A 124,067-nucleotide genomic window follows, 5' to 3' on the forward strand; every position below is an offset into this window, starting at 1 on the left:
AAGCACTTAGGTTCTCCTACTCCTAAATGGCACACACTATAATCTATATTTAAGTATCTACATCTCGATACATCTCCTTTACATTCGTATTGTGAATGCCAAATTAGGGTTTGGGAAATATGGTTACCTGTTCTCGTAGTCTTAATGCATACCTCACAGCTAGGAGTGTCGGTACCTCTACCTTCCTGAATATAAAAACACATATAAATAAACACTATCAAAAGCACATCTTTCGCCGTCATCCTCAGTCTTCGTCCGTGCGATGGCGCCTCAGCTTCCAGGATGTGAGGGGCTGCAGGGAATGGAGTTCTGCTCATCTTCACAGGTGTCCCTTCGAGACTTTCCTGGCTTATACACTATGTGATGGTAAGCGGACAGGCTTTATTATGGCCTTCTCACTCACACCTGTAACAATAAAATTTGTAATCCACAATAATTCCTCGTTACTCCGACTGAGTAGTGCGTTTTAACCGGATCTTGCAGGGATTCTCTGGATCTGCTGTAACTTGCCAAGAATCGACTGCTGCTGGTTTAACCCTGGAGTGATGTATCCACGGAGTCACTTCTGCTACTTTTATTGCTGTAGGGGTAGACAAAAGAACAACATAAGGACCTCTCCACTTGGGCCCTAACGGTACATTATTCCACTCTTTAATCCACACTTGATCTCCTGGATGATAACTATGAACAGGGGGATAAATATTCACAGGTAATCTATCTTGTACCCATTTCTGTACCTCCTCCATAGTCTTACCCAACTCTACAACCTGCTGCCGGGTAATTCCTTCTCCCAACTGACTCAAGTCCCCCCTTAAGTTACCAAGTACGGGAGGTGGTCGCCCATACATGATTTCAAAAGGAGAGAGGCCCATCCTTCTGGTAGGGGTACTGCGGATTCGCAATAAAGCTATGGGTAAGAGAACGTTCCACTTAAGTTGGGTTTCCTGACACATTTTAGCCAACTGGTTCTTTATAGTTCTATTCATTCTCTCTACCTTACCAGAACTCTGGGGTCTATATGCAGTATGAAGCCTCCACTTTATACCAAGCATATGAGTCAGTTGTTGTAGGCACTGGTGAACAAAAGCTGGACCATTGTCCGATCCTATAGAACAGGGTAGTCCATATCGGGGTATTATTTCTCGTAGCAGGAATCTCACAACTTCTCCTGCTTTCTCTGTACGAGTAGGACATGCTTCTACCCAGCCTGAATAGGTGCACACAATTACCAGCAGGTAACGATGTCCACCCGATTTAGGCATCACTGTAAAGTCTATTTGTAGATCGGACATGGGGAGTCCCCCCATAAACTGAACTCCTGGTGGCTTTACTGGTCCTTGTCTTGCATTATTCTTAGCACACGTTACACATCTGCGTACAATGGCCTGAGTCAAGTTGGACAATCTTGGTATGTAGAAATGTTTTCTAAGAGATTCTTCAGTACTGTCTCTCCCAGAATGTGTCCCGTTGTGATAATTTTGGACAATTTCTACCGCTAGCGATGCTGGTATAACTATTCTTCCATCTTCTAGCTGATACCACTTGTTCTCCAGATACTTTCCCGGTTCAGTCTTTAACCACTCCTCTTCTTGAGCTGTATAAACTGGAGTCCATTGGGACAGTGGAGTTGGTATAAGAGCAGCTATATGCCCTACATACTCCTGTCTTCCTGATTCAGCAGCACGCTTAGCTGCACTATCTGCCATCCGATTTCCCTTGGTTACATCACCATCTCCTCTCAGATGCGCTCGACAATGTATGATACCGACTTCTTTCGGCTCCCACACTGCTTCCAATAGTTGTAGGATTTCAGCTGCGTACTTGATTTCTTTGCCTTCTGAATTCAGTAGTCCTCTTTCTTTATACAAAGCTCCGTGGGCATGAGTGGTTAAAAACGCATACTTAGAGTCCGTATAGATATTTACTCTTAAACCTTCAGCCAATTGTAACGCTCGTGTTAGTGCTATTAATTCTGCCTTTTGTGCTGATGTTCCTTTCGCCAGTGGCCGAGCTTCTATCACCTTGTCTATTGTTGTCACTGCATATCCTGCATAGCGGATCCCTTCTTTCACATAACTACTGCCGTCGGTGTAATATTGAACATCGGGGTTCTGGATGGGAAAATCACGAAGATCTGGTCTACTTGAGAATACTTCATCCATTACTTCCAAACAATCATGTTGACTTTCAGTAGGTTGTGGCAAAAGGGTAGCTGGATTTAAGGTGTTTACAGTCTCTAAATGCACTCTTGGGTTTTCACACAACATTGCTTGATACTTGGTCATACGGCTATTACTAAACCAATGATTTCCTTTGTAATCCAACAACGTCTGTACTGCATGTGGGACTCGTACATAAAGTTCTTGACCCAGAGTGAGTTTATCGGCTTCAGCTACTAGCAGGGCGGCTGCAGCTACGGCTCTTAGACAAGGTGGAAGTCCGCTGGCCACTGCATCCAGTTGCTTAGACATGTAGGCAACAGGTCTTTGCCATGATCCCAAGTACTGTGTCAATACTCCCACAGCCATTCTTCTTTGCTCGTGTACATATAAGTAGAATGGTCGTGTGTGATCAGGTAGACCTAATGCTGGGGCACTCATCAAAGCCTTCTTCACATCTTCAAATGCCGTTTGCTGTTCTTGGGTCCATAAGAAGGGGTCGTGCTCTGTACCTTTGATAGCTGCGTACAGAGGTTTTGCTAGTATCGCATAGCTGGGAATCCATATCCTACAGAAGCCTGCTGCCCCCAAGAATTCTCGCACTTGTCTTCTATTCTTGGGTATTGGTATTTGGCAGACAGCTTCTTTTCTCTCTGGCCCCATAATTCTTTGACCTTCAGAGATATGGAATCCTAGATACTTGACAGTTGGCAAACACAACTGAGCCTTCTTTCTAGACACCTTGTATCCTGCCTTCCAGAGAATGTGTAGTAGATCGTGCGTTGCTTGCTGACAGATTTCTTTTGTAACTGCTGCTATCAACAAGTCATCTACATATTGTAACAATACACACTCTCCTGGGATGGACTCGAAATCCAATAGATCTTGACTTAGGGCTGAACCAAATAGGGTAGGTGAATTTTTAAACCCTTGGGGCAGTCTTGTCCAAGTCATTTGGCGTTTTGAGCCCGTTACAGCGTTCTCCCATTGGAAAGCGAAAATACATTGACTTTCTGCGGCAATTCGGAGGCAAAAGAAGGCATCTTTGAGATCTAAGACTGTGAAGTAAGTAGCCCCGCCCGGAATTAAAGCAAGCAGGTTATATGGATTGGGTACAACTGGATGTATGCTAACAACCGCATCATTGACTGCTCTTAAGTCCTGCACAGGTCGATACTCATCTGTGCCGGGCTTTTGAACAGGCAGCAATGGGGTGTTCCAGGGGGAAGTACAGAATTTTAGGATACCATACCGTATGAACTTATCCAGATAGGATTGGATGTTCTTCTTAGCCTTCTGCGGAATGTGATATTGTCTTAGGCTCACTGGATAAACCCCATGTTTCAGTTCAATTTTTATTGGTGGAATATTGCGGGCCAGTCCTGGTGGGTTGTTCTCTGCCCAAACTCCTGGTATGTTAAACAATGTCTCATCACTCCTAGGGTTTTGGCTAGTCAACACTGTATAAAGTCGCCACTCTTCTTCCTTTGGTACGGATAAAGTCATAATACCTGAAGGTCCATTAAACTTTAAAGATGTTGTTCCATCTGGTAGGAACGTAATCTGCGCTTGTAATTTGGATAGCATATCACGTCCCAGCAATTGGACTGGACATTCAGGCATATAAAGGAATTGGTGTTTTACTACGTGGCCTCCCAATGTACAGAGTCGACTTTTAAGAACCGGTCTTTCAGCACTTCTTCCAGTTGCTCCTATCACAGTAATAGTCCTTCCAGATGGAGGAGCAACTAGATTAGTCACCACTGAATGTTCAGCACCAGTGTCGATCATGAACGCACTCCTTTTCCCCCCTATTGATACATCGACCATAGGCTCCGCTCGACCAAGGGGGATGGAGCCCGGTCGGTATCAATAGTCCTCCATGACCGTGTCAGCCAATCCTACAAAGTCCCTACCTTCTCTATCGCGAGACCTTTGCGCTGCTGGAATATACCTGTCTTCCCTAACACTTCCTCTGTTCCCATTACTCCCTCTATAACCATTACTCCCTCCGGGACCTCCTCTACCTCTCGCTCTGCCTCTAAAGTTTCCGTAGCCTGCCCTGGGTTGGTCTCTCTCGTACTGCTCTCTTTGCGGACATTCGTTCCTCCAATGCCCTTCTTCCTTGCAATACGCACACTGATCCCTACTCAAAGGCTCCCTACTCCATCTATTATTGCCTCTATCTGGGCCCCGTTTATCTACGCCTGCGATCGCTACCGCTAGCATATCAGCCTTTTTACGCATCTTGCGCTCCTCCTCTTTCTTGCTTTCTGTTTCCCTATTCATATAGACCTTATTAGCTACCTCCATTAGTTGGGAGATTGACATACCTGCAAACCCTTCTAACTTTTGTAGCTTGCGCTTAATATCTCCGTAAGCTTGGCTGACAAAGGCGGAGTTAACCATTCGGGAATTGTCTGCGTCTTCCGGATTAAAGGGGGTGTACAAGCGGTACGCCTCCAATAATCGGTCATAAAAGACACTGGGCGCTTCATCGCTTTTCTGGATCACCTCAACTGTCTTCGACATGTTAATGGCTTTCTTTCCTCCGGCTTTCATGCCAGCAATTATAGCGTCTCTATAGGCTCTGAGTTGAACCATATCAGCACCATTTACGTTCCAATCGGGATCAGTGTTGGGATAATGTGTTGCGGCCCATGCTGCTGGATTAGCTTGGTTCAAAGCACGGGCTCTATCCTCTAATGCTTTAATGGCTGCTTGATTTATTCTTGTCCTTTCCTCATTGTTAAATAAAGTCATTAATAACTGCTGGCAATCAGCCCATGTCGGATTATGTGTCTGTACTATTGAGGTGAACAGATCAGTCATGGCTTGTGGTTTCTCAGTATACGAGGAATTATGGGTCTTCCAGTTTAAAAGGTCGGTAGTGGTGAAAGGGACATATACGAAGACAGGGTCAGCGTGTGCCATTTGACCTGCGGCATCGATATAAGCTGACCCGGGATTTAAGCGAAGAGGCATCTGATAGTGCTTTAATTGTTGGGCACCAGTCAACTGTCGGGTTTGGATGGGGCTACGTAGGGAAGCGTCAGTCATGGGTTCCGGTCGGGGAGATATAGGGTATGGGGATGTGGGAGGTTGGTTTTGGGAAAAGGTAGTGAATAGAACACTTCGGGCCGAGCTAGATGAAGCTTGACCGGAAGTCTGAAGTGGCGCCAAATCAGGATATTCGTTTCTAATGGGGGTGGGTTCTGGTTCCGGAAGGGGAGATTTAGTACGAGGGGGGGTGGATCCTGTACTGGAGGAGGAAGCGGAAGTGGATGAGGGTAATGAGGGAAGGGTTACAGGACTTCCTGTATTTGCGTCACTTCCTCTTACCGGAAAGTAAGGGGGCGGCAAAGGGATCTCGGACTCAGGGGGCGTGTCCAAAATGGGCCTAACACCAGCCCTAGTGGACGAACAAGTCCTAGCTACCATGAGGCGACACTGTTCCTCGTGGCATGTCCGGAGCCATTTTGGCGAGTCATTTACGGCCTGTCTCCAACAATCAATATAAGGAAACTGGCCGTAAAGTTCAGGCCTACCTGATACAGCCACGTGTAAGCGCTGTACCAGAGTTGGATCCAAACTGCCACGTGGCGGCCATGCCGCAACCAAAGTAGGCCACTCCCTAGTGCACAAAGTGACCAAACGTACAGGGGACATCTTAACCCCAAAATCACAAACTTTGAATCCCTTTTTAAAATTCTTAACCATACATCCTAAGGGATCCGGAATCGTTGACTGCGACGCACCCATATTTAACAGTGGAACGTCGTCGACAACGATTACTATACACGCGTACTATTCAACAGTCACACCCGTTTCCTCTGGCAACAGCACCACGTGGTACGGTTACCAAGTGAAACGTACACAATAACAATAAACACTCAGGGAATTCCCGTACACACACAGCTGCTACACCAGTCACTATATAATCAATATTATGCCCTTTGGCGTAACTACACAGTCACCCACGCTATAATTCTCTATATACGAATTACCCGTCTATAACACACCCCAGTAACATCGTCTTTTACAAATAGCGGTTACAGTACGGTTAGCATAGGTCAAAGCACAAGTTAAGGTCACAATACAATTATTAGTGGTTATGGTGTTAAACATGCAATGGACGACAATGATTAGTACTTATTATATAATGTCAGTAAATATACAGGGTTATGGTACCGTGCACTATAATACAGCAACACACTATTAACACTCTCGCTAGACGGCTGAGCTCGCGCTATCTAACAAGATATACACTTTACTAAAACAATCGTTAACACATTTACAATTCCCAACTAAACTATTGGCCAGTACCTTGAATGGACTACCTAAAACTATATACACCCGTTTTGGTTAGCCACACTGCCCAATCACCACGTATATAGCGAGCTAGAGAACCGAATTTACACAGACGCCTCTTAGTCGCACTATACAACGAGCTAGAGAACCGAATTTACACAGGCGCCTCTTAGTCGTACTATCAAAAGTCTAGTGGGTTCCAAATTTACACGCCTTCCCACTTAGCCCAGATAGGATGAGAACTAGCGAACCGAATTTACACAGGCGCCGCTTAGTCTCCCGGTCCCTCCGACCTAGCGAACGTAATATACACCCTAGAACGCTAGTCTAGACAAGACACCGGTGTCCGGCTAGGGCTATTTACACCAGGACCCCGCCTGACTAACCAAATCAAACGGTCTGACTAAAGAGCGTTCGATCGAGCGGTGCGCCTTCGCTCCTTCCCTCCGACAGAGGGGGCAGATACAGATTCAAAAACCCCTTTGGGCCTACCGCACAATCGGTATACCCCTAGCGGGTCCTGCCGTCTAAAACAGCAGTTATCTTACCTCCTCGTTCCTGAACCTGAGTTCACACTCATCGACGGGGACACCCCAGCACTTCTCACGTAGAGGCCGATGATCTCCTGGACAACAGACCAGTGGCGCCGAGACGAAGGGAGGTCCACGCAGAAGTTCAGGGGTGCAGCCGTAGAGAACGTGGGCAAAGATAGACCGTCTCACGCCTCTGCCTCTCAGCTACCGTTGAACGATGAGCTTCCCGGCCAATGCACCAAATGATACCGGAGAAACTGACGGAAGCCAAGCACAGAGAGATGGACACAGGTTTCTTCAGGAAGGAAGAGATTCTTTATTGGATCACCGATCGGGACTCAGAGGGACTAGCGTCACCAAAATACAGCAAAGTCTGAGTACTGAATACATAGAGTACATTCCTTATATAGCACTGTAGCTCCTCCCACAATTAACTACACCCACACATACCCTTAACCTATTTAATGAATAGAGTCTAAACTCATCCATCCGGTCTAACCACGTGGCTCATCTGATACAAAGGAGAGGGACGCGTAATTCCAGTTCTTACATTCCTGCACCTGGTCAGTACAGTGATGACAGTATCTTAGCTACGTGTAATTAACTAACTGATACTACAAACACATATACATACATATGCCTTGTGGCAATCTTAGCCTGCTAAACTTGTATTTTACTGGAATTACATCACAGTGACACTAATCTATAATTTACCTCACATTAAAGGGACACTATAGCTTAATGAATTGGTTGTGGTGTCTATAGCTGGTCCCTGCAGGCTTTTTAATGTAAACACACACTGTGTGCAGCACTGACGTTAGTTCATATGGCAGATCATATGGGTGGGGCATTGTGATGTCACATGGGGGCGGCAAATTTATATTTTGTGTAGGGCGGCAAAAATCCTTGCACCGGCTCTGATCCTGGGCAGGTGCGCCAGTCTACTGGTGACCCACAGGAGGGGAATTCACTGATTGCACTGCACTCTCCTCCTGCCCAGACCTGTCTTGACCGCAGTGCAAGTGCCCTCTGCCCTCTGCCCCTAATTTACAGTGGCTCACACTCACAACAAGCAGTGCCTGGAGCCCTTTGCAGAGACAGAAACAAAGAGGTTCTGCGGCAGCTGGCCGTCCTGCAAGCATTACATTAAACAGCTGTTCCCCATGCAGCCACAGGTGGCGTTGTGCTGGGAGACTGTGATTACTCTTCACTTCCTCCCAGCCTACAGAGCAGCGCATGGGGGAGAGAGAGGAGGAGGCCTGATTTAATCTTACAATAAATCCTCTAAGCAAACCTTTATAAATTTGGGGGGATCAGCTCTGTTTCCACAGTTTATTGGTGTTTACTCTGATGTCTGTATTAATATTGATGGGTGTCTAAGTAGTAACGTCAGTGTGTGTCAGCAGGGCCAGCCGTTGGGGTGGGCAAGCTGTGCGGTCACGCAGGGTGCCATGACCACAGAGGCACCCGGCAGCCAACACAGCTCACAAGTTGGGTACACCAGCATATTTAATTTAAACGATTCGCTGGTGGTCCACTGGTGCGCACCAGCAGTAGGTGCAGTCAGATCATATCCTCTCCCTCGTGGTTCCGGCGCTCAGTTAGTGAGTCAGGGCACAGGCTCAGAGATTCTCAGCATGCGCTCTGACAACATTGAAAGTCAGAGCCGTGAAGGAGCGGGTATGGCAAAGAGCTACGGATTAGCATAACATCAATATCCGTTATAAAACCAGGAAAAGGTGGGCATGGATGGTGAACTGATTTGGTGGCGCAATGGGCCACTTGACTGGTTTTGCCCCCCAGGCCTAAGGCTGCCAGCCCTCCCCTGGCTGTGCGTTACATGTGGGGAGGTAGGTATTAGATGGAGGGGCTGTGCGTTACATGTGGGGAGGCAGTGTATTAGATGGAGGGGCTGTGCGTTACATGTGGGGAGGCAGTGTATTAGATGGAGGGGCTGTGCGTTACATGTGGGGAGGCAGTGTATTAGATGGAGGGGCTGTGCGTTACATGTGGGGAGGCAGTGTATTAGATGGAGGGGCTGTGCGTTACATGTGGGGAGGCAGTGTATTAGATGGAGGGGCTGTGTGTTACATGTGGGGAGGCAGTGTATTAGTTGGAGGGGCTGTGTGTTACATGTGGGAGGCAGTGTATTAGATGGAGGGGCTGTGTGTTACATGTGGGGAGGCAGTGTATTAGATGGAGGGACTGTGTGTTACATGTGGGGAGGCAGTGTATTAGATGGAGGGACTGTGTGTTACATGTGGGAGGCAGTGTATTAGATGGAGGGGCTGTGCGTTACATGTGGGGAGGCAGTGTATTAGATGGAGGGACTGTGTGTTACATGTGGGAGGCAGTGTATTAGATGGAGGGGCTGTGCTTTACATGTGGGGAGGCAGTGTATTAGATGGAGGGGCTGTGCGTTACATGTGGGGAGGCAGTGTATTAGATGGAGGGGCTGTGCGTTACATGTGGGGAGGCAGTGTATTAGATGGAGGGGCTGTGCGTTACACGTGGGGAGGCAGTGTATTAGATGGAGGGGCTGTGCGTTACATGTGGAGAGGCAGTGTATTAGATGGAGGGGCTGTGCGTTACACGTGGGGAGGCAGTGTATTAGATGGAGGGGCTGTGCGTTACATGTGGAGAGGCAGTGTATTAGATGGAGGGGCTGTGCGTTACATGTGGGGAGGCAGTGTATTAGATGGAGGGGCTGTGTGTTACATGTGGGGAGGCAGTGTACTAGATGGAGGGGCTGTGCGTTACATGTGGGGAGGCAGTGTATTACATGGAGGGGCAGTGCGTTACATGTGGGGAGGCAGTGTATTAGATGGAGGGGCTGTGCGTTACATGTGGGGAGGCAGTGTATTAGATGGAGGGGCTGTGCGTTACATGTGGGGAGGCAGTGTATTAGATGGAGGGGCTGTGCGTTACATGTGGGGAGGCAGTGTATTAGATGGAGGCGCTGTGTGTTACATGTGGGGAGGCAGTGTATTAGATGGAGGGGCTGTGCGTTACATGTGGGGAGGCAGTGTATTAGATGGAGGGGCTGTGCGTTACATGTGGGGAGTGTCAGGGTACCTGTAGTCTCTACCCCTGAGACGGGTAGAGATTTAGACGTTTTTCCATCCAGACGGCATGATTCTCCCGTTCCTCGCGGTCCCCTCGCGCATGTAAACGCCGGCCGCGAGAGAACTATGCCTTTTTGTAACGTGACGCTCAATAGTCGACGTCATGACGCTATTCTAGCCCGACCTGTCAGTCAAATCCCGGACACGAATCAGGTCTCGGCGGAGGCCTCCGCCGAGACCTGATTCGTGTCCGGGATTTGACTGACAGGTCGGGCTAGAATAGCGTCATGACGTCGACTATTGAGCGTCACGTTACAAAAAGGCATAGTTCTCTCGCGGCCGGCGTTTACATGCGCGAGGGGAGAACCAGGGTATTTAAGGGAGCTCTCAGCATTTGCTCATTGCCCTGTCGTGGTTCTAGCCAGCCTAGTCACACAGTGCTCTTGTATTCTCTTGTCTTTTGGTTCTGACCCGGCTTTGTTATTACTTACCTGTCTTCTCTGTTATCCTTGACCCGGCTTGTCTCTCGCTTACCTGTCTTCTCGTTCCCTCGACCTCGGCTTGTCCCTGACCATTCTATACGTAGTATTACGTTAAGTCCGGCCATTCTAAGGTCCGGTTGTCAGGGTACCTGTGGTCTCTACCTCCGAAAGAGGTAGAGACTTAGCTGTTCCTCCATCCAGACGGCCTGATGGCTCCCTTCCCCACGGTCTATCCGGTCATGCAAGGCCGGCCGCGAGGGAGTGACTGCCTTTTACAGCATCTAGGCAGGAAGTTGACATCAGGACACTCCTCCGGAATGACCTGTCACTCAATTGCTGCAGGACCAATCAGGACGCCTCGGAGGCGTGGTTACTGCTCTGAACAGGGTATTTAACAGAGCTTCTTTCATTAGCTCATTGCCCTGTCGTGGTTCTTGCTTGTTCTAGTCACTCAGTGCTTGTGTATTCAATTATCCCTTTTGGTTTTGACCCGGCTTGTTTACCTTACTCTGCTTATCTCTGTTACCCTTGATTCGGCTTGTCTCTCGCTTACTTGTCTTCTGTTACCCTCGACCTCGGCTTGTCTTTGACCATTCTATACTGTACTACTTACGTTAGTCCGGCCATTCTAAGGTCCGGTATACGTATCTGGCTACTGTTTGTACTCTGCGTGTTGGATCCCTGTCCCGATCCTGACATTACGACAGGGCCAATGGATCCTGCAAGTACAAACAGTCAGCTGGCTTCTCCTGATCCTAGGTTTGAAGCCATGGATCACAGAATGGATCAGATGGCGCTTGCGCTACAGGCTCTATTATCTCGTGCCAATAACCCACCAGAGGAGATACGTAATACCCCTGTTTCTCCTGTCGGTTCAGGTCTAGAGGTAGCCACAGTGGGTGCTTCTTCTCGCATTACCCCCCCCAGTACGCTATGGTGGGGCTCCTGAGAAGTGTCGTGGTTTCTTAAACCAAATTAGTATCCACTTTGAATTGCAACCTCGCTCTTATCCTACAGATAGGGCAAAGGTAGGATTTATTATCACCCTACTTATTGAGAAAGCTCTGAGATGGGCCAACCCATTATGGGAGAACGATAACCCATTAGTTTATAACTATAACGCCTTTGTAACTGCTTTTAGAAGAACATTTGACCCCACAGGTAGAAAGGTTAATGCAGCCAGATTACTGTTGCGTCTGAAACAGGAGAACCAAACACTGGTGAATTATGCACTAGAGTTCAGGTCTCTGGCGTCAGAAGTCAAGTGGAATGAGCAGGCGTATATGGATGTATTTTTGAATGGCTTATCTGAAGTAATCCTTGATGAGGTTTGTGGCGAAACCAACCTCGCCACTGGGCCCTGGAGAAGCCTGTTTGCTAGCCTCCTACCTGCTGACTATGGCCCCTGGGTTATTTGGGGCATATTGTACTGTATATTGCTGCTACTGGCCCTTTTAACAGCATCTATGGACATATTGGGACTTTTGGGACTACTGTCCCTTTAAGACTGTGATACATACTCTAGTGTACTGCCTGTAATATTATATGTGTATTAAGTTTAACCTGGGATATGTATGCAGCATTCATCTGGTTGTTCGGTAGAATCACTCCATTTATTATATTGAGTGAAACTACCGAACAACCAGACCACCCAGGAATAAGTGTGCCTCCAATTACAGTTTGCAACAATGTTGCAAACGGGTAATTGGCAATCAGTGTAATGTATTCTTTGTCCTCTGGGTGGCCGCCATTCGGGAAACAAACACGTGGCGGCGGCCATCTTAAACTACCGAACAGCGGTGTTTTGCCGTCGAGTGTCTGGAACTAAAATCGGACACTTGACTAGGCAAACACCGCTGAGACCTCCATACTTCCAGAAATTCGTATGGAAACTACCGAATGACCCGCCGTTCGGTAGAAAGAACCCCATAAACAAGGGAATTCATTCAAACCCTCTCCAGGCTCTATAACACAGGCAATTCGCCTGTTTTCATTCCCTTGTTTGTGACCGACCGCAGGGCCAAAATGCATGGAACTGTTTTCGGATACTTTACCCATGCGGTCGGTCAAATCTTTGGAACCCCATATCTCACGAACCATTCATCCGAATTACTTGAATTTTGGATATGTTGTCCCCCTGAATAAGGGCTATCCAGCGATGCTGGATTTAAAGGTGTACCCCCGGGTTTTGGGGTACATCCAGAACTTGGCTGAAAAAGTGTACCGGATAATTGAGTTTAATGTTATCTGAGGGGAGGGGATGTGTGGGCTGAACCATGTATGTGATTGGTTATTTTATGCCTCCCCCTGGGTGTGGTCTGTATGTGGATTAGTGTAATAAAAGCCAGGCTGGATGAGCCAGTCCAGAGTTCCTGTTTTACCCTCAAAGTGATGTGTCGTCTCATTATTGGGGGGAAGGATTTATTGCATGCTGTTCCAGTTGACTGCTAGGAGTACAAGCCTATTCATATGATTCCTATTCAATGGTCTACAGCATTCATATGCTTGGGAGAAATTTAAAGGTTTCTCGGATTCGGTGATTGTGGTGTCTGCCAGAGTGCTTGGAGTCCTCAGGAAGCGCTAGGAGCATCCATTAACGGAGGTACCCAGTCGGGGTGCCAGGTGATCCGTTACAAGGTTGCTACCAGAGAACTCCCTGAGAATTTAGAGGATTTAATTTCGTTCATCTCTCGTATAGATGAACGTTTAAGAGAGAGACAGAACACTCGAGAGAGGAACCGGAGACCTTCTTTTAGGTTAGCCCCCGCTTTTCCAAGTCCTGACTCCACGGTATCTTTGCTTCCTGAACCTATGTAGATAGGGTATACCCGCCTCTCTGAGGAGGAAAGACAGTACAGGAGAAGAGAGGGTTTGTGTATGTATTGTGGAGCTAAGGGTCATTTACTCTCGAACTGTTCTAACCGCCCGGGAAACGCTCGCACCTAAGTCTCTCTAGAGGACAGGCCTTGGGTGTTTCTATTTTGTCCTCTACTCCTACTTATAAAGATCACAGGCTTCTGCTACCAGTTTCCTTAACTTGTGGGAGGGAAGTAGTAAGGGCTATGGCTTTGATAGATTCCGGTGCTGCTGAGAATTTTATCGACCAAGCCTTTGCTAGTAAAAACAATTTCCCATCCCAGCTAAGGGAGACACCCTTGGCCGTTGAGGCCATAGATGGTAGACCACTACTAGACCCTGTTATCTTTCGTGAGACCATACCCATTGAGTTAAATGTTGGTATCCTACACGTGGAGAATTTATCTCTTCTGCTCATTTCGTCTCCTTCCGTTCCCATAGTTCTGGGGTACCCATGGTTGAAAGAACATAACCCTATTATCGATTGGGAGTTAGGGGAGATACTCTCGTGGGGCCAGGGCTGCCAGGATCGGTGTTTGTGCAAGGTTTCTCCATTAGCTAATATTAACATACAGGAGAATCCTACTCAGTCCACAGAGAGACAAATACCAGACCTTTACCTAGACTTAAGGGCAGTGTTTGACAAGAAGAATGCCGATTCTTTGCCGCCACACAGGTCATTTGACTGTAAAATTAAGCTTCTACCCGGGACTATGCCTCCGAGGGGCCATGTATATCCTTTGTCTGTACAGGAAAACTCGGTTCTAGAGGAGTATATTCAGGAGAATTTAGAAAAGGGATTTATCAGGAGGTCTTCTTCTCCGGCCGGGGCGGGGTTCTTTTTCATTAAGAAGAAGGATGGCACGCTGAGACCTTGTATCGATTACCGAGGCTTGAATAAAATAACTGTCAGAAATGCCTATCCTATCCCACTGATTACCGAGTTATTTGATCGTCTTAAGGGCTCCAAAATCTTCACCAAGTTAGATCTCAGAGGGGCTTACAATTTGGTGAGAATCCAGCAAGGTCATGAGTGGATGACGGCATTCAATACCCGGTATGGCCATTACGAATACACTGTTATGCCATTTGGACTATGCAATGCTCCTGCAGTATTTCAAGATTTGATTAATGAGGTACTTAGGGAGTTTCAGCATGATTGTGTTATTGTTTACCTGGACGACATACTAATACACTCTAAGGAGATTGAGACTCACCATAGACAGGTCAGAAAGGTGTTACACAAACTTCTGCAACATGGTCTATACTGCAAATTGGAGAAGTGCAGTTTTGATCAGTCTCAGGTAGACTTTCTTGGGTACGTGATTTCTGGGGAAGGTTTTAAAATGGATCCTGGTAAACTCCAATCTATTTTAGACTGGCCTTTGCCCAAAGGACTCAAGGCTATCCAAAGGTTTATTGGTTTTTCCAACTACTATAGGCGCTTCATTAAGGGTTACTCCTCTATCATTGCGCCTATTACCAATATGACCAAACAAGGGGCTGATACTAAGTTCTGGTCTGAGGAAGCTCTTGGTGCTTTTAAGACTCTCAAGGAACTTTTTGCCTCAGCTCCCATTCTAGTTCATCCTGATACGACTCTGCCTTTCTTGCTCGAGGTCGATGCTTCTGAGACAGGAGTTGGGGCTGTTCTGTCTCAAAGGTTAGGGGTGGATAAACCGTTACACCCTTGTGGTTTCTTCTCTAAAAAAATTTCTGGGCCTGAGAGCAGATATGACATTGGGGAGAGGGAATTGTTAGCGGTCATTAAGGCTTTAAAGGAGTGGAGACATTTACTGGAAGGGACACTACACCCTGTTACTATTCTAACGGATCATAAGAACTTGTCTTATATTGGGGAGGCGAATCGCTTGTCCGCCAGGCAGGCTCGCTGGGCCTTGTTCCTCACTCACTTTAATTATGTACTTACGTATAGACCTGGTTCTAAGAACTCTAAAGCCGATGCATTGTCTCGTCAATATGAACCATCCACTATAACTGAACCACTTCTGTCCTCCATAGTTCCTAAGGGGAATATCATCGCGAACACGAATCTCAGGATTCACTCTCCATTGCTTTCTGAGATCATGAAGTTTCAGCATTTGGCACCCAAACAGACCCCTGGGGATCGACACTTCGTTCCTGCCGCTCTCCAACTGGAGGTGCTACGCTGTCTCCATAACAGCAAGGTGGCTGGGCATCCTGGCATCCGCAAGACTTATGCGCTGGTCTCTAAAGATTTTTGGTGGCCTGACTTACGCAAGGATATTAAAGAATTCATCGGGGCATGTGAAGTTTGTACCAAGACCAAGCTACCCCATTCGCTTCCATGCGGATTTCTGCACCCTTTAGAGGTTCCTGAAAAGCCTTGGTCCTGCCTGACAATGGACTTCATTGTTGATTTGCCTATCTCTAAAAAGCAGACTGTCATCCTCACTGTGGTAGACAGATTTACTAAAATGGCTCACTTCATTCCCTTACCTAAACTCCCATCTTCGCCCGAATTAGCGGAGATATTCGCCAGGGAGATTTTCCGTTTGCATGGGATACCTTCCCAGATTGTCTCTGACAGAGGCTCCCAATTTGTTTCCCGTTTTTGGAGATCATTCTGCTCCTAACTAGGCATCAAATTGAATTTCTCCTCGGCCTATCATCCTCAGTCCAATGGAGCTGCTGAACGCACTAACCAAAAAGTTGAACAATATTTACGTTGTTTCGTTTCAGAACACCAGGACGATTGGGTTGGTTTGATTCCTTGGGCGGAGTTTGCACATAACAATCTCATTTGTGATTCTACGCATTCTAGCCCTTTTTTCTTGAATTATGGCTTTCATCCTTCCATCCTTCCTTCGGAGTCTTCTTCTCAAGGGATACCGTCGGTGGATGTTCATGTTGCCAATTTAAGAAAGTTGTGGGATCAAACTCGACAAATCCTTCTGCACAATTCTACGCTGGTTAAAAAACACGCTGACAAACGTAGAAGGGCAGCACCGGTGTTTGTTCCAGGCGATAGAGTATGGTTAAGTACTAGAAACATTCGGTTAAAAGTGCCGTCCATGAAGTTTGCTCCTCGATATATTGGACCTTACAGGGTACTGTCTCAAATTAACCCAGTTGCGTATCGTTTAGCGTTGCCTAATGCCTTACGCATTCCTAATTCATTTCATGTTTCCTTGCTAAAACCATTAATATGTAACAGGTTCTCCTCCACGATCGCCCCTCCCCGCTCAGTTCAGGTGGAGGGTCAGGAGGAGTATGAGGTCAATTCCATCGTTGATTCTCGAATCTCCCGGGGGAAACTGCAATATCTGGTCGATTGGAAGGGTTATGGTCCTGAGGAGAGAAGTTGGGTACCTCAGGAGGAGGTGCATGCTCCCCGTCTCCGCAGGGCATTTCACTCTCGATTCCCTTCTCGCCCTGGTGTATTCCGCCCGGTGGGCGTATCTGAAAGGGGGGGTACTGTCAGGGTACCTGTGGTCTCTACCTCCGAAAGAGGTAGAGACTTAGCTGTTCCTCCATCCAGACGGCCTGATGGCTCCCTTCCCCACGGTCTATCCGGTCATGCAAGGCCGGCCGCGAGGGAGTGACTGCCTTTTACAGCATCTAGGCAGGAAGTTGTCATCAGGACACTCCTCCGGAACGACCTGTCACTCAATTGCTGCAGGACCAATCAGGACACCTCGGAGGCGTGGTTACTGCTCTGAACAGGGTATTTAACAGAGCTTCTTTCATTAGCTCATTGCCCTGTCGTGGTTCTAGCTTGTTCTAGTCACTCAGTGCTTGTGTATTCTATTATCCCTTTTGGTTTTGACCCGGCTTGTTTACCTTACTCTGCTTATCTCTGTTACCCTTGATTCGGCTTGTCTCTCGCTTACCTGTCTTCTGTTACCCTCGACCTCGGCTTGTCTTTGACCATTCTATACTGTACTACTTACGTTAGTCCGGCCATTCTAAGGTCCGGTATACGTATCTGGCTACTGTTTGTACTCTGCGTGTTGGATCCCTGTCCCGATCCTGACACCGGTATACGTATCTGCTACTCTTTGTACTCTGCGTGTTGGATCCCTGTCCCGATCCTGACATTACGACAGGGCCAATGGATCCTGCAGGTACAAACTGTCAGCTTGGTTCTCCTGATCCTAGGTTTGACGCCATGGATCATAGAATGGATCAGATGGCACTAGCACTACAGGCGTTACTATCACGTCCTAATAATCCACCTGAGGAGATGCGTAATACTTCTATTCCTCCTGTGAGTTCAGGGCTAGAGGTAGCCACTGTAGGTGCTTCTTCCCGAGTTACCCCACCTGTACGTTATGCTGGTTCTCCTGAAAAGTGTCGTGGCTTTTTGAACCAGATCAGTATCCATTTCGAGCTACAACCCCGTTCCTACCCTACTGATAGGGCAAAGGTGGGATTTATTATCACCTTACTCATTGAGAAGGCTCTGAGATGGGCTAATCCGTTGTGGGAGAATGATAATCCATTAGTCTATAACTATAATGCCTTTGTAGCTGCTTTTAGAAGAACTTTTGACCCCCCTGGCAGAAAGGTCAATGCAGCTAGATTACTGTTGCGCCTTAGACAAGAGAACCGAACACTTGTGGATTACGCACTAGAGTTCAGGTCTTTGGCGGCAGAGGTTAAGTGGAATGAGCAGGCTTATATAGACGTATTTTTAAACGGATTATCCGATGTAATACTTGACGAGGTAGCGACGAGAGAGCTTCCCGAGAATTTGGAGGACTTAATTTCCTTTATCTCTCGCATTGACGAACGTCTAAGAGAGAGGCAGAACACTCGAGATAGAACCGGTAGACCTTCCTTTAGACTAGCTCCTTCATTTCAAAGTCCTGAAACCAAAACTCCACAGTTTCCAGAACCTATGCAGATAGGCCTTACTCGCCTCTCAGAAGAGGAGAGACAGTACAGGAGAAGGGAGGGACTGTGTATGTATTGTGGAGTCAGAGGTCACTTACGTTTGAATTGTCCCAATCGCCCGGGAAACGCTTGCACCTAAGTTTCTCTAGAGGACAGGCCTTGGGTGTTTCTATTTTGTCCTCTACTCATAACTACAAAGAACACAGGCTTCTATTACCCGTCTCTTTAACTTGGGAGAAGGGAACTTTAGAGACTGTGGCGTTGATAGACTCCGGAGCTGCTGAGAGCTTTATCGACCAAGTTTTTCTCACCAAACACGCTATCCCATCCCAGTTAAGGAAGACACCTTTGGCTGTTGAGGCCATAGATGGTAGACCTTTAGTTGAGCCTGTGATTTTCCGGGAGACCACACCTCTTAACTTAACTACTGGTATTCTACACAAGGAGGAGATATCTCTACTACTCATTTCATCTCCTTCTGTTCCCATAGTCCTGGGATACTCCTGGCTGAAGAGACATAACCCCATTATAGATTGGAAATCAGGGGAAATAGTCTCGTGGGGTCAGGGTTGTCAAGAGAGATGTTTAAAGAGAGTGTCACCCCTTTGTATTGTTAACACACTTAATAACTCTACCGACTCTACTAAAGTACAGATACCGTCCTTGTATCTAGATTTAAAGGCGGTATTTGACAAAGGAAAGGCTGATACCTTACCACCACACAGGCCTTTTGATTGCAAAATTAATTTACTTCCTGGTACTATGCCTCCCAGGGGCCATGTATACCCTTTGTCTACGAATGAGAACTTAGTCTTAGAGGAGTATATTCGTGAAAACCTAGACAAAGGGTTCATTAGGAGATCCTCCTCCCTTGCTGGGGCTGGATTTTTTTTTGTTAAAAAGAAGGATGGTTCTTTAAGACCTTGCATTGACTACCGAGGTTTGAACAAGATAACCATTAGAAATGCCTATCCGATCCCCTTGATCACCGAGCTTTTTGATCGATTAAAGGGTTCCAAGATTTTCACTAAGTTAGACCTCAGAGGTGCTTATAACTTGGTGAGAATTCAGCAGGGACACGAGTGGAAGACTGTGTTCAATACTCGTTATGGGCACTATGAGTATACTGTAATGCCTTTTGGTCTCTGTAATGCCCCGGCGGTATTTCAGGATCTAATTAATGAAGTTCTTAGGGAGTTTCAACATGACTGTGTTATTGTATACCTCGACGATATACTTATACATTCCAGGGATATTGAGACTCACCACGGACAGGTCAGAAGGGTTTTGTACAAACTTCTTCAACATGGCTTGTACTGCAAATTAGAGAAATGTAGCTTTGACCAATCCCAGACTACCTTTCTTGGTTACGTGATTTCTGGAGAGGGGTTTGAAATGGATCCGGAGAAACTCCAATCCATTTTAGATTGGCCTTTACCTAAGGGTCTCAAGGCCATTCAGAGATTTATTGGTTTCTCTAATTATTACAGACGTTTCATTAAGGGTTACTCCTCTATTATTGCTCCTATCACCAATATGACCAGACAAGGGGCTGACACTAAGAATTGGTCTACTGAAGCACTTTTGGCTTTTAAGACTCTCAAGGAGCTGTTTGCTTCCGCACCAATTTTAGTTCACCCTGATACTACTCTGCCTTTCCTACTCGAAGTTGACGCTTCTGAGACGGGTATAGGTACCATCCTGTCCCAAAGGTTGGGTGTGGATAAACCATTACATCCATGTGGGTATTTTTCCAAAAAATTATCGGGTACTGAGAGCAGATATGACATTGGTGACAGGGAACTCCTAGCGGTTATCATGGCTTTAAAGGAGTGGAGACATCTATTGGAGGGGACTTTGCATCCTGTTACCATTTTGACGGATCATAAAAACTTATCCTATATTGGGGATGTGGCGAAACCAGCTTCGGCACTGTGAACTGGAGAGGCCTGGCTGCTAGCCTCCTGCCCTGCGACTACGGCCCATGGACATATTGCTCTATAAACACTATATTTGGGCATGTAATAATTTATATTGCTGCTACTGGCCCTTTAAAATCAGCGATGGACATATTGGGACTTTTGGGACTAATGTCCCTTTAAGACTTTGTAACATATCACAGTAATACTGTCTTAAATATTATGTAGGTATTTATGTGTTCAGTTAAACTGGGGATATGTAGAAATGTGTGTTTTATGTGTTAAATGTATCAGTATGTAATTTTATGTATTTTACTGTCTTTTTGCAACCATGTGGTTAATGGAGTCTGACTCTAGTCCTAGATAATTGGATTACTTCTCCAATTATCTCCAGGGCAGAAGGGAGGAAGCCGGGATGCATTGTGGGGGATGTTTTACTTCTGTTTGAGCCAGATTGTGCCATGCTGCAAGCCAGGGCCCAAAAGATACTTTTAGTAACTTTTAAACCCCTGGTCGGATTCATGCCATTTTTTAATATGTTGTTCCCCTGAATGGATTGATTGTGGATATGTATTTTTATGTGAATGTGATGTATGGTTTTAAAGTTATGAAAGTTGTGTAAAAGTATATTTTACTCTGTATGCATAATGGGATTATGTGTCACACTAAGGGGAGGGGATGTGTGGGAGGTAACATCTATGTCATTGGTTCTTTTATGCCTCCCCCTGGGTGTGGCCTGTATGTGTGAGTTGGAAATAAAAGCCAGACTGGGTGTCCCAGTCTAGAGTTCTTGCTTAACCCTCAAAGCGATGTGTCGTCTCGGTCTTTGGGGGAATGGGATTGTATGCTGACTGCCAAGAGTGTAAGCCGATGTCTGCTTTTCTTGTTCAGCTGTTCCAGTGTTCGTGGGGTTCCAGTCGGGAGAATGGTGTTTGCAGTAGCTGCCTGTGCATCTGGAAAGGGGATTATCGCCTAAACTGGGTTTTATCCTCTTGTGTGTGAAACGGTCCGTTACAATTGGTGGCAAGCGGCGGGATCGTTCCTACAACCAGAGGGACAGCTACAGACAACACTATTTCTGGATTACAAATTGAGGGCAACGCTAGTATCCGTACAGCGACCCTATCTACAAAGGAACTCAGAAAATGGAGAAGAAGCTTCAGGATGAAATGTCCAGTTACGTAGGCCTGTGGTCTGGAGTAGTCCCAGAGGAGCTCAGGTTGATGTACAGACAGAGGGCCAGAGCCGAATTGTGGGACAAAGCCATGGAAGAAGTACCGTATTCACGAGGGGAGCGGCGCCGCAGCAGAAGGCAGCAAATCCTGGCTAGAATGGCAGAGCGGATGCCCCTCCTGAGAAACCAGACCACAGGAAAGTGGGTGACTAGACTCGAGATTCTAGTATACGCAGAACTGACGCTCGACAACGCGTACCAGGCGCTACAGTGGTACGCGGCTCAGTGTGTCCCCAGGATGGCAGAGTATGAGTTCCCAGAAGGCGGAGAATACACTGGCCCCGGTCTATTTTGGGATAATAGTGGTGACGAGGACTTTGGGGAAGATACCGACTATCGTTTTTGGGACCTGTACGGCATCCGAGAGAACATGCTGGGTCTCTTTGGCGCTATGGACCTCGAGGCAGACCTACGATATTTGGTCACCAAGGAATGGAACCTGGAGGGGGATTACCTGCGACTCATCAATGAGGCCTGGGAAGAGACAACCGTTCCTCCCGCCCAACAGCAACCAGCAGTACCCGAGGTAGCAGAGTTCCTAGACTGGTCCTGTGAGCAACCCCAGGGAGATGAAGGTGTCGTCCTTCCTCCCCAGCGGCATTGTGTAACCCAGGGAGCCGAAGGTGCAGTCCTTCCTCCCCAGCGGCAGGCTGTGTTACAGGGGGCAGAGGTTGTTGTTCCTGCCCCCCAGCAGCAAAGTGATATGCCAAGAAGGCAGTGTGAAGTGAAGGGAGAGGAGAGCAGCGTCCTCCCTCCCCAGCGGCAGTGTGTACCCCAGGGAGCTGATGGTGTCGTCCATCCTCCCCAGCGGCCGTGTGTGTCCCAGGGAGCCGAAGGTGCAGTCCTTCCTCCCCAGCGGCAGGCTGAGTTACAGGGGGCAGAGGTAGTTGTTCCTGCCCCCCAGCAGCAAAGTGATATGCCAAGAAGGCAGTGTGAAGTGAAGGGAGAAGAGAGCAGCGTCCTCCCTCCCCAGCGGCAGTGTGTACCCCAGGGGGCTGATGGTGTCGTCCATCCTCCCCAGCGGCCGTGTGTGTCCCAGGGAGCCGAAGGTGCAGTCCTTCCTCCCCAGCGGCAGGCCGAGTTACAGGGGGCAGAGGTAGTTGTTCCTGCCCCCCAGCAGCAAAGTGATATGCCAAGAAGGCAGTGTGAAGTGAAGGGAGAGGAGAGCATCGTCCTCCCTCCCCAGCGGCAGTGTGTACCCCAGGGAGCTGATGGTGTCGTCCATCCTCCCCAGCGGCCGTGTGTGTCCCAGGGAGCCGAAGGTGCAGTCCTTCCTCCCCAGCGGCAGTGTGTAACCCAGGGAGCTGATGGTGTCGTCCATCCTCCCCAGCGGCAGTGTGTACCCCAGGGAGCCGAAGGTGCAGTCCTTCCTCCCCAGCGGCAGGCTGAGCTACAGGGGGCAGAGGTAGTTGTTCCTGCCCCCCAGCAGCAAAGTGATATGCCAAGAAGGCAGTGTGAAGTGAAGGGAGAGGAGAACAGCGTCCTCCCTCCCCAGCGGCAGTGTGTACCCCAGGGAGCTGATGGTGTCGTACATCCTCCCCAGCGGCAGTGTGTCCTGCAGGGAGCAGAGACAGTCAGTCTCGCACCCCAGCAGCCGGACCAGAGAATGAAAGGGGAGACAGCTGGTTCCCCTTTCCACCAGCAGAGAGAATGCCAGGGAGAGGAGCCTGCTAACCCCTCTCCCCAGCGGCAGTTTACCATCCAGAGAGAGGAGCTTGTTACACCCTCTCTCCAGCGGCAGCCTAACCCACCAAGGGGAGATGTTAAGCCCCACAGCTGTGCAGATGGGAACGTAGTCTCTGCACTTACAGCACCAGGGGTAGGGACGGTCGGTCCTGTTCCCCAGCCACAGAGCGATATATCCAAAGGGGAGACAGTCGGTCTCCAGCAACCAGGCTCCAACCAGACTACTCCCGTGGTAGTGCTGGCAACAGGACAGAGTACCGCTGGTCTCTGCCCCCTCAGCAACCCACCAAGGCAGCCTACCAGCCCCCCACACAGCCGTGGTGAGGCACCTGAACCCGGACAAGATCCTCCCTCACCCAGGTGTAGTAACTATTTATTGTGGGTGGGCTGCTCTACTATTTCTGTTTTGTGGGTGGGTTGCTGGACTAACCAGGGCACTGACCGGCAGGAGGTCAGATACCCTGTTAGTCTAATTGGCAAAGGGGAGAAATGTGGCGAAACCAGCTTCGCCACTGTGAACTGGAGAGGCCTGGCTGCTAGCCTCCTGCCCTGCGACTACGGCCCATGGACATATTGCTCTATAAACACTATATTTGGGCATGTAATAATTTATATTGCTGCTACTGGCCCTTTAAAATCAGCGATGGACATATTGGGACTTTTGGGACTAATGTCCCTTTAAGACTTTGTAACATATCACAGTAATACTGTCTTAAATATTATGTAGGTATTTATGTGTTCAGTTAAACTGGGGATATGTAGAAATGTGTGTTTTATGTGTTAAATGTATCAGTATGTAATTTTATGTCTTTTACTGTCTTTTTGCAACCATGTGGTTAATGGAGTCTGACTCTAGTCCTAGATAATTGGATTACTTCTCCAATTATCTCCAGGGCAGAAGGGAGGAAGCCGGGATGCATTGTGGGGGATGTTTTACTTCTGTTTGAGCCAGATTGTGCCATGCTGCAAGCCAGGGCCCAAAAGATACTTTTAGTAACTTTTAAACCCCTGGTCGGATTCATGCCATTTTTTAATATGTTGTTCCCCTGAATGGATTGATTGTGGATATGTATTTTTATGTGAATGTGATGTATGGTTTTAAAGTTATGAAAGTTGTGTAAAAGTATATTTTACTCTGTATGCATAATGGGATTATGTGTCACACTAAGGGTAGGGGATGTGTGGGAGGTAACATCTATGTCATTGGTTCTTTTATGCCTCCCCCTGGGTGTGGCCTGTATGTGTGAGTTGGAAATAAAAGCCAGACTGGGTGTCCCAGTCTAGAGTTCTTGCTTAACCCTCAAAGCGATGTGTCGTCTCGGTCTTTGGGGGAATGGGATTGTATGCTGACTGCCAAGAGTGTAAGCCGATGTCTGCTTTTCTTGTTCAGCTGTTCCAGTGTTCGTGGTTTTCCAGTCGGGAGAATGGTGTTTGCAGTAGCTGCCTGTGCATCTGGAAAGGGGATTATCGCCTAAACTGGGTTTTATCCTCTTGTGTGTGAAACGGTCCGTTACAGGGGAGGCTAAACGATTATCATCGAGACAGGCCCGTTGGTCTATATTCCTCACTCACTTCAATTACATACTCACATATAGGCCTGGTTCTAAGAATTCTAAAGCTGATGCCTTGTCTCGCCAACATGAACCTTCTGCCATATCTGAGCCGGTTTTATCCTCTATAGTACCTAAGTGTAATATCATCGCTAACACAACTCTCAAAATCCATTCTCCGCTTCTTGATCAGATCAGGAGCTTGCAGCATCTGGCACCTAGACTGACTCCTGCGTCTAGACACTTCGTTCCTCCTGAACTCCAACTGGAGCTCTTACAGTGTCTTCACGAGAGTAAGGTGGCTGGTCATCCGGGCGTTCGCAAAACATATTCCTTGATCTCTAAGGATTTCTGGTGGCCTTCTTTACGGAGGGATATTAAGGATTTTATCGGAGCCTGTGAGGTCTGTACTAAGACTAAACTACCTCATTCGCTTCCTTGTGGTCTCTTACACCCCCTGGAAGTTCCAGAAAAACCTTGGTCCTGTTTGGCGATGGATTTTATTGTGGATTTGCCTGTTTCGAAAAAGCACACTGTTATTCTCACAGTGGTGGATAGGTTTACCAAGATGGCTCATTTCGTGCCTTTACCTAAACTTCCGACTTCACCTGAATTAGCAGAGATTTTTGCTAAAGAGATCTTTCGCTTACATGGGATACCTTCCGAGATTACTTCTGATAGAGGTTCCCAGTTTGTTTCACGTTTCTGGAGATCATTCTGTTCTCAACTAGGCATTAAATTGAATTTTTCTTCTGCTTATCACCCTCAGTCTAACGGAGCCGCTTAACGTACCAATCAAAAGATTGAACAATATCTGCATTGTTTTGTTTCTGAACACCAGGACGATTGGGTCGGTCTGATTCCTTGGGCAGAGTTCGCACACAATAATCTTGTTTGCGATTCAACTCGCTCTAGCCCCTTTTTCATGAATTATGGTTTTCATCCTTCCATTCTTCCCTCGGTTCCTTCTTCCCAGGGGGTACCGTTGGTTGATACTCATGTTGCCAATCTGAAGAAGTTGTGGGATCAGACTCGACAAATTCTCCTACATAATTCTATACTGTATAAAAAACACGCTGACAAACGCAGAAGGCCGGCTCCTAGTTTTGTCCCTGGTGATAGGGTATGGTTGAGTACTAGAAACATTCGTTTGAAAGTACCGTCTATGAAATTCGCTCCTCGCTACATTGGACCCTATAGGATCCTGAATCGAATTAATCCTGTTGCGTATCGCCTAGCGCTCCTGTAGCGGAGTAGAGGTACGATCCAAGGTAGCTCCGCTGGTAGACAGGAACAGCAATCCAAGACAGGTATCAAACGGGTAGCGTAGTCACAATCCCTTCCCTCCAAGAACTAGACGACACATAGCTTGGAGGTCAACTGTCAGCTTTATTCACACAATTTCTTTTATGGCTTTTTCCCATGCAAGGGAGGTAACTCAAAACAACCAATCACCTCACAATCACCTCCCCTCCCTCTCCTCCCCTTAGATTAGCAGGTAAATTAATTAGAGGGAACCGAGTTTTCCCCAGTTTCTGAATGACCCCTAAATACGGGGGGTACAAGGATAAACGAGGGGTCTGCTCTGGGTGAGTAACATATTCAAATTTCACCCAGATCAGACCAGGGGTTCGTGAGTTACAGGTATTTAAAGATTTGACCGACTGCAGGGACACAGTAGCCGAAAACGGCTCCATAGATTCTGGCCCTGTAGTCGGTCTACTTCACTGCATGGAAAGTGCCGAACAGCTCAGCCATCCGACCCCAATCTTTGGTTCGGATGAATCCCCTAGACTGGGGAATGCAAACTACCGAACGGCGGGCCGTTCGGCAGTTTGGATCATACATTTTGGTGATCCTGGAGGTCTGAGCGGTGTCTGGGTAGTCGAGCGTCCGATTTTAGTTCCAGACGCTCGACGACCAAACACCGCTGTTCGGCAGTTAAGATGGCCGCCGCCACGTGGAGATTAGGCGAACGGCGGCCACCCACGGACCCAATAACGGTATGTGCACATTGATTCTTCCTTAACATGCTGGTACAATATACAGGATGCATGGACATATAGGGTAGGGACAAATAACAAGGTAAATACGAGTTTCTGGTGGCTGCTTCTGCCACAATGCTCCCCCAGAACCAAGCCAGCATACACAGTCTGATCCCAACGGATCGGCTTGGGGATGTCTGGAGGAGTACCCACAGATCACTTATCTAGTTCCGTTTGTCGGGATAACCCGTCAGCATTTCCATTGAGCTTCCCCGGGCGATATTGGATATTGAAATCAAAGGGCTGAAGCGCTAAGCTCCAGCGCAGCAGTCTGGCATTGTCTCCTGACACCCGGTTCAGCCAGACCAACGGGTTGTGATCTGTGAGCAGGGAAAATGTTTGTCCATACAAATAGGGCTGTAGTTTCTTGAGGGCCCACACCACGGCAAGGCATTCCTTTTCGATGGCGGCGTAGCTTACTTCTCTGGGTAAAAGCTTTCGGCTGAGGTAAGCTACTGGGTGTTCACCGCCATCGGCTCCGATCTGGCTCAGTACTGCTCCCAATCCGAACATTGAAGCGTCTGTATGGACGAGAAAGCGTTTAGTCGGATCGGGAGCAGCCAACACAGGGGCATTAACAAGGGCATTTTTTAGGAGTTGGAAGGCCTGTTCACACTCTGGGGCCCATACTACTAGTTTGGGAAGGTTCTTGCGGGTCAAGTCGGTAAGGGGCTTGGCTAGGGCGCTGTAGTTAGGTACAAACTTTCGGTAATATCCTGCCGTCCCCAAAAAGGCTAGTACCTGGGTTTTAGTGCGGGGGGTTGGCCATTTAGCTACGGCCTCTATTTTGGCTGGTTCGGGTTTTTGGTGGCCGCTGCCTACTCGGTGTCCGAGGTATTGGACCTCGGCCATCCCTATATGACATTTACTGGGCTTGAGGGTCAGTCCGGCTTCCCGGATGCGGTCTAGTACTGCTCCGATATGGTCTAGATGATCGGTCCAGGAGTAACTAAAGATGGCTATGTCGTCTAGATAGGCGCAAGCATACTCCTGAAACCCGTCCAATAGTCGGTCCACCATCCTCTGGAAGGTGGCCGGGGCGTTCTTCATCCCAAATGGCATGACCCGGAATTGGTACAGGCCAAATGGGGTGACGAAGGCCGACTTGGGGATGGCGTCCTCGGCTAGAGGAATTTGCCAATACCCTTTACACAGATCAATGGTGGTTAAGTATTTCCCCCTAGCCATTTTGTCTAATAGCTCGTCTATCCGGGGCATGGGATAGGCATCGGATATGGTTTTATCATTGAGCCTCCGGTAATCTACACAGAAGCGGGTAGTTCCATCCCGCTTCGGCACGAGTACTACGGGGGATGCCCAGGGGCTATCGGAATGCTCAATTACCCCTAACTGCAACATTTCCTTCAATTCCTTGTACATGTTCCCCCTCACTGCTTCGGGAATGCGGTATGGCGGTTGACGGAGTGGGATCGGGTCTAGGGTTTCTACCCGATGGGTAGCTAACGGGGTATACCCCGGGAGGTTGGAAAAAGTGGCTCCTTTTTCCCTAATTAAACTTTGGGCCTGAGCTTTTTCTTGGGGATTCAAGCGGTCTCCTAGCTGTACGGCTGCGAGATCCTCTTGTAGCGTTCCTCGGGCCAGCATGTCAGGGAGGGGTAGGTTATCTGTGTCCTCTGCAGCCGAGGCGCAGATGGCGGATACTTCCTCTGTGCGCTCGTGGTAGGGCTTCAGCATGTTCACATGGAACATGCGTCTGTCCCCGGTCCCGGCGCAGGGGCCGATTATATAGGTGGTATCGCAGACCTGCTCTACCACCTTGAATGGGCCCCGCCAGGAAGCCTGCAGCTTGTCAGTAGGGACAGGGCGTAGGACTAGTACTTTCTGGCCGACCTGAAAGCTGCGGTCCCTGGCTCCCTTATCATACCATTGGCGCTGGCGTGTCTAGGCCGCCTGGAGGTTGTTGCGCACAGCCCGGGTCAATTCCTCCAGGCGGTTCCGAAACTCCAACACATAGGGTACGATAGGGGTGCCGTCAATGGTCGTTCCCCCCTCCCAGTGTTCCCTTATTAGGTCTAGGGGTCCCCTTACCCTCCTTCCGAACAACAGTTCGAAGGGAGAGAACCCAGTGGACTCTTGGGGCACCTCTCGGTAGGCGAACAGGAGATGGGGTAAGAACCGCTCCCAGTTCTTCTGAGTGGCTACGAACGTGCGGATCATTTGTTTTAAGGTCCCATTAAACCGTTCGCAGAGGCCATTGGACTGGGGGTGGTATGGGGAATTAAGGATAGCTCGGACCCCGCATACTTTCCACAGCTGTTGCGTGACCTCAGCCGTGAATTGGGTACCCTGATCTGAAATGATCTCCCGGGGGATCCCCATACGGGTAAATATACGCATGAGGGCGTCTACTATGGTCTCTGCGTGTACATTCGTCAGGGCTACTGCTTCGGGGTATCTAGTGGCATAGTCTACCACGGTCAATATGTATTTCTTACCGGACGGGCTTTTTTGTCTCAGTGGTCCGATAATGTCTACCGCTACCCGGCTAAAGGGTTCTTCAATAATGGGCAGGGTGTGTAGTTTGGCCTTGTATCGGTCCCCCCGCTTTCCTACTCTCTGACAGGTATCACAGGTATTACAGTACTGCTTAATATCCTGTGATATCCCTGGCCAGAAGAAGTTCTGTAATAGCCGATGTTTGGTTCGGCTGATCCCTAGGTGTCCGGACATGGGAATGTCGTGGGCGATCCGCATTAACTCTCGTCGATACTTCCGAGGCACAATTAACTGTTTAATGGGTACAGGAATGGATCCGGCTACTACCTTTTCGGCATACCGGTATAATAACCCCTTATCCCAAGCATATCTCTCCCCCTCTCTGCCAGTCTGGTCTTTATCTATCCTGTCCTTGTAAACCTGTAGGGACGGGTCCAGGGCGACCTCGCTACCAAATTCTAATGGGGCAGCCCAGGGTAATACAGTGTGATCAGGGGGGTTTGTGCTTACCTGAGCCTCAGAGTCAAGGTGGGGTGCCGTGGTGCGAGCCTGTTGGCGGGTGACGACCGGGTAAGCTTCCTGTGGAGGAGGCCGGGTAACAAAAGCGGAAGTTAGCTCCCCCAAATCGTTCCCCAAAATCACATCGGCAGGTAGATCCTGCATCATCCCCACTTCAATTTGTCCCGCCCCCGCTCCCCAGTCCAAATGTAGTTTAGCAGTGGGTACCTTGTAGATAGCTCCCCCTGCCACTCGAACTGCAATACAATCCCCAGTGAGATGGTTCGGGGCCACTAAATGGTTCCGTACCAGAGTGATGGTGGCCCCAGAATCTCTTAACCCCTCCAGCCGCTTGCCCTCCACATGGACCACTTGCCGGTGGCCCTGGCGGTTGTCTGAGGCCGCCTGGACTGGGTTTACCTCATGGAGGGTGCCCAAGGGTTCTTCTATTTGGGTAGAGGTGAAAGGTTGAGCCCAGGGCCGGCCTTGATAGCAGTGTACCGCCGCTCGGGGGTTGGTTGGTGGTCGTTGAGGGGTCCAGGCTGGCCTGGCCCGGTTTTGGGGACAGTCTCGTTGCATGTGACCCAGCTGGTTACATGCATGGCACCGGACAGACGCCCGGTTGTTGTACCTGGGGGGTTGGGACTGGTAGGTCCCCCCTGGTCGGGGTGGATTTGCTGGGGTAAGCTGGGGAACAGCAGGCGTAGGTTGCACTCTACTGGAGAACTGCTGTTCCCGCCGGGAGTCCTGATGCTCATCTGCTAGTTGAGCGGCCTCATGCAGAGTACGGGGCTTACGGTCTCTTACCCAGATCTGTAACTGTGGAGACAAACGGTTGTAGAACTGTTCCAGCATCATCAACTGCTTGATCTCTTGGGCCGTGACGGCTTTGGCTGCCTCAAGCCACCCGTTAGCTGCCCGTTGTAGGCGGTGTGCAAATTCTGCATGCGAGTCTTTTGCTGATTTGGGTAATTCCCGGAACTGTGTTCGGTATGCTTCAGGTGTAATGGCATACCGTGCGAGCAAGGTTTGTTTTACCTTCTGATAGTCTCGGATATCCTCCGCCGGCATAGCTCGGTAGGCTGATCGCTGCATAAAGAGAGCCTGTACATCGTTGTACACCTGGTCTGCTTTCTGTGCTGCCATGGCTGGTGAGAATAGAGCCATCCTGGCCCGATATTCTCTGGTAAACTCAGTTTCTTCCCCCTCCCTTGGAGGTGCTGCAGCAGCTGCGACTCTGTCTCCTTCCATGAGTTCTGCGATTAGGATAGCCTTTGTTTTGTTGCTTGCTATCCTCCCTCTCGCTTCCAGTAACTCTTTTAGCGTATCCCGTTTCAAGAGGGTATAATCCGTTTCCATTCAGTCCTTTTTAATTCCTGCTGAATGCCTCTTGCTGTGTAGTACGATCCCGTCGCTTGCCACCAATTGTAGCGGAGTAGAGGTACGATCCAAGGTAGCTCCGCTGGTAGACAGGAACAGCAATCCAAGACAGGTATCAAACGGGTAGCGTAGTCACAATCCCTTCCCTCCAAGAACTAGACGACACATAGCTTGGAGGTCAACTGTCAGCTTTATTCACACAATTTCTTTTATGGCTTTTTCCCATGCAAGGGAGGTAACTCAAAACAACCAATCACCTCACAATCACCTCCCCTCCCTCTCCTCCCCTTAGATTAGCAGGTAAATTAATTAGAGGGAACCGAGTTTTCCCCAGTTTCTGAATGACCCCTAAATACGGGGGGTACAAGGATAAACGAGGGGTCCCCTGGTAGGTCTGCTCTGGGTGAGTAACATATTCAAATTTCACCCAGATCAGACCAGGGGTTCGTGAGTTACAGGTATTTAAAGATTTGACCGACTGCAGGGACACAGTAGCCGAAAACGGCTCCATAGATTCTGGCCCTGTAGTCGGTCTACTTCACTGCATGGAAAGTGCCGAACAGCTCAGCCATCCGACCCCAATCTTTGGTTCGGATGAATCCCCTAGACTGGGGAATGCAAACTACCGAACGGCGGGCCGTTCGGCAGTTTGGATCATACATTTTGGTGATCCTGGAGGTCTGAGCGGTGTCTGGGTAGTCGAGCGTCCGATTTTAGTTCCAGACGCTCGACGACCAAACACCGCTGTTCGGCAGTTAAGATGGCCGTCGCCACGTGGAGATTAGGCGAACGGCGGCCACCCACGGACCCAATAACGGTATGTGCACATTGATTCTTCCTTAACATGCTGGTACAATATACAGGATGCATGGACATATAGGGTAGGGACAAATAACAAGGTAAATACGAGTTTCTGGTGGCTGCTTCTGCCACAGCTCCCCTCTGCCTTACGTATTCCTAATTCCTTTCATGTTTCCTTGCTAAAACCCCTGAACTGTAACAGATTCTCCTCCAAGGTCTCCTCTCCTCACTCTGTTCAGGTTGAGGGTCAGGAGGAGTACGAAATCAACTCCATCATCGATTCTCGAATCTCCCGGGGGAAAATCCAATACCTGGTTGACTGGAAGGGATATGGTCCAGAAGAGAGGACCTGGGTACCACAGGAGGATGTCCATGCTCCTCGTCTTCGCAGGGCTTTTCATTCCCGCTTTCCATCTCGTCCCGGTTCCTTCTGCCCGGTGGGCGTTTCTGAGAGGGGGGGTACTGTCAGGGTACCTGTAGTATCTCCCCCTGAGAGGGGTAGAGACTTAGACGTTTTTCCATCCAGACGGCATGATTCTCCCGTTCCTCGCGGTCCCCTCGCGCATGTAAACGCCGAGAACTATGCCTTTTTGTAACGTGACGCTCAATAGTCGACGTCATGATGCTATTCTAGCCCGACCTGTCAGTCAAATCCCGGACACGAATCAGGTCTCGGCGGAGGCGTGATTAGTCTCTAGAACCAGGGTATTTAAGGGAGCTCTCAGCATTTGCTCATTGCCCTGTCGTGGTTCTAGCCAGCCTAGTCACACAGTGCTCTTGTATTCTCTTGTCTTTTGGTTCTGACCCGGCTTTGTTATTACTTACCTGTCTTCTCTGTTATCCTTGACCCGGCTTGTCTCTCGCTTACCTGTCTTCTCGTTCCCTCGACCTCGGCTTGTCCCTGACCATTCTATACGTAGTATAGTAAGTCCGGCCATTCTAAGGTCCGGTATACGTATCTGCTACTCTTTGTACTCTGCGTGTTGGATCCCTGTCCCGATCCTGACAGGGAGGCAGTGTATTAGATGGAGGGGCTGTGCGTTACATGTGGGGAGGCAGTGTATTAGATGGAGGGGCTGTGCGTTACATGTGGGGAGGCAGTGTATTAGATGGAGGGGCTGTGCGTTACATGTGGGGAGGCAGTGTATTAGATGGAGGGGCTGTGTGTTACATGTGGGGAGGCAGTGTATTAGATGGAGGGGCTGTGCGTTACATGTGGGGAGGCAGTGTATTAGATGGAGGGGCTGTGAGTTACATGTGGGGAGGCAGTGTATTAGATGGAGGGGCTGTGTGTTACATGTGGGGAGGCAGTGTATTAGATGGAGGGGCTGTGCTTTACATGTGGGGAGGCAGTGTATTAGATGGAGGGGCTGTGCGTTACATGTGGGGAGGCAGTGTATTAGATGGAGGGGCTGTGCGTTACATGTGGGGAGGCAGTGTATTAGATGGAGGGGCTGTGAGTTACATGTGGGAGGCAGTGTATTAGATGGAGGGGCTGTGCGTTACATGTGGGGAGGCAGTGTATTAGATGGAGGGGCTGTGTGTTACATGTGGGGAGGCAGTGTATTAGATGGAGGGGCTGTGCGTTACATGTGGGGAGGCAGTGTATTAGATGGAGGGGCTGTGCGTTACATGTGGGGAGGCAGTGTATTAGATGGAGGGGCTGTGCGTTACATGTGGGGAGGCAGTGTATTAGATGGAGGGGCTGTGCGTTACATGTGGGGAGGCAGTGTATTAGATGGAGGGGCTGTGTGTTACATGTGGGGAGGCAGTGTATTAGATGGAGGGGCTGTGCGTTACATGTGGGGAGGCAGTGTATTAGATGGAGGGGCTGTGAGTTACATGTGGGGAGGCAGTGTATTAGATGGAGGGGCTGTATGTTACATGTGGGGAGGCAGTGTATTAGATGGAGGGGCTGTGTGTTACATGTGGGGAGGCAGTGTATTAGATGGAGGGGCAGTGCGTTACATGTGGGGAGGCAGTGTATTAGATGGAGGGGCTGTGCGTTACATGTGGGGAGGCAGTGTATTAGATGGAGGGGCTGTGCGTTAGATGGATTCTTGCAAGATTTTGAAAGATTGTGTGACTTGCATGATGTAGAGCAAGCTATGTGGGTACCCTTGTTGGCAGGCAAACTGTCTGGGCGTGCAGCAGACGCCTTCCGGGCTGTACCCAGAGAGGACAGCAAGAATTATGACAAGGTAAAGCAGGCGCTATTAGAAAGGTATGCCATTACCCCAGAGGCATACCGGCGCAAGTTCCGAGAATTGAAAAAAGGGGACAAAGACTCACATGCGGAGTGGGCACACAAGCTTGACCAAGCCTCACAAGGCTGGATACAAGCCAGCAGAGCTACCACCATGGAGGAGTTACGCCAGATGTTGCTACTGGAGCAGTTTTGTAATGGCCTGGCACCAGAGGCTCAAGAATGGGTGAATGACCGAAATCCTCACACCCTAACCGAAGCGGCACGATTGGCCGACCAACATTATGATGCTAGGAGGCATCATAAAAATAATAACCGAGGGTATGCAAAACCCAACCCGCAACCGTTTCCAGTTATTGCTCCTGCCCCAGCGACAGCACCATCCAGACCAGCACTTGTGGGACAACCTCCCCACTCCCGTTATAATGGCAGGGCCAACATCCAGTGCCATGCCTGTAAGCAATGGGGGCACATGGCCCGGGAGTGCACCCAAAACCGGAGCCGCCAGAGCTGGAATCAGCTCCGGCAGAATATGGCCCCGCGGGCAGCTGCCCATTATTATCATACAGAGCCAACTTTGCCAGCAGTGCCGCTTGAGTCGGCTGATGAACCCCTGGGCGTTTTGCACGATGTAATGTCCATCCATGCTACTGACAACCGACAACCACATCGCCAGACCGTGACTCTGGAAGGGAAAGAGGTACAGGGGCTACGTGATTCCGGCGCTACCTTAACTTTGGTTGCCCCGCATTTGGTGTCAGGATCAGCACATACCGGGGGATCGGTAGCAGTCCAGGTAGCAGGGGGTGCCATGTACCGGCTACCAACTGCCAAGGTACATCTGAATTGGGGTGCGGGGGAAGGTATGGTGGAGGTGGGGCTGATGCACAAGTTACCAGCTGATGTTGTTTTGGGGAATGACCTGGGGCAAATGACTTCCGCTTTTGTGCCCCAAAGTCCTCGCCATGAGGCATATCCAGTGACCACCCATCAGCAGGCTCGCACCACGGCTTCATCTTCCACACACTCTGAGGCTCAGGTAAGAGACAATGTACCCCGTGTAACCCGTGTTTCCTGGGATACCCCGACTGACTTTGAGGCAGAGGTTAAAAACGATCCCACGTTGCAAATATATAAGGATAAGGCGACAGCTGGTCAGACAGGTTTAGAGGGAGAACAGTATGTATGGGAGAAAAATCTGTTGTATCGTGTTGCTGAGCGGGTGGTAGGGGGGTCTGTACATGTGACTAATAAGCAGCTTATAGTGCCCCAGAAATACCGGCAGGAACTGCTTAGAATTGCCCACGATATTCCGCTGTCTGGGCATTTAGGGATGACAAGAACGAGGTACAGATTGACACATGCATTTTTCTGGCCAGGTATATCTAGAGATGTGAGACAGTATTGTCAGACATGAATGAGAAAATAATTGTCAGACATGTGACATTTGTCAGAGAGTGGGAAAAAGGGGTGACCGCCACAAAGCGAAATTGTGCCCCCTTCCCATTATTGAAGAACCCTTTAGCAGAGTAGCAGTGGAAATAGTAGGACCACTGTCCAAGCCTAGCCCTTCCGGCAAGCGGTATATTCTGACCATTGTAGATTATGCCACCTGGTACCCGGAGGCTATAGCCCTTTCCAATATACAAGCAGAAACGGTAGCCGGAGCTATGATGAAGATATTTTCCAGGATGGGATTTCCCCAAGAGATAATTTCGGATAGGGGGACCCAATTTACAGCCGAAGTGACCCACCAGCTATGGAAGTTCCGGGACCGCTTGGAGGCTCTGACCCAAACCGTACGGGAGAACCTCCGGGCGGCTCAGTGGCGACAGCGCCGGTGGTACGATAGGGGAGCCAGAGACTGTAGCTTTCAGGTGGGACAGAAAGTTCTAATTTTGAAACCTGTCCGCACAGACAAGCTACAGGCCACCTGGCAGGGCCCATACCAAGTGGTAGAACAGAGATGTGACACCACTTATGTGATCGGCCCGTGCTCTGGGGTAGGGAAACGACGCATGCTCCATGTGAACATGCTCAAACCCTATCACCAGAGAATAGAGGAGGTAGCAGCCATCTGTGCCCCAGCCACTGAGGATTATGAGAATCTGCCCTTACCAGACATGTTAGAAAAGGAAGATTCTGCAGAAAACGCTACAGGTGTGCAGCTGGGGGAGCGGCTAAGTCCCCAGGAGCGTGCCCAGGTACAGGAGTTGATTGCGGCAAAAGGTGCTACCTTCTCCAATTTACCAGGGTACACTCTGTTAGCTACCCACCGAGACCCCAGGACAGCTCCCTATGAGACAGACTCCGTATCGTATCCCTGAAGCAGTAAGGGAGCACATGAGGAAAGAAATTGAGGAAATGTTGCAGTTAGGGGTTATCGAACATTCAGATAGCCCCTGGGCATCACCGGTAGTGCTAGTACCCAAGAAGGATGGCACCACGCGGTTTTGTGTAGACTACCGGAGGCTCAATGACAAAACAGTGTCTGACGCCTACCCGATGCCCCGTATAGACGAGCTGCTAGATAGGATGGCAAGAGGCCAGTATCTCACTACCATTGATCTGTGTAAGGGATACTGGCAGATTCCACTAGCCAAGGAGGCCATCCCCAAGTCGGCGTTTGTCACCCCGTTTGGCCTGTATCAATTTCGGGTCATGCCTTTCGGGATGAAAAACGCTCCGGCTACCTTTCAGAGGATGGTAGATCGGCTACTGGACGGGTTCCAAGAGTACGCCTATGCGTACTTAGATGATATAGCCATTTATAGCCAGACCTGGTCAGATCATTTGAAACATATTAGTGTGGTCATTGACCGTATTGGAGAGGCAGGGCTGACACTAAAACCTAGCAAGTGTCACATAGGGATGGCAGAGGTGCAGTACCTGGGACACAGGGTAGGATGCGGACAGCAGAGGCCCGAACCGGCCAAGATAGAGGCAGTAGCTAAGTGGCCTACCCCCAGGACAAAGACACAAGTATTGGCGTTCCTTGGTACCGCTGGTTACTACAGAAAATTTGTGCCCAATTACAGCGCCCTGGCCAAATCCCTGACGGACTTGACCAAGAAAAACTTGCCATGACAGGTCAACTGGGCCCCAGAGTGTGAACAGGCATTCCATGAACTAAAAACTGCATTAACTAAGGCTCCTGTGTTAACTGCCCCTGATCCAACTAAACGATTTCTTGTTCACACAGACGCTTCCATGTTTGGATTGGGGGCAGTACTGAGCCAAGTGGGAGCTGATGGCGGAGAACATCCCGTAGCTTACTACCAAGGGAAGTAAGCTACGCCGCCATCGAGAAGGAATGCCTGGCCGTGGTGTGGGCCCTCAAAAAGTTACAACCTTATTTGTATGGACAACCATTCTCCTTGCTCACAGATCACAACCCGTTGGTGTGGCTACACAGGGTGTCAGGAGACAATGCCCGGCTGTTGCGCTGGAGTTTGGCGCTGCAGCCGTTTGATTTCACGATCCATTATTGCCCTGGAAAACAGAATGGTAACGCCGATGGGTTGTCCAGACAGACAGAACTTGAGAAATGATCTGTGAGCACTCCCCCGGACATCCCCAAGCCGATCCGTTGGGATCAGACTGTGTATGCCGGCTTGGTTCTGGGGGAGCATTGTGGCAAACCTAGCCACTTGGGACTGCCTAAGATAGAATGGTTGTGCCTATTTTCTGTTGTGTACTGCGCTCCGGTATAGTGTGGCGTCTCCGGCTATGTTTAATTTATGCTGTACTGTGTATATCTGTTCGAATCCTCCCCATTCGTTAGCATTGCTATTAAAACTGACTAAGTTGTATATTTTGAAGTAGAAAGGTAACGGTTTATGTCCTCGTGGTTTTCATTACTGTATGTTACAGCAGGGGCTGATGGGAGGAGGACCTGGAAACGGTAGTCTCCCTCCAGTCCCCTCAACCAAAACCCCTGCTGCCCATCTTTGGAAACCCCTGTTAAGTGACCTGCTATAAATATCAGTTTTTTTTAATAAAGTGACAGTTGAGTGACCTGCTATAAATATCAGTCTTTTTAATAAAGTGTCAGTTGACTCTCAGACTGTGTTTCGTCTGGTTCTTGGGAGGATTTGGGAATATTGCCTGCTTCCAGCTTTGTACTTGGATTATTGTGTTCTACCAGCGGAGATCCTGGGATTATAATATTGCAGCTCCGCAACAGTGTACACCTGGAACTGGTGTCGTCCAGTTACTGGGAGGAAAAGGGGCTACCAACCGGGAGAGGGGGCTACCTATCGGGATAGGGGGCTGTTAATTTATTAAAAGCGGAGGTAACCAGCTGGGTTACCCAGAATCCGCTACAGTTATTATTATTATTATTATTATTATTGTTATGGTACTTTTTGAAAGTAAACCAAAATGTTCAAATGTCTATCTGTTCCTGTCCAAATCAATAGAATTAAATTGCGTATATACGCTGAAGTAATTAAGTCTGACACACGAGGTTCAGGTTAAAATAACTTCGAGAAAATTTATTGGCAAGTGAAGTAAAAGCGGGCGCGCAGGCCCTTTTAAGAGGCATTTTGCGTCATCATTGATTATTAGAATATCAGCAAATAAACATCATCAATTGGATTAATTGTTAAGTGACGGGGTTAGTGTCTTACCTATTGGTTCGTAAAATTAAGAGGTTAGTCCCGTGCCCACCCATCAGAGGTGGGATTATTCTGGACACGGGTGGGGGACAAGGGGGTCCTAAGCGTCATTTTACACGGTCAATGATATCAGGCTTTATGTCCAGGTGCAAGGTCTCTTATGAATAGAACATTTCATTACTACTGTGTTCTGTGGCCTTCAAACTATACTATCTTACAAGCTCTAAGGAGTAGCCAGCAAGTCTTAAGGAGTAGCCAGCACCTCCTGGTACTTGTCCTTGAAGGAAACACAGTCTTTGTCTACTGTATTAATTGGGTTGAGAAGTTCAGTCACGTAATGTAGTTTTAAAATGAACAAGTTAAGTCATGAGGACAAAATGGAGGATTGAAGAAGTCAGGTTAGGAGGACAAAATGGAGGACGAAGTCACAGTATAAAGTTAAAACGGAGTTAGTACAATAATTCAATACAAGTACAATAATAATTTTTAATAATTCCACATCAGTCCCCCCTATGAAATGTTAGATTCTAAGAGATAAACTTTATTATGTTAGTATCAGAAGACGTGTTAACCCAAAGGCACAGAAACCCCGCGGCCGCTAGCTAGATGTTAATGCAAAGTGCAAGGCTGTCCCTAGATCTGACCCTAATAGGCTAACCATCCGTCAGTATGGCTCTCGAACGCTTCACACCCAAGGGTATCCCATGGCAGCTAACCCACCACTTCTCCACATGGGGCCTTTACCATTCACTGACAGATGCTGTCCCTAATCTAGTCCCTTCCTAGAATTCCTGCACTTTATCAACAAAGGGGATAATTTGCAGCGGCAGACAGGGTGAGTTGATGTCTTGGAATTCTTGGTCATCAACTTCGAGATGGGTCAAAGTGGGTGTTGCTTGGTCAACAGTCTTCATGAGGGATTTTCTCAGACATGGGAGGACACAACAAAAGAGAAGAGCAAAGATAAAAAGAAAAATTAGTATAGCCATACCAATCTGCATTAAAGCCTTTTGCCATCCTGTCATCCAACCAAACCATCTTTCCCAGGGATCTTTTATCCCAGAATTCCTTTTTAACTCTTCAGACAGGTCATTTAATTTTTCTATAGCTAGTGTGACTTTACCATTAGGGCCTGTGTTTTCTGGGATGTAGGTACAACATGTCATAGTGTCGGGCAAAATCTTACAAACCCCTCCTTTTTCCGCTAAGATCATATCTAGGGCCATTCTATTCTGGAAAGTCATTTGGGATGTGGCCTGCAACTGTTCGGCCAACCCCTGGAGGGCGTCTCTGGTGTAATTAACAAAACGCTGTTGATTATAATAAATGTAATTTATCCAATTTAGATTCTTGTTTGCGGTAACTATGGTAAAAATTGATTCAAATCCTGCAGCAACTTCATCCCTAGCTTTAAACTCATTGGGCACCCCCCTGGGCACTCCAATGGCATCAATATATACATGAGGATCAAAACTTCCTTTCACTGGGACGTCACGTTTAACCTTAGTGTGGCTGAACTCATGGATGTTGAGGTGTGTGTCAGAAATAATATGTATAGGCATAATGGCCTTAGTCAACGTACACTCTCCCCACCATTCTGTGTCCATTCTGGATCTTAGCTGTAAATCCCCACACAACCAATAAATGTCTCCTAGTGACCTAGTGTGATGTTGCAGCAAGCGTACAGGGACAGTTCTATATGTAGCACAATAGCCTTTGGAAAAGTTACCTACAAATTTACCAATACCATCGTACATGGCATAGCAAGTGTAATTACCTTTATATACGGTAATACCATCAGGGGGTTTGACATCTTTGGCTAGAAGAGGATACTCCTTTGTCCATGCAATACATATGGACCTGTTAAAATTATAGTGATAGGCAAAAAGGCTTAAAACACATTCTTCTATATCTACGGGTAGGATTAAAGGTACGGTACCCAGGTGAGGCCGGGCACCGCCACACACATAACATGCGGTTCTATTATGCTTATTAGCATTATATTTCATCCATTCTAACCATAAATTTACATCATTAAAACCTGTTTCAGCGGCCATGGTATCTTCAAAAGTGGGGTTAGCAATGGCCATCATGTCCTGAAAGGTCTGGATATGAGGTTTTAATGGGTTAGGGACCATATGGGTGGCCCCTTGCCACTCAGAAGAGTTGCACATATCTTTTAGGTAGAAATGCCCTAACTTTTTATAGGAACCCTTTTTCCAATACATTCCCATCACATATTGGTCTGCATCTGTTGGGCTTGGATGCTCAATATTAAGAATTAATTTCATTGGTGTACTCCCTCCAGGCTTTCTTAAAGTCATTCTCTGGAGAAGCGATCTACCATGATCGTCTACTTTAGCTACGGCACTTTTTGGTTTGTAACCCCAGGCAGGCCCGGCATTCCACCCCGCCGCCCCCCAATGGTCACAATTGTGCCCCCATTGTTTGTCAACTACACAAACATATGGGTCTTTCGAATGAGGGATATCTCTATAGATGCTCTGGATTTGTGGTGTGGGAAATGGGCATTCTACAATATCACAGTAGTCAAAGGTATAAGTAGCCACCTGGGTGCATGATGAATTATACCAGAAGGTGTACCCACTAATGTCTTTGGTAATGGCTACTTGCTGGGCCTTCATAAGGCTAATTAAGGAGAAGATGTACCAGAGATACATGTTTGTGCGATATTCGCTTCCTCTGGGGCAGGAGATTTCTTGCAGTGGGAAGCGTGGATCCAATTTGGCCTACCGGCCAATTTGACGGAGGTTGCGGTAATCAGGAGAACTTGGAATGGGCCGTCAAACCTCGGTTCTAGGGTATTTTTCCGCACAAACTTCTTAACCAGGACCCAATCTCCGGGGAGTAGGTTATGGGAACCTGTATCCAATTCGGGATCTGGAATTGAAGAGAAAACTTGGGCATGTATTTTGTTTAGGACATTTGCAAGTTCAGTTACATAGTCTACTAAAACATCTGATTGGAGTTGCAACTGCTGCGGATAGTAACAACCTAGTCTAGGTGCTGTCCCAAATAGAACCTCATATGGGGACAGTGAATGCTTCCCTCTAGGTGTGTGTCTAACACTAAATAGAGCTATTGGTAGGCTTTCTGGCCAGGGCATCTTTGTTTCTTGTGACATTTTTAACATTCTGGTTTTTAGAGTGCCATTCATGCGCTCCACTTTACCACTACTTTGTGGGTGGTAAGGGGTATGGAAGGCTAGAGTCACCCCTAGAGCAGTCCAAATTTCTTTAGTCACAGTTGCTGTAAAGGCTGGGCCTTGATCACTCTCAATAACTTCTGGGAGTCCGAATCTACATACAATATCTGTAAGTAGGCGCTTTGCGGTTGTTTTTGCAGTGATATTGGCCACTGGGTATGCCTCTGGCCATCCTGAGAACATGTCCACTATGACTAGTGCATATTCATGGGGCCCACTCTTGGGCATTTGGATGTGGTCAATTTGAATTCGTTGGAAGGGGTACATGGGCTTTGCCAGGTGTTTCGCAGGCACCTTAATTGGTCTTCCTGGATTGCATTTTGCACAAATGACACAGGCTTTGCAGAAGTTGCTTATCAATGTTGTGATTCCGGGTGCTTCATAATACTTCTGTATGAGGGCGGCCATCAGTTCTTTTGACAGGTGTGCAGGCCCATGTGCCCATTGGACCACTGCTGGGTATAAATTTCTGGGAAGACAAAATTTGAAGTTGTTGTAATATATTCCGTCCTTTTGGACAGCTCCTTTCTTTTTCCATTTCTGGATTTCCTCAGGAGTGACTGCAGCTTGCTGTTCTTGTAAAATTCGCAAATCAGTAGGAAGAGTTTGCAAAGCAAAAATAGGGACTTCTTCTTCTTCTTGTCCGGACACTTCTTCATCCACTTCCTGCAGATCCCTGGCCGCTAACTTAGCAGCTTGATCAGCCAAATGGTTGCCCCTTGCTTCATCTGTATCCAATTTCCCGTGGGCCTTAATTTTCAAAACGGCCACTTCTTTGGGGAGTAGGAGGGCATCCATTAGCTCCTTGATTGCAGTGCTGTGTTTGACTGGTGTACCGGCGGTGGTAAGAAATCCTCTAGTCTTCCAAATTAGGCCGAAGTCATGTGCCACACCCAGAGCATATCTTGAATCTGTATAGATGTTGGCACGTTTTCCTTCGGAAATTTTGCATGCTGAAGTCAGAGCTTGTAATTCAGCTTCTTGTGCAGACATTGTTGACGGTAAGGATGATGATTTAATAACTTCATCTGTTGTGGTTACGGCATATCCTGTGTGATATGTTCCTCCTTCATCGGCATATCTCGATCCGTCCACAAACAGGGTAAAATCCGGATCTGGTAATGGGTTCTCATGCACAGTCGGTAAGTGCACTGTTTCCATTTTCATCTGTTCAAAACAGTCATGAGGTGTTTCTGGGTCATAATCATTCTTTATGACCAGATCTTGAAATTCCTTTTCCAGGAAATGGCGTGGCCATGCTTCTAGGAGGTCAGTTGTTGGGTATTTGACAATACCACTTTCCTGTAGCTGTTCTTCATTCATGGTGGCCCATAGTTTTGCCATAGGCCCAAGATCATTCCATGACCTTGTCTTCAACTTGGTAACAGGAATATGTGGGATAGCAGTATCCCAATGACGGTAGAGGTAGTTAAGTTGTTGAGGTAGCTGGACCAAGACCATGCTATTACCTTCAGAGTCACAATAAAAGTCTTGTGCAGTGAGCTTTACATCGGTCCGGTGGTAAAGCTCATCTTCATAGCAAGGTTCAGGAGTAATGTTCGGTTTGTACCACATGGTACAGAAGGCGTGATCTGGGCCTTCACAGAGAGGTTTTTCGCCTTCATAAAATGTCAAATGTGGATGCATGACTTTCTTGATACATCCACAGAGCAGGTGAATGTAGGTTTCATCCGTGATAAATCCATAATAGATACCCCCCTCAGGGAGTGGGAGAAGAGTGGACGGATTAAGCACTTGACATCTTTGGATGGAAATGTTGTCAGGCAAAAGAAGATGACACTGTAAGCGCAGATGTCTGGCTGGAGACACGTGCTTGAGCTGGACTTGGTTGATGATGGCAGAAATGTCATGAGGGGCCAAAACAACCAGAGGGTGGCCTAGGACCAGGTCTGAGGTTCTTTCTATGAGTTCTCTCGCAGCAAAAACAGCCCTGAGACAGGAAGGAGTCCCTCTGGCCACAATGTCCAGTTGACATGAGAAATATCCAATAGGCCTCTGGCGGCCTCTTGAGTCATTAGTTTGGGTGAGGACTCCTGTTGCATGGCCTTGTCTTTCAGAGACGAATAATTTGAAAGGTTTGGAGTAGTCAGGTAGGCCCAAGGCAGGAGCTGAAGCAATGGCACGTTTTAAAGCATCGAAATTGTCCAGGGCGTCATTGGTTAGACAAAACGGGTCAGACTTAAGAGCGTCATAGAGAGGTTGCATAAGCAGAGAGGCTTCTGGGATCCATGCTCTGCAGTAGGAAATGAGGCCTAGGAAGGCATGAAGAGACTTTGAAGTCCTTGGAGGTGGAATGTCCAGAACAGCTCTTACCCGGTCCCGAGTAAGATGTCTGGTACCTTGAGACAGGCAATGTCCAAGGAAGATCACTGAAGATTGACAGAATTGTAGCTTGATGAGTGAAGCTTTGCATCCCTGTTCTGCCAAATAGGAAAGAAGACTGATTGAACACCTTTCAGTAGTGGGAATATCATCTCCACACAGCAGTAGATCATCCACATACTGAAGCAGGACAACTTCTGGGTGCTCAGCTTGCCATGGGTCAAGGATGGTGCCCATGGCCTTTGCAAATTGACTTGGAGAATTTTGTGCCCCTTGGGGCATGACAGTCCAGGTATACTGCTGCATCTCATGAGTGAAAGCAAACAGGTATTGACAGGATGGGTCCAGTGGGACACTGAAAAAGGCATTAGCCAGGTCAATAACTGTGAAGAATTTTGCAGATGGTGGGACTCCAGAGAGCAGAGTGTGAGGATTTGGTACAAGAGGGGTGTCCAGGACGGTAGCTTCATTAACGGCACGAAGATCCTGGACCATCCTGTACTTTTCCGGCTCACCCTTTGGAGTTTTCTTTTTCACAGGAAATAACGGGGTATTGCATTCAGATTTACATTTGACAAGGGCACCCTTCTCCAAGAGTGCCTTGATGTGGACAGAAATTGCAGCAGACTGTGCTGGTTTTAATGGATATTGTGGTTTTCTTGGTAACTTAGCTCCTGAAATAAGCTTTACCACCACAGGGGGAATATTTAGGCGACCTATGTCCTCTGGGCCTGAGGACCATAACTTAGCGGGCACCCGTGTTTTTAATTCCTCTGGGAAATTGGACCTTAATTCTGCTGCCTCCTCACGGGGCTTTTCTAAATGCAGCATCAGAGGCAAAGAGCATAGGGCTGAAGTGTCTGATACAGACAGAGGTGTAAACATTTCTACCTGCCCATCCGGGGTAAAGGTGATGGATGCTTGCAGGCGTGATAGAACATCAGCACCTAACAGGTTAATGGGGCATGTGGAGGATACTACAAAGCGAGCAAGCAGGCTAGAGCCAACTCGTAGTGGAGTTGTTAAAGGGCTACGTCTTGGCTGGCCATCCACTCCAACACAAGAGACATCAATACTGGACAGGAAGGATGGGTCTGGCAGGTCTTGTTCTCGTAGAACACTACGGGCTGCACCTGTGTCAACTAGAAATGTAGTAGGATGGTCTTCAATGGGCAAAGTCACTGTGGCAAGTGGCCCTCCCTTATCCCCTATAGACGCTGCCATTATAGGGGTTACAGACACAGGCTTGCCAGTTTCCTAATCATCTGGTTCTTCAATAATTGGAATCTTTTTCTCGGTCTTGGGGCCTGGGGCAGGCTTAGAGAACTTTCTGGGTGCCCCAGGTTCCTTTTTAGGTTCCGGACAATCACTTCTGTAGTGTCCCTGAGCCCCACAATTAAAACAAGTTACATCCTCTAACTTGGCACCCTTGGTGCCAGAGGTGATGGGGGTAGCGCGGGCCACCATGAGCGGAGCTGGATTGGGTCTTCTTGGGGTCTGAACAGATTCCAGACCTCTAGCAACTAAAAGCAGGGTATCCAAGGGAACAACCTTGTATTCAGGACGTGCAGCAATGATTCCTTTGCGTATAGAGTCTTTAACACCTTGGACAAACGCACCTGACAGCATTTGTGAATGAATCTTATCTGTAAGATCAAACCCCAAATCTGTGAACATTTGATACAGTCTTGCATGAAACCTTTCCACTGATTCTCCTTTATCTTGAATAACATCAGTAAGGCCAGCAGCCTGATCCGCAAGTTTGTCCTTAGCCCATTCTCTTAATTGGGTGCAAAAAGTTACTCCAGAGGGGTAATCAACATCACTGCTGAGCAGATCTGTACTGAGGTGTCGGGCCATACTTGGCCAATATGCATCCCCTGCTTTGATAGCACAAATGCTCAGTAAATCACGCCATGCGGCGGAATAAGTCTTTTGAATTTGAACTATCCCTCGGTAGAAGGGCATAGGCTGCTTTTCTGGGTCAGGGAGTGATTTCATTAGAGCACTAGCTTGAGTGGGATTGAAGGCAACATATTTAGGAGGGGCCTGTTCTCCCCGACCCTTGTGGCCAAAGGGGTCATCGATAGAACGATGAGTTGGGGCTCCCGCGGCAAGTTCCGATGAGACATGGGACACCCTGTCCATCTCGTCATCATCGAATTCTATGATATTGGCTCTTTTGCGCGGTGCAGGGCCCGCATGAGGTGAAAGGATCGGTGGTTGGGAACGAGCCCCGGATGCAGGGGTGGCTAGCGAGTCATAACCTGGGGATAGGTAGTGTAACGGACCGTTTCAGCATACAAGGGGAAAAATGCGTTTAGGCGATAATCCCCTTTTCCATAGACAGGCACAGCTACTGCAGAACATCAGAACTCACGAGCTGGATACGAAATACACTCCGAACTGGAACAGCTGAACAAGAAAAGCATACAATCGGCTTACACTCTTGGCAGTCAGCTTACAATCCAATCCCCCCCAAGAACGAGACGACACTTCATTTTGAGGGTTAAGCAGGAACTCAAGACTGGGACACCCAGTCTGGCTTTTATTACCAACAAGTACATACAGGACACTCCCAGGGGGAGGATGAAATTAACCAATCACATGGATGTACCTCCCACACATTTCCTCCCCTTAGATTAACACTTAACACAATTATACTGTACACCTTTTTCCCCAATTCCTGGATGTACCCCAAATACCTATGCTACACCTCCAAAACAGGTATCCCCTGATAGCCCTTATTCAGGGGGACAACATATCCAAGAATCAGGTCATTCGGATGAATGGTTCGGGAGATATGAAGTTCCAAAGATTTGACCGACCGCATGGGTAAAGTATCCGAAAACAGTTCCATGCATTTTGGCCCTGCGGTCGGTCACAAACAAGGGAATGAAAACAGGCGAATTGCCTGTGTTATAGAGCCTGGAGAGGGTTTGAATGAATTCCCTTGTTTGTGGGGTTCTTTCTACCGAACGGCGGGTCATTCGGTAGTTTCCATACGAATTTCTGGAAGTATGGAGGTCTCAGCGGTGTTTGCCTAGTCAAGTGTCCGATTTTAGTTCCAGACACTCGACGGCAAAACACCGCTGTTCGGTAGTTTAAGATGGCCGCCGCCACGTGGTTGTTTCCTGAATGGCGGCCACCCAGAGGACACAGAACACATTACATGATTGCCAATTACCCGTTTGCAACATTGTTGCAAACGGTAATTGGAGGCACACTTAATCCTGGGTGGTCTGGTTGTTCGGTAGTTTCCTCAATACAATGAATGGAGTGATTCTACCGAACAATCAGATGAAGGCTGCATATATATATATAACCCAGGTTAACTGCATACAAAAATACATACATGACATGAAAGTATTAAAGGCAGGATTACTGTACTACGCTCCACAGTCTTAAAGGTACAGTAGTCCCAAAAGTTCCAATATGTCCATCGCTGCTTTTAAAGGGCCAGCAGCAGCAATACAAATTATTACATGCCCAAATATAGTTTCTAAAGTGCAATATGTCCAGGGGCCATAGTCAGCGGGCAGGAGGCTAGCAGCCAGGCCTCTCCAGTTCACAGTGGCGAAGCTGGTTTCGCCACATTTCTCCCCTTGGCCAATTAGACTAACAGGGTACCTGACTTTCTGCCGGTCAGTGCCCTGGTTAGTCCAGCAACCCACCCACAAAACAGAAATAACAGAGCAGCCCACCCACACTAACCGGTTACTACATCTGGGTGAGGAAGGATTTTGTCCAAGTTCTGGTGTTTCACCACTGCTGGGTGGGAGACGGGTAGGCTGCCTTGGTGGGTTGCTGAGGGGGCAGAGACCAGCGGTACTCTGTCCTGTTGCCAGCAGTACCACGGGAGTAGTCTGGTGGGCGTCTGGTTGCTGGAGACTGGCTGTCTCCCCGTTAGGTGCGCAGCTCGATTGCCGGAGGGGGAGACCGACTGTCTCCCCTTTGGATCCATCACACTGAGGCTGGGGAACAGGACCGACCGTCCCTATCCCTTGTGCTGTAAGTGCAGAGACTACGGTCCCATCTGCACAGTTGTGGGGCTTAACATCTCCCCTTGGTGAGTTAGGCTGCCGCTGGAGAGAGGGTGTAACAAGCTCCTCTCTCTGGACGGTAAACTGCCGCTGGGGAGGGGGGTTAGCAGGCTCCTCTCCCTGCCACTCTCTCTGCTGGTGGAAAGGGGGACCAGCTGTCTCCCCTTTCATTCTCTTGTCCGGCTGCTGGGGTGCGAGACTGACTGTCTCTGCTCCCTGCAGGACACACTGCCGCTGGGGAGGATGGACGACACCATCAGCTCCCTGGGGCACACACTGCCGCTGGGGAGGGAGGACGCTGCTCTCCTCTCCCTTCGCTTCACACTGCCGTCTTGGCATCTCACTTTGCTGCTGGGGGGCAGGAACAACAACCTCTGCCCCCTGTAACTCAGCCTGCCGCTGGGGAGGAAGGACTGCACCTTCGGCCCCCTTGGACACACACGGCTGCTGGGGAGGATGGACGACACCATCAGCTCCCTGGGGCACACATTGCCGCTGGGGAGGGAGGACGCTGCTCTCCTCTCCCTTCCCTTCACACTGCCTTCTTGGCATCTCACTTTGCTGCTGGGGGGCAGGAACAACAACCTCTGCCCCCTGTAACTCAGCCTGCCGCTGGGGAGGAAGGACGACACCTTCATCTCCCTGGGGTTGCTCACAGGACCAGTCTAGGAACTCTGCTACCTCGGGTACTGCTGGTTGCTGTTGGGCGGGAGGGCCGGTTGTCTCTTCCCAGGCCTCATTGATGAGTCGCAGGTAATCCCCCTCTAGGTTCCATTCCTCGGTGACCAAATATCGTAGGTCTGCCTCGAGGTCCACAGCGCCAAAGAGACCCAGCATGTTCTCCCGGATGCCGTACAGGTCCCAAAAACGATAGTCGGCATCTTCCCCAAAGTCCTCGTCACCACTATTATTCCAAAATCGACCGGGGCCAGTGTAATCTCCGCCTTCTGGGAACTCATACTCTGCCATCCTGGGGACACACTGAGCCGCGTACCACTGTAGTGCCTGGTATGCGTCGTCGAGCACCAGTTCTGCGTATACTAGAATCTCGAGTCTAGTCACCCACTTTTCTGTGGTCTGTTTTCTCAGGAGGGGCATCCGCTCTGCCATTCTAGCCAGAATTCGCTGCCTTCTGCTGCGGCGCCGCTCCCCTCGTGAATACGGTACTTCTTCCATGGCTTTGTCCCACAATTCGGCTCTGGCCCTCTGTCTGTACATCAACCTGTGCTCCTCTGGGACTACTCCAGACCCCAGGCATACGTAACTGTACAATTTATCCTGAAGCTTCTCCTCCATTTTCTGAGTTTCTTTGTAGATAGGGTCGCTGTACGGATACTAGCGTTGCCCTCAATTTGTAATCCAGAAATGGTGTTGTCTGTAGCTGTCCCTCTGGTTGTAGGAACGATCCCGCCGCTTGCCACCAATTGTAACGGACCGTTTCACTTACAAGGGGAAAAATGCGTTTAGGCGATAATCCCCTTTTCCATAGACAGGCACAGCTACTGCAGAACATCAGAACTCACGAGCTGGATACGAAATACACTCCGAACTGGAACAGCTGAACAAGAAAAGCATACAATCGGCTTACACTCTTGGCAGTCAGCTTACAATCCAATCCCCCCCAAGAACGAGACGACACTTCATTTTGAGGGTTAAGCAGGAACTCAAGACTGGGACACCCAGTCTGGCTTTTATTACCAACAAGTACATACAGGACACTCCCAGGGGGAGGATGAAATTAACCAATCACATGGATGTACCTCCCACACATTTCCTCCCCTTAGATTAACACTTAACACAATTATACTGTACACCTTTTTCCCCAATTCCTGGATGTACCCCAAATACCTATGCTACACCTCCAAAACAGGTATCCCCTGATAGCCCTTATTCAGGGGGACAACATATCCAAGAATCAGGTCATTCGGATGAATGGTTCGGGAGATATGAAGTTCCAAAGATTTGACCGACCGCATGGGTAAAGTATCCGAAAACAGTTCCATGCATTTTGGCCCTGCGGTCGGTCACAAACAAGGGAATGAAAACAGGCGAATTGCCTGTGTTATAGAGCCTGGAGAGGGTTTGAATGAATTCCCTTGTTTGTGGGGTTCTTTCTACCGAACGGCGGGTCATTCGGTAGTTTCCATACGAATTTCTGGAAGTATGGAGGTCTCAGCGGTGTTTGCCTAGTCAAGTGTCCGATTTTAGTTCCAGACACTCGACGGCAAAACACCGCTGTTCGGTAGTTTAAGATGGCCGCCGCCACGTGGTTGTTTCCTGAATGGCGGCCACCCAGAGGACACAGAACACATTACATGATTGCCAATTACCCGTTTGCAACATTGTTGCAAACGGTAATTGGAGGCACACTTAATCCTGGGTGGTCTGGTTGTTCGGTAGTTTCCTCAATACAATGAATGGAGTGATTCTACCGAACAATCAGATGAAGGCTGCATATATATATATAACCCAGGTTAACTGCATACAAAAATACATACATGACATGAAAGTATTAAAGGCAGGATTACTGTACTACGCTCCACAGTCTTAAAGGTACAGTAGTCCCAAAAGTTCCAATATGTCCATCGCTGCTTTTAAAGGGCCAGCAGCAGCAATACAAATTATTACATGCCCAAATATAGTTTCTAAAGTGCAATATGTCCAGGGGCCATAGTCAGCGGGCAGGAGGCTAGCAGCCAGGCCTCTCCAGTTCACAGTGGCGAAGCTGGTTTCGCCACAGGTAGTCACCGGGAATTACCGGCATCAGGGCCGAACTGGGGGCCGCCATATTGGTGGCCGGAAAAGGTGTTACATTAGGGTTAAGGGAAGGAGTGGCGGCCATGTTAGATGTGGGCACACCCGGAGCAACCTGTGCTGGACTGGGCATAACCGGAACTTGGGGAGTGGCTTGGGGAAGGGGTAGTGGATATCCGGGATAGGGCAGGGCCATGGGATATGGGAAGGGGTAGGGCCAGGCTGGGGAGGGAAAGGAGGTGGGGTATTGGACTGGGGCGGAGATGGGAGGGGACGGAGAGGGATTGGTAGGGGTGGGTGTAGAGGGAGGAGCCGGGATGAGGGTGGACGAGGTGGTTGGCTGGGCGGATGCAGAGGGGAGGGGATCATTAAAGGGACTCTATAGTCACCATATAAAAGCAAGAAAGACAGGTCCCCCAGCCTTCCTTCTTGCTTTTATATGAACTTTCATTAATTAAAAAAAAAAAATCGGTGTTTTTATATTAAAAACTTACCTCCGTTCCAGCGCCGAGCTCCCCGCTAGGCCGCGCCCCCTTTTTCGTCAAAATGACGAAATCGCGGGGCCCAATGGGACGGCTTCGCGCTGGACCAATCGCGTTCTTCATAGAGCGGCATTGAATGCCGCCCTATGAAGAACCTGAGCGCTTTACCGCGCATGTGCGCGGAATGCGCGTTCGCGAGCTGAGCTGTCTGACTGACAGCTCAGCTCGCTTTCTAAAATTATCAATAAGGGGGGGACCTACTGTCCCCCCCCGGCCCCCACCCCTGAGCGGCGGGTGGGGGCCCTAAAATTATCAATAAGGGGGGGGACCTACTGTCCCCCCCCGGCCCCCACCCCTGAGCGGCGGGTGGGGGCCCTAAAATTATCAATAAGGGGGGGGACCTACTGTCCCCCCCCGGCCCCCACCCCTGAGCGGCGGGTGGGGGCCCTAAAATTATCAATGGGGGGGGGACCTACTGTCCCCCCCCGGCCCCCACCCCTGTGCGGCGGGTGGGGGCCCTAAAATGATCAATGAGGGGGGGGACCTACTGCCCCCCCCGGCCCCCACCCCTGAGCGGCGGGTGGGGGCCCTAAAATTATCAAAAAGGGGGGGGACCTACTGTCCCCCCCCGGCCCCCACCCCTGTGCGGCGGGTGGGGGCCCTAAAATTATCAATGAGGGGGGGGACCTACTGTCCCCCCCCCGGCCCCCACCCCTGAGCGGCGGGTGGGGGCCCTAAAATTATCAATGAGGGGGGGGACCTACTGTCCCCCCCCCGGCCCCCACCCCTGAGCGGCGGGTGGGGGCCCTACAATTATCAATAAGGGGGGGACCTACTGTCCCCCCCGGCCCCCACCCCTGTGCGGCGGGTGGGGGCCCTAAAATTATCAATGAGGGGGGGGACCTACTGTCCCCCCCCCGGCCCCCACCCCTGAGCGGCGGGTGGGGGCCCTACAATTATCAATAAGGGGGGGACGTACTGTCCCCCCCCGGCCCCCACCCCTGTGCGGCGGGTGGGGGCCCTAAAATTATCAATAAGGGGGGGACCTACTGTCCCCCCCCGGCCCCCACCCCTGTGCGGCGGGTGGGGGCCCTAAAATTATCAATAAGGGGGGGACCTATTGTCCCCCCCCGGCCCCCACCCCTGAGCGGTGGGTGGGGGCCCTAAAATGATCAATAAGGGGGGGACCTACTGTCCCCCCCGGCCCCCACCCCTGAGCGGTGGGTGGGGGCCCTAAATACAAAGGGGGGGGGGACCCTAGTTAACCCTCCCCCCCCCCCCCCAAAAAAAAATATCTCCCTACCTACCCCCCTCACCCTAAAAATAATGAGGGGGGACCATTAACTAAAAACCTGTAAAAAAGAAAAAATGAGATAAAATCAACTTACCATTCGATGTTTTCTTTCTTCTAAAATCTTCTTTCTTCAGCCCCAAAAAAGGCCAAATAAAAATCCATAATAACCGACGCAATTAAAAAAAACAAAAAAAAACCGAGCGCAAAAAAAAATAATCCATCTTCACCCATGGAGGGCTCCGCGCAGACTGAGCTCCGCAGGGTGGGGAAGGCTTATAAAGCCTTGCCCCGCCCTGCAATTAGGCTAAGAACACTCTGATTGGTGGGTTTGAGCCAATCAGAGTGCTCTTTGTCATTTTACAAGCGTGGGAAAGTTTTTTGGAATTTTCCCACGCTTGTAAAATGACACAGAGCACTGTGATTGGATGGATTTCAAGCCATCCAATCACAGTGCTCTGTGTCATTTTACAAGCGTGGGAAAGTTCTTTGGAATTTTCCCACGCTTGTAAAATGACACAGAGCACTGTGATTGGATGGATTTCAAGCCATCCAATCACAGTGCTCTTTGTCATTTTACAAGCGTGGGAAAGTTCTTTGGAATTTCCCCACGCTTGTAAAATGACACAGAGCACTGTGATTGGATGGGTTTCAAGCCATCCAATCACAGTGCTCTGTGTCATTTTACAAGCGTGGGAAAATTCCAAAGAACTTTCCCACGCTTGTAAAATGACACAGAGCACTGTGATTGGATGGCTTGAAATCCATCCAATCACAGTGCTCTGTGTCATTTTACAAGCGTGGGAAAATTCCAAAGAACTTTCCCACGCTTGTAAAATGACAAAGAGCACTCTGATTGGTTTAAACCCACCAATCAGAGTGTTCTTAGCCTAATTGCAGGGCGGGGCAAGGCTTTATAAGCCTTGCCCACCCTGCGGAGCTCAGTCTGCGCGGAGCCCTCCATGGGTGAAGATGGATTATTTTTTTTGCGCTCGGTTTTTTTTTTTTTTTTTTTTTAATTGCGTCGGTTATTATGGATTTTTATTTGGCCTTTTTTGGGCTGAAGAAAGAAGATTTTAGAAGAAAGAAAACATCGAATGGTAAGTTTTTTTTATCTCTTTTTATTTTTTTACAGGTTTTTAGTTAATGTTCCCCCCCTCATTATTTTTAGGGTGAGGGGGGTAGGTAGGGAGATAATTTTTTTTGGGGGGGGGGGGGGGGAGGGTTAACTAGGGTCCCCCCCCCCTTTGTATTTAGGGCCCCCACCCACCGCTCAGGGGTGGGGGCCGGGGGGGACAGTAGGTCCCCCCCTTATTGATAATTTTAGGGCCCCCACCCGCCGCACAGGGGTGGGGGCCGGGGGGGGACAGTAGGTCCCCCCCTTATTGATAATTTTAGGGCCCCCACCCGCCGCACAGGGGTGGGGGCCGGGGGGGGACAGTAGGTCCCCCCCTTATTGATAATTTTAGGGCCCCCACCCGCCGCACAGGGGTGGGGGCCGGGGGGGACAGTAGGCCCCCCCCCTTATCGATAATTTTAGGGCCCCCACCCACCGCTCAGGGGTGGGGGCCGGGGGGGGACAATAGGTCCCCCCCTTATTGATAATTTTAATTTTAGGGCCCCCACCCGCCGCACAGGGGTGGGGGCCGGGGGGGGGGGGACAGTAGGTCCCCCTTATTGATAATTTTAGGGCCCCCACCCGCCGCACAGGGGTGGGGGCCGGGGGGGGACAGTAGGTCCCCCCCTTATTGGACCTACTGTCCGGGGGGGACAGTAGGTCCCCCCCTTATTGATAATTTTAGGGCCCCCACCCGCCGCACAGCGGTGGGGGCCGGGGGGGGGGGGAAGGAGAGTAGGTCTCCCCCCCCCCCCCCCCCCCCTTCAACCACTATTGTGGACAGTCAGCTCCCTGTGGGTTCGGGCTTCAGCTGTCAGCTGAAGCTGAAGCTGTCAGCTGAAGCCACGCCCGCAGCAGTGCTGACAGGCTATCAGCACACAAAGCGCGTTCACAGTGCTTTGTGTGCTGATAGCCCATCTGATGCATTCACCCAGAATGCATCGGACGAGAGGCCTTTTTAGGGCCTCTGAACTCGGAAGTCCCTCTGGTGGCCGTCTGATTGACTGCAACAAGAGGTGTTCCAAGCTTCCAATGTAAACACTGCATTTTCTCAGAAAATACAGTGCTTACAAGAAAAAGGCTCCGGGTAGCTGTAGCACTCACCTGAACAACCTCATTAAGCTGAAGTTGTTCAGGTGACTATAGTGTCCCTTTAATGGAGAGGGATTGTAGGGAAGGGATGGCAGATGAAATGGTAGGGGAAGGTATAGCAGGTAGCGTAGGGATGGATGAGGATGATGGGAATGTCAAAGATGGGGAAGGGGAAAAGAAAGATCCATCAGAATTCAGGACCGGGCAGACAGGGGAGGTAATGGGATGGGTGTTAGGAGGATTGGGAGTGGGGAACATAGTCGGCTGGCTATCACTTATGGCTGACTGAACCTTGGGGATAGACATTCCCTGGGCGCCGGTTTTGGGCGCTGGCTGAGGGTAGACCCCAGCAACACAATTATTATGATACACAAACAATTTCACACCTTTGTGATTTATCTCTTCCTCAACCCAACCTTCTAGCTGAATAGCCTTCGCTTCTCTATACCATGCTTCAGCAGTCTTTAATAAACCATTATCTGTAAGCTTGCCTTTCTTTTCTGTCAGTAACCTACGCCAACTTTCTGGTTGCAATCTTCCACATGTCGGTACAGCAATTTTACATACTTTTGCAATCTTTTCAACACCTTTAACCATTTCCTCACCCTCTCTGTCTTCGACTAAATCACATGCTAACCAGCCCTTACTGGGCTTGTTTAAATCCTGTCCCATAATCCCTTTACCCCTATACCAGCGTCCTAGATATAGGGAGAGAGAAGGAAAATTGAACAAGAACGTCTACAATGCTCGACTGCCACCCGAGAATCGTGGGATTTTCTCAGGTGCGTCTTCCCAAAACGTAGACTAGTCACTGAATCCGCCTACCCGGGGTGGTAGACACGGATTGGAGCGAGGTGAGAAGTGTGTGACCAATCACTTCTCTTTCAAGAGAAATGGGAGTGGACAGTATAATAATATAGGAAGTTTAGAAAAGATGAAAGGTAAGAAAAAAAATCCTTAGAGACAGACACAGGAGTTCATGAGACTCCTAATAAAACAGACAAGACAACAATACAATTGAAATACAGTGCATGCATTACAGTTCAAATAAAATCAACAATAATCCCTTTCCTTCTACATGTGCTTACTCCAAAGTCACCTTTCTCAACCTCGTAGTGTCCCCGCTCGGAGAACGACTTTCATAAGTCTCACTACCAGCGGCCAAGGATAACAGCTAACACCGGTCCGAAATCCTTTCCAGCCTCCCTCTACTCTGCAGTCCACAAGAATGTGGCCACGTCTATCCTCACTCCCGTAGTGCCCCTATAAAACCCACTTATAAGTCTCACTACCACGTGATGCGAAAAACAAGCAATACCTGCCTGAATTCCCCCAGGAAACAAAGTCCCCTGCCACAAGGCTAAGTCTCCTACCACGATTAAATAATCAGTGGACCTTCAGCTCAACTAGAGCCGAAGGGTCCGGGTCAGGACGTCCCCAACTCAACTAGAGCTGGATGGTCCGGGTCAGGACGTCCCCAACTCAACTAGAGCTGGATAGTCCGAACGCGCACAGTGAAGCTAGCTAGGCTATCAAAGTGACACAAACTTGGATCACAGGAAACTATGATTCTACACAGATCCCACAGTTCCACAAACTTCTTTTTCCTTACAGCCACAGCCACGAGGCTCCTAAAAGAAGTAAACAGGCAAAGAAGACCCCCCAGGAACACATCCACGGGTCAACCCCTCTTTTTCCTAAAAGGGGTAAAATACAAACAGACAGACACACTGAAGACCCAGGCAAGTCCCCTCAGGTCCACCCCCCTTTATCCCAAAAAGGGGAAAACAAGCAAGACAGAACCCCAGGCAAATCCCCTGCAGGTCCACCCCCCCTTTATCTCAAAATGGGGAAACAGGCAAACAATTCAAACACAATTCAAACACACCCAGGCAACAGATAGACTAAAATGCAGGTAAACAAGTGAGTAACGAGACACCGGGCAAGATATTACCTGTCTTTGATGTCCTCCCGGGAAGCAGTCACAGACACGTGGACGGGTCAATCAAAGGGGCCGGAACGTACCGGTGGCTCTGCAGAAGTCTCTACCGTGTATCTGGAGGTGATCAATCTCCCTTCCTTCCCCCTGGATTCCTCCGTCCACCCTTGTCTTCCTTAGGACGGCTCACCGGCCGGACATAGCCCGATGCCCCACGTTGGGCGCCAAGTTGTTATGGTACTTTTTGAAAGTAAACCAAAATGTTCAAATGTCTATCTGTTCCTGTCCAAATCAATAGAATTAAATTGCGTATATACGCTGAAGTAATTAAGTCTGACACACGAGGTTCAGGTTAAAATAACTTCGAGAAAGTTTATTGGCAAGTGAAGTAAAAGCGGGCGCGCAGGCCCTTTTAAGAGGCATTTTGCGTCATCATTGATTATTAGAATATCAGCAAATAAACATCATCAATTGGATTAATTGTTAAGTGACGGGGTTAGTGTCTTACCTATTGGTTCGTAAAATTAAGAGGTTAGTCCCGTGCCCACCCATCAGAGGTGGGATTATTCTGGACACGGGTGGGGGACAAGGGGGTCCTAAGCGTCATTTTACACGGTCAATGATATCAGGCTTTATGTCCAGGTGCAAGGTCTCTTATGAATAGAACATTTCATTACTACTGTGTTCTGTGGCCTTCAAACTATACTATCTTACAAGCTCTAAGGAGTAGCCAGCAAGTCTTAAGGAGTAGCCAGCACCTCCTGGTACTTGTCCTTGAAGGAAACACAGTCTTTGTCTACTGTATTAATTGGGTTGAGAAGTTCAGTCACGTAATGTAGTTTTAAAATGAACAAGTTAAGTCATGAGGACAAAATGGAGGATTGAAGAAGTCAGGTTAGGAGGACAAAATGGAGGACGAAGTCACAGTATAAAGTTAAAACGGAGTTAGTACAATAATTCAATACAAGTACAATAATAATTTTTAATAATTCCACATCATTATATATCAGATGGCACAGTGAGGTAGTTAGTTAGTAATATTAATATTATATATTTTAGAGCCGAGGATGTGACGGTGAGGTAGTTACTATTATTATTATTATTATATACTGTATATTAGAGCCGGTGATGTCACAGTGAGGTAGTTAGTAACATTATTATTATTATATTTTAGAGCCGTTGATGTCACGGGAAGGTAGTTTGTATTATTATTATTATTATTATTATTATACTATTGTATATTAGAGCAGGTGATGTCACAGTGAAGTAGTTATATTATTATTATTATATTATATATTATATATTATTATTATATTGTTATATTACTAGTATTATATTATTATTACATTATATTATTATAATTATTACTATTATATTATTATTATATTATTATTCGATTATTATTATTATTATGATGTTATTATATTATTATTATGATTATTATATGATGATTATTATTATTATTATTATTATTATATATTATATTATTATTATATATTATATTATTATTATTATTATTATTATGATGATGTTATTATATTATTTATATGATTATTATATTATTATGATTATGATGATTTATGATGTCAGAGCCGGTGATGTCACGGGCAGGGCGGTTACTTCCTGCTCTCAGTACCGGATGGTTCCTGTTCGGCCTAGCTCCCGCTCGGTGTAACATTCTCCCGGTATCTCCCCCCTCCCCCCCCCCCCCGGGTGGTTCCTGTCTGCCCGGTCCGGTCCCGGTGTCTCCCCCCCGGGGTGTGAATGGCCGGCCGGTACCGGGAGTCCCGGGGTTTCGGTCCGTTTGTGGTGAGCCGGCTGCTGGCCCCCGTCCGGCCCGCCCATGATCTGCTCTGTGACAGCCGTGGACAGGCTGAGCCTCGCGGCCACCCGGAGAGACCTGGACAAACCGGAGGGAGAGACAGCGCAGGTATAGGGGGGCTACCAGCCGGGATAGGGGGGCTACCAGCCGGGATAGGGGGGCTACCAACCGGGATAGGGGGGCTACCAGCCGGGATAGGGGGGCTACCAACCGGGATAGGGGGGCTACCTACCCGGATAGGGGGGCTACCTACCGGGATACAGGGCTACCTACCGGGATACAGGCCAACCTACCGGGCAACCTGACAGAATACAGGCCAACCTACCGGGCAACCTGACAGAATACAGGCCAACCTACCGGGCAACCTGACAGAATACAGGCCAACCTACCGGGCAACCTGACAGAATATGGCCAACCTACCGGGCAACCTGACAGGATACAGGCCAACCTATCGGGCAACCTGACAGAATACAGGCCAACCTATCGGGCAACCTGACAGAATACAGGCCAACCTATCGGGCAACCTGACAGAATACAGGCCAACCTATCGGGCAACCTGACAGAATACCGGGCAACCTATCGGGCAACCTGACAGAATACCGGGCAACCTACCGGGCAACCTACCGGGCAACCTGACAGAATACCGGGCAACCTACCGGGCAACCTGACAGAATACCGGGCAACCTACCGGGCAACCTGACAGAATACCGGGCAACCTACCGGGCAACCTGACAGAATACCGGGCAACCTACCGGGCAACCTGACAGAATACAGGCCAACCTACCGGGCAACCTGACAGAATACAGGCCAACCTACCGGGCAACCTGGCAGAATACAGGCCAACCTACCGGGCAACCTGACAGAATACAGGCCAACCTACCGGGCAACAGGCCAACCTACCGGGCAACCTGACAGAATACAGGCCAACCTACCGGGCAACCTGACAGAATACAGGCCAACCTACCGGGCAACCTGACAGAATACAGGCCAACCTACCGGGCAACCTGACAGAATACAGGCCAACCTACCGGGCAACCTGACAGAATACAGGCCAACCTACCGGGCAACCTGACAGAATACAGGCCAACCTACCGGGCAACCTGACAGAATACAGGCCAACCTACCGGGCAACCTGACAGAATACAGGCCAACCTACCGGGATACGGGGCCACCTACCGGGATACGGGGCCACCTACCGGGATACGGGGCCACCTACCGGGATACGGGGCCACCTACCGGGATACGGGGCCACCTACCGGGATACGGGGCCACCTACCGGGATACGGGGCCACCTACCGGGATACGGGGCCACCTACCGGGATACGGGGCTGCCTGACAGAATACGGGGCTGCCTGACAGAATACGGGGCTGCCTGACGGGATACGGGGCTGCCTGACGGGATACGGGGCTGCCTGACGGGATACGGGGCTACCTACCGGGATACGGGGCTACCTACCGGGATACGGGGCTACCTACCGGGATACGGGGCTACCTACCGGGATACGGGGCTACCTACGGGGATACGGGGCTACCTACCGGGATACGGGGCGACCTGACAGAATACAGGGGGCGACCTGACAGAATACAGGGGGCGACCTGACAGAATACAGGGGGCGACCTGACAGAATACAGGGGGCGACCTGACAGAATACAGGGGGCGACCTGACAGAATACAGGGCTACCAACCGGGCGACCTGACAGAATACAGGGCTACCAACCGGGCGACCTGACAGAATACAGGGCTACCAACCGGGCGACCTGACAGAATACAGGGCTACCAACCGGGCGACCTGACAGAATACAGGGCTAGCCACCGGGCAACCTAATAGGTTACTAGTTATGTGTGTCAGGGACAACCTACAAGGCGGTCTGATCACCTGTTTTCTTTCATAGTTACATAGGCTGAAAAGAGACATGTGTCCATCAAGGTCAGCCTACCTCACATCTGTTTTCTTGCTGCTGTTCCAAAAAAAAGAAAAAAGGGGGGGAAAACCAAGTTTGAAGTTTGGATCAAGAAGCTATTACCCCACTAATTAAAAATGTTATTCTTAAATATTAAGTGTTTTGCAAGTATGTATCCAGTTGTTGTTTGCCAGGGGCAACCTACAGCGCAAACCTGTTATCTGTGTGACAGGGTGTGGCAATCACAGCCACTGTATATTGTCTTTCCTGTACGTACTATGTTTATTGCATGTGTATGCCTTTAAGAACCAAGTGTCTGTAATGTGGTATTCGTATGCTGGCGGCAAGAAAAGCCGCCAGCCTCCCTGCCAATTGTTTCACGAACAGTGAATTTCATCACTGTTCGTGAAACAACCAAACTACCGAAGGGAGACCACACACAGGAGGTCGTGTGGCACCCATTAAGGATTGCAAAAATGTTGCAATCGGTAATTAAGAGGATTCAGGGTGGCCGGCGTTCGGCTACCGACCACGCGGCGGTCGGCCATTTTGGATCCTTTGTTAGTCCAGCGTTATTTGGTCGTCGAGCGCCTGGAACTAAAATCGGCTACTCGGCGGCACGAATACCGCTGGACTTTCAAACCGTTCAGGAGCCCGGTCTTTCGGTAATGTGGTTCCCTAAGTTAATTCGGTAGTTTGAACTTAAATGTAAAGTGTATTTGGTACGGGATTCGGTTATTTCAGCTGGGATCTGAGCGGTACTCTCACGAAAGGTGCGCTCAGACCCCAGCTATCTGCCGAGCGTCCATTCGTTTAAATATACCGAATAATGTAAAAGTTATGGTTTTTAATGTGAATTGTCGGTTTTGCTGCACGCTACCTGAATTGTTGCATGCTGTACCTGCCTACTTGGATTACTACCTGTTTTTCCTGTCTACCAGCGGAGACCCTGTGGATTAAACTACCTCTCTGCTACACAGGGGCAACCTGTTACCATGACTTTGTGTATCTGGGTGCCAGGTAGTGTGCGCTTGCGTCTGGGTGCCAGGTAGTGTGCGCTTGCGTCTGGGCGCCAGGTAGTTTGCGCTTGCGTCTGGGCGCCAGGTAGTGTGCGCTTGCGTCTGGGCGCCAGGTAGTGTGCGCTTGCGTCTGGGCGCCAGGTAGTGTGCGCTTGCGTCTGGGCACCAGGTGACTTGCGTCTGGGCGCCAGGTAGTGTGTCATTGTATTGAGGAAAGCACTTTTTTATATATTTTGTATGTTAAGGACAGTGTGAGTCTGTGTCGTATTTGTGGAGACTGTTTGTGTAAGTTAGGTGTCAGTCTATAGGTGAGCATATTTGTGTAAATAGTTTTCTCTAAACCTGCAGACTAGAATGTGTCGATATGCGTTTGTGAAGAATAACATGTCTGTATGGTTTGAGTGACTGTTTTGATCCGTGTGTATCCTTTTGTTAGTGTTTTTGTGTTTGTGTTGCTGGGTATCTGTTTGTGTTGTTGTTGTGTGTCGATGCGTGTGGCTGCCTTTTTAATGTATCAATGAACAAGGTATACTAGTGATTCACATCTCACAGGTGTACATGTTCACTTACCACATACATGTACCTGCCACACGTGTCCGGTTAGCAGATTGTGTCACTGTTTTGGAAGTTGAACCTACCCAGGCTGTGCCTGAGATATCGTAGCAATCACTATTCCCTGTGGAGGGGTCCATTTATCTGGACAAGTAACCATTCTTTGTGAAAACCAAACCAAGCGTTCGTTTAATTCCTGGTTCTATGAGGATCTGTTGGTGATATGAAGCATGTGAGACATTTGTACTGCTCCACATATTGGGTAAATTTTTGTTTATTCAATTTTTCAAGTTATATATGCAATGTTAACTGTGGACACGCAGGTCCGCTGATAAAACTGTTCAGAGTATTTCCTGAAGATAAAGTAAACATAAATGAAAAATAACAGTGGTGACGCGCAAGTCACCCAACATCTGTCCGCAAACGTTTCAGGTAGGGCTCGCAGGTCCTACAACATGGGTGAAGGCGGGCCTTGCCCCTTAAAGGACCACTCTAGTGCCAGGAAAGCATACTCGTTTTCCTGACACTAGAGTGCCCTGAGGGTGCCCCCACCCTCAGGGACCCCCTCCCGCCCGGCTCTGGAAAGGGGAAAGGGGTAAAAACTTACCTTTTTCCAGCGCTGGGCGGAGAGATCTCCTCCTGCTCTCCTCCTCCGATCCTCCTCTTCTCCTCCCCGTCGGCTGAATGCGCACGCGCGGCAAGAGCTGCGCGCGCATTCAGCCGGTCACATAGGAAAGCATTCACAATGCTTTCCTATGGACGCTGGCGTGCTCTCACTGTGAAAATCACAGTGAGAAGCACGCAAGCGCCTCTAGCGGCTGTCAATGAGACAGCCACTAGAGGACATAGGGGGAAGGCTTAACCCATTCATAAACATAGCAGTTTCTCTGAAACTGCTATGTTTATGAAAAAATGGGTTAACCCTAGAAGGACCTGGCACCCAGACCAGCTCATTAAGCTGAAGTGGTCTGGGTGCCTAGAGTGGTCCTTTAACGAGTGGTCTCGAGAGCTATTCTGGGAACTCTACTGTAACGGGTGTTTACCCTGACCTGTGACTTGGTATATTAGTGATATACGATACACTCCCCAAAGGCGTGTCAGTGTGACGTCTCAGTCCTTCAGGTGCGGGCCTAAGGTCTACATTGTCGGTCAGTTTGGTCACTACCAGGCCGATCTGGGTGTTAGGTCTCAGGCCGTGCAGGGAACCCCTAGTTCATGTCTCTTGCTATATCGGGCACCCATCTGTCCAGGTTCTCTGCGTCTGCCTACCCTTTCTGCTGTGTCGCCTCTCCGTTTTGGGTACCCCCGGGGAGAAGGGGGGGAGGGGGGCGGTGTGTGTTAAGAGGGAGGGGGGGAGAGGGCGTGGGCCAGTTTCCGTATTGGTTTGGTTTGCTTTATCTGACCTGCTTGATAGTGCTTTCGTGGTCCGGGTTTGGTGGTATGTCGTCAAGTCAGGCGTCTCAGTCCGTCAGCAAGTCTCGGAAGTCTGTTCTGGTCATTGTCAAGATCCAGTGTGTCCAGATTGTCATATACGCCTGTGTCCTCCCCTCTGCCAGCAGGGAGAGCTCCTCCATCGCCCTCAACTCCTCCATCCGTTGGAACCATGTGTCTAGAGGTGGTGCACATTGCTTTTTCCAGTAGAGAGGGATCAGGCTCTTGGCCACATTAAGTATCCGGATGGTCAGGGATTTTTTATAGGTGGACATTTTAGTTGTAGTGTGGTATCTGAGAATCTTGTGATGATCTTGTGTATGGCTGTCCAGTATGGTCGGATGATCGGGCATTCCCACCATATGTGGAGGTATGTACCCGTGTGTGTGGTGCAGCGCCAGCATGTGTCGTTTTTCGTGGGGTCGTATAGGTGTGTTTGGAGTGGTGTGCAGTACCAGAGGGCTAGGATTTTGTATGCAGTTTCCTGCGTCCCGCTGGACGGTGCGCAGTGAAGTGAGAGGGTGCAGATTTTGTCCCACTGGTCAGGTGTGAATGTGGTACCTAACATCGTTTCCCATTTCCCCATGAAGCTTGGGGGTGGCAGCCTCCTCATCCGCATGATCATTTCATAGAGCGTTGACAGGCCTCTGGCCAAGGGATCCGGATCCATGCGCAGCTCTTCAAAAGCCGTGAGTGGTCTGAGGGTGTGCCTGTTTTGAGTAGTGTCCCGTACGAACCCCGCTAGTTGTCTGTACCTGAATCGCGTCATAAATGAGTGATTGGGGGTTCCTGTCATGGCCTCCAGCGTCCTAGTGTGGCCGTTATCCAGGGTGTGGCATAGCCTCGGTACTTCGTGGTTCAGAAGTAGAGCCAGCGACCTCGGTTCTCTTCCCGGAGGGAAGGCTTGATTGTGGACCAGTGGCAGCATTGGGGATGGTGTGGTGGTGAGCGAGAGTGGCGTTGCCATTGTGTGCCACACCTGCATGGTAGCTTTGATCAGGGGGTGTGGGGCTGCCAGTTGCCTACCCTGTTGGGGGTCCAGCCAGGGGAGGACTGCCATCGGTCTCCCTACTATCGTCGCTTCCACGTCCTTCCACAGTTTCTGCACCCCTTGTTTGGTCCACTCCAGTATCCTTTGGATATGGGTGGCCCTGTGGTATCTCTTGAAGTCTGGCAGGGCCAGACCTCCTTTGGCTTTCGGTAGTGTGAGCACGTCGTGTTTGATTCTCGCCTTTTGTTTCTGCCATGCGAACCCCAGGGCGAGTGATCTGAGGGAGGTGAAGAAGGCCTCCGGGATGGCCGCAGGGATGGCCTGGAACAGGTACAGGACCCTTGGGAGGATATTCATTTTGAGCACCCCCATTCTTCCGACCCACGAGAGGCGGACCCGGTCCCAATCTTGAAGATCCTTCTGTATGGTGGCCAGAAGCGGTTGGAAGTTTGCTTCGTATAAGCGGGAGAGGTCTTTTGTGAGCACTGCAAGATATTTCAGGGAAGTGTCTGACCATCGGAACGGTAATTCTCGTTGAAGGGCCTCTGCCCTAGGCCCCGGGATAGATACGTTGAGGATCGTGGATTTAGAGAAATTGATTTTAAGGTTCGATAGAGCCCCGTACGATTCAAATTCCTTCATGATCTCGGGCATGGATACTTCTGGTTCGGTCACAAAAAACAGGAGATCGTCAGCGTATGCTGCGACCGAGTGTTTTCCATGTCCAGCCCTCAGCCCAGGGATGTTCGGATTGTCGCGCACCGAGTTCAGGAACGGCTGCAAGGCCAGTACGAAGAGCAGGGGGGAGAGTGGGCAGCCCTGCCTGGTCCCATTGCGTATTTGGAAGGGGTCGGTGAAGGCCCCGTTTATGCAAATTCGAGCAGTAGGTGTCGAGTATATTGCTCTGATCCAGGCCATCATGAATGGTCCCAGTCCTAGCGTTTCCAGGATCTGGAACATAAAGTCCCATGCGATCCTGTCGAACGCCTTCTCCGCGTCAGTTGAGAGCAGGAGAAGGCCCTCGTGTCTAGTCTTCGCGACGTGTATCAGGGACAGTGCTCTAATCGTGTTGTCCCGTGCCTCCCGGTGTGGGGTGAATCCCACCTGGTCTCCGTGTATCAAGTTCGGAAGATAGGCCTGTATTCGTTGTGCAAGTACCTTAGTGAACAGTTTCAGATCACAGTTGAGGAGTGATGTGGGGCGGTAGTTCGCACAGTGTTCGGGATCTTTCCCTTCTTTGGGTATCAAGGCGATGTTAGCCGCCAAAGTCTGCATCGGAAACGGCTGCCCTTCTCGGATCGCGTTCAGCGCTGTCGTGAGGCGAGGGACGAGAAGCTCCGCGTAGGTCTTGTAGTAGCGTGAGGGCAGTTCATCTGGACCGGGGCTCTTACCCGCCTTGGACTTTTTGAGGGCCCACGCCACTTCGTTTGCCTCGATTGGTTCATCGAGGTCCACTCTCGCCTCTAGAGAGATGTGCTTGCGTATGCGCGGTTCTAGGTAGTCTGTTATCTTAGTCTTCCTGTCGGCTCCGGACTCTTCTCCTCCTTGTGCGTCTAGCGAATATAGGCCAACGTAATATGTCCGGATAGCCCTGGCCATCTCGGTTGGCATGGTTTGTAATTTCCCTTCCCCGTCCCGAATCCCTGGGATGTAGGCCGCCGCTCTCTTTTTGGCGATCATGCGAGCAAGGAGGGCACCACATTTGTTTGCGTTTGTGTGGAAAAATGCTTTGGTGTGTAGGTAGGCCCTGTTGTGAGTGGCGTTTAGGATGGTGGAAAGTTCCCTCCGAAGTTCCGTCAGTTGTGTCCAGTCTGCTGGTAGGTGGGTTTGTTTGTGCCTGTGTTCCAGGTTCTGTATATCCGTTATTAAGGTTTTAAGTTTCGCGGATCTGGCCTTTTTTAATGCGGCATTTTTTTTTGCTATAAAGTGGCCCCGGATCACGCTTTTATGGGCCTCCCAGAGGCAGAGGGGTGTGACATCAGGCGTATCGTTCTCTGTAAAGTATTGGATCAGTCGTTCCCTAGTCTCCGTGGTCGTTACTACGTCGTTTAGCATTGATTCGTTGAGTCTCCAGTTACTGCAAGTGGGCCTGTAAAGTGGGGAGTGGGGTAATGTCATTGTGATCGGGGCGTGGTCGGACCATGTCGCCGTCCCAATGTCAGTTCGTCTTACTTCGGTCAGGTAGTAATGCGGGATAAGGAAGTAGTCTATTCTGGAGTATGTTCTATGGGGAATGGAGTAAAAAGTGTAGTCACGGTCGTCAGGGTGAAGCGCTCTCCAGCAGTCCACTAGTCGCAGCTCTTTCATGGTTTTCGCAATATGGGTCAAGATGTGTTGGGGAGTCGCGGAGGACCCCATAGATGTGTCTATGTTTGGCGACAGGGCCACATTCAGGTCACCTCCCACGACTAGGCAAACCTCCGCAAATCCCTCAATCTTTTTGAGTGTCGTGCGGAGAAATTGGTGTTGGCGTTTGTTGGGGGTATACAGGTTCGCGAACGTGTATGTGCGGTTTGCGATCGTTCCTTTGACACAAACAAATCGTCCGTGGTCGTCTCGTAGTGTGTCGGTGGGAGCAAAGTGAAGCGATCTGTGAATTAGTATCGCTGTGCCCTTGGATTTCCCTTCAGGGTTATTGCTTAAACACTGTGCGTAGTGGCGGTCCGTCAGTCTGGGTACTTGGCCTTCTTTGAAATGTGTTTCCTGGATAAAAACTACCTGTGACTTCTGGCTATGAAAGTGTCGTAGGCGTGTGAACGTTTTTCGGGCACATTCATGCCCTTAACGTTAATGGAGAGGAATTTTATTTCGGCTTGTTTGTGTGTGGTGTGGGACGGCATATTTGGTACGGTTCTAAGTGAACAGGGTGTGACGGGTGGGTGGGGGCGGCTGGCTTTCCCCGTGGGCCCCGCTGGGAGAGGCGAGCGTCAGCTACAAATAACAAACTGTAGAACAGGTTAGAACAATAAACCTTGTTGGTATCGAAGCACTAATAAAATGTGAACTAGAAGGATAAGGTGAAAAACACAAAAAGAAAAGACTAGGGTACTGGCTAAGCAGGAGTCGACTGCGCCGCACCTGTCGGCACCGTCGAGTCCCCTCGCCAATTTCTGTGTGCCCCTGTCTGTTGGGAGCGTGGCCTTGTGACCTCTACCCCACTTTTCCCCCTTCCAAGGGCCAAGTGAGGAGTAACTCTTCCCTGTCTAGATTCCCCATGTCCCCCGGCCCCCCTCTTCTTGGGAGCTATCTGGTCGTTACGGGCGGTGTCGGCAGTTACCTGGCCCAACTTCCACCCTCCCCCTCCCACCTCGGTGTGTGTCCGTGAGCAAACCCCTGGAGTCGATCAAGTATCGCCTGAGTCACCTCCGCCATCCCACTGTCCCTTTGTGCGGCAGTGTGTATCTGTATGCTAACGTGCAGGCTGGTGTGGCAGCTGTATGTGTCTGGTTGGCCTCGTTTGGTCCCTTACGTACTCCCACCCCCACCCTAGCGTTCGTGCTTCCCCGTTGAGGTTGTCCTGTAAGGTGGGGGGGCTCGGTTGGGGGTCTGACTGTGTTCCTCGGCTAGGGCTACTCGGGTTATCTTTTGGGGATTTCCTTCCCATGTGCCCCCCGGCTCCTTTTCCCTGCGGCCCAATACGTGGTCCCAATCCGTCCCTTCCTCCCCCCCCTCCAGATTCCCCACCCAAGCAGGTGTTCATTAAGCATTAAGTCCCCAGTGCGTCTTTCTTGCTTCTCTAGGGTGAGCAGTCAGCTTATCCCGGATAACCTCTTCAGGGTATCCCCCCCTCCTCCCCCCGTATCACCCACCCAAGCAGGTGTGTAGTAGACATTAAGTCCCAGTGTGTCTTTTGCGCTTTTTCAGGGTGAGCAATCAGATTGTCCCGGATAACCTCTTCAGTGTACCCCCCCCTCCCCCCCTGGTACGTGTAGTGCAAGGTAGTGTAGTAGTGCATAATGTGGCCTAAAAGTGTTGTGGGCCTGTGTGTATATTGTCCCAATGCATAGTTACGAGTTCAATGCGCTGCTCCCTGCTCGTTGGCTCGTCTCGGAAGTCCCTTAGCGCGTTGCTCCAGCCGGTCTCACAGTCTCCAATCTCGTCCGGTTCCTGCGCTGTTGTGGTAAAGATACTCCTTGCTGCATGGGTGGGCTATTGTAGAAATCCAGCGGGTCTGGCCAAGACATGTGGAGGGGAGGCAGGTGTAGTTCTTCTGACAGCTCTTGTAAGTCCTGTGGGGTGCGGATCAGCCATGGGCCTTGCTGGGTGGTGGCTATCAGGCCTGTAGGGAAGGTCCAGCGGTATCGGATTTTCTGTGATACAAGCAATCTGGTAAGAGGTTTCAGTGCTCTGCGATACCCCAAGGTGGCTGGGCATAGGTCTGGGTATAGTTGTAGTTGTCGGCCTTCGAAGTCGATGTCGCCTCTTGTGCGCGCTGCATGCAGGATGTCTTCTTTCAGGGAGTAGAGTGCCAGGCAGCAGATCACATCTCTAGGCGGTGCTTCTGGTGGACCCCTGGGTCTTAAAGCCCTGTGTGCTCTGATAAAGTCTATGGGAGTCTCTTTGGGGCGACTCAGGAGCTCGTTGAATATGGCCGTGAGTGTACCTTTAAGAAGAGCTGGTGAGTCTTCTCCTTCTGGCAGGCCCCTTATTCGTAGGTTTTGTCTGCGGCCTCTGTTATCCAGATCTTCTATATGTCTGGCCATTGCTTGCATTTGGGTGTTCTGTTTGGCTTGATTCACAGCATGGGCTGCTTGTGCTGCAGTGAGGGAGTCATGATCTGCTTCAATCTGGGCCATGCGGTCTGCTATGCCCTGGATATCAGCTCTTATCAGCTGTATGTCTGCCCTGATGGAGGACTGCAGGGCTGAGGTGGTCTGGGTAAGGTCTGCCCGTGTGGGCAGTGCTTGAAGCAGGGCTAGCCATTCTGGTGGAGGGGTTTCCCTGGCTTCATCCCGGCCTGGGGAGAGGGAGTGTGGCGTGGAGGCCTCTGATGGTGTGTAGGCCTCGGACTGCGCCTGGGATGGCGGGTCCGGCGCTGCGGCCAAGAACTGCCGCATGGAAGCGGTCTGACTCACCGGGCGGGTCCCCGAGGGTTTGGGGGTGTTCCCCGCCTTGGTGTGCTTCCCCATTCCCGTGTCCGTGGCTTGTTAATGTCGCTTTTTAGAGTGGGGCCGGAGGAGCTCGGTCTCTATGCGGCCATTCCGTTCCGCCGCCAAGCCACGCCCCTGCTCCACATATTGGAGTCAGAAGAGGGATCATATAAGGGTCTCTGCTCAGATAGGTGAGTGGCACATGGGAGAATAAGGGACATTTATTATTATTATTATTATATTATTTATAGAGCGCCGTCAAATTCCGCAGCGCTTTACAATGGGTGGACGAACAGACATGTAGTTGTAACCAGACAAGTTGGACACACAGGAACAGAGGGGTTGAGGGCGCTGCTCAATGAGCTTACATGCTAGAGGGAGTGGGGTAAAATGACACAAAAGGTAAGGATAGTATTAGACTAGTGACAGTTGCAGAAGAGGACATGCAAGGACTTCCCCGATCTGGTGGTTCATATTTGTCAGGATTTTACTGCAGCTGTCTTCAGTTAATGTTTGTTTCTGGGTCTTTCTGCCTTACGTTTTGTCTTAACCCCTTAAGGACAGAGCTTCAGAAGCTTGTCTTTCACTTAATGACAACGGCATTTTTTGAATTTTTTGCTATTTGCGTTCAACTGCAATTTGCATTTTACTAATTTATTGCACCGACACATTATATACCGTTTTTTAAAGGACAGAAAGGGCTTTAATTTGACGTAACACATATATATATAAATGCTTATTTATTATAAAAAAAATACAGAAATATGCAAAAAAATGAATTTTTATGTGTTTTTTTTACACTTTTTGCAATAATAATGTGTACATAATTAGTGCAGGTTAAGGAACGTAATTAAAAATAAATTCTGAATTACAGAATATATAATGTGTCTGGGATTTTCAGTTTTTTTTGGTAGTTACAGGTCACAAAGCACAAGGAGTAAAATAAACTTTAAATGTGGAGCGATTTTAGAATTTGGTATGTTTGTCTTGTAAGCTTAATAGCCATAAAAGAAAACAAAATTGCCACACAAAAGTATATATTTATATAAAGTAGACATCACAGGCTATTTACCTAAGGTTGTTTTGGCACTTTCTACGTAGCCATTTTACCGCCAACCTCTGCTAAATATTGTGTTTTTTGGGGGGGTTTCGCACACAAACTTATAACAAAGAACTTCTCATGTGTATTTTGTAAAGTTGGTGTGTGCTATTCCTGTACAAAGTTTTATTATGTGTTCAGTTACTTCTGCTGAGTACAACGGTACCCCCATTGTATGTCTTTGGCACTATTTCGTGAAGCTACAGTGCCATACAGGAGACCTGTCCTTTTCAGTATTCACAGTAGAATTTTGAGAGACGGATTTAATGAGCCTATGCTTCCATTTGGGGTATTATAACAGTTTGACTGTTCAAAAAAACCCCACAAAGGCCTACCATTTGTAAAAGTAGACACTCCAGGGTATCTCATAAGGTGCATATTGTGCCTTAACATGCCCCCATTTTTTTACCATTACATGCCAAAGTATGTGGTAAAAAATAATGTTGTGCATTTTTTACATACGGATTGCATTTTTGCTGGGCATTTTGTATATTTCATATGTGCCACTAAGTCCAAACCCCCCAAATTATGCTCAGCTAAGTCTTCTGAGTAAAAGGATACCCCCATTGTATGTCTATGGCACTATTTGGTGAAGCTACAGTGCCATATAGGAGACCAAGCCATATCAGTTTTGACCGAACTTTGAATTTTGACGCCGGGCCTATGTGCAATTTCCAAGCATCTTTGCAGGTTTTAAATTCAAACTACCCCACAAAGGCCTACCATTTCTTAAAGTAGACACCCCAGGGTGTTTCAAAAGGCATATTTTGAACCTTAGCGTGGGATCATTTTTCCGCTAGCGTGTACCAGGTGTTGTGGTTATAAGCGTTTTTTTCTGCCTTTTTGACACACAAAGTGAGTTTGCACAGTATATTTTGCAAACCATATGTGTACTACTACTGTATAATACTTCATATGTTGCTCAGCTATGTCTGCTGAGTACAAAAATACCCCCGTATGTACCTTTGCCAGGTATATGTGGACATCGGAGGGGCACATTTGGGACACAGCCATTCCATTTTTTTTCAAACTTTAAATTTTTACGCTGTGCCCATGTCCCATTTTAGAGTATTTTACCAGGCTATATAATCCAAATATCCCATAAAGCCATACCATTTCTTAAAGAAGACATCCCAGGGTATTTCAAAAGGCATATTTTGAACCTTAGCGTGGGATCATTTTTCCGCTAGCTTGTACCAGGTGTAGTGGTAATGAGCGTTATTAAATGTATTTTTTTACTTTTTAAAACTATTTTTTAAACTTTTGTTTTGCTTATTAATTTTTTTAACGTTTCCTAAACTTTCGTAAAACTTTTTTTTACAGATTTAAAATTTTTCTAAGCTTTTTTTTTTTACGTTAACCCCTAACTAGCAGTAAGCAGCACTAACAGTAAATTCACCATTTTCCCATAACTCCCACCCACCCCAGCTAGCAAAATATTTAATTATACAATATTTAAATTAGTTAATTAAATAAATTTAACCCCTGAGGGTTAAAAATAAATAAAAGTTAATCGTCCGGGGTTAAAAAAAAATGAGATCACAGTATAATACTGTGATCTGTATTTTGATCACTGTAGGCAGTGATCGACTGGCAGGGAAGGGGTTAATTTTTATTTGGACTGGGTAAAGGGTTTATTTTTTTAAATTTTTTACTTAAACGTTATTAAAACTTTTTTTTGAACTTAATTTTTTAACTTTTTAAAGCTTATTTTTAAACTTTTTTAACGTTAACCCCTAGTTAGCCTAATACTAAATCCCCCAATTCCCTACTAACTTCCACCCTCCCCAGCTAGCTAAATTTATAATTTTAAAATATTTAAATTAATTAATGAAATAAATTGAACCCCTGAGGGTTAAAAAAAAAAAAAAAGAATTAACCCTCAGGGGTTAAAAAAAAATCAGATCATAGTAAAATGTAATCCCTGCCAATTGATCACTGTAGTCAGTGATCAATTGGCAGGGAAGGGGTTAATTTTTTATTAAAATGGGTAAAGAGGGGTGGGATTTTAAATAAACTTTATTTTTTTTCCACCAGGGGGCAGGATCAACACTGATCCGTCTCCCTGCACTTCACACTGAACCCGGAAGTGCAGGGAGGCGGAGGTGAGTATAGAGAGCACATGTGCCCGTTCTGGCATACTGTCAGAGCGGGCACATGTACTGGGGCAGCCGGATCCGGTGCTCCCGGTCTGCCTCTAATGCAGAGGCAGACCGGAGCACCATTAACCCCACGATCGCCACGATTGCGGCGATCTGGGGTTAATTTTAACGGGTGACGGACGAGGTCCGTCACTCGTCATTAACGCATTCCCCTGAGTGACGGACCTTGTCCGTCACTCGTCGTTAAGGAAGTAAAATGCTTGCTCGATCAGGTGATTGATGGACACTTGTGCGAGCAGATTGCACCTTAGGAAGACCCTGACAGGGTTGAAACAAGTTGTCCAATATTTTTTTATGTATTTTGTTATTTGTTTGAATAAAGGTCTTTCTAAAACCTATTTTGGTTTGTAACTTCTGAATATCCGGGACACCATCAACATCTGAGAGTTCCTATAGAAAATCCATCCTGCGTCTCTTGATAGTTTATCTGCAATTGCAGGTCAGAGCCAACTCTTAATAGACTCTGTAAATAGTGAGTTTTCCCATGTACACCACTGTTTATTTTAGCGGTTGTAAATATTACACTATTGTGTTTATATACCCGGGATGTGCATATTATTTTATGCATTCCTAAACTGTATAGGAAAATATAATTATTGTGTGCGCTGTCACCTTCAAGTTTGTTGAATAATGATATGCCTACCTCCTGAAGAGTGTTCCATCTCATCGAAGTGATTATAGTGTCTGGAGTCCCCAAGCGCTGTCCCTCCATTTAGTGTTAAACCATTTTTGAGCCGTGTAACACTGAATGAGGGTCTCTGGCTTCCCATAGCCCCACCCACACTGGAGGTGTGGCTGAGGCAGAGATTGCACACTTCCTTCTAGCCATAAGAATTCATACCAGCAATGGGAGCTGTGAGAGTGTCAGCTGACCATTTCCAGCCTATCACAGCTGCCCATTACTGCTCTGGCTAAAGCTTCTGCATTACCCAATTAGAAGAGGGGGAAGGGCTACAGGGGGGTGTCATTTATCATTAAAACATTACAAATGGTTTAATGCTGTGACGAAAGCAATTTTTCGTGCCTTTTTCCCTTTTATGGTGCAGTATATGGGGCTTACCAAATTGATTAGGCTTATGGTGTTGTTTACCGAACAAACTGTAGAACAGCTGGACCAACCGCAAGTGGAGTGTGCAGCCTATTAACCTTCCTAGAAGCTGTAGTTAACCGCAGCTTAATTGATGAACGGCTGGGTGGTCGTCGTTCGTATAGTCGAACACGTGCCGGCGGCCATCTTGTTTAATCGAACGCGGTCAACGGTGTTTTGCTGTTGAGTTTATGGAACTGAAATAGGACACTCGGAGGCATGAACACCGCTGGGGCTTCCACCTCCATCTATGTTCGGTTGAATATGCACGAACAGAGTGCCGTTTGGTAGAAATAATCTACCGAACCACTTCAACACTGACTTTGTGTACGAGCTGTCCCGTTCGACTATTTGAAGTGCACTTTAATCATTGGAAATAGACCGGCCTAATTCTCTGGAACTATTTTGGATATGTTGTTCACCCAGATCGGGGCTATCGGGATTTGTGGGTGTATGTTGTATTTTGGTGTACTTATAAGACTTTGTAAAATATTTTTTTTTTTTTATGCTTTGGGATAATTACGTTATTACATTATCTACCTTAATTGTATCACAGGCAGAGGGGAGGGATAGTGTGCTGTATGTGGGAGTGTCAGGCATTGTTACATTGATTTTATTGGTCTGTACAATTTGTGTCCTGTGCCCCATCAGGTCCAGTGGGTGTTCCTCTGGCCTGAAAAGTTGTATAAAAATCCAACCTGTACCATTAAACTGCAGATCATCTTGCACCTTCATGAAGTCTTGGCTCATGTTTGGGGGATTGGAGAACTACACTCTGGGGATTGTTATAATCACTATACTCCCCTGAGTATAATCACTAGCTCTTGTAAGAGCTGTTCCTGCCACGCTCTCGGGACTAAGAGAGGCCTACCCACTGGAAGCTGGATCCTGACCTTGGGTCCAGGGTGTGTTTTTGTTCCAACCAAGCTGCGGCAGTTCGTGGGGTTTACGGTGGTTATGGTGCTCCAGTGCAGTGCTTATGGTACTCGCCAGTACTAGGAAGCGGCAATTGACGGAGGTACCCAGTCATGGGTGCCAGGCGGTCCGTCACAAATGCTGAGCCGAAATATGGCGCCAGTGAACTCAAGACACTATAACCACTTAAATGAGATGAAGCTGTTAAAGTTCCTACAGCAGCGTTCTTCATGGTCTTTCCCTACCTCCAAGAAGCCTATTCACTAAATATTGAGGCAACTCAAATGGCTATTTTCAGAAGTGAGAATAGTTTGAAATTCAAAGTGCATTTTAAATTTAGGGCCAAAGAAGCCAACCAAACTGGAAGCACATGAGATTTAGATTTTTTTTTCAGCTTTGATATTTTGGCCTTAAAAGGACACTTGCTTGTCTGTGCTTCTCCCCCTCCCCCTTCTTTTTCTGAAAGGGGGGGGGGGGGGGGGTTGGGTTGGAAGCCCCTTGCATGGGGCTTTGCATAAGTGGATTTCTCTGTACCTGAGAGGGAACTGTATTCTCTCTCAGGCACAGAGGATCATGGGAGGGATGAGCCTGTAATGTTGTGTTGGAGACCCCTTGCATGGAGCTTTTGCATAAGAAGGCTGTGTGTGGCCTTGAATAAAGACAGTCTACTCCCAGCATTAAAGGACCACTATAGTGCCAGGAAAACATACTCGTTTTCCTGGCACTATAGTGCCCTGAGGGTGCCCCCACCCTCAGGGTCCCACTCCCGCCAGGCTGAAGGGGGAGGAAGGAGTTAAACTTACCTCTTTCTCCAGCGCTGGGCGGGGAGCTCTCTTCTTCCTCTCCGCCTCCTCGGCTGAATGCGCATGCGCGGCAATCAGCCAGTCTCATAGGAAAGCATTTGCAATGCTTTCCTATGGACGCTGGCGTCTTCTCACTGATTTTCACAGTGAGAAGCACGCAAGCGCCTCTAGCGGCTGTCAATGAGACAGCCACTAGAGGCTGGATTAACCCTAATGTAAACATAGCAGTTTCTCTAAAACTGCTATGTTTACAGCCTGGCAGGGCTAACCCTAGCTGGACCTGGCACCCAGACCGCTTCATTAAGCTGAAGTGGTCTGGGTGCCTATAGTGGTCCTTTAAGTATCGGCTAATGTGTGGGGGAAATGCTATACTTGCTATAATCACTTTCTATACAGCTATACTCTCTGGAGGAGAACTCTACCACTGGGAGCTGGATCCAGGTGTTTGGTCCAGGGTGGAAAGAGGCGGTGAGACCCCAGCCAAGCTGCGGCAGCTAGGGTCTGGAAGTGCTTATGGTGTCCCGGTGAAGTGCTTATGATAGCTCGGTGATAACTAGGAAGCGTGTTTGGCGGAGGTACCCAGTTGGGGTGCCAGGCGGGCTGCCACAACAGGTATAAGATATAAAAGGCAAAATAGTGCTCTTTGTAAAGCTGTACACTAGTAATTTTAAAGGTAAAAGTAATCTCACATTTGATGGAGCAATATACAATTGCTCAGGTATTAACGCTTGGGTGGTACAATCCCCACCAGGGATATAATGTAGAGTAGCTCCTCCAAAGGGTATTCTTCCCAGGATACAGGTAGCAGGTAGGCAATGATGGTATAGATGTGCCAGGAACAGTAAAATATATAAAAAGAACTAAGACAAACTTAAAAGCATAAAACAATATAATAAATGGTGAGACACACAAATTAAGTGTATGCCAAATATCTTTAATGCTTAAAATAACTAGTATAAAATAACACGCGTTTCGTCTACTAAGGACTTTCTCAAATTACTATTTTTGCCTTTTAGATCTTTTTTTGTTTTGTTTTTTATCTCCACCTACATGCCGAGTGACTGACTCCTAGAACAACATATCCGTCAGTGGTGATAGTACCGCTTGCACGCTGTTATACTCAGAGCTGGTATTATAGCTCTAATAAATGTGAGTGCTACATCATAGACCTCTTTGTTGTTTGTTCTGCACTTGGTACTAGATACTCTGCACCTTTACCGGCTATCTTTCTTCTTTATTTCATATACCTGCCACCATCAGAAGCCTGGACGATTTACAAGTAAAGAATACTTCAAGTATCTGATAATATATTGGACTTTTTATTTGGGCGCAACCTGTACATATATTCTGTATTATCTTGCTGTATACTAATCAGTAAGGGGCTGAGGGTATCCCTTACAACCAGTGTTTGCGGCCTGCTTACAATTCTATGTATTGTTGCTTTTTAGCGCTTGTCCTATTTTCTACTGTTTATACAAAAATAAATTATTTTTTGGACCTAGTGTTTTACTTTAGATAAAAACTGTGGTGATAATTCTGAATATTTGTGGAAGGGGAAATCGCAATTCCTAGTGTTGTTACCCCAGCTTTTATCAAAGCCGTTTGTTAATATTTTACTGACCTGGCTCTAACCTGCTCTGTGGCCTCATGCCAAGTGCACACTAAGAGAATTCCTGGTAAATGTGCCATTAACTCTTACATCATAGATTTATTAAATCTCCTACTTGAAGGGCCAGTCCTATCTTGTGTGATCTTTGTTTTGCAGTTAATTAGGTTTAATTAGCAAATTGGCTCACTTCTGGTATTAAAGGATTTGATTTTTATTTGAGTTCTGTTGTAAACATTTGTTTTGGGTTCATTTATTCCTGTATTCCACCTTTCAGTCGAATAAGGCAGTGGACGATGTACAGGAAGAAGGCAGAGTGTATTATTAGAGGCATCTGAAGGTCCAGATAAGTGATGGCTTATTGTCTATGTTGCGGACCGCCTGGCACCCCAAATGGGTGCCTCCGCCAATCGATGATTCCTAGTGTTCAGAGTACTTCCAAGCACTCCACCAGACACCATGGCCACCATAGTCCCCATAGCCAGCGTTACAGCTTGGTTGGGGTCTCGCTTTCCTCCACCCACCCTGAACCCAAGACCAGGATCCAGCTTCCAGTAGGTAGACCTCTCCTACTCCAGAGAGTATAGCAGGATAGCTCTAATAAGAGCTAGTGATTATAATCCAAGGGAGTATAATGAGTATAGCAATCCAGAGTGTATATAGCTGTCCCCTCTACACATGAGACGAGGCTCTATGTTGACGGTGAACAAGTCCCCATGCAAGGGGTTTTCCATAACATATTCCAGGGACATTCCCCACTGGACCTGAGAGGGGACTGTGGCAAAATACACACTGTAATTACATTGGCTCTCAGGTCCAGGACACTCCCACAGAGATAATTGAGTCAGGAACTGTACTAAACTCCATTATCTCCAGGCACAGAAAACATAAATTTTAACAACATCCCGAAAGTACAACCAAAACTCACAGAAACCCCACAAATGTCACATCCCCTGATTGCCCCGATCTGGGGGACCAACATATCCAAAATTCACACAGATTGGTTCAGGGGTTCGGGATTTCCTTTGAAGTCAGTTTTGACCGACCGTACACATGGTCCTATGCCCAAAACCTTCCAGGGAACCAGGGCTAACAGTCAGTATTTCTTTCTGGAGCACAAAAGTACATAAATCACCTGAATGGAGCCTTTTAACGTGCATTGGGCAAGGTATATTGCAGGGCCCATAGCCCTGAGGCATGAGGCTGGCCAGCAAGCACCTCCAGGAGCTTGTGGCGAGGTTCAGTTCGTCACAGTCTAGTAAAAGGGACACTGTACACTAAACAGACCCATTTTCATGAACTATCCCTTTGTGTCATAGTGTGTAAGTGCATCATTGTGTATGTTGTGTCTGAGTGTGTCCATGGGATTGTATAACAGTGTGTGTATGTCCATGTGTTTGTATCACTGTGTGTATTTTACAAAGTATGCAATACAGTTGCAAGAAAAAGTATGTGAACCCTTTGGAATGATATGGATTTCTGCACGAATTGGTCATAAAATGTGACCTGATCATCATCTAAGTCACAACAATAGACAATCACAGTCTGCTTAAACTAATAACAAACAAAGAATGAAATGTTGCCATGTTTTTATTGAACAAACCATGTAAACATTCCCAGTGCAGGTGGAAAAAGTATGTGAACCCCTAGACCAGGCATAGGCAACCTTCGGCACTCCAGATGTTTTGGACTACACCTCCCATGATGCTTTGCCAGCATTATGGGTGTAAGAGCATTATGGGGGATGTAGTCCACAACATCTGGAGTGCCGAATGTTGCTTATCCCTGCCCTAGGACATCTCCAAGAGCTAATTGGAGTGAGATGTCAGCCAACTGGAGTCCAATCAATGAGATGAGATTGGAGGTGTTGGTTACAGCTGCCCTGCCCTATAAAAACACACCAGTTATGGGTTTGCTTTTCACAAGAAGCATTGCCTGATGTGAATGATGCATCGCACAAAAGAGCTCTCAGAAGACCTACGATTAAGAATTGTTGACTTGCATAAAGCTGGAAAGGGTTATAAAAGTATCTCCTTGCTGTTCATCAGTCCACGGTAAGACAAATTGTCTATAAATGGAGAAAGTTGCTGCGTCAGGGCCTGGACGGATTGCTATCATCGAAGGAAAAATGAATTCCCAAGTTTATCAAGACATTTTGCAGGAGAACTTAAGGCCATCTGTCTACCAGCTGAAGCTCAACAGAAGATGGGTGTTGCAACAGGACAATGACCCAAAGCATAGAAGTAAATCAACAACAGAATGGCTTAAACAGAAGAAAATACGCCTTCTGAAGTGGCCCAGTCAGAGTCCTGACCTCAGCTCTATTGAGATGCTGTGGCATGACCTCAAGAAAGCGATTCACACCAGACATCCCAAGAATATTGCTGAACTGTAACAGTTCTGTAAAGAGGAATGGTCAAGAATTACTCCTGACCGTTGTGCACGTCTGATCTGCAACTACAGGAAACGTTTGGTTGAAGTTATTGTTGCCAAAGGAGGTTCAACCAGTTATTAAATCCAAGGGTTCACATACTTTTTCCACCTGCACTGTGAATGTTTACATGGTGTGTTCAATAAAAACATGGCAACATTTCATTCTTTGTGTGTTATTAGTTTAAACAGACTGTGATTGTCTATTGTTGTGACTTAGATGATCAGATCACATTTTATGACCAATTTGTGCAGAAATCCATATCATTCCAAAGGGTTCACATACTTTTTCTTGCTACTGTATGTGCAGGTGAGACCGTCCTTAAAGCCGTGTTTTTGCCTTTTCTAGGTCCCGGTAACATTCGATGACGTGGCTGCCTATTTTTCGGAGGACGAATGGAAAGATTTGGAAGAATGTCAGAAGGAGCTCTACAAAGATATGATGAAAGAGAATTATGAAGCTCTGATTTCTATGGGTAACTGCAATTTTTCATTTGAGAGAAAACCTGTTTGGGGTGATTATTGCTTAGTTCTAAAGTCTTATTTTGTCCTCGCACTCCCTAATCTGGTACTAAAAGTGTTACCTCTGATACATTCATATCAGGATTTTTAAACGTGTGTATCACTTATAGATTCTTAAAATTCCATTCAATTCCCCGCTCTGTAAATACACCGTAGATCTTCTCTTTAGTGGTCGAGAGCAGCAATCCTCAGATGACTAATGACTTTTCATGTCACTCCAGATGGATATGAACTGCATTTCCCATGGTGCTTATCACCCATAACGTATGCAGAATAATTCTCTAAATCAGCTACTAATTCAGCGATTTTTGGCCTCAAGTTTGAAAATCACTTTGAATTCCTGATAATCCCACTTTAATGAGTAACCCTGACATAGCGACCGCATGTTTGTGTTCTAAATAATCTCTCTCTAACTATAGATAATGTAATAAAGCAAATATGGATTATAAATGGAAAATCCCATTACCAGCAGTAAGAGCTCTTTATAGAAAAATCCCTGTCTAGAAATGTAAACAAAAATTAAAATTAAAGACCGTATTCCATTTTTAAAATACACTAAGTAAACCTGTTTTGCGTGTTATATTTCTATATAGAATGTGTGCATATTTCCCATTAAAAAATGATCTGTTATTACTGTTCTAAGGTTGTTTAGAACAGAAGCAGCCAGCAGGTGGTGCTCCAGCCAATGTAGAACTAGAGCACCTATAGTTTGGCAAAGCATCTTGGAGTGGTGGTCTCTCCTTGGTTTAGATTGACCTTAAAGTGGAGACCGAGGTTGCAGATTCCCTCGATTCGGCCTAAATTCCTTATAAAGCAGAATATCCAATTACTAAAAAATCTGTAGTGCCCATTCCTGTCAAAATTAACACCTTGTGGCTCTGTATTTGGTGAAAACAAGACCCAGCCAGTTCTTGATTGATGCTAACGATTTATCAAAGTCTTACTGATACTGTTGTAATTTATAAAGGAAGTTTTTTTAACATCACTCCAGTTGATGCGATTAAAATGATGGAATTTAACCATCAGTTTTCATAGCACTGTGATATATATCCCCCATACTGTGTGTATAGTCATTGCATTGCCCTCCATGACCCGGAGAGGACCCACTTTTACTGGTTCACAATTTATTCCACCTGCTGCTGTTTGCTCTAGTCGACACATGCTGTATTGAACATCTTGGCAGTTTCACTGGTGATTGCGCCTTATTTACCAACTATATTTTATTCTGTGAACTGGAAACCAGTCTGTTTAGTTTTTTTATAGACTTTCAACTAATTAGTGATTTATCTATTTCTCTTTCTCGCAGAGGATGGTAGCGTGAGTGATAAGGAAAGGCAGAACACAAAATATAACGATAAACTGGAAAATGTGGAGACCCCATCTTTACCCATCCTGGAACCTCCTCCAGAGTGCCCACAGCTGGATAATGGGTGCAAAAATGAGGCCACACCAAGCAGATCACATGACAACTTAACGGGGAGCAAAGTGGATGATGGGCCTGCCATTCCAGAAGGCTTTAGTCCCCTTAATAACTCATCTGATTCAGTGAAAGATGATGGGGATAAGCTTTACCAGTGCACGCAGTGTGGGAAGAACTTTCGAAAGAGGGATAGCCTAAAACGTCATCTGCAAACCCACACCGGGGAACGACCGTACAACTGTATAGAATGCGGCAAAAGCTTCATCCAGAAGCAGCATCTCGTGACCCATCTGAGGACACATACTGGGGAGAGACCGTACAAATGTGAAGAGTGTGGAAAGAGCTTGAGCACTAATGAGCGGCTGAAGATTCATCAGCGAATTCACACAGGTGAAAGGCCCTACAAGTGTGATGATTGTGGCAAAAGCTTCAGAGCTCACAGAGTGCTAAAAGTCCACCAACAGACCCACACAGGAGAAAGGATTCACAAGTGTGAAGAATGTGGTAAGCGTTTCCGGCACAAGCAGACCCTTTTGGCTCACCAGAGAAGCCACACCGGAGAGACCACCTATAATTGTAGTGAGTGTGGAGAGAGTTTTCGAACATTTAAACATCTCAAGTTCCACCAAAAGCTCCATCGAGGGGAGAAACCACACGAATGTGAGGACTGTGGGAAAGGGTTCAGAAAAAGAGAACACCTGAGACGTCATCAACAGATCCACACTGGTGAACGCCCCTTTTCTTGTGAAGAATGTGGTAAAGGCTTTATTCAGAAGCATCACCTTGTGAGGCACCAGAGAACTCACACAGGAGAGAGACCCTACAGTGTGGTAATTGTGGAGGAGTTCCCCTACTCAAATTCCTCAACTGGTTCCTGCAGGGGAAGTCCCCACATCTGTAGTGAATGTGGCAAAAGTTTTACTACCTATGAGCACTTGAAACGCCACAACCGTATACATACCGGGGAGCGACCTAATAAGTGTGCAGATTGTGGGAGAACCTTCAAGTCTCAGAAGCTTCTAAAAGCCCATAAACAGGCCCAGGATGATGAGACGGGGCTCTGCAGAGACGATGACAGTGAAAACAGTGAGAGCCCGCGGGGTGGCCCTGGTGAGAAGCCATTTGAGTGTGGAGAATGTGGGAAAATGTTCCGCTTTCTCAAGCACTTGAAGTTCCACCTGCACACACACACGGGTGAGAGGCCCTTTAAGTGTGAATCTTGTCAGAAGACATTCAGGAAGCGAGACTGTCTGAAACGGCATCAGCAGATCCACACTGGAGAGAGGCCCTTCACCTGCGCCGATTGTGGCAAGGGGTTTATTCAGAAGCAGCACTTGGTGAGACATCAGCGAACGCACACAGGAGAGCGGCCTTATATTTGCAGTGAGTGTGGGAAAACGTTCAGCACCTGCGAACACTTGAAGATACATGGTCGAACCCACACCGGGGAGAAACCTTACAAGTGCAACGATTGTGGACAGAGCTTCCGCAAGAGGGAATACTTGAAGTGCCACCAGCAGACGCACACTGGCGAGAGACCCTTCACATGCTCAGAGTGTGGGAAAAGCTTCATCCAGAAACACCATCTCATTGCACATCTACGGACCCACACTGGGGAACGACCGTACCAATGCAATGATTGTGGTAAAACATTCAGGCACAAGCAGAACCTGACCACACATCAAAAGACCCACGGAATTGGCTTGTGAGGGTCACAGGGTAGCACTACAAAGGCTTGTTACTCGATCCAATCCTGAGCGTTTCCTAAACTCTCTTGCACTCGTTTTTTTACTCCTGGATCGTCCTGGATCTGTATTCTCATTTTTCTGTTGGATGAACGAGGCATTTCGTCTGATGAAAATTGTTCAGTAAAGTCTGTCTTGTCAAGAAAAAAGGAGTTTGTGAAATAATGATGGATTTGATGGATTTGTGTCTTGTTTTCATCCCTCTAGTACTGTGATATAATAATACCATATTTTGTGTTATGGTCTCTTCGTACTTTAACAAATGAGCCAATCAAAATCTAATCCAAGGAGGTCGACAGAACAAAGGTTTAAAGGGGAAATGAAAAACACGTTTCATTTTAGATCTGTGCCAAGCTTAAAAAAACTGAACTTTTTAAACTGTATTAATCTTCTTTCACTTGGATATGTTACTTTTTATTTAATCTAAGCTGAATCCCCTGCTGCCAGTATCCCTAAATAACAAGACTGCTAATCTTAATGGGGGGACTGATCCTTAGGTCACTGGCTCAAATGGGCGCGTAAGACCGGGCTCAAATCTGGCACCAAATGGGCGCGTATGTCCGAGCCAGAGACACAGAAAATGGAATTGGCATCAGTGAACACGCCAGTCAGTAGTGCACATTGCAGAATCAGTGTCCATTCTGATTACAAATTAGCTATGCACTTATGAAGTGATTTATTTTATTGTTTAAGATTTAATCTTTTTTTTTTTTTTTTTTTAATTAACAAACTGTAGGACGTCATTATTTTGCAGGCAATAATCCTGAATCTTAGCCTCTGCCAAAAGTATATTATGGCAGTTACGGAGGCATGTAGAGGACAATCACAGCTTGTTATGATAGTTACTGCTCTTCACTTTGCTACCATAGAGATGCAGCTGTTTGAGCTAGGGCGGCCTCGATATACATTGCAGCTTGCAAACATTATGCTTTTATGTGTCTGACTAGCGGTCTCCTGTGCCCGTCATGGCTAATATTGGACTGCCATTCATTCTAAACCATTATTTATTTCTCTCTCTCCCTCTGTCCCTGATCTGTTTCTACAGAGCCCTCTGGTAGCGATGACTGCTTCCCCATAGCACTTTATAAAGCTGAGCCCCACTAGCAAATTCTGTAACCCCGCAAGAAGACAGATTGAGCAAAAAAAAGAAAAGAATACATAGCTGTATTTTGTTTTCTCAAAAATACAATTTATGGGGTTTGAAAATATATATGTATGTATGTGTGTATGTATGTTTATATATGTATGTGTATACGCGCACACATATATATATTTTATTCTTTCATCTTGAAAACCATATCCGATATGTGACAATTGATATGGTCCCCCATTTTAGGTTTTAGTTGGTGATTAAGTCAATGATAGGACATACTGTGTATCTTACACTGTACTCGGTATGTCCTGCCGGAGGTCTCCACGGCAGAGGTGATCATTTGTAGTCACTGTCCTTCTCTTATTTGCTCTATACTCTTTCAGAATTGCCTTTGGGGGCTTTGATCACTGTTCTAAAATGTGATTTTTAGACAAAATGTTTTAAATGTGGAATTCCTAATCTCTGCTCACTGCTTTTTGGGAAATAGTGTCTGATTCTCAGTGGAGCTGGAACAAATAATAATTGTATTTAAAGGAACACTCCATACATTTAAAGCACTTTAGCTTGTTAATGTGCTTTATGTGTGAAAAGTTACATTTTTTTTTCTCCTTTTACAAAAAATTGTCTCTTTTTTATAAATTAATCTTATTATACACCCTGGTTGTCAATGAGACAGCCGGTCCCGTTACTTCCTGGTTGTTTAGCTCAGTGGAGATAAATTAGCTCAGTGGAGATAAATTACCCAGAGCACCTGCCTTGCAAAGACTTCTCATTGAGCTGCATTGGGGAGTCTGTGATTGGACAGCAACAGAAAGTGTAGGCGGGGTTAGAAGAGGAGGGCTTGTAAAGGCTGTACCCAGCAGGAGATTTGCAGCTTTTACAAGTTGTTTTTTAGATATACCCCAATGGAGAAAAACATTTTTGTTTGGGGTATATCTGCTAAACAGGGATTTTAAAAATTTATTTTTTATTTAACACTGTATAATCAGCAAGTTTATATAGAGGTGCGGTTGGGCTTTAAGTTCCTGAACAGTTTCAATTTTTATGAAACCACTTGAAAACCCGCAGTCTTTGTGCCGTGTAACTGCTCAAATGAACTGTGATAATCTAATGGCTATTTTGCTTAGAGTGCACCTTTTTTAAGTAGTGTCTGCACAAGATATTGTGACAAGTTTGTGAAAGCGGTTTCCCAATGGAACTAATGACGGCATAATCTAAATAATTATTTAAAACGGTAGATTACTGTTTTTTAAATTAAGAAATGTTATATTTACTAAAGGTTTTCGTAGTATAAGAAGTGTAATATTTTAAACATAAGATGCATACCTAGCACATAAAGGCAGGATAACACATTGAATAAAAGTATAGATTGCTGCTCAGAGATCACTAATGTAAAATAATTGCATAATTTAGACAAATCATGTTTCCATTTATTGATCCTTCCATGTGTAGGGAAGTGTGACGATACAGTAATCAATGTATGGGATCTGTTATTCGAAGACCCTTGATTGCCGAGCAGTGAGAGGCTCTGTAAATCCACACAAGATGCGTACAGAGGTAGGGGGCAACCACCTCATACGATTTGCGCAGGGCCGTATCAGTATTCTGATCTAGAGTTTGGAATAGCACAAATTTAATATATTCTTTCCCGTGGGACAATATATTGAACAGACACTACTCAATCTCACTTATTAGACAAATAATTTGGGTGCACTACCATGTGCTGTAAATGCTAAAGATAGTCAGAAAGTCTACCAAACTAAACTAACCTAAATTTTCTATACTGCACTTACTAACTATTCTAAATTCTAACTTAAAGGGACACTATAGTCACCAGAACAACTACAGCTTAATGTATGGTATACAGCCTAATATATAGTCAGCCTAATATATAGCCTACTGACTCCACTAGGGTCAAGACAACCACCACAAATCCTTAATACATCATGTAGGAAAAATCTTTATATATGGCATTACATTTAAACCTTAATGCACGTGTCAAAGAGCATCAGCCATCAGAAAGCAAATTGCCAGAGACTACAGAGGGTGAGATGTAAGTAATGTGCATGCCATTCAAACGTAAAATTTACATAAAAAGAGGGCCATCACACAGACATGTACCCAGAATAGCACAAAATAACAGATAGGGCGCTGTACAATATCCCACAGCCATGTACCCAGCCTAGTACAAAATAACATACGGCGCTGTAAAGATATCCCACATACATGTACCTAGCATAGTACAAAATCCCTCATACATGTACCCAGCGTAGTACAAAATCCCACATACATGTACCCAGCCTAGTACAAAATCCCACAGACGTGTACCCAGCCTAGTACAAAATCCCACAGACGTGTACCCAGCCTAGTACAAAATCCCACAGACGTGTACCCAGCCTAGTACAAAATCCCTCATACATGTACCCAGCCTAGTACAAAATAACATACGGCGCTGTAAAGATATCCCACATACATGTACCTAGCATAGTACAAAATCCCTCATACATGTACCCAGCGTAGTACAAAATCCCACATACATGTACCCAGCCTAGTACAAAATCCCACAGACGTGTACCCAGCCTAGTACAAAATCCCACAGACGTGTACCCAGCCTAGTACAAAATCCCACAGACGTGTACCCAGCCTAGTACAAAATCCCGCAGACGTGTACCCAGCCTAGTACAAAATCCCGCAGACGTGTACCCAGCCTAGTACAAAATCCCGCAGACGTGTACCCAGCCTAGTACAAAATCCCGCAGACGTGTACCCAGCCTAGTACAAAATCCCGCAGACGTGTACCCAGCCTAGTACAAAATCCCGCAGACGTGTACCCAGCCTAGTACAAAATCCCGCAGACGTGTACCCAGCCTAGCACAAAATCCCACTTTAGTAGACGTGATCCAGTTGAGTTTGCTATGGTGTTAAGGTGCAGACGGTATCATCGGGGACAGATCATCGGTTGGAAACCAGCTGCTATTTTCTGGCTGTAGATATTTATCAACTGTTCATTATACCAGCTTACAGTAGGTAGTTAATGGCAATAATGAAAATGAGCCATGAGTGAATACAATTTCTATCTTAATTTCAACCTTTGTGCATGTGAAGTGTGTTGTAACACTGCGCAATTGAGGTCTCTGGTTTAGCTGGACAGATGGAACAATTTGGCATTTTATTATCACAAGTTCTGAATGAGGTAAAAATGGCTGCATGGATTAGCGGTTTTCCAGATGTCTGTAATTTTCTCTGCTTTAAAATGATAAAATTCAAGAATTACGTCTGAAAAGTCAAGCCGCGTGCGGTTCCCATTGTGCTTTATGACACGTATGTTTTTTTTTTTTTTTTAAGAACCTAAAAGAGTTCTTCAAAAATTGTATGTATTATTATACATTAAGAAAAATTCTAGCACTTTTTAAATCGATATTCCTAATTATTGTGAGGACAGAGGTGCAGTGTGTGAATCAAATATATACTATATAAACAAGCTCCACGCGTCGCTTCAAAAACAATACTGGCATTTAATTAAAGGCACATTAAAACCTTACAAAAAAGATGTTTTATTAAAAACACTGAGCGTGTGATGCACATCTAGGTCAACCTATACCTGTCATTTAATTCACTTTTAACACTTAAACAGACATAAAGCAAATGATTGCGCCCAGAGATTAGCATTCCATGCTACAAATATTCTAGAGGCAAACAACGTCATACGTCCCAACGTTTCTAATGGACAATGAGGGACCCTTTCACTTTAGGGGTGTGGCCAGGGGCGACTGTTCTAAGAAATTTTAGGTGACTTACTAATAAAAATGTATACAACTAAGAAGAAGAACAATGTGTCTTATCTACACAGACTGATTTCTAAACAAATTTATTGTAGTTTAAAGACACATTACTGGGAGTATTATTGCTGGGGAGCTCTGTTATACACTCAGACACATTACTGGGAGTATTATTGCTGTGGAGCTCTGTTATACACTCAGACACATTACTGGGAGTATTATTGTTGTGGAGCTCTGTTATACACTCAGACACATTACTGGGAGTATTATTGCTGTGGAGCTCTGTTATACACTCAGACACGTTACTGGGAGTATTATTGCTGTGTAGTTCTGTTATACACTCAGACACATTACTGGGAGTATTATTGCTGTGGAGCTCTGTTATACAGCCAGACACGTTAGTGGGAGTATTATCGCTGTGGAGCTCTGTTATACACTCAGACACATTACTGGGAGTATTATTGTTGTGGAGCTCTGTTATACACTCAGACACATTACTGGGAGTATTAGTGCTGTGGAGCTCTGTTATACACTCAGACACATTACTGGGAGTATTATTGTTGTGGAGCTCTGTTATACACTCAGACACATTACTGGGAGTATTATTGTTGTGGAGCTCTGTTATACACTCAGACACACCAACAACACTGAGCTCCTAGAAAAGAGGGACATTAGGATAGAACAGAGGGATTTGATTCCAAATATAAGAAACGTTCCATCCTAATGTCCAATCAAGGTTCAGATGGCTTTCCATGCGCCTGGTAGTAGATGGAGGCAGGGTATTTACACTGTAAAGCGTTAAAAAATACCAAAAGGAAGAGAGAAGAATTTTTTCTATCTAAAAAGCTCCCTAGATATTTAATTTCTATAAGTGCGTGAGATTTACGAATTCCATATCAACTTGTGACCTTACATACATGCGCTGCATTAATTCCAACCCTGTACCACGAGCCCTTTATAATGGTTTGTTAAGGGCTATGTGCGTATGTGTATATACATGTATACTGCTTACTGGACTCTGAACACATCCTTCAAATCTCTTGCGCTATTTTACTTGCTTTTGTCAGAGGCTCGTGCACAACCTTGAGTGTTGAAAGGTTTAAAGTGACTTCTAGCGGACTTGCACAGGAAATCCACAATTGCACAAAATGGCTGCCGCTTACAATGGGAGAATTTGCTTTTGTCGAATTCAGTATTGTATATTTCATTTCTATTTTACAAAGTATTGGTACTGGAAATTAAAAAAAAAATTACAACAAAACATTAAATATTGGGTGCGATTATATATTTAAAAGATTTATTTTATATCTGTGTGTCATTTAAAGTCATTGTTTATATAGCGTCAAAAAGTGAACCTTCAAAATAAAAATAAAAAATAAATCACTACGAGCTTCCTAAATCGGATATGTGTGTCATTTTATCACCAATCACCAGTAAAGGGCATGTAGGGAGACCTGGAATGGACTTGATATGGAATATTGTCACTTATAACAATGATTGACAGGGAGCTAAGATGGAGGTGGCTCTCTCTCTATACTGACTGCCAGGTGTAATGGGCGGAGCTTATAACAATGATTGACACGGAGCTAAGATGGAGGCGGCTCTTTCTATAATGACTGCCAGGTGTAAAGGGCGGAGCTTATAACAATGATTGACGGAGCTAAGATGGAGGTGGCTCTCTCTATACTGACTGCCAGGTGTAAAGGGCGGAGCTTATAACAATGATTGACAGGGAGCTAAGATGGAGGTGACTCTCTCTATACTGACTGCCAGGTGTAAAGGGCGGAGCTTATAACAATGATTGACAGGGAACTAAGATGGAGGTGGCTCTCTCTATACTGACTGCCAGGTGTAAAGGGCGGAGCTTATAACAATGATTGACAGGGAACTAAGATGGAGGTGGCTCTCTCTATACTGACTGCCAGGTGTAAAGGGCGGAGCTTATAACAATGATTGACAGGGAGCTAAGATGGAGGTGGCTCTCTCTATACTGACTGCCAGGTGTAAAGGGCGGAGCTTATAACAATGATTGACAGGGAGCTAAGATGGAGGAGGCTCTCTCTATACTGACTGCCAGGTGTAAAGGGCGGAGCTTATAACAATGATTGACAGGGAGCTAAGATGGAGGTGGCTCTCTCTATACTGACTGCCAGGTGTAAAGGGCGGAGCTTATAACAATGACTGACAGGGAGCTAAGATGGAGATGGCTCTCTCTATACTGACTGCCAGGTGTAAAGGGCGGAGCTTATAACAATGACTGACAGGGAGCTAAGATGGAGGTGGCTCTCTCTATACTGACTGCCAGGTGTAAAGGGCGGAGCGTATAACAATGATTGACAGGTAGCTAAGATGGAGGTGGCTCTCTCTATACTGACTGCCAGGTGTAAAGGGCGGAGCTTATAACAATGATTGACAGGGAGCTAAGATGGAGGCGGCTCTCTATACTGACTGCCAGGTGTAGAGGGTGGAGCTTATAACAATGATTGACAGGGAGCTAAGATGGAGGTGGCTCTCTCTATACTGACTGCTAGGTGTAAAGGGCGGAGCTTATAACAATGACTGGCAGGGAGCTAAGATGGAGGTGGCTCTCTCTATACTGACTGCCAGGTGTAAAGGGCGGAGCTTATAACAATGATTGACAGGGAGCTAAGATGGAGGCGGCTCTCTATACTGACTGCCAGGTGTAGAGGGTGGAGCTTATAACAATGATTGACAGGGAGCTAAGATGGAGGTGGCTCTCTCTATACTGACTGCTAGGTGTAAAGGGCGGAGCTTATAACAATGATTGACAGGGAGCTAAGATGGAGGTGGCTCTCTCTATACTGACTGCCAGGTGTAAAGGGCGGAGCTTATAACAATGATTGACAGGGAGCTAAGATGGAGGCGGCTCTCTATACTGACTGCCAGGTGTAGAGGGTGGAGCTTATAACAATGATTGACAGGGAGCTAAGATGGAGGTGGCTCTCTCTGTACTGTACTGACTGCCAGGTGTAAAGGGCGGAGCTTATAACAATGATTGACAGGGAGCTAAGATGGAGGTGGCTCTCTCTATACTGACTGCCAGGTGTAAAGGGCGGAGCTTATAACAATGATTGACAGGGAGCTAAGTTGGAGGTGGCTCTCTCTATACTGACTGCCAGGTGTAAAGGGCGGAGCTTATAACAATGATTGACAGGGAGCTAAGATGGAGGTTGCTCGCTCTATACTGACTGCCAGGTGTAAAGGGCAGAGCTTATAACAATGATTGACAGGGAGCTAAGATGGAGGTGGCTCTCTCTATACTGACTGCCAGGTGTAAAGGGCGGAGCTTATAACAATGATTGACAGGGAGCTAAGTTGGAGGTGGCTCTCTCTATACTGACTGCCAGGTGTAAAGGGCGGAGCTTATAACAATGATTGACAGGGAGCTAAGATGGAGGCGGCTCTCTATACTGACTGCCAGGTGTAGAGGGTGGAGCTTATAACAATGATTGACAGGGAGCTAAGATGGAGGTGGCTCTCTCTGTACTGTACTGACTGCCAGGTGTAAAGGGCGGAGCTTATAACAATGATTGACAGGGAGCTAAGATGGAGGTGGCTCTCTCTATACTGACTGCCAGGTGTAAAGGGCGGAGCTTATAACAATGATTGACAGGGAGCTAAGTTGGAGGTGGCTCTCTCTATACTGACTGCCAGGTGTAAAGGGCGGAGCTTATAACAATGATTGACAGGGAGCTAAGATGGAGTTGGCTCTCTCTATACTGACTGCCAGGTGTAAATGGCGGAGCTTATAACAATGATTGACAGGGAGCTAAGTTGGAGGTTGCTCTCTCTATACTGACTGCCAGGTGTAAAGGGCGGAGCTTATAGCAATGATTGACAGGGAGCTAAGATGGAGGTGGCTCTCTCTATACTGACTTCCAGGTGTAAAGGGCGGAGCTTATAACAATGATTGACAGGGAGCTAAGATGGAGGTGGCTCTCTCTATACTGACTGCCAGGTGTAATGGGCGGAACTTATAACAATGATTTACAGGTAGCTAAGATGGAGGTGGCTCTCTATACTGACTGCCAGGTGTAATGGGCGGAGCTTATAACAATGATTGACAGGGAGCTAAGATGGAGGTGGCTCTCTCTATACTGACTGCCAGGTGTAAAGGGTGGAGCTTATAACAATGACTGACAGGGAGCTAAGATGGAGGAGGCTCTCTCTATACTGACTGCCAGGTTAATGGGCGGAGCTTATAACAATGATTGACAGGGAGCTAAGATGGAGGTGGCTCTCTCTATACTGACTGCCAGGTGTAATGGGCGGAGCTTATAACAATGATTGACAGGGAGCTAAGATGGAGGCGCCCAGTTACAGATTCTACATATTAATTTTCATACCTCACGAACACATATTTGTAAAAAGCCAGGCTAAATAAACATGATATTAAAAATCATTGTATGTGGCAGGTCACCTTTAATTGTTAATCTTCCTGCTGGGGTTTTAAGGGCTGTTCCCTGACCATGCTACTTATCTTTATAAAGGAATCATTTTGGGTGACTCTGCACATTCCATGTTACTGTGAGTTTTATTACTGAGGAGCTCTGTGATACCCTCATACACACTGCACATTACTGTGAGTTTTATTACTGTGGAGCTCTGTGATACCCTCATACACACTGCACATTACTGTGAGTTTTATTACTGTGGAGCTCTGTGATACCCTCATACACACTGCACATTACTGTGAGTTTTATTACTGTGGAGCTCTGTGATACCCTCATACACACTGCACATTACTGTGAGTTTTATTACTGTGGAGCTCTGTGATACCCTCATACACACTGCACATTACTGTGAGTTTTATTACTGTGGAGCTCTGTGATACCCTCATACACACTGCACATTACTGTAAGTTTTATTACTGAGGAGCTCTGTGATACCCTCATACACACTGCACATTACTGTGAGTGTTATTGCTGTGGAGCTCTGTGATACCCTCATACACATTGCACATTACTGTAAGTTGTATTGCTGTGGAGCTCTGTGATACCCTCATACACATTGCACATTACTGTGAGTTTTATTACTGTGGAGCTCTGTGATTCCATCATACACACTGCACATTACTGTGAGTTGTATTGCTGTGGAGCTCTGTGATACCCTCATACACATTGCACATTACTGTGAGTTTTATTACTGTGGAGCTCTGTGATTCCATCATACACACTGCACATTACTGTGAGTTTTATTGCTGTGGAGCTCTGTCATGCCCTCATACACACTGCACATTACTGTAAGTTTTATTGCTGTGGAGCTCTGTGATCCCATCATACACACTGCACATTACTGTGAGTTTTATTGCTGTGGAGCTCTGTGATGCCCTCATACACACTGCACATTACTGTGAGTTGTATTGCTGTGGAGCTCTGTGATACCCTCATACACACTGCACATTACTGTGTGTTTTATTGCTGTGGAGCTCTGTGATACATTCATACACATTGCACATTACTGTGAGTTTTATTGCTGTGGAGCTCTGTGATACCCTCATACACACTGCACATTACTGTGAGTGTTATTGCTGTGGAGCTCTGTGATACCCTCATACACACTGCACATTACTGTGAGTTTTATTGCCGTGTACCTCTGTGATACATTCATACACACTGCACATTACTGTGAGTTTTATTGCTGTGTAGCTCTGTGATACATTCATACACACTGCACATTACTGTGAGTTTTATTGCTGTGGAGCTCTGTGATACATTCATACACACTGCACATTACTGTGAGTTTTATTACTGTGGAGCTCTGTGATACTCCCATACACATTGCACATTACTGTGAGTGTTATTGCTGTGTAGCTCTGTGATACATTCATACACATTGCACATTACTTTGAGTTTTATTGCTGTGTAGCTCTGTGATACCCTCATACACATTGCACATTACTGTGAGTTTTATTACTGTGGAGCTCTGTGATTCCATCATACACACTGCACATTACTGTGAGTTTTATTGCTGTGGAGCTCTGTCATGCCCTCATACACACTGCACATTACTGTAAGTTTTATTGCTGTGGAGCTCTGTGATCCCATCATACACACTGCACATTACTGTGAGTTTTATTGCTGTGGAGCTCTGTGATGCCCTCATACACACTGCACATTACTGTGAGTTGTATTGCTGTGGAGCTCTGTGATACCCTCATACACACTGCACATTACTGTGTGTTTTATTGCTGTGGAGCTCTGTGATACATTCATACACATTGCACATTACTGTGAGTTTTATTGCTGTGGAGCTCTGTGATACCCTCATACACACTGCACATTACTGTGAGTGTTATTGCTGTGGAGCTCTGTGATACCCTCATACACACTGCACATTACTGTGAGTTTTATTGCCGTGTACCTCTGTGATACATTCATACACACTGCACATTACTGTGAGTTTTATTGCTGTGTAGCTCTGTGATACATTCATACACACTGCACATTACTGTGAGTTTTATTGCTGTTGAGCTCTGTGATACATTCATACACACTGCACATTACTGTGAGTTTTATTACTGTGGAGCTCTGTGATACTCCCATACACATTGCACATTACTGTGAGTGTTATTGCTGTGTAGCTCTGTGATACATTCATACACATTGCACATTACTTTGAGTTTTATTGCTGTGTAGCTCTGTGATACCCTCATACACATTGCACATTACTGTGAGTTTTATTACTGTGGAGCTCTGTGATTCCATCATACACACTGCACATTACTGTGAGTTGTATTGCTGTGGAGCTCTGTGATACCCTCATACACACTGCACATTACTGTGAGTTTTATTGCTGTGGAGCTCTGTGATACCCTCATACACATTGCACATTACTGTGAGTTTTATTACTGTGGAGCTCTGTGATTCCATCATACACACTGCACATTACTGTGAGTTGTATTGCTGTGGAGCTCTGGAATACCCTCATACACACTGCACATTACTGTGAGTTTTATTGCTGTGGAGCTCTGTGATACACATACACACTGCACATTACTGTGAGTTTTATTGCTGTGGAGCTCTGTGATACCCTCATACACATTGCACATTACTGTGAGTTTTATTGCTGTGGAGCTCTGTGATTCCATCATACACATTGCACATTACTGTGAGTTTTATTGCTGTGGAGCTCTGTGATGCCCTCATACACACAGCACATTACTGTGAGTTTCATATTTGAGGAGCTCTGTGATACCCTCATACACACTGCATATTACTGTGAGTGTTATTGCTGTGGAGCTCTGTGATCCCATCATACACACTGCACATTACTGTGAGTTTTATTGCTGTGGAGCTCTGTGATACCCTCATACACATTGCACATTACTGTGAGTTTTATTACTGTGGAGCTCTGTGATTCCATCATACACACTGCACATTACTGTGAGTTGTATTGCTGTGGAGCTCTGTGATACCCTCATACACACTACACATTACTGTGAGTTTTATTGCTGTGGAGCTCTGTGATACACATACACACTGCACATTACTGTGAGTTTTATTGCTGTGGAGCTCTGTGATACCCTCATACACATTGCACATTACTGTGAGTTTTATTGCTGTGGAGCTCTGTGATTCCATCATACACATTGCACATTACTGTGAGTTTTATTGCTGTGGAGCTCTGTGATGCCCTCATACACACTGCACATTACTGTGAGTTTCATATTTGAGGAGCTCTGTGATACCCTCATACACACTGCATATTACTGTGAGTGTTATTGCTGTGGAGCTCTGTGATCCCATCATACACACTGCACATTACTGTGAGTTTTATTGCTGTGGAGCTCTGTGATACCCTCATACACATTGCACATTACTGTGAGTTTTATTGCTGTGGAGCTCTGTAATGCCATCATACACACTGCACATTACTGTGAGTTTTATTGCTGTGGAGCTCTGTCATGCCCTCATACACACTGCACATTACTGTAAGTTTTATTGCTGTGGAGCTCTGTGATCCCATCATACACACTGCACATTACTGTGAGTTTTATTGCTGTGGAGCTCTGTGATGCCCTCATACACACTGCACATTACTGTGAGTTGTATTGCTGTGGAGCTCTGTGATACCCTCATACACACTGCACATTACTGTGTGTTTTATTGCTGTGGAGCTCTGTGATACATTCATACACATTGCACATTACTGTGAGTTTTATTGCTGTGGAGCTCTGTGATACCCTCATACACACTGCACATTGCTGTGAGTGTTATTGCTGTGGAGCTCTGTGATACCCTCATACACACTGCACATTACTGTGAGTTTTATTGCCGTGTACCTCTGTGATACATTTATACACACTGCACATTACTGTGTTTTATTGCTGTGTAGCTCTGTGATACATTCATACACACTGCACATTACTGTGAGTTTTATTGCTGTGGAGCTCTGTGATACATTCATACACACTGCACATTACTGTGAGTTTTATTACTGTGGAGCTCTGTGATACTCCCATACACATTGCACATTACTGTGAGTGTTATTGCTGTGTAGCTCTGTGATACATTCATACACATTGCACATTACTTTGAGTTTTATTGCTGTGTAGCTCTGTGATACCCTCATACACATTGCACATTACTGTGAGTTTTATTACTGTGGAGCTCTGTGATTCCATCATACACACTGCACATTACTGTGAGTTGTATTGCTGTGGAGCTCTGTGATACCCTCATACACACTGCACATTAATGTGAGTTTTATTGCTGTGGATCTCTGTGATACACATACACACTGCACATTACTGTGAGTTTTATTGCTGTGGAGCTCTGTGATACCCTCATACACATTGCACATTACTGTGAGTTTTATTGCTGTGGAGCTCTGTGATTCCATCATACACATTGCACATTACTGTGAGTTTTATTGCTGTGGAGCTCTGTGATGCCCTCATACACACTGCACATTACTGTGAGTTTCATATTTGAGGAGCTCTGTGATACCCTCATACACACTGCATATTACTGTGAGTGTTATTGCTGTGGAGCTCTGTGATCCCATCATACACACTGCACATTACTGTGAGTTTTATTGCTTTGGAGCTCTGTGATACCCTCATACACATTGCACATTACTGTGAGTTGTATTGCTGTGGAGCTCTGTAATGCCATCATACACACTGCACATTACTGTGAGTTTTATTGCTGTGGAGCTCTGTCATGCCCTCATACACACTGCACATTACTGTAAGTTTTATTGCTGTGGAGCTCTGTGATCCCATCATACACACTGCACATTACTGTGAATTTTATTGCTGTGGAGCTCTGTGATGCCCTCATACACACTGCACATTACTGTGAGTTGTATTGCTGTGGAGCTCTGTGATACCCTCATACACACTGCACATTACTGTGTGTTTTATTGCTGTGGAGCTCTGTGATACATTCATACACACTGCACATTACTGTGAGTTTTATTGCTGTGGAGCTCTGTGATCCCATCATACACACTGCACATTACTGTGAGTTGTATTGCTGTGGAGCTCTGTGATACCCTCATACATACTGCACATTACTGTGAGTGTTATTGCTGTGGAGCTCTGTGATACCCTCATACATACTGCACATTACTGTGAGTTGTATTGCTGTGGAGCTCTGTGATACATTCATACACACTGCACATTACTGTGAGTGTTATTGCTGTGGAGCTCTGTGATACCCTCATACACACTGCACATTACTGTGAGTTGTATTGCTGTGGAGCTCTGTGATACCCTCATACATACTGCACATTACTGTGAGTGTTATTGCTGTGGAGCTCTGTGATACCCTCATATACACTGCACATTACTGTGAGTGTTATTGCTGTGGAGCTCTGTGATACCCTCATACACACTGCACATTACTGTGAGTTGTATTGCTGTGGAGCTCTGTGATACCCTCATACATACTGCACATTACTGTGAGTGTTATTGCTGTGGAGCTCTGTGATACCCTCATATACACTGCACATTACTGTGAGTGTTATTGCTGTGGAGCTCTGTGATACCCTCATACATACTGCACATTACTGTGAGTGTTATTGCTGTGGAGCTCTGTGATACTCCCATACACATTGCACATTACTGTGAGTGTTATTGCTGTGGAGCTCTGTGATACCCTCATACATACTGCACATTACTGTGAGTGTTATTGCTGTGGAGCTCTGTGATACCCTCATACACACTGCACATTACTGTGAGTTGTATTGCTGTGGAGCTCTGTGATACCCTCATACATACTGCACATTACTGTGAGTGTTATTGCTGTGGAGCTCTGTGATACCCTCATACACACTGCACATTACTGTGAGTTGTATTGCTGTGGAGCTCTGTGATACCCTCATACATACTGCACATTACTGTGAGTGTTATTGCTGTGGAGCTCTGTGATACCCTCATACATACTGCACATTACTGTGAGTGTTATTGCTGTGGAGCTCTGTGATACTCCCATACACATTGCACATTACTGTGAGTGTTATTGCTGTGGAGCTCTGTGATACCCTCATACATACTGCACATTACTGTGAGTGTTATTGCTGTGGAGCTCTGTGATACATTCATACACATTGCACATTACTGTGAGTGTTATTGCTGTGGAGCTCTGTGATACCCTCATATACACTGCACATTACTGTGAGTGTTATTGCTGTGGAGCTCTGTGATACCCTCATACATACTGCACATTACTGTGAGTGTTATTGCTGTGGAGCTCTGTGATACTCCCATACACATTGCACATTACTGTGAGTGTTATTGCTGTGGAGCTCTGTGATACATTCATACACATTGCACATTACTGTGAGTTTTATTGCTGTGGAGTTTCCATGTTTGTTAAAATGTGGGATACCACAAGTAGGGACGGAGGAGTGTAAACAGCATTGTGGAATGGACATATTTTATATGTAGCTGTGTGTTTTACCATGACACAGCCTCTGGTGTCCATTTCTGACCTTTCTCCACCATTCACAATGTAACGCCAACAGCACAGCCAGGAATATAAATAGACAGCTCCCTCTCACAGCCAGCGATTCAAAGAAGACAATTCCCAAGTCAGTCACAGCTGCGTCCTGCGCCGGGGTTAACGTGACAACTGCGTCCTGCGCCGGGGTTAACGTGGAGCCTATAAAACACAGGCAGGGTATTATAAAACACAGGCAGGGTATTATAAAACACAGGCAGGGTATTATAAAACACAGGCAGGGAATTATAAAACACAGGCAGGGTATTATAAAACACAGGCAGGGTACTATATAACACAGGCAGGGTATTATAAAACACAGGCAGGGTACTATATAACACAGGCAGGGAATTATAAAACACAGGCAGGGTACTATATAACACAAGCAGAGTATTATAAAACACAGGCAGGGTATTATAAAACACAGGCAGGGAATTATAAAACACAGGCAGGGTATTATAAAACACAGGCAGGGTACTATATAACACAGGCAGGGTATTATAAAACACAGGCAGGGTACTATATAACACAGGCAGGGAATTATAAAACACAGGCAGGGTACTATATAACACAAGCAGAGTATTATAAAACACATGCAGGGTATTCAGTTATAAAACACAGGCAGGGAATTATAAAACACAGGCAGGGTATTAAATACCACAGACAGGGTATTCAGCTATAAAACACAGACAGGGTATTATAAAACACAGTCAGAGTATTATAAAACACAGACAGGGTATTATAAAACACAGGCAGGGTATTATAAAACACAGACAGGGTATTATAAAACACCGGCAGGGTATTATAAAACACAGACAGGGTATTATAAAACACAGACAGGGTATTATAAAACACAGACAGGGTATTATAAAACACAGACAGGGTATTATAAAACACAGGCAGAGTATTATAAAACACAGGCAGGATATTATAAAACACAGACAGGGTATTATAAAACACAGGCAGAGTATTATAAAACACAGGCAGAGTATTATAAAACACAGACAGGGTATTATAAAACACAGGCAGAGTATTATAAAACACAGACAGGGTATTATAAAACACAGGCAGAGTATTATAAAACACAGGCAGAGTATTATAAAACACAGACAGGGTATTATAAAACACAGACAGGGTATTATAAAACACAGACAGGGTATCCAGCTATAAAACACCGGCAAGGTATTATAAAACACAGGCAGGGTATGCAGTAACCAGTGAAACCAGAACATCTTACATCGAAAATAACCTAAAATGGGGAATTGTTTCTGTTTGTCAATTTTGGCCTTGAATTTGCCATTTATAGTCAATTCCCATAATTTCCCAATTTAAAGAATAATGTGATTTTAGAGAATATGAGATAACATTTCTGAGCTCACCTTCCCCATCTTGGGGCTCTTTTGTTTATTGCGGAGGCTGATGCTCTATTTTGGGGCTAATCTAAGGAATTTTGGGGGCTAATCTAAGGAATTTTGGGGCTAATCTAAGGAATTTTGTCTGTACATTGTATATTACATTTCTTCAATGTTGTTGATTTTGTTTGAATTCCTGGAATTTACCAAAATTTACCACGAGGCTCAGATAATATGGAGCTTAATCGGCTTACATTAAAATATCCCAGTTCAGAAAAATACCCCTTCAATTGAGGTTTGAGATTATAAAAACAAATCACTGTTTAGTAAAGTATCTTGTGAAATACTTTGATGACAAACTTTGTTTAGTGTCATATATTATATTACCTCTAGGTGGCAGCATTTTATTGCATGCTGCTGATGTGCATTTAGTTCAGTCTCTGTTTAGGAAATCACACATTGAATAAAATATTGCAAATCCCCTAGAACTTGTGTTAAATTAGTTTTTTCCTCAAGAGAAGCTCCATCTTTTTATAAATGCATATCAGAGCGATGTAGCCCAGTCCTGGCACATTTCTGTCGGCAGGGCCGGATTAACATAAGGGCTGATGGAGCTGCAGCTCCAGGCCCAGGCCCCGGCCCATGGAATAGGCGCATTTAAAAAAAAAAAAAAAAATTTTTTTTTTTTTACACACTTCTCTTAGGTTTGCCATCTGACTGGTATTTTACTGGCACAGATGGTATTCGAGATTGCCCGGCCGTGCCGGTATTGCAGTAATACCGGCAATACAAATGCAGATATTCTTCTCAGTATAAACAGATATTACTCTGCAATACGAGCACCAGCCAGTAGGGGTCACTGTGTGTGGAGAGAGGCAGGGATAGGAAGTTACAGCATCTCCCTGCCTCTCTCTACTACTCACTGATCCGTGGGGGAGCAGCTACACAGCACAGAGAGTCCAGACAGCAGCTCCCAGCCTGCAGAGACAGACTACAGCTCAGGGAAGTGAAGGACGGTGTGAAAGGCAGCAGGGAGACATGGGAACACTGAGACACTGGGAGACCTGGGGACACTGAGACACTGGCAAACATTGGGACACTGAGACAGTAGGGGATACTGAGAGACATAGGGATGCTGAGACACATGGGGACGCTGTCAGACATAGGGACCTTGGGAGGCACATTGGGACAGTGTCTCCATGTCTCCCCGTGTCCCCATGTCTCCCAGCCAGTGTCCCTAGTGTCTCAGTGTCTCCATGTCTCCCCGTGTCCCCATGTCTCCCAGCCAGTGTCCCTAGTGTCTCAGTGTCCCCATGGCTCCCAGTGTCCCAATGTCTCCCAGTTTCTGCCACCATGTCTATCAGTGTCCCTAATGTTCCCATGTCTCCCATTGTCCCCAAATGTCTGTGTCCCCATGTCTCCCAGCCAGTGTCCCTAGTGTCTCACTGTCCCCATGTCTCCCAGTGTCTGTGTCCCTAGTATCTCACTGTCCCCATGTCACTCAGAGGTTTTAACCCTTCAGATGTAAACATAGCAGTTTCAGAGAAACTGCTATGTTTACATTAGGAGTTAAGCCAACCTTCCTGAAAATTTTGCATCCATTGCGCAGAGCGTCCATAGGAAAGCATTGAGACATGCTCTGGTGGTCAGATAGAGGAAATGCTTTCCTATGGACTGTTTGAAGGCGTGTGTGGCACTTGCCGCGCATTCGAATTCCGCTCCACTCGGGAGCTGAAGTCGACGGGTGAGGAGAGATCACTGGCACTGGATAAAGGTAAGCTGATAAAGGGGTTTTAACCCCTTCAGCGCCATGGGAGGGGGAACCTGAGAGTGGGGGCACCCTCAGGGCACTATAGTGTCAGCAAAACTGCTTTGTATAGTCATCTAATCACTATAGTCATGCTTTAATGTCCCCATGTCTCCCAGTGTCCCCAAATGTCTGTGTCCCCATGTCCCCCAGTGCCCCCATGTCTATGTCCACAAGTCCCCCCATGTCTCCCAGTGTCCCCAACAAGCCAACCCCTTGTTTTCTCCTATATGTATATATTTGGGAGTCTAGCCAGCTCCTTGGTTTTGCACCCTTCCCTGTCACAGGTGCCTCATGTCAGGACCCTATTTAGCCTGGTACTGCAGAGAACTCGAGATAGAAGGATTTCCCCAAGTGAGTAGCTCATGTAGCAGACAGTTAGAGTAGGACCTTGGGTACATTGACATTGTGGCAGGCTTATGCAATGTATGATCATATAATGTAACTAAACTCCCATTATTCATTTTTTTTATTTATTTAAAAAAAATGTTTTTTTTTAATTCTTTATTTTTGGCGTGCATGAAAATATAACAAGTGGGCTCGTCATGCCCCAACAGCTTTGACAAGCATACAAACAGACATTTAACAGTTGGTTGGCATGTGGAATATTCTGCACAATTTTTATATAGAATAATAGGTGATTAAACTACACTGCATAAGTATACATAGTATGGCAGGTTAAAGGACCACTCTAGTGCCAGGAAAACATACTCGTTTTCCTGGCACTAGAGTGCCCTGAGGGTGCCCCCACCCTCAGGGACCCCTTCCCGCCCGGCTCTGGAAAGGGGAAAGTGTTTAAAACGTACCTTTTTCCAGCGGTGGGCGGAGAGCTCTCCTCCTTCGATCCTCCTTTTCTCCTCCCCGTCGGCTGAATGCGCACGCGCGGCAAGAGCTGCGCGCGCATTCAGCCGGTCACATAGGAAAGCATTCATAATGCTTTCCTAGGATGCTTGCGTGCTCTCACTGTGATTTTCACAGTGAGAATCACGCAAGCGCCTCTAGCGGCTGTCAATGAGACAGCCACTAGAGGAAATAGGGGAAGGCTTAACCCATTCACAAACATAGCAGTTTCTCTGAAACTGCTATGTTTATAAAAAAATGGGTTAACCCTAGAAGGACCTGGCACCCAGACCACTTCATTAAGCTGAAGTGGTTTGGGTGCCTAGAGTGGTCCTTTAAGTATAACTGTTGCTTTAGAATAGTTACTGAGTACTAGAAATTATGATTCAATACATGCTGATCTAATCTGTAAACATATTTAAGCATAGCATTCGTCTGAGTGTAATGATGGTTAAGTAGACTAAGTCAGCAAGGGATTAGATGGCTAGACTGAGTGGTTGTTATAATGAACCCCATAAGTTTTACTCTTGTAAACAAAGCCTCAGTATATCAGATCGCTTGGGATTCCTAGCGTCAGCGTCTTTAGGGTGGGTATGAGAAGCAATAGAAGGGATCTCAGAAACTATATGATATAACACCCGAAAGGGAATATACAATACTTTGCGCCTTATTCATGAACTTGTTGGTTGCAGAGTAAGGTTGGTGTGGCCAGAGTCCAGCTTCAACCTATTCCCCGTCTTGGGAGGGAGCGCAGGCTATCCATGGGTAGTGCCGGGTATGGGTCGGGCACGCAGGTCTCCCAGTTCTGGGTCGTATCGATGACCGACATTGTGAGGCTGCATGCTCGGGCCCTCTGTCTTGAGGCTAAGTCTCTGTGAGGTACTTGACAGCCGGAGCTCTTGCTGCGACGTCGCCGCATCTGTTGGGCAGGTATCTTGGGGGCTGCGGCCTTGCCTGGAGTGGAGCGTCTCTTCCCTCCGTTCACGGCTCGATACTTGCGCTCCGTCCGCCGGTGCAGTGGTGCTTTTCCCATGTTCACATGGGGACGACTCGGCTTGCTTTTTTTTGTAGTAGTGTGCTGGGCTGCCGGGTGTGCGTGCAGCTTTTCGTACAAGTTGTGCCAGAATCGGGCAAACGCAGCTTCCACACGCTGAATGATGTCGCTGTGAGTCTCCCTTGCAGGTACACTGTTTGGTTCACCTGATGTAGTTGCCGCCGCCATTTTGGTTGCACCATGTGCTCGGCTGCCCGTGTGCTGCGGTGTGTCAAGCTGTGGTGTCAGCTCGCGACTGCCCCTCATGTCGCTTGGTGCAGACCGAGATGACCCCCATCGGTCCAAAAGGGGGCTGGGGGGTAGGAGATGTCAGTCAGCCCGGGGAGCGGCTGTCTCCCCGATGCTCGATCTCCGGCAGGCCTCAGGGCGTGTTGTCGGGTCCCCGGGGGTTACAGGCTTGTTTTTTGTGTCGGGTGAGTCCCCCGGGTGTCCCCTTCATGACGGCTTCCTTCCAGTGGGCGATTGTGCCGTTTTTGTTGGGGATTTACCCCCAGAAAGTGTAGATTAGAGCGGGAGCTGAGGTTCAGCACAACCGCTCAGTCTGGATGCCAGGCTCCGCCCCACTCCCATTATTTTTTGCCTAGATTAGGTGTTTTTAATAAAACTAGAAAAATCTGTCAGCACCAAAGTAGCTGTTTGGTAGATAGGGATTTTTATTCTTACTGGGAGAAATGGGGACACTGAGACACTGGGAGACTAGGGGACTGGGTGGCATGGGGACACTGACACTGTGATACATCGGGACACTGATGCCAGGCTGACCTTCCAATTCTTTGGACAGACATGCTCCCTTTTTGGGCATGTTCGCCCCTTTTGGCAGTTCTGGTCACGTGATTCGCGCCAGTGGCACACTCTTTTACCGTGCCCATTGACTTCCTGCTTCACTGGACACTGCTGTTAGGGGGTATGGATTTACTTGAAAGATGAAAGCATAAATTAGAGAGAGATTAGCATAGAGTACGTGTTTTCTTATAGCTGCATCCTTTGTTTCCCTCCAACACCATCTCCATCAGATACATGACGCTTGGGAGGTATGACTGTTTTAGTGTTTTTGGTCGATAAGATTCTGTAATTAGGCCCATCATAATTGTCAGCACCAGGCCCACTGAGCTCTTAATCTAATTCTGTGCATGTTCTCCGATCAGGCGCACATTGCTGGCTGACAGCGTTACGCTAACTTTCTGTCAATAAATGAGGTAATTCTGTGCATGTTCTCCGATCAGGCGCACGTTACTGGCTGACAGCGTTACGCTAACTTTCTGCCAATAAATGAGGTAATTCTGTGCACGTTCTCCGATCAGGCGCACATTGCTGGCTGACAGCGTTACGCTAACTTGTCTGCCAATAAATGAGGTAATTCTGTGCATGTTCTCCGATTAGGCGCACGTTGCTGGCTGACAGCGTTACGCTAACTTGTCTGCCAATAAATGAGGTAATTCTGTGCATGTTCTCCGATTAGGCGCACGTTGCTGGCTGACAGCGTTACGCTAACTTTTCTGCCAATAAATGAGGTAATTCTGTGCATGTTCTCCGATCAGGCGCACGTTGCTGGCTGACAGCGTTACGCTAACTTGTCTGCCAATAAATGAGGTAATTCTGTGCATGTTCTCCGATTAGGCGCACGTTACTGGCTGACAGCGTTACGCTAACTTGTCTGCCAATAAATGAGGTAATTCTGTGCATGTTCTCCGATCAGGCGCACATTGCTGGCTAACAGCGTTACGCTAACTTGTCTGCCAATAAATGAGGTAATTCTGTGCATGTTCTCCGATCAGGTGCACGTTGCTGGCTGACAGCGGTACGCTAACTTTCTGCCAATAAATGAGGTAATTCTGTGCATGTTCTCCGATTAGGCGCACGTTGCTGGCTGACAGCGTTACGCTAACTTTCTGCCAATAAATGAGGTAATTCTGTGCATGTTCTCCGATTAGGCGCACGTTACTGGCTGACAGCGTTACGCTAACTTGTCTGCCAATAAATGAGGTAATTCTGTGCATGTTCTCCGATCAGGCGCACATTGCTGGCTAACAGCGTTACGCTAACTTGTCTGCCAATAAATGAGGTAATTCTGTGCATGTTCTCCGATAAGGCGCATGTTGCTGGCTGACAGCGTTACGCTAACTTGTCTGCCAATAAATGAGGTAATTCTGTGCATAAAACACAAAAACAGAATGAAAAGGGTGCGCCTAACTTACATAAAGATAAACATAAATATAATAGTCCAAAGTCCTACAATGGGTCCGAAGTGGTAAGTTCCACAAAGTATGGAGGATGCTTGAGGATGATGTCAGTCTTTACACAATTGCACTTGTAGTTCGGTGATGATATGTGAAGATAAAAGCAGGAAAGCAAAATCCCAATGGTACAGTATGTCAGCAAGGTAAAAAGGGATAAAATAGTGATAATGAAAATTACTCACAATTTTCAGAGCTAAAATCCAGCTCTGGTATTGAATGCAGTGGCGTACATACCAGGGTCGCAGGGGTCGCGGCTGCGACCGGGCCCGGCCCACCAGGGGGCCCGGCCGCCCCTGCGACCCGGTATGTACGCTCTCCGCCAGCCTCTTCTCCTGGGGGGCCCAGGAGCCGGCCACCTCCGGGCCCCCCGAGGCTGGCCCTGCTTACACCCGGCGGCCGGCTGGTGCGCGAGGGAGCACTCTCCCCCTGAGTGCTTCCTCTTCAGCTCCCTCGCGCACCGCACTGATACCGGAGCCGGAAGATGACGTCATCTTCCGGCGCCGGTATCAGTACGCGGCGCGCGAGGGAGCTGAAGAGGAAGCACTCAGGGGAGAGTGCTCCCTCGCGCGCCCGCAGGACCAGCCAGCCCGCCGGGTGACCGGCCCCCCCAGGAGCCCAGCAGCACCACTGGACCCCAGGGAATCCCCTCAGCACTCCAAAGGTAAGGAGGCTGGGGGGATTAAATAAAAAAAAAAAACATGTGTAAGTGTGTGTGAGTGTTAGTGTGTGTGTGTGAGTGTGAGTGTGAGTGTGTGTTAGTGTTAGTGCGTGTGAGTGTTAGTGTGTGTTAGTGTGTGTGTGAGTGAGTGTGTGTGTGAGTGAGTGTTAGTGTGTGTGTGTGTGTGTGAGTGAGTGAGTGTTAGTGTGTGTGTGTGTTAGTGTGTGTGAGTGTTAGTGTGTGTGTGTGTTAGTGTGTGAGTGTGTGTTAGTGTTAGTGCGTGTGAGTGTTAGTGTGTGTGTGTTAGTGTGTGTGTGAGTGAGTGTTAGTGTGTGTGTGTGTTAGTGTGTGTGTGTGTTAGTGTGTGTGAGCGTTAGTGTGTGTGTGTGTGTTAGTGTGAGTGTTTGTGTTAGAGTGTGTGCTAGTGAGTGTCAGTGAGTGTGTTACTGTGTGTGTCTGTTACTGAGTGTGTTTGTGTGTGTGTGTGTTAGTGAGTCTGTTTGATGTTTTGTAAGTGAGTGTGTATGTATGTCTGCCGCTGAGTGTGTCTTTGTCAGTAAATGTGTGTGTCTGTTAGCTAGTGTGTATGCATTTGTTCGTGAGAGTGTGTGTGTGTGTGTGTGTCTTCAGCACTTACCTTTCTCCAGCGCCGGACTCCCATGGCGCTGGGGATCCCTCCGCCTCTCAGCTCCGAATGCGCATGCACGGCAAGAGCCGTGCACGCATTCAAACCGCCCATAGGAAAGCATTACTCAATGCTTTCCTATGGACGTTCAGTGTCTTAAAATGGCGGAAGCGCCTCTAGCGGCTGACAGTGAGACAGCCACTAGAGGCTGGATTAACCCTCAGTAAAACATAACAGTTTCTCTGAAACTGCTATGCTTTCAGCTGCAGGGTTAAAACTAGAGGGACCTGACACCCAGACCACTTCATTGAGCTGATGTGATCTGGGTGTCTGTAGTGGTCCTTTAAGTGTGTGTGCATCTGCATGCAGTGGCGTACATACCGCGGTCGCAACCCCTGCGACCAGGTGCCCGCCGCCATGTGTTGCTGCCCCGGCCCGCGCAGAGTAAGCGCGAGGGGGGGGGGGGGCCCACGGATCAATTTTCGCACCGGGGCCCCATGGGTCATGTGTACGCCACTGATTGAATGCGTGAAGTGGAATGATCCCCACTCAAGGATATATAGGATAACGCTGGTCAGCAAGTAGTGCAGATGAAGAGTCCAGCGATGATCCAGCTCGGCCGATAATAAAATAAAATAAAATATAGTGCTCTCTGTATAGCAAATAAAAATGGTAGAAGAAATAAAATATACTCACAGTATATAGAGCAGGCTCAACTGCTCGGTGTAAGCGTATGGGTGGTATAATCCCCACCTATGGATTCTTTGCGCTTTTGCGTTGGTTTTGAAATATAAGTACGGTCAGGTTAAAGTAAAAATTAAGTAAATAGATAAAAAGATGTGGAAGGAATATGGCAAACAAGATATTTTGGTGCCAAAAAATTCCTTTATTACAAATATAAAATATAAAATATGTAATATCTATTTGTATTGCAGTGAATAAAGTGTTTTATCTGATCATTTTTTTGTGTAATTGATGATTTAAAATAAGTAGTTTTAGACTTAATAATGTCACTGGTGCGTTTACATACTATGCACTTGTTGCATTTAAAAAAACCACTAGGTTTGGGTAAAAAAGTAAGAGGGTTAGGAGGGGGTTTATCATATTTTTTGTTTAGTATAATTAGTTGTAAGGATGGACTTAAAGCTGGGTGCCCCTCTAAATATAACATGTGGTTTATCAGGGATAACACCAGCTAGAGTTTCATCCTGTTTTAATATATGCCAATGTTTCTTAATAATCTTCTTCATAACATTGCTTTTGTTATTGAAGTCGAAAATAATTGGCAAAGATGGTGCATCTTTAGTGTCTTTTTTATTTTTGTATTCAAGAAGTTCTGATCAGTTTTTTTCTTTAATATTTTTTAGAGTAAGATCTAAATCTTTTTTGGGGTAATTTTTCTCAGAAAATTTATCTAACAACGTCTGAGATTGGGCTTCAAAGTCTTGGGTAAGGGAGCAGTTCCACCGAAGACGGAGGAACTGGCTTTTTGGTATGCCTTGGAGCCAGGGTTTATGATGGCAGCTAGTGACATCGATAACATTATTAGTGCATACTTTCTTAAAAAAAGTTTTGGTGTTAATTACATCATCTTTAATAAAAAATTCTAAATCTAAAAAGTGGATAGAAGAGTTACTGTACTCCCAAGTTAAAATGATACTTCTGTCATTTTTGTTTAAATGCTGTAAAAACTGGTTCAGAGAATCCTCCGTCCCTTCCCAAATAAAAAACAGATCATCTATATATCTAAAATATGTGACCAAGTTTGCCCGCCAGTCATGCCCCCCCAGAATGGCAGTGGATTCCCAATCTGCCATAAAGAGATTGGTTTGCCCCTAGTTATGCCAATTATTTTCGACTTCAATAACAAAAGCAATGTTATGAAGAAGATTATTAACCCCTTAAGGACCGGACTTTTTTTGCGATGTTGTACATTTGCGACCAGGCATCTTTTTGACACTTTTGTGGTGGTTGTGTTTAGCTGTAATTTTCCGCTCTCTCATTTACTGTTCCTATACAAATTATATATTGTTTTTTTCAGGACAAAAGGGGCTTTCTTTACATACCATTATTTATATAATCTCATGTAATTTAATTTTTAAAAAATGAAAAAATATGATGAAAAATTGAAAAAAATACATGTGTTTTGACTTTTATGTAAAAAATCTTTTACTCATCTACAAAAGCGAATGAAAAAAACTGCTAAATAGATTCAAAATTTTGTCCTGAGTTTAAAAATACCCAGTGTTTACATGCTTTTTGCTATTTTTTTGCATGTTATAGGGCTATAGGTACAAGTAGGATATTGAGGTTTCAAAACCTATATTTTTAAAATGTATCAATAGTGACATTGTAACACTATTATCTGTCATAAATCGCTAAATAACACCCCACATGTACATATTTTTTTTAAAGTAGACAACCCAGGGTATTCAATATGGGGTATGTCCAGACTTTTTTAGTAGCCACTTAGTCGCAAACACTGGCCAAAGGTAGCGTTCATATTTGTTTGTGTGTGAAAAAAGTAAAAAACTAAATTGAACGCTAATTTTGGCCAGTGTTTGTGACTAAGTGGTTACTAAAAAAGACTGGACATACCCCATTTGCAATACCTTGGGTTGTCTACTTTTGCAAATGGTATGCCATCATGGGGGTAATTCGCATTCCTGGGCTACCATACGCTCTCAAAGGCAACGTAACCAACCTGGCCATTTTCAATGTAAAAATATGACCCATATATTTGACCCTGTAACTTTCAAAAACGCTATAAAACCTGTACATGGGGGGTACTGTTATACTCAGGAGACTTTGCTGAACACAAATATTAGTGTTTCAAAACTGGAAAATGTATCACAACAATTATATCATCAGTAAAAGTGCTGTTTGTGTGTGAAAAATGCAAAAAAAGTCACTTTCACTGACAATATCATCGCTGTGATATGTTTTACTGTTTTGAATCACTAATATTTGTGTTCAGCGAAGTCTCCCGAGTAAAACAGTACCCCCCATGAACAGGTTTTAGGGTGTCGTAGAACGTTACAGGGTAAAATACAGTGATAGCAAATTAAATTCTCTGTACTCTCGGCCTGGGTTGGCAGGCAGGTCCCTTAAATTGCAATCAATAAAATAACTTAATTATGTAAAAATATTACATAAATACGCACGTAGAATTTAAATATATATGCATATTTATATATTTGAAGTCTACGTGTATATTTATATAATTATTTATGTAATTTTGTATATGGACATATGAATAGTTCGTATTCTTTTTATTTATTTATATATACATAGATATATATACAATTTCATTCTAAGTGTATTTTGATATAAATATATATATATTAATATCAAAATACAGTTAGAATAAAATTTCGTATAGATATATAATTTTTTTTAAAATTTTTATTATTATTTTTAATTTTTTTAGTTTAATTTAAATTACTTATTATTTGTAGTTTATAATAATATATACACAATATATATAGTTATTATATATATTATATATATACACGTGTGTAATTTAATTATAAGTGTATTTTTATATTAATATATGTACATATTAATATAAAAATACACTTAGTATGACATTATATATATGATATTTAGACGTATATTATATATATATAATATACGTCTATATATCATATATATATACACACATATATATAATTATAATTTTTATTTATTAACTTTAAACTTTATTTTTTTTATGATTTTACACTAAGCAGGGAGACTGCCTGTCAGCACAGACAGTCCCCCTGCAGGCAGAGACATGGACACCTATTGTGACCATGTGGTCGCCCTGTTGGGCGATCACATGGCCACAGGGGTCCTAATCCGCCATGGGGAGACTGTCTGGGCTGCAGGCAGTCTCCCCACAACGGGAGCACCGCCGATCGCCGCCGGGGGAACGACGGCGATCGGGTAAGTACATTGGACCGTTAGGACGGTTCAGGACCGTCCTCGGTCGGCAATGCAAAAATGCCGATGACGGTCCTGAACCGTCCTCGGTCCTTAAGGGGTTAAGAAACATTGGCATATATTAAAACAGGATGAAACTCTAGCTGGTGTTATCCCTGATAAACCACATGTTATATTTAGAGGGGCACCCAGCTTTAAGTCCATCCTTACAACTAATTATACTAAACAAAAAATACGATAAACCCCCTCCTAACCCTCTTACTTTTTTACCCAAACCTAGTGGGTTTTTTAAATGCAACAAGTGCATAGTATGTAAACGCACCAGTGACATTATTAAGTCTAAAACTACTTATTTTAAATCATCAATTACACAAAAAAATGATCAGATAAAACACTTTATTCACTGCAATACAAATAGATATTACATATTTTATATTTTATATTTGTAATAAAGGAATTTTTTGGCACCAAAATATCTTGTTTGCCATATTCCTTCCACATCTTTTTATCTATTTACTTAATTTTTACTTTAACCTGACCGTACTTATATTTCAAAACCAACGCAAAAGCGCAAAGAATCCATAGGTGGGGATTATACCACCCATACGCTTACACCGAGCAGTTGAGCCTGCTCTATATACTGTGAGTATATTTTATTTCTTCTACCATTTGCTATACAGAGAGCACTATATTTTATTTTATTTTATTATCGGCCGAGCTGGATCATCGCTGGACTCTTCATCTGCACTACTTGCTGACCAGCGTTATCCTATATATCCTTGAGTGGGGATCATTCCACTTCACGCATTCAATACCAGAGCTGGATTTTAGCTCTGAAAATTGTGAGTAATTTTCATTATCACTATTTTATCCCTTTTTACCTTGCTGACATACTGTACCATTGGGATTTTGCTTTCCTGCTTTTATCTTCACATATCATCACCGAACTACAAGTGCAATTGTGTAAAGACTGACATCATCCTCAAGCATCCTCCATACTTTGTGGAACTTACCACTTCGGACCCATTGTAGGACTTTGGACTATTATATTTATGTTTATCTTCATGTAAGTTAGGCGCACCCTTTTTATTCTGTTTTTGTGTTTTATGTTACTTATATAAGGGGATTAGGGGAACTCCCCTTTTTTAAGGTGTGCAGCCGTTCTATACAATATTTCTCTGTGGCTACGTAGCGCTGACTCTTCACCCCATTCTTTTTTAATTCTGTGCATGTTCTCCGATAAGGCGCATGTTGCTGGCTGACAGCGTTACGCTAACTTGTCTGCCAATAAATGTGGAGCAGGATCCTCACTCAGCCGCCATTAACTCCAGCCACAAACTGTTGTAAAGCAGTGCCAGGGCACTGCAGGCATATGATTCTCTATGGTGTGTTGTTGTGGTTTTGATGCTTGACGTTAACCCCCTGTTTTATCACAACCAGATAGCTAACTAAAAGGTATCTGTCGCTGATTCTATATTTTGTTTTAAATTCTTCTCAGATTCTTTTTTTATTTTTTTTATTTACAAACGTCTTTAATTCCATTTTGAAACTTTGCTAGGCAGCTCAGGCAATGTATTAGTTAAACTAGTTACTAGTGGCAGTGCTGTACACACTGTGCATGTACTCATATGGTACAGATGGAGTAAAGGCCAAGCTCGCATTACCACGCCAAAAGCTCCCCCAGAACTTCATTAGGATCTAACGGGTTTGGAAGAAACTCTGTTACAAAAACATGTCTTTTATTTCCAATCTTAGCGTTTTCCAGCGTTTTAAGCAAGCGTTGTTTTGGTGCTTATATTGTCCCTCTAGGTGGCACAGCCAGGGGGATCGTATTCTGCTGAATGGATCCTGATACCATGATATAGTCTGCCAAATCACCCCGCTGCAAGCTGCCCGGCTGGCGATTTCCCTCCTCCCTGGCTATATAACGTGCACCCAACTTGCGTGGGCTGCAGCGCATGCTGTTAAAGGCATTAGGCGCAGGGTTAGGGAAACGGTTTCAAAACATTATGGATGAAGTTAAACATTTCTACCAGCTTTGTCATCATGCCTGTGCCAGAACTTCTGAATGGAATAATTACAGAAAACCTGTTAGCCAGCACCCCACCCAGCCATGATTTAAATACTATCTGAACTGCACCAGAGAAACCACATCTGAGAAGCTGAGAGAATTCTGTTTGTAGATACCTGGCACTTGGTACTGTGTTTGGACAAGCAGGGTTAGGCTCTTGGTTTGGTTGAGTTCGGCGAAGTTCACCAGGTATATTCCGCTGTCATTTACATGCAAGTCGCTGAGAAGTAAGGAGGCGGTATCTGCTAAGAATGTTACTCTCTGCCGGTACTCCTCCACCGCTATACTATATTTGTGGCATAGCCTGAGAGGAGAGGAAGAGATGGACGGATCACTGTGACAGCGAATCATTTCTGCAAAGAGAATGATGGACTTATGGTAAACCCACGTGATATGGAGTATGGCTGGAGGTTGAGGGATGAAGTAGGAAACAGGCAGAAGGACTGAATCACCAACCAATCCCAGCACAGGTTCCTGGGGTACCTCAATCTGCCAACCCATGGAAACACCTGGAACGAGACATAAGATAGAAGAGAGAATCAAGAGATAACGTGAAATCAGGAGAGAACATGTGAAATCATACTATGTGGAATTAAGAGATAACGTGAAATCAGGAGAGAACATGTGAAATCAGGAGAGAACATGTGAAATCATACTATGTGGAATCAAGAGATAACGTGAAATCAGGAGAGAACATGTGAAATCATACTATGTGGAATCAAGAGATAACGTGAAATCAGGAGAGAACATGTGAAATCATACTATGTGGAATCAAGAGATAACGTGGAATCAGGAGAGAACGTGAAATTATACTATGTGGAATCAAGAGAGAACATGTGAAATCAGGAGAGAACATGTGAAATCAGGAGAGAACATGTGAAATCATACTATGTGGAATCAAGAGAGAACATGTGAAATCAGGAGAGAACATGTGAAATCAGGAGAGAACATGTGAAATCATACTATGTGGAATCAAGAGATAACATGTGAAATAACGGCATACCGCGTGGAACCAGGAGATAGCATGTGGAATAACGGCATACAGTGTGGAACCAGGAGATAGCGTGTGGAATAACAACATACTGTGTGGCAGGGGCATACCTAGAGCATTTGGCACCCAGGGCGGGTTCTCATTTTGGCACCCCCACTTTAAAATGTAAAAAACACACATAATTTTTTTAATGTATGTAGCATTGAGCAGTGTTTCAATGTAAGCATGTTTTTGTATGGAGTAAGTGTGAGTGAATGTAGGGGTGTGTTTGTATGTAGTGTTGGCATGTTAATGTATTCATGCATTTGTGTGTAGTGTTGGTGAGATGCAGTTTTGTGGTTATATATAATGGTGATGTTTTAATACAGAGGTGTGTTTGTATGTAGTGTTTACATTGGAATGCAGGGATGTGTTTGTATGTAGTGTTTACATTGGAATGCAGGGATGTGTTTGTCTGTAGTGTTTACATTGGAATGCAGGGATGTGTTTGTCTGTAGTGTTTACATTGGAATGCAGGGATGTGTTTGTATGTAGTGTTTACATTGGAATGCAGGGATGTGTTTGTCTGTAGTGTTTACATTGGAATGCAGGGATGTGTTTGCGTGTAGTGTTTACATTGGAATGCAGGGATGTGTTTGTGTGTAGTGTTTACATTGGAATGCAGGGATGTGTTTGTGTGTAGTGTTTACATTGGAATGCAGGGATGTGTTTGTGTGTAGTGTTTGCATTGGAATGCAGGGATGTGTTTGTGTGTAGTGTTCACATTGGAATGCAGGGATGTGTTTGCGTGTAGTGTTTGCATTGGAATGCAGGGATGTGTTTGTGTGTAGTGTTTACATTGGAATGCAGGGATGTGTTTGTCTGTAGTGTTTACATTGGAATGCAGGGATGTGTTTGTGTGTAGTGTTTACATTGGGATGCAGGGATGTGTTTGTATGTAGTGTTTACATTGGAATGCAGGGATGTGTTTGTATGTAGTGTTTACATTGGAATGCAGGGATGTGTTTGTGTGTAGTGTTTACATTGGAATGCAGGGATGTGTTTGCATGTAGTGTTTACATTGGAATGCAGGGATGTGTTTGTGTGTAGTGTTTACATTGGAATGCAGGGATGTGTTTGTGTGTAGTGTTTACATTGGAATGCAGGGATGTGTTTGCGTGTAGTGTTTACATTGGAATGCAGGGATGTGTTTGTATGTAGTGTTTACATTGGAATGCAGGGATGTGTTTGTATGTAGTGTTTACATTGGAATGCAGGGATGTGTTTGCGTGTAGTGTTTACATTGGAATGCAGGGATGTGTTTGTGTGTAGTGTTTACAGTGGAATGCAGGGATGTGTTTGTGTGTAGTGTTTACATTGGAATGCAGGGATGTGTTTGTGTGTAGTGTTTACATTGGAATGCAGGGATGTGTTTGTGTGTAGTGTTTACATTGGAATGCAGGGATGTGTTTGTGTGTAGTGTTTACATTGGAATGCAGGGATGTGTTTGTGTGTAGTGTTGGCAAGATGCTGAGATGTATGCAGATATATACACACACTGACACAAATGCAGATACAGACACACTTACACACATGCAGATACAGACACACAGTCACAAACAGATACAGACACACATATACACATATACAGATACACAATGCCATCCTCCTGTTTCCTACCTGCTAGCTGAGGCTGTTGGGAGTTGGGCTCTAGTTCTCTCCCAATCAGTGCCGCCCTCCATCCTGCGTGTCTCAGTGTTAGCTGGAAGGAAGTGGCTGAATTTCACTTCCCCCTAGCGCTGCCATTACATTATTACAGAAGCCTGGTCGCACCATTAAAGCACCACAGCTCACAACCAGGCCCCTAAAGCAGTGGTGACTCTAGGAACAATATACAGGGGAGGCACATAAACAGGGGGAGCTGGGAGCATTAATAAGTTTCACTAGGTAATGGGGTAATGTGCTGCCATTGGCTGTCTGACGACAGCGTATTGTGCATGCTGGCATCAGACAACACATTTGCATAGAACTCACATTAGCCGCCCAGATTTCTGGGATGGCTGACACCTATTAACTTTGATCTTTATTAAACGATAACCCCCCTATTTGTTATTCTTACATGGGATTGCCATTTTAAGGACAGCAAATAAGGGATCTATCTGCTAAACAGCACCCCAATTTGGTATCTTTACATATGGAATCTCACATAAGGGCACCAATTTAGGGAATTATCTACTAAGCAGCTAAAAGATCAACATTTAAAAAGCCGTTTTTAAAATTTTAATCTTTCAGTTGTTTAGTAGATAACTCGCTTATTTGTTATCCTTATGTGGGATTGACATAAGGACACCAAATTAGAGAGCTATCTACTAAACACATACACAACCACAGACATACACACACGTTTAGTTATTAAGAGGTCCAACCTCCCTACCTTGCTCTGGGAGAGCTGGAGTGGATCCTCTCACTGGTGACTAGCGATTGGTTGCTGCTGGGCTGGGATCTCTGTGCTCTTCCTGCAGAGCTCACTCGCACGACCAATAGTGATGCCGATGCCAGGATGACGTCATATCCCGGCTCCCGGCTTACTGCAGGGCGCGCGCTAACTCCTATATGGTCCATAAAAAATGTTTAATCTCACTGCCTCCCAGTATATATCTGTCCTAGCCCCTTGTGTGAAAATGTGTGTTTGTGACAGCCTACGTGCATGCAATGTGTGTGACTGCATATGTAATCTGTGAATGAGAGCCTGTGTATAATGTGTCTATGTGACAGTGGGGGGAACAGTTGTGCCTGGGACTTAGTGTGTGGTATTGCATGGGGGAATGTGACAACGTGGAGGTATATGTAAGTGGGTGAGTATTACTAGCAGGAGAAAGGTATATGGCAGGGTGCATACAGTGGATTGAAGGAGGTGACTGCAGGTGAGGTGGTGAGTATATGCTCTTATATGGCAGTGGTGGGTGTTATATGTCACGGGTGGGAACAATGGGATTGGGTGTTATATGGAAGAGAGGGTATTATGTCAAGGCGGGGGTGTATGGCAGGGTGTGTATTATGATAAGGTGTATATGGCAGCGAGGGTATTATGGCAGTGTGGGTTTTATATGACATGTTAAAGGGGTATATGCCAGGATGGGAATTCTGACCAGATAGCAGGGAGGTGTAACGGATCGCCTGGCACCTCGACTGGGTACCTCCGTTGACGGATGCTCTTAGTACTTTCCGAGGGCTCCAAGCACTCCACTAGACACCATAACCACCACAGACCCCACGAACCGCCGCAGCTTGGTTGGGGTCTCGCCGTCTTCCACCCACTCTGGACCCAAGACCAGGATCCAGCTTCCAGTAGGCAGATCTCTCTTAGTCCAGAAATCAGGAACAGGAACAAGCTCGTACAAGAGCTTAGTGATTATACTCTGGGGAGTATAGTGATTATAGCAATCCCCAGAGGGTAGGTAGTTCTCCAATCCCCCAAATATGAGCCGAAACTTCATGAAGGGTAGAACAAGTCTAAAGCTTTATTGGTACAGGTTGGCTTATATAGAATTCCTCATGCCAGAGGCACACCCCCTGGACCTGATGGAACACAGGCACACAAAGGACACAAACCAATCAGAACAATACAACCATGCCCGACACTCCCACTTACAGCACACAATCCCTCCCTCTGCCTGTGATATAATTAAAGTAGCTAATACAATAACCTAATTATCCACAGGCAGAAAAAAAAAAACATTTTTATAAAGTCCCATAAGTACCCCAGAACATAACATATCCCCATAAATCTTACATCCCCCGATAGCCCTGATCTGGGTGAACAACATATCCACATAGTGTGGGGTGATAAGGATGTAGTGCATGTGTGTGTGTAGGGCATTGTAGGGCACATAGTGTGCTGTGGGATAGGGATAGCAGAGTGTGGGAGGGAGGGGATGACAGATTGCAGAGTGAGGGAAGGAAGGGGTGATAGGGTGACTGAGGGAGGGGGTGACATGGTGGCTGAGTGACTGGGGAGGGTGACTGGTGACAGAGGGAGGGGGTGAGAGAGTGACTGAGGGAGGGGGTGACTGGGTGGCTGAGGGAGGGGGTGACGGGGTGGCTGAGGGATGGGGTGACTGGGTGACTGATGGAGGGGGTGAGAGAGTGACTGAGGGAGGGGGTGACTGGGTGGCTGAGGGAGGGGGTGAGAGAGTGACTGAGGGAGGGGGTGACTGGGTGGCTGAGGGAGGGGGTGACTGGGTGACTGATGGAGGGGTGAGAGAGTGACTGAGGGAGGGGGTGACTGGGTGGCTGAGGGAGGGGGTGACGGGGTGGCTGAGGGATGGGGTGACTGGGTGACTGATGGAGGGGGTGAGAGAGTGACTGAGGGAGGGGGTGACTGGGTGGCTGAGGGAGGGGGTGAGAGAGTGACTGAGGGAGGGGGTGACTGGGTGGCTGAGGGAGGGGGTGAGAGAGTGACTGAGGGAGGGGGTGACTGGGTGGCTGAGGGAGGGGGTGACTGGGTGACTGATGGAGGGGTGAGAGAGTGACTGAGGGAGGGGGTGACTGGTAACAGAGGGAGGGGGTGACTGGTGACAGAGTGACTGAGGGAGGGGGTGACTGGATGACTGAGGAAGGTGATGAGGGTATTATGATAAGGTGGGGGTGAATTTACAATATTATTATCTTATTATTCAGGGGGTGTCTCTCTCCATCCCAGCCCAGGGTCAGGCAGTGCAGCAGGTGCAGGGGATCTAGACAGGCTGACTGTGACCTCCTACATGTTCAGAGTGGCCGTGCAGGGGAGAAACCTGGCAGAATACATAGTGCCCCCTGTTAGTACACTCCATAATAACCTCTCTGGTGCTCAGTGATGACTCAGAACACAGAGCCCCTCCCTGTGCGCTGATTCACTGACTGAGCACCGGAGCCATGAGGGAGAGGATATTATTGCGAACCAGCAGGAGGCACAGAGTGTGGCAACCCCTACTGAGTGGCACCCGGGGCGGACCACACCCCCCTACTGAGTGGCACCCGGGGCGGACCTCCCCCCACCCCGTTAGTACACCACTGCCGTGTGGAATCAGAATTTCTGATTTTTCAGCCTACATTTTAAAGATCAGTTCACCACAACACAGTGTTTAGTGAATAGTCTTCTGTGTCTATCAATCCACACCGTATCCCCTGATTAGATGGCCAACGACAATGACATGGTCAGAAGACAATCACAGACAGACAGTGAGGGCGATGTGAAAAGAGGTAGAAGAAACACCCCCAGGATTTAAAATAAACATTCTATTTATTGACATTAATAGTAACATTAAAGGACAAGTGACCAGCAATATATAGCTTGTTACCTGTCATCTTTTTTTTTTTTTAATAAATGTTTTTTTTTCCGTTTTGTGTAGTGTCTGTAATTTTGAGTTGCTTATATGTTCGCAAATACAATGAAAGCAATCTACGCTGCATGTGTCAAATTAAAATGTGGATCTGGTGCATTGAGTAGATTATACAGGAATCGAGCCGGACACAGACATTGAACAGAAATTAAAGAAACCCTCGGTATCATTTATCCCTCATTAATTACTAACACACGTACCACTTGTGCCCGGGTCTGAAATGAAGAACGTTTTAGTCCTGAGATCCGGGTCTCAGGACTAAAGGATAAAAAAAAAAAAAGCATTTCTGTAAACACCATTTAGAAAGCTAGCACAAGTTATTTTCAATTTTTGTCGTACAGTGGGATTTATTCACTAACCTGGAAATCATGAAGAATTAATGAGAGAATTGGAAATTCTAGGTTAAAGCTAATCGACTGAGAAAAGTATTCAAGGCGGAGAATTTGTAAACATTTTGTCTGTATTAGAATACATTTTGTGGTTTCCCCACAATGTCTGCGTTAGTGAATTCACCCATTGCGTCTCCCAGGTGTTATCGGACGTGTTAAGCCTATCGTAGGAAGGTATTCGTAGCATGGTAACCGTCACTCACTTGCATTTTAGCAACGATTTGATAAAAACACTCATCCCCTAGTTTAATCTCAGGACAGGTTAGTAGCGTGTTATATACATTGTAAGAATGTAAAGCACTCACCCAGCAGGTAGGTAGTCAGAAAGTAATGCAGAGGGGTTTGGCACGATAGTACCATCATCTTTCCAAGTAGCGATCAGTGATTATAGCGAGTGGCTCTGTACAAGAACAGGTGGTTTAGCTTGAGGAAGGAAGTGTGTACAGACTATTTTTAATGTTAGCAGATTCTACATGACCAAATGTAGGGACACCTAAATCACATTGGTACATTTTGCGGATGTGCCTAAAATTCTGTATTTTTCTTTCACAAATCAGACCAATTATAGGGAGATATTTCAGGATACAGAGTACCTTACAGATCCATAAGTGGAAGAATGTCCTAGGAGTCGGAAAGGTCCTTATTAAATAATGGTTAAAAGATTGCATTAACTTGGTCAGTTATCTGCGAAACCCTTAGAATGACCAAAGAACCGAGGTGGTGACCTGGGTCAACCCATCACACATGAAGAAAAGCTAACAGAGAGGGATCTACAGATTGTGATGAAGACAAAACCTTTACAATTCAACGTTCCTGTTAATTTTTGAGCTTTGGTTCTCTTGTAGGGGTTTGCTGTCATTTTTATCACAGTTTTATTTGTATCCAATTTTACGCCATTCGTGCTCATATCATGTATTTTCACTGCGTTTAATGTTGTAAGATTTACATAAATGTTTTAATGTTCATTTACAGTATATTTAAGAAAACTTGTTAATATCTTTGTATAATTTGATTTTGACATTACATACATATAATTTTTTTGGTTTTCTGTCCTTGGTTCTGTGACTTTTTGTCCCACCATATGAATATATTATTACTGTAATATATTTATGTTAGGAGAAGAACATTAAAATACTTCAAAATGACATCAAGAGGAATATAGAGACCTGTATACTGAGATATGGGTACCGGCTGGAACTATCAGCCAAGCCCCAGTCAATATCAGCTTTGATTGGCTCGTGATACGGTCTGCCGTACTTAATTTTGACAGTCTAATTCAAAATGTTGAGGGTTACTATAACCCATTTTCACATTATAGGTTTTATAGTTTAGAGCAATTCATAATGCCCTACCGGTCATTATAAAATATTCCACCCCCACCCACCTTTTTATGATCAAGGCTTTTTAACTATGAAAAACATACCTTGAATCCAGCACCGAGCGAGGTCGTCCTCTTTCACCCCCTCTCATTATGTTGACTCACGCCGCGTCACTCTGTGGTCCAATGAAATGCTTCTAATAGAGATTCAAGATTTGACAATTTTGTCACTAATGTCCCACCTGCTCTGGCCACTTACTGACATTACAGAGCTGCATGAGAACCCTTCTAATTCAGGTATAGTGAAATACTCTAATACTCCCTTCTCTGACATCTACCAGGTAATAAAGGGATACACAGTAACTGGAGCTGTACCACACCCAGTCTAAAACTGAATTCTGTCTCTAAACCTGGGATTACTTTCATTTGAGCGACCCAAATTACATACAAGGTATTAGCTTGGTGATTCATTCCACGATTTTAAAATGACCTCAGTGACTCATTTTCAAGTGTTAGGTAATATGTGTTTAATTTAATTCTCTAAAACCCCATAATCAGACTCTTCCCAGTGTCGGAGAAGTCTTTCTGTAGGAAGGCAGAGCTGCTATAGTGACTAATGTGTTATGGGCAGTTTCCAAGGATCTGATGAATTCTGGGTCCCATAGACTGATTAATACCCAGCTCACACCAACTGCACCTCCAATGTCAGCCTTATCAGACCAACTTGACCCCCGGTGTCAGCCTTATCAGACCAACTTGACCCCCGGTGTCAGCCTCATCAGACCAACTAGACCCCCAGTGTCAGCCTCATCAGACCAACTAGACCTCCGGTGTCAGCCTCATCAGAACAACTAGACCTCCAGTGTCAGCCTCATCAGACCATCTAGACCTCCAGTGTCAGCCTCATCAGACCATCTAGACCTCCAGTGTCAGCCTCATCAGTCCAACTAGACCTTCAGTGTCAGCCTCATCAGACCAACTAGACCTCCGGTGTCAGCCTCATCAGACCAACTAGACCTCCGGTGTCAGCCTCATCAGACCAACTAGACCCCCAGTGTCAGCCTCATCAGACCAACTAGACCTCCGGTGTCAGCCTCATCAGACCAACTAGACCTCTGGTGTCAGCCTCATCAGACCAACTAGACCCCCGGTGTCAGCCTCATCATACCAACTAGACCTCTGGTGTCAGCCTCATCAGACCATCTAGACCTCGAGTGTCAGCCTCATCAGACCAACTAGACCTCCGGTGTCAGCCTTATTAGACCAACTAGATCTCCAGTGTCAGCCTCATCAGACCAACTAGACCTCCGGTGTCAGCCTCATCAGACCTACTAGACCCCCGGTGTCAGCCTCTTTAGACTAACTAGACCTCCGGTGTCAGCCTCATCACACCAACTAGACCTCCAGTGTCAGCCTCATCAGACCAACTAGACCCCTGGTGTCAGCCTCATCAGACCAACTAGACTTCCGGTGTCAGCCTTATCAGACCAACTAGACCTCCAGTGTCAGCCTCATCAGACCAACTAGACCTCCAGTGTCAGCCTCATCAGACAAACTAGACCTCCAGTGTCAGCCTCATCAGACCAACTAGACCTCCGGTGTCAGCCTTATCAGATCAACTAGACCTCCGGTGTCAGCCTCATCAGACCAACTATACCTTCCGGTGTCAGCCTCATCAGACCAACTAGACCTCCATCTTTATCACGAGATGGAAAGTCACCGAAATTCACAATAATATGTAAAAAATAACTATATTATCACAAGTTTATGGGTATAGGTTATACATGCAATAGTGGGTACAATGTTGCTGTTCGTCAAGTAAAATAAAGCATTGTTAATCTAGCTCTAACAATAGAAACAGAAACAAATATCCACATTAAATACAATGTTACATTGAACAAGGATTATCAAGGCTTTTATTCAGTAATAAGCAGATACACATAGAAAGGCAGCCTAGGGGTCATCCCTACACACAAACACACACATACACCACCCACGCTTTCTTCCCTTTTAACATCTGCCATATATTCCTCA

The 124,067-nt window shown here is 46.5% G+C and overlaps 2 protein-coding genes across 2 annotated transcripts; one reads left to right on the forward strand and one right to left on the reverse strand.

The window, feature by feature from the left end:
- Nucleotides 1–58,611: 58,611 nt before the first annotated feature.
- On the forward strand, nt 58,612–84,793 carry LOC134609250 (zinc finger protein 431-like). Its single transcript, XM_063452889.1, has 3 exons — nt 58,612–58,899; nt 80,228–80,354; nt 81,707–84,793. The coding sequence occupies exons 1-3, from the start codon at nt 58,813–58,815 to the stop codon at nt 83,527–83,529; spliced, it is 2,037 nt and encodes a 678-aa protein (XP_063308959.1). The 5' UTR covers nt 58,612–58,812; the 3' UTR covers nt 83,530–84,793.
- A 14,441-nt stretch (nt 84,794–99,234) lies between these two features.
- On the reverse strand, nt 99,235–121,086 carry LOC134608197 (uncharacterized). The gene is made up of 3 exons (XM_063450860.1): nt 121,021–121,086; nt 114,092–114,484; nt 99,235–99,569 (listed from the first exon to the last, which is right to left on the reverse strand). Exons 1-3 carry the CDS (start codon nt 121,076–121,078, stop codon nt 99,346–99,348), a joined length of 675 nt encoding a protein of 224 aa, XP_063306930.1. The 5' UTR covers nt 121,079–121,086; the 3' UTR covers nt 99,235–99,345.
- Between the last annotated feature and the right edge of the window lie 2,981 nt (nt 121,087–124,067).

Source organism: Pelobates fuscus, chromosome 4 (genome assembly GCF_036172605.1).
Source record: "Pelobates fuscus isolate aPelFus1 chromosome 4, aPelFus1.pri, whole genome shotgun sequence".
Classification (NCBI taxonomy): domain Eukaryota; kingdom Metazoa; phylum Chordata; class Amphibia; order Anura; family Pelobatidae; genus Pelobates; species Pelobates fuscus.

Coding starts and splice junctions, on each gene's coding strand:
- LOC134609250 (XM_063452889.1), top strand. CDS start 58,813: ATGATCTGCTCTGTGACAGCCGTGGACAGGCTGAGCCTCGCGGCCACC. Junction 58,900..80,227: donor CGGAGGGAGAGACAGCGCAG/GTATAGGGGGGC, acceptor TGCCTTTTCTAG/GTCCCGGTAACATTCGATGA. Junction 80,355..81,706: donor TGAAGCTCTGATTTCTATGG/GTAACTGCAATT, acceptor TCTTTCTCGCAG/AGGATGGTAGCGTGAGTGAT.
- LOC134608197 (XM_063450860.1), bottom strand. CDS start 121,078: ATGATGGTACTATCGTGCCAAACCCCTCTGCATTACTTTCTGACTACC. Junction 114,485..121,020: donor TCTGACTACCTACCTGCTGG/GTGAGTGCTTTA, acceptor GTCTCGTTCCAG/GTGTTTCCATGGGTTGGCAG. Junction 99,570..114,091: donor AACACAGTACCAAGTGCCAG/GTATCTACAAAC, acceptor TGTGTTTTATAG/GCTCCACGTTAACCCCGGCG.